Source organism: Anolis sagrei, chromosome 5, assembly GCF_037176765.1.
Source record: "Anolis sagrei isolate rAnoSag1 chromosome 5, rAnoSag1.mat, whole genome shotgun sequence".
Classification (NCBI taxonomy): domain Eukaryota; kingdom Metazoa; phylum Chordata; class Lepidosauria; order Squamata; family Dactyloidae; genus Anolis; species Anolis sagrei.
The window spans coordinates 194,684,795-194,828,973 of NC_090025.1; the positions used below are offsets into that span (position 1 = coordinate 194,684,795).

The 144,179-nt window shown below is 43.1% G+C and overlaps 2 protein-coding genes across 6 annotated transcripts; both read left to right on the top strand.

Moving 5' to 3' along the window:
• The first annotated feature begins 7,642 nt into the window (after window positions 1–7,642).
• On the top strand, window positions 7,643–18,370 carry SMKR1 (small lysine rich protein 1). The gene is made up of 3 exons (XM_067468403.1): window positions 7,643–7,845; window positions 13,082–13,168; window positions 18,016–18,370. The coding sequence occupies exons 2-3, from the start codon at window positions 13,166–13,168 to the stop codon at window positions 18,223–18,225; spliced, it is 213 nt and encodes a 70-aa protein (XP_067324504.1). The 5' UTR covers window positions 7,643–7,845; window positions 13,082–13,165; the 3' UTR covers window positions 18,226–18,370.
• Window positions 18,371–22,514: 4,144 nt separating this feature from the next.
• NRF1 (nuclear respiratory factor 1) lies at window positions 22,515–114,687 on the top strand. Of its 5 annotated transcripts, none has more exons than XM_067469364.1 (11): window positions 22,515–22,785; window positions 38,695–38,929; window positions 41,177–41,291; window positions 49,506–49,632; window positions 53,253–53,393; window positions 60,037–60,240; window positions 62,856–63,050; window positions 64,620–64,721; window positions 73,755–73,912; window positions 79,118–79,260; window positions 112,905–114,687. In XM_067469364.1, the coding sequence occupies exons 2-11, from the start codon at window positions 38,707–38,709 to the stop codon at window positions 113,066–113,068; spliced, it is 1,572 nt and encodes a 523-aa protein (XP_067325465.1). In that variant the 5' UTR covers window positions 22,515–22,785; window positions 38,695–38,706; the 3' UTR covers window positions 113,069–114,687. The 5 variants fall into 5 exon arrangements, with proteins under 5 accessions (XP_067325465.1, XP_067325467.1, XP_067325468.1 ...); XM_067469366.1 differs by having other exon boundaries at window positions 79,118–79,242; XM_067469367.1 differs by having other exon boundaries at window positions 60,037–60,195.
• Window positions 114,688–144,179: the final 29,492 nt, after the last annotated feature.

Below are 144,179 nucleotides of genomic sequence, written 5' to 3' on the forward strand. Positions count from 1 at the left end.
ATGGCTCTTCATCATAGAGAATGGAGCGACAGCACCCCCGTGTGGCTGGATTTGAGCACAACCTCCATGGTGCCAAAAAGCTGGATGTCAACACAACATACCTCCTTTCTGTTCCTATCTGTCTTTTGTCCTGTACAAAACAGCACTGAATGTTTGCCGTGTTTGTGTATTGTGATCTGCCCTGAGTCCCTTTCGGGAGATAGGATGGAATATAAATAAAGTGTTGTTAGGTTCTTGTGGGTTTTTTCGGGCTATAGGGCCATGTTCCAGAGGCATTTCTCCTGACGTTTCGCCTGCATCTATGGCAAGCATCCTCAGAGGTAGTGAGGTCTGTTGGCATTAGGACAATGGGTTTATATATATGTGGAATGGCTGGGGTGGGGCAAAGGACTCTTCTCTGCTAGAGCTAGGTGTGAATGTTTCAGCTGACCACCTTCATTAGCATTTGGAGGCCTGCCTGAGCCTGGGAAAACCTTTTGTTGAGAGGTGTTAAGATGTGCCTGGCTGTTTCCTCTCTGCTGTTTTGCAAAGTGTTGTTGTTGTTGTTGTTATGTTATATTATTATTCTCTTCTTAGTGTATTTCTATTTTAAAGCAATAGGACACGGTACCAAAAGACGTGATATTGCAAGGTCCAGATTGGTTTATTTTAAGTCTTGATGTTTTCACCATCCGCAGATATACCACCGCTACTTTGTGGGGCATGCTGTTTTTGATGTTGTCCCTTCCATATTAGTTGCACTTTGCAACACTGCCCCCCCCCCCCCCAAATTTAATCTGCTTCTATAGTATCCTGGGAATTCACAGTTTGGCTGGTGGGAACTACAGATCCCAGAAATGTGTAAGAAAAGAGTTACAAGAGTGCAAGAACTGCGAGTCTCGGAAGCGGTGGAAACGGGCTACTCCTGGTCAAAGAAGTGCTGTGCGAGCCACTCCCTGGTCCGCCGGGCTTTGCACCGGGGGCATTCCTTCTTCCGGACCCAGGTCTCTCGTTGGGCCTTGGGCTTCTTCTCGGCCTTGGGGGACTTCCGGCTGGAGATGCTGCCACCACCGCTGTCCTGCTCCTCCTTCGCCCGGCTCCATTGCTTTTTCCGAGAGGACTTATGTGAGGCGCGGCTCTGCGATTCGGAGGAGATGCAATCAGAGAAGGCTGGCAGGGCAAGGTTGGAGGCACACGCACTCATTTTCTTCTTTATGCAACGGCAGGCACAAAGATTCTCGTTCTGCTGTCCACCAAAGAGCTTCTTGAAGAGTCCACAGAAGGCCAAAGTGGCCTCACACTCACACCGGCACCCCGAGGGCCCTAAGAGAGAGAGAGGGAAGAGGCTGAGTTTTTGAGGGTCTGTTTTTAGAAGCCAGCTGCATTAAACCACTTCTGATTGAAAGGTCATGAAGTGCCAGCGCTCGTTGCAAGGGAAGATTAAAGACCTTGCAAAACTACAGCTGCCAGGATTTCATAGCATTGAGCCGTAGTAGTTAAAGTGGTGTCAAACTGTATTAATTCCACAGTGGAGATGGACCCAAACATAAACATATACTGTGCTGGTACGGCACATTTTCTTTCTATTTAATGTTTGCATGCATTCCAAGGTTTCAGGGGTTTTGCAAAAAAGTGACTTCCCTTGGTTTGCAGTTATAGGGCTAGCCACCTGTCTATCATTGTTGTGTTTGGTTCTGCCCCTTTCCCCAGGGATCCGGGGAGGAGAGGGAGCCATTTTTAGTTCAGTCTTATAGAAGGAAACTAAGCTATAGGACGTGGACCAGCTTCACCTGCAAAAGCAGAGAGATATTGACAAGCTGGAATGTGTCCAGAGGAGGGCGTCTATAATGATAAAGGGTCTGGAGAACAAGCCCTATGAGGAGCGGCTTAAGGAGCTGGGAATGTTTAGCCTGAAGAAGAGAAGGCTGAGAGGAGACATGATAGCCATGTATAAATATGTGAGAGGAAGCCACAGGGAGGAGGAGGGAGCAAGCTTGTTTTCTGCTTCCCTGGAGACTAGGACGCGGAACAATGGCTTCAAACTACAAGAGAGGAGATTCCACCTGAACATGAGGAAGAACTTTCTGACGGTGAGAGCTGTTCAGCAGTGGAACTCTCTGCCCCGGAGTGTGGTGGAAGCTCCTTCTATGGAAGCTTTTAAACAGAGGCTGGATGGCCATCTGTCAGGGGTGATTTGAATGCAATATTCCTGCTTCTTGGCAGAATGGGGTTGGACTGGATGGCCCATGAGGTCTCTTCCAACTCTTTGATTCTAGGATTCTATGATTTCTTAAGAATTTCCGGGGGGAAAGTCCCAAAGTTTACAGCCTCTCAGCCTTACAGCATCTGAGGGAAACAGGCCTGAAAGGTTTCTGAAGAAATTCCGGGGGGAAACCGTTTTACAGACCCAAAGAACTCCAGCTGGAGAATCTACAAGCCTTGACTGGTAGGTCTACTCGGTGCCCAAGAAGCAGTTTGGATCCGGTAGTAGAACCCACATCAGCATGTCATGATGTTTTTACCTTTGACCTCTTTCTGGATCTTGCACGATATCGGTTTACAGAATTTTTTTCTGTAGATCTGTGTTGAGAAAATAGAAAAAACAATTCATTAATGCATTTATTTATTATTTATTTATTTACAGTATTTATATACTGCATTTCTCACCCCTGAGGGGACTCAAAGCAGTTTACACATAAATAATGGCAAGATTCAATGCCTTATGTTGGGCACTGATACAATGCCAATACAAACAATTACAATAGTATTGTCGAAGGCTTTCATGGCCGGAATCACTGGGTTGTTGTAGGTTTTTTCGGGCTATATGGCCCTGGTCTAGAGGCATTCTCTCCTGACGTTTTGCCTGCATCTATGGCAAACATCCTCAGACGTAGTGAGGTCTGTTGGAACTAGAAAAAAGGGTTTATATATCTGTGGAATGACCAGGGTGGGACAAAGGACTCTTGTCTGCTGGAGCTAGGTGTGAGTTTTTCAACTGGCCACATTTATTAGCATATAATGGCATGACAGTGCCTGAAACAATCTTTTGTTGAAACGTGATTAGATCTCCTTGTTTGTTTCCTCTCTGTTGTTGTGCTGTTGTAATTTTAGAGTTTTTTTTAAATACTGGTAGCCAGATTTTCTTCATTTTTTAATACTGGTAGCCAGATTTTGTGCTCTTGTAATTTTGTTCAAAATTACAACAGCACAACAACAGAGAGGAAACACTCACGAAAAGCCAATCCGGGTCAATAACATGCAAACGATCATCAGATTCAAACTGCAGGTGCCAAACATGAAACTGGCAACAGCAAGTCACACAGCACCCAAAACACAAACGCACACCAACACCTTGCCTTCTGCAAGGACTCCTTACCCTAGAACCCACTTTTATTTACAACTCATCATCAGAAGATGAACTGACCACCACCCCATCATTATTCCCCGCAGCTGCTTCCAGCTCTTCACGTGAGCCCCCTTGTCTTTCCCTCCAAATCCTCCATCTCCTGTCATGACTTAGGTCTCCCCAAGACTCAGTTAGATCCCCTGATTGCCAGTCTTCACCCCCAGAGAACCCCATAAAGGTATCACTAGTTGTTGGCTCCTCACAAATAGCTTGCACTTCTCTTATCTTAGTCCAATCCATGGTGTCTCCTTCTTCTCCTTCACTCATTGACCCATCATCCCCAGATAATCCTTCAAACGACTCCTCATCTGTAGGCGCTGTAAATATGTCCTGGATCCTCTTTCTCTGCTGCTCATCATCAGATTCCTGCTCCTGAGTAACCCTTTTTCCCCTTCTGGCACCCACACTACTGTTTGTAACGTTACTCACAGGCTCTACTACAACAAATTCGGTGAGTTTACTTCCATTTCTATTATTTTTCAACCAATTCTTAAACCATTGTTCTGTGTACAATGGAATCATGATGGTTTTATTTCACTCAATCTGTCCATCATCTTTTCCTTCTTCATCCATGTAGTCTCGTCCAACTCTCTATGATGCTAGGACAGGGATCGTGCAAAGAAGGTCCTCTTACCAGTTCGACACCCACGTAGATCACCTTTACGAGGCTAACCACCAGGCAATAATAGAGCATGATTTCCCCCGTCCACCAGCACAGGGCTTCTTCCTCCATCTCCCTGGCCTCACAACCCGCAAGATCCTCCTGGGCCGCAAGGTCCTCCTGGGGCACCGAGGCAGCCTCTACCATAGGGATGTGTCCAACGGAGGCTGAGTTCGAATGGTACCAGGAGTACAAGACAGGGAACGCCATCCGGACGGGAAACAGGGTGCAAAAATAGCCAAACGTTCACGGGAGAAAGGCAATGGCTGCCCAGCCGGCATCCTGGCCACTTCAGGGTTGGCAGCAGGTTTTTCCTGGAAGAATTAGAATCCACTTCTCGCATCATAATTGGAACCATGGGAACCAGGCTGGTTCCTTCCTCTCTGCTGTTTTGCTGTTGTAATTTTAGAGTGTTTAAATACTGGTAGCCAGATTTTGTTCATTTTCATGGTGTCCTCCTTTCTACTGAAATTGTCCACATGCTTGTGGATTTCAATGGCTCCTCTGTGTAGTCTAACATGGTGGTTGTTGGTGTGGTCCAGCATTTCTGTGTTCTCAAATAATATGCTGTGTCCAGTCTGGTTCATCAGGTTCTCTACTGTAAAATTACAACAGTAAAACAGCAGAGAGGAAACAACCAGGCACATCTTAACACCTCTCAAGAAAAGATTTCCCCAGGCTCAGCCAGGCCTTCAAATGCTAATGAAGGTGGTCAGTTGAAACATTCACACTTAGCTCCAGCAGACAAGAGTCCTTTGTCCCACCCTGGTCATTCCACAGATATATAAACCCACTTTTCTAGTTCCAACAGATTCACTACCTCTGAGGATGCTTGCCATAGATGCAGGCAAAACGTCAGGAGAGAATGCCTCTATGACATGGCCATATAGCCCGAAAAAACCCACAAGAACCTAATAAATATATTGCCGAAACAATAAATATATCGATTATATATATAGAATATATATTATGGAAACATATATATTAAATACATAGAATAAATATTAGGCTCATATATATATATATATATATATATATATATATATATATGAGCCATATATATATATATATATATATATATATATATATATGAGCCAATGGAAATTATATATATATATAACTGAAATAATAAATCTATAGATTACACGTACAAATATATTGCTGAAATAATAGATATAGAATAAATATATAGAATAAATATAATCTATAGAATACACTTACAAATATATTGCGGAAATAATAAATGTGGAATAAATATATAGAATAAATATTTGGCTGAAACCATATATACACATATAATAAATATATTGCTGAAATATTCTATATATATACATATATATATATATATATATATATGTTGTTGTTCATTCGTTCAGTTGTTTCTGACTCTTCGTGACCTCATGGACCAGACCACGCCAGAGCTCCCTGTCGGCCGTCACCACCCCCAGCTCCTTCAAGGTCAGTCCAGTCACTTCAAGGATGCCATCCATCCATCTTGCCCTTGGTCGGCCCCTCTTCCTTTTGCCTTCCACTTTCCCCAGCATCATTGTCTTCTCTAGGCTTTGCTGTCTCCTCATGATGTGGCCAAAGGACTTCCACTTTGTCTCTAGTCTCCTTCCCTCCAGTGAGCAGCCGGGCTTTCTTTCCTGGAGGATGGACTGGTTGGATCTTCTCGCAGTCCAAGGCACTCTCAGCACTTTCCTCCAACACCACAGCTCAAAAGCATCTATCTTCCTTCACTCAGCCTTCCCTCAGGTCCAGCTCTCACATCCGTAGGTGACTACAGGGGAGACCATGGCTTTGACTAGGCAATGGATCTTGGTTGCCAGTCTGATGTCTCTACTCTTCACTATTTTATCGAGACTGGACATTGCTCTCCTCCCAAGAAGGAAGCGTCTTCTGATTTCCTGGCCACAGCCTGCATCTGCACTCATCTTTGCACCTAGAAATACAAAGCCTGTCACGGCCTCCACGTTTTCTCCCTCTATTTCCCAGTTGTCAATCATTCTTGTTGCCATAATCTTGGTTTTTTTGACGTTTAGCTGCAACCCGGCTTTTGCGCTTTCTTCTTTCACCTTGATTAGAAGGCTCCTCAGCTCCTCCTCGCTTTTGGCCATCAGAGTGGTGTCATCTGCATATCTGAGGTTGTGAATGTTTCTTCCAGCCATTTTCACCCCAGCTTTGCATTCCTCCAGCCCCGCACATCCTCGCATGATGTGTTCTGCATACAGGTTAAAAAGGTTGGGTGAGAGGATGCAGCCTTGCCGGACGCCTTTCCCAATCTTGAACCCGTCTCCTGTTCCGTGGTCAGTTCTGACTGTGGCTCCTTGGTCCTTGTACAGATTCCTCAGGAGAGAGGGAAGGGGGCTCTATATATATATAGACTACATGTATTGCCGAAACAATATATAGAATATATATTGCAGAAACAAATATACAGAATATTTGGCTGAAACTATATAACCAATATATAGATAGATAGATAGATAGATAAAATATATTGGTGAAACAATAAATCTATAATTACATATACAGATATATTGCAGAATTAATCATTTATTCCTGTGTTTGTGTATATATGTGTGTGTGTGTGTATGTGTGTGTGTATTTACATATAGATATATTGCAGAATTAATCATCTGTGTTTGTGTATGTGTGTGTATGTATATGTATGTATGTGTGTTTGTGTATATATGTGTGTGTTTATATGTGTGTGTATGTATGTGTGTGTGTGTATTTACATATAGATATATTGCAGAATTAATCATCTGTGTTTGTGTGTGTGTGTGTATGTATATGTATGTGTGTGTGGTGTGTGTGTATATATGTGTGTGTATATATGTGTGTGTATGTATGTGTGTGTGTATTTACATATAGATATATTGCAGAATTAATCATCTGTGTTTGTGTGTGTGTGTGTATGTATATGTATGTGTGTGTGGTGTGTGTGTATATATGTGTGTGTAAATATGTGTGTGTATGTATGTGTGTGTGTGTATTTACATATAGATATATTGCAGAATTAATCATCTGTGTTTGTGTATGTGTGTGTATGTATATGTATGTATGTGTTTGTGTGTATATATGTGTGTGTTTATATGTGTGTGTATGTATGTGTGTGTATTTACATATAGATATATTGCAGAATTAATCATGTGTGTTTGTGTATGTGTGTGTATGTATATGTATGTGTGTGTGGTGTGTGTATTTGTGTATATATGTGTGTGTGTGCATATGTGTGTGTATGTATGTGTGTGTGTGTATTTACATATAGATATATTGCAGAATTAATCATCTGTGTTTGTGTATGTGTGTGTGTATGTATGTATATGTATGTGTAACAACAACAACTATGATGTTTAGTGAGGAAAGATTCCCTTTCAAATGAATTCTTTCAGTTGAACATATAGGAAAGGAGCGACTGCGCATGCGCCACCTTCTTCGCGCCGTTTTTGTGTTTCAAATTCTCTTCAACTGGGGCGGACTGCGCAGGCGCCGGGAGCAGAAACGGCCCCGCCTCCTTCTAACCATGGCAACCAAAGGGGAGGAGACAAACAGAAGGAAGCAAGCCCCGCCCACCGGCGCCCAAGCCACGCCCCCTTTGAGGCAGGCAGGCAGGCAAGGCGAAGGAGGAGAGGCTGAGCCCTGTTGGTGACCCAGGTCGGACACGCGATGCACGTGTGAATGAGGACTTGCGTGTCACGGGGCTTCCTTACCTCCTCTAGGTGGATTTTGGGATTTTAAGTAATGTAATGCAAATCAAAGCTGGTTATTGAAAGCTTTGGTTCCAAAAAAAGGGGTGAGTATTCTTTTGAACTACTATATTTATTATTTGATCCTATTTTGTTATTGTTATTTTTGTTACTACATTGATGATTTTATTCTATTTATTATTGTTATTGTTATTACATTTATTTTACCTTATTATTATTATTATTATTATTACATTTATTATTATTATTATTATTATTAAATTTATTACTTTACTCTTATGATTATTGTCTCTCTCTCTCTCTCTCTCTATATATATATATATATATAGACCTTGAGGGAGCTGGGGGTGGTGACGGCTGACAGGGAGCTCTGGCGTTGGCTGGTCCATGAGGTCACGAAGAGTCGGAGACAACTGAACAACAATATATATACTAGCCGTCCCCTGCCACGCGTTGCTGTGGCCCACATGGGGGGTCCTGTGTGGGAGGTTTGGCTCACATTGTTGGGGTTCAGAATGCTCTTTGATTGTAGGTGAACTATAAATCCAGCAACTACAACTCCCAAATGTCAAGACTATTTCCCCCAAACTCCACCAGTGTTCACAAGTGGGCATATTGAGTATTTGTGCCAAGTTTGGTCCAGATCCATCATTGTTTGAGTCCACAGTGTTATCTGGATGTAGGTGAACTACAACTCCCAAACTCAAGGTCAATGCCCACCAAACCCTTCTAGTGTTTTCTGTTGGTCATGGGAGCTCTGTGTGCCAAGTTTGGTTCAATTCCATCATTGGTGGATTTCAGAATGCTCTTTGATTATAGGTGAACTATAAATCCCAGCAAATACAACTCCCAAATGTCAAGACTATTTCCCCCAAACTCCACCAGTGTTCACAAGTGGGCATATTGAGTATTTGTGCCAAGTTTGGTCCAGATCCATCATTGTTTGAGTCCACAGTGCTCTCTAGATGTAGCTGAACTACAACTCCAAAACCCAAGGTCAATGCCTACCAAACCCTTCTAGTATTTTCTGTTGCTCATGGGAGTTCTGTGTGCCAAGTTTGGTTCAATTCCATTGCTGATGGAGTTCAGAATGCTCTTTGATTATAGGTGAACTATAAATTCCAGCAACTACAACTCCCAAATGACAAAACCATACTTTTTTGAGTGATGGTCACTCCTTAAGTTGTGAGACATTTTGTTTCCAAATTTGATGTGATTTCGTTCATTGGTTCTTTTGTTTTTAAGGTACTCATTATGCACAGAGCATTTATATATGTATAGATATATATTGTTAACAATAGAGAGATTTATTTCAATTATTGTCAATAATAATATAAAGTCTATATTATTATCGTGTATATAACAACACAGCAGACATGCACATGACCTCCAAGTGTCTGGGATTTGTCTCTGGATATGAGGCTCTTCCCAAAGGCCTAGGATTTGTTGTTCATTCGTTCAGTCGTTTCCGACTCTTCGTGACCTCATGGACCAGTCCACACCAGAGCTCCCTGTCGGCCATCACCACCCCCAGCTCCTTCAAGGTCAGTCCAGTCACTTCAAGGATGCCATCCAGCCATCTTGCCCTTGGTCATCTTGCCCTTGCCCTCTTCCTTTTTCCTTCCAATTTCCCCAGCATAATTGTCTTCTCCAAGCTTTCCTGTCTTCTCATGATGTGGCCAGAGGACTTCATCTTGGCCTCTCCTATCCTTCTCTTCAATGAGCAATCGGGCTTTATTTCATGGAGGATGGACTGGTTCAACATGGAACAACAGACTGGTTCAAGATTGGGAAAGGCGTACGGCAGGGCTGTACCCTCTCACCCGACCTAATCAACTTGTATGCAGAACACATCATGTAATTGTCTTCTCTAAGCTTTGCTGTCTCCTCATGATGTGGCCAAAGGACTTCATCTTGGCCTTTCATCTCCTTCCCTCCAGTGAGCAGTCAGGCTTTATTTCTTGAAGTATGGACTGGTTGGATCCTTCTCACGGTCCAAGGCACTCTCAGAACTTTCCTCCAGCACCACAGTTCAAAAGCATCGATCTTCCTTTGCTCAGTCTTCCGTATGGTCCAGCTCTCACATCCGTAGGTGACTACGGGGAATACCATTGCTTTAACTATGCGGACCTTCGTTGCCAGTGTGATGTCTCTACTCTTCACTATTTTATCAAGATTGGTCCTTGCTCTCCTCCCAAGAAGAAAGGGTCTCCTGATTTCCTGGCTGCAGTCGGCGTCTGCAGTAATCTTTGCGCCTAGAAATACAAAGTCTGTCACGGCCTCCACGTTTTCACCCTCTATTTCTGTTTTATTGACTCTTCTAAAGCCTTTGATTGTGTGGATCATAATAAATTGTGGCAAGTTCTTGGTGGTATGTATGGGCATACCAAGCCCCCTTCCCTCTCTCCTGAGGAATCTGTACAAGGACCAAGTAGGAACAGTAAGAACTGACCACAGAACAACAGACTGGTTCAAGATTGGGAAAGGCGTATGTCAGGGTTGTATCCTCTCACCCAACCTATTCAACTTGTATGCAGAACACATCATGCGATGTGCATGCGGGGCTTGACGAATGCAAGGCTGGGGTGAAAATGGCTGGAAGAAACATTAACAACCTCAAATATGCAGATGATGCCACTTTAATGGCTGAAAGCTAGAGGAACTAAGGAGCCTTCTAATCAAGATGAAAGAAGAAAGTGCAATCGCTGGGTTGCAGCTAAACCAAGATGATAGCAACAAGAATGATTGACAACTGGGAAATAGAGGGAGAAAACATGGAGGCCGTGACAGACTTTGTATTTCTAGGTGCAAAGATTACTGCAGATGCAGACTGTGGCCAGGAAATCAGAAGACGCTTCCTTCTTGGGAGGAGAGCAATGACCAATCTTGATAAAAGAGTGAAGAGTAGAGACATCACACTGGCAACAAAGGTCCGCATAGTTAAAGCCATGGTATTCCCCACAGTCACCTACGGATGTGAGAGCTGGACCAAAAGGAAGGCTGAGCGAAGGGAGAGAGATGCTTTTGAACTGTGGTGCTGGAGGAAAGTTTTGAGAGTGCCTTGGACTGCGAGAAGATCCAACCAGTCCATACTTAAAGAAATAAAGCCTGACTGCTCACTGGAGGGAAGGAGACTAGAGACAAAGTGGAAGTCCTTTGGCCACATCATGAGAAGAAAGGAAAGCTTAGAGAAGACAATTACATTGGGGAAAATGGAAGGAAGAAGGAAGAGGGGCCGACCAAGGATACAAGGTGGAGGGATGGCATTCTTGAAGTGACTGGATTGGCCTTGAAGGAGCTGGTTGTGGTGACGACCGACACCACCACAAGCTCCTTCATGAAGTCATGAAGAGTCGGAAACGACTGAACGAATGAACAACACCATGGATTGGTTGGATCTTCTGGCGGTCCAAGGCACTCTCAGCACTTTCCTTCAACACCACAGCTCAAAAGCATCTCTCTTCCTTCGCTCAGCCTTCATAGAATCATAGAATCATAGAATCAAAGAGTTGGAAGAGACCTCATGGGCCATCCAGTCCAACCCCATTCTGCCAAGAAGCAGGAATATTGCATTCAAATCACCCCTGACAGATGGCCATCCAGCCTCTGCTTAAAAGCTTCCAAAGAAGGAGCCTCCACCACACTCCGGGGCAGGGAGCTCCACTGCTGTACAGCTCTCACAATCAGGAAGTTCTTCCTAATGTTCAGATGGAATCTCCTCTCTTGTAGTTCCTTCTGGTCCCGCTCTCACATCCGTAAGTTGTAACTGGGAATACCACTGCTTTAACTATGATGACCATCATTGCCAGGGTGACGTCTCTACTCTTGATTCTTGAGATTGGTCCTTGTTCTCCTCCCAAGAAGGAAACATCTTCTGATTTCCCGGCTGCAGTCTGCGTCTGCAGTCATCTTTGTGCCTAGAAATACTTAGGTGATCCCTCGCTGTCCAAGTATCATGGTCCTCCAAGGGTAGTATCTTGGTGGTGGGTCCATGGGTGGCTGTGGAGCTCTATTCTTGACCCACATGGTCTCCCGCAGTGAGGACATTGCTTTCCAAATGAAAGGTGATCTCCTTCAGGGCTGGCTTGACGCGCCTTCCTCTTGGCACGTTTCTCCCACCCTCTATTTGTGCCTCTTCGCATTCTGCAGCACTGCTGCTCACAGCTGACCTCCAGCTAGAGCGTTCAAGGGCCAGGGCTTCCCAGTTCTCAGTGTCTATGCCATAGTTTTTAAGGTTGGCTTTGAGCCCATCTTTAAATCTCTTTTCCTGTCGACCATTACATTTTCCATTCTTGAGTTGGAAATATAGTTACTCCTCTGGGAGTCAGTGATTGGGCATTTGGACAACGTGGCCAGTGGAGTTGATGGCAGAGGAGCAGGCTTACTTACAGTAGAACCAAATGCAATACAAATTTAACCATAAAATATGCAAGCATTAAGACAGAATTAAATATTATTGATCCTAGAGGAATTTATTTTATTTTATTTGTCGTGTCAGGGCAGCCAGTCAATTATATTACATTTCTAACAGAACAAAGCAAACAAACAGAGAAAATACAAAATGTGTGAGTTTGGTAGTTGATTAAATGTCCTTTGACCAGTATCTGGCCCCTTGGAGTGCCTCTGGTGTTGCCGCAAGAAGGTCCTCCCTTGTGCATGTGGCAGGGCTCAGGTTGCATTGCAGCAGGTGGTCAGTGGTTTGCTCTTCTCCACACTCGCATGTCGAGGATTCCACTTTGGCCCCATTTCTTGAGGTTGGCTCTGCATCTCGTGGTGCCAGAGCGCAGTCTGTTCAACGCCTTCCAAGTTGCCCAGTCTTCTGTGTGCCCAGGGGGGAGTCTCTCATTTGGTATCAGCCATTGGTTGAGGTTCTGGGTTTGAGCCTGCCACTTTTGGACTCTCGCTTGCTGAGGTGTTTCAGCGAGTGTCTCTGTAGATCTTAGAAAATTATGTCTTGATTTAAGTCGTTGACGTGCTGACTGATACCCAAACAGGGGATGAGCTGGAGATGTCTCTGCCTTGGTCCTTTCACTATTGGCTGCTCCTTCCCGGCAGATGTCAGGTGGTGCGATACCGGCTAGACAGTGTAGTTTCTCCAGTGGTGTAGGGTGCAGACACCCCGTGATAATGTGGCATGTCTCATTAAGAGCCACATCCACTGTTTTAGCGTGGTGAGATGTGTTCCACACTGGGCATGCATACTCAGCAGCAGAGTAGCACAGCGCAAGGGCAGAGGAATTAAAAGAAGTATGGAGAGCTAATTAACCACCAGATAAAATTGGACTTGCGTGGATTTTAACCATCTTTTCACATGTATTCCAGGCCTTGCTTTTGGAGTTTTTCGACAACGGGAGGAAGCTGAGCTGAACACAATGGCCATTTCCGTTCAGTGAAAAGGACAACATTATGGTAAATAAATACAAAACCCACCAATCTGTCTTTGTAGGAAAGAGCCGAGTTTTCCCAGATTTGCTTTTCAGGGGGAAACATCAACACAATGACATTTGATCAAGACACATACAAAATTCTGTAGGTTTGTTCTTAATTTGAATCTGTTTGTCAGTCAGTACAAACTACATTTTAGCATAACTCTGGCCAAATATGTGTGTGTGTGTGTAAGAAAGCTCTGGATCAATAGGGAAGGGTTAACTCTCAATCATTGGGTTTTGGAAAATGTGGCTTGTTGTGGAAGCAAGAATTGGAGAGAAAGCTTCAGTGGGATAAACAACAACAATAGCTACTTCTTCTTCTTCTTCTTAGGCAATCCCTCGTTGGACGAGTAAGATGGTCTTCCTTGATGACTGTTTTTGTGGGTTTGTAGGTGGCTGTGGAGCCCTATTCTTGACCCGCATTTTCTCCCACAGTGAAGGCATCGGTTTCCAGGTGGAAGGCGGTCCCGGTCGGGGTTGGCTTGACGCGCCTTCCTCCTGGCACGTTTCTCTCTTTCACCCTCCACTCGTGCCTCCTCAAATTCTGCAGCACTGCTGGTCACAGCTGACCTCCAGCTGGAGCGCTCAAGGGCCAGGGCTTCCCAGTTCTCAGTGTTTATGCCAGAGTTTTTAAGGTTGGCTTTGAGCCCATCTTTAAATCTCTTTTCCTGTCCACCAACGTTCCGTTTTCCATTCTTAAGTTCAGAGTAGAGCAACTGCTTTGGGAGATGGTGGTCAGGCATCCGGACAACGTGGCCGGCCCAGCGGAGTTGATGGCAGAGGACCATCGCTTCAATGCTGGTGGTCTTTGCTTCTTCCAGCACGCTGACGTTTGTCCTCTTGTCTTCCCAAGAGATTTGCAGGATTTTCCGGAGGCAGCGCTGATGGAATCGTTCCAAGAGTTGCATGTGACGTCTGTAGACAGTCCACATTTCGCAGGCATAGAGCAGGGTTGGGAGGACAATAGCTTTATAGACAAGCACCTTGGTCTCCCTACGGATGTCCCGGTCCTCAAACACTCTCTGCTTCATTCGGGAAAATGCTGCACTCGCAGAGCTCAGGCCGTGTTGTATTTCGGTGTCGATGTTGACTCTGGTGGAGAGGTGGCTGCCAAGGGAGATGAAATGGTCAACATTTTCTAATGTTACACCATTAAGTTGTATCTCTGGCATTGGGGAGGGGATGGCTGGTGACTGCTGGAAGAGCACTTTGGTTTTCCCGATGTTCAGTGACAGGCCAAGCTTTGTGTATGGTTCTGCGAAGGTGTTTAGAGTGGCTTGTAGATCTTCTGAATGCGCACAGACGACATTGTCATCAGCATACTAGAGTTCTATAACAGATATAGTAGTAGCTACTACTACTGCTACAGGAGTGAATCTCCATTCCAAGGAGTAAATTTCTATCACTTCTTGTTGTCTCAGCCCCGTTCTTAACTAGGAATCGTTTGTAACTCATGTGTTTGTAACTCGAGAACAAAGGTATTTGGGATTATTGTTGATCATAAACTGAACCTGAACCAGCAGCATGATATCAGCTTGTGCAAAAAGGACAAGTGCTATCTTAGGCTGCATTAATAGAACATCGATGGAGAACAGAACCTATGGAGAAAGTCTCTTATAGGGGTTGGCTTAACCAGTTTGTTGTGAATACTTATTTATTTTGAACATTTTTACCCTGCCATTCTCAACCCCTGGGGGGACTCAGGGTGGCTTACAATTGGCAACAATTCCATGCTGCTTCATAAAATACAATATATCAAATATAACGAATAGACTACTGCAACACACTCTACGTGGAATTGCCCTTGAAGACTGTTCGGAAACTTCAACTGGTCCAGCGAGCGGCAGCCAGATTACTCACCGGAGCATCATACAGGGAGCACACCCCCCCCCCCTTGCTGTGTCAGCTCCACTGGCTGCCGGTCCAGTTCCGAGCACAATCCAAGGTACTGGTTTTGCCCTACAAAGCCCTATACGGTTCCGGTCCAGCGTACCTGTCCGAACGCATCTCCCTCTACGTCCCACCCCAGAGTTTGAGATCATCTGGGGAGGCCCTGCTCTCGACCCCACCGCTATCACAAGTGAGGTTGGTGGGGATGAGGAGCAGGGCCTTCTCAGTGGTGGCCCCTCACCTGTGGAACTCACTCCCGGGAGAAATTAGGTCATCAACTTCCTTCCTCTCCTTCAGGAGGAAAGTAAAGACATGGTCGTGGGACCAGGCCTTTGGGCAATCTGACAACTAGATACGGACAATCAGACAATTAGGACGGACAGGACTGACGAAGTGGAATTGGTAACTGGACTATGAGATGGCGAACGCTGACCGTTAATGAGGTGTAATTGGTTTTATTGGGTTTTTGGCTTTATTGGTTTTATTGTTGTAATGCAGAAACTGTTTGTTAACTGTTAATTGCTGCTAGATTGTTTTATACTACTGTTATGTGATGTTGGCATCGAATTGTGCCTTTGTAAGCCGCCCTGAGTCCCCTCCGGGGTGAGAAGGGCGGGGTAGAAGTAACCGAAATAAACAATAAATAATAACAATTAAAAACACTAACAGTATAGTTACGATCATTTAGCTATTTCCAGTCTGGTGGCTATTTATCTAGCCATATACTAATGATTACTCCGCTTCACTTATCCAAATCCACTGCCAAGCCATAGTCAAATATTATCCATTGTCCTTTAACCTGATTGCCCGAAGGCCTGGTCCCACAACCACGATACCTTCTTTTACCTTCTTTTACCTTCTTTCCAAAGGTGAGGAGGGATGATGATGATCTAATTTCCCTGGGAAGCGAATTCCACAGGCGTGGGACTACTACCGAGAAGGCCCTGTCCCTTGTCCCTGCCAAACGTGTTTGAAACAACGGCGGGGCCAAAAGCAGGGCCTCCCCAGAGGAGCTTAAGCTCCGAGGTGTGACATAGAAGGAGATACGTTCGGACAGGTACGCTAGACCGGAGCCGTTTAGGGTTATATAGGTAAAAACCAGCACTTTGAATTGTGCTCATAATTGGATCAGCAGCCAGTGGAGCTGACACAACAGGTATGCTCCCCGTATGATGCTCCAGTGAGTAGCCTAGCTGCCGCCCATTGGACTAATTGTAGTTTCTGAACAGTCATCAAAGGCAGCCCCACGTAGAGCGCGTTGCAGTAATCTATTCGGGATGTGACAAGAGCGTGGACCACTGTGACCAGATCCGACTTCCCAAGGTATGGGTGCAGGTGGCGCACAAGTTTTAATTGTGAAAAAGCTCTCCCGGCCACCGCCAAGACCTGGGGTTCCAGGCTCACCGATGAGTCCAGGATCACTCCCAAGATGCAAACCTGCGCTGGTGCTTTGCTTCTATAGTGATGCTAAAGTTCTGGTGGTGAAAATTTCAGAATTCTAACAAAACTTTCAAAATTTCATTCTTATTTCATTATTGGTGATTTTTATGACAGAACCTATTAGGAACTGCCATTTATAATGAAATTTTGAAAGTTATGTTAGAGTTCTGAAAGTTTCACCACCAGAACTTTAGTTTTGTAAGTACTTTAGAACCATTTAGAACCATGGATTGCCCAGGCCTAGTATATATAAGTTCTGGTGGTGAAACTCTAACATAACTTTCAAATTTTCATTATAAATGGCAGTTCCTAATAGGTTCTGTCATAAAAATCACCAATAATGAAATAAGAATGAAATTTTGAAAGTTTTTTTTTTTGTTGTTGTTCATTCGTTCAGTCGTCTCCGACTCTTCGTGACCTCATGGACCAGCCCACGCCAGAGCTCCCTGTCGGCCGTCACCACCCCCAGCTCCTTCAAGGTCAGTCCAGTCGCTTCAAGGATGCCATCCCTCCACCTTGCCCTTGGTCGGCCCCTCTTCCTTTTGCCTTCCACTTTCCCCAGCATAATTGTCTTCTCTAGGCTTTGCTGTCTCCTCATGATGTGGCCAAAATACTTCATCTTGGCCTCTACTATCCTTCCCTCCAGTGAGCAGTCGGGCTTTATTTCCTGAAGTATGGACTGGTTGGATCTTCTCGCAGTCCAAGGCACTCTCAGCACTTTCCTCCAACACCACAGCTCAAAAGCATCGATCTTCCTTCGCTCAGCCTTCCCGAAGGTCCAGCTCTCACATCCGTAGGTGACTCCAGGGAAGACCATGGCTTTGACTAGGCAATGGATCTTTGTTGCCAGTCTGATGTCTCTACTCTTCACTATTTTATCGAGATTGGACATTGCTCTCCTCCCAAGAAGGAAGCGTCTTCTGATTTCCTGGCCACAGTCTGCATCTGCACTTATCTCTGCACCTAAGTTTTGTTAGAATTCTGAAATTTTCACCACCAGAACTTTAGCAACACTGTAGAAGCAAAGCACCAGCGCCCCCTAGTTTTCACCACCAGAACTTTAGTTTTGAAAGTACTTTAGAACCACTTAGAACCATGGATTGCACATGCCTATTATTTACATAGATTAAGGAGCATTGTTTGCTTCCTCTTAACTTTAAAAGAACCATTGTCTTTGGTAATGTAAACATGTTGCTTTCTACCACATAGTTAATCATTTGTCTCTGGTCAGCAGTACAGCAACTTTTAATTAGAGTTCATGAATTCTTTTCTTTCGTATTTTTCCTCATTTCTTAGTATGGCATCTCATGCCTCTATAGGTCCCAACCATATTCCTTTCATACAATTCCATTCCAACCATACATCGTATTTATCAATGACAAGTAAAACTGAATTGCCATGTCGCGGAAAGGATGCATATCTGCAAAGCGTATCGTCCACACAAAACATTTGGAAAGATCTCAGGCCAACGTCTCCTAACGTCTTATTCTGTTGCAGGGAGGCGGAGGCAAAGGGAAGGGCAAGGGCAAGCGGAAGGGCAAGAAAGGCAAGAAGGGCAAGAAGGCTGCAGCCGAGGTGGACATCCTGAGTCCGGCCGCCATGCTCAACCTCTACTACATCGCCCACAACGCAGCCGCCGGCCTCGAATTCCGCGGCTTCCCCTGGCCGGACTCACCCAAAAGGAAGAAGGGCAAGAAGCGCAAGTAACGGGCAGGACGAGGAGGAGGAAGAAGACTTTCGGGGGGTAAACAAACAAACAAACAAATACAAACAACTTCAGGTTTCTCGCTTTGCCAAAAATCAACGAGGGGGAGAAGACAGTGTTGTTGAGGAAGTAAAGGTTTGCATCTGAGGGAAAGGCTTCTTGTCTGACTTCGTGTTTCACTTAGAAGTAATTCTTGTAATTCCATCCCTACACCATACAAGGGCCCACTTATATTGCCCTACCTCCTGGTGTTTTGGACTTCCACAATTCCTAACAGCCCATATTATATTATTTTTATTATTTTATTATTTTACTAGCTGTCCCCAGCCACACATTGCTGTGGCCCACATGGGGGTTCTGTGTGGGAGGTTTGGCCTAATTCTATCGTTGGTGGGGTTCAGAATGCTCTGTGATTGTAGGTGTGAAGTCAATACGGACTTTAGGGGGGTCAACTCCAAGGGGAGATGATCCTTAGTTCCCACCAAAGAGGGAACGCTACCTTGGCGAGCCGTCAGAGAAGCCTGATTCCAGCAATTTTATTAATATTAATAATTAAAATGAGACTCTTGCCAAGGCGAAGAAGTGGCACCAAGGTTTATTGCGCGATTTAGCTGAGTCGGATGCAAATGCGGGGATAGCTCACCCACAAGCATACCAGTACATTGATCAGAGGCATATTTATAGCAAATTCAACCAATCAGGAAGCTCCAGTGGTCCGTAGGAACCAATGGGGAGACCTCTGCCACCTGGTGGTGACAGCCAATCAGGAGAGATGGAGGCGGGATGAGGGAGCACAGAGGAATCTGGGAAAGGAGTAAACAAAGGAAATGCCATGTGGCTGGCGAGACAAAGGGGAAATCTCAAGCCAGCTTGATCTATCAACATGTGTAGATTGGGGTGATTGTTTCTTGGTGGAGATAGCTGAGTTAATCAGAGCAAAGGCAAAAGGTTTTTTGAGGACCTTTGTCCTTCAGGAGGAAATATGATTAAGATTTTTTTGCCAAAGGGGCAAGCTGAGGGCTGGGCAATTCCTCTGAGGGCCACCAGCTGCCCAGGCTATTGTTCATGCAAAAGGAAGTTGTGGATAAAAAAAAATCCTGGAATGTTTGGGGCTTTGTAGTCCCTTTGGTGGAGTTTCTTCATGTATATATGGGAAACAAAGGTCAGAGGAAAAGGGGAAAGGCTTCTGCCACACAAAGAAATCAGAAAACACATTTCATACATCTAAAGTTCATAAAAGGCAAGATTTCATAAGGTTTGTCCATGTGGGGGGAAAGAGTGTCCATAGGGGATGGCTAACACGCAAGGGTGTTGCACAAAGCTCCTGGCAGCAGTTTTTGAGTGGCCCAAATGGACCTGGTGTCTCTGGAAACAAGCTTTGCTCCCCGTCCTTGGAGAACTACAGCCCCCGAGAGAGGCAGAGACCCCAAGGTCTAGCTATTCCCGAAGTTTCATGAGGTCCTCATTGTTGTTAAGGCCTTGGCAAATTGACCAAGACTTAACCCCTATTGTGCACTCTGGTACCTTTGTCCTTTGCAGAACTATAAGTCACCATCCCTTGTTGGGGGGGGGGGCATGCTCGACGTCATGTGGACAAAAAGTTAAACATGAGCCAGGAATGTGATGTGGCGGCAAAAAAAGCCAAATGGGATTTTGGCCTGCATCAATAGGAGCCTAGTGTCTAGATCTATTTATTTATTTATTTGCTTCATTTTTATACCGCATTTTTCAGCCCTTAACAGGTGACTCAATGCGGTTTACATTGCAATTAAAACATAACAATGCAACAACAGGATCAACACATCGATCCACAACAATTAACAATCAGACAGGACAAATCAACAAAACAACATATATAACGCCTCAGTTGAAATCAGATCCGTTCTCATAGTCCATGTGCCGTTCCTATGTTCCATTTACCGTCTTCCTTGATTGGTTGCATTGCTTAGCCAAACGCTTGTTCATAAAGCCAGGTCTTAACCATTCTCCGAAACGTCAGCAACGAAGGTGCCTGTCTGATGTCTGCTGGCAAGGCATTCCATAGCCGAGGGGCCACCACCGAGAAGGCCCAGTCTCTCGTCCCCGCCAAGCGTGCCTGTGACGCAGGCGGGATCGAGAGCAGGGTCTCCCGAGACGATCTTAATGTTCTAGTCGGTTCATAGGTGGAGATGCGTTCGGAGAGGTAAGCGGGGCCAGAACCGTTTAGGGCTTTATAGGCTAAAGCCAGCACCTTGAATTGTGCCCGGTAGCGGATTGGCAGCCAGTGGAGCTGGTTCAGCAGAGGAGTGGTATGCTAGGGTAGATCTAGGGAAGTAATGCTCCCCATGCTCTATTCCGCTTTGGTTAGACCACGTTACCTGGAATACTGTGTCCAATTCTGGGCACCACAATTCAAGAGAGATATTGACAAGCTGGAATGTGTCCAGAGGAGGGTGACTCAAATGATCAAGGGTCTGGAGAACAAGCCCTATGAGGAGCGGCATAAGGAGCTGGGCATGTTTAGCCTGAAGAAGAGAAGGCTGAGAGGAGACATGATAGCCATGTATAAATATGTGAGAGGAAGCCACAGGGAGGAGGGAGCAAGACTGTTTTCTGCTTCCCTGGAGACTAGGACGCAATGGAGCAGTGGCTTCAAACTACAAGAGAGGAGATTCCATCTGAACACAAGGAAGGACTTCCTGACTGTGAGAGCCGTTCAGCAGTGGAACTCTCTGCCCTGGAGTGTGGTGGAGGCTCCTTCTTTGGAAGCTTTTAAACAGAGGCTGGATGGCCATCTGTCAGGGGTGATTTGAATGCAATATTCCTGCTTCTTGGCAGAATGGGGTTGGACTGGATGGCCCACCAGGTCTCTTCCAACTCTTTGATTCTATGATTCTCTGGATGATTGAAGGGATCACCTGTCTCCTGGCTGTGGCTTACTACACCTGCCTGCCACCTCAGTAGGAGAAGGAGAAAATCCTGCTGTAATTTTCAGTGAGTAGCAACATTTTTAATAACTCATTAACATAGCCCCTCCCTTCAGGCCTGGTTGGCCTTCCCAACATGGCGTCCAATTTCCCGCCTATTTCAAACCTTAATACAATCCCTATTGACCTTCCCAACATGGCGTCCAATCTCCCGCCTATTTCAAACCTTATTGCCCTTCCCAACATGGCGCCCGACCTCTCGCTTATCTAAAACCACAGACTCCCTACTGACCTTCCCAACATGGCGCCCAACCTCCCCCCCTCACTAACCCATTAATAAACTTATTATCCTATTTCTCCTTTCGCCTCCTTAATCCTTATTTCGTTAATGAACGAATCTCCTTTCTATTTATTGATGTTGTGAAACTTTAAAGCGAATAAAGAAGGGGAAATAGTGGGTCTGGCCCTTCCCAAGATGGCGCCGTGGCGGCTCCCGTCACGCCGTGCGTGCTCCTTCCCAACATGGCGCCTCCTCGTTTATATTTAATCCTTCCCAACATGTCGCCGAGTTAAAAGAAGTAGCCTTTGCGACCTTCCCAACATGGCGCCTGAGTTAATCTCATTTAACGCCTTAATATTATTTTAATCACTCTTATTTTTCCTTCACTGTCGTTAACGAACAAGTCCCGTTTCTATTTATTTATATTTGTAAAATGTAACGTGAAATAAAGAGGGAAAAGTTGGGACTAGTCCTTCCCAAGATGGCGCCTCGCCGTGTCCCGTCACGCCGTGCGTGCTCCTTCCCAATATGGCGCATCTTCGTTTGTATCCATTCCTTCCGAACATGTCGCCGAGGTAAAAGAAATACCCTTTGCGACCTTCCCAAGATGGCGCCTGAATTAATCTCATTTATCACCTAAATATAACTTTAATCATTCTATTTGAAATTCAGTGTCGTTAAGGAGCGAATCCTGTTTCTGTTTGTTTATATTTGTATATTTCAAAGTGAATAAAAGAGAGAGAAAATGAGGGAAAAAGTTGGGACTGGTCCTTCCCAAGATGGCGCCGCGGCACGTCCCGTGACGCCGTGCGTGCTCCTTCCCAACATGGCGCCTCCTCGTTTATAGCCGAGGTAAAAGAAGTATCCTTTGCGACCTTCCCAACATGGCGCCTGAGTTAATCTCATTTATCACCTAAATATAGTTTTAATCATTCTATTTACCCTTCAGTGTTATTAAGGAGCGAACCCTGTTTCTATTTATTTATATTTGTATATTTTAAAGTGAATAAAAGAGAGAGAAAATGAGGGAAAAAGTTGTGACTGGTCCTTCCCAAGATGGCGCCTCGGCGCGTCCCGTGACGCATTGCGTGCTCCCTCCCTCCCCCCCCTCCCGCCTACTGCCGCGACTGGCTTTGCCTCCCGCCTCAGAAAGCCAGGCCCGTGTTTGCCTGTGGTAGTAGTAGTGTATGGAGAAGAGTAGGCCCAAATTGAGGCCTGCTGTCTTTTCTGGCCGCTTTCCGGGCGGAGGAGCGGGCCTCGCGGGGCTCGCGTAGCGGAGAGGCCGAAGGGAGTCTGCGCGGTCCCGGCCTGCCTTCCTGGCTGTGTCCCTGCCTGGCCTCCACGGCGCAGGCCCGCGGCAGCGCAGCCGCTCTGAGGTGAGTGCCCTACCGCGCAACCGCCTCCTCGCAGGCTCGCCTCACGCAGCCGCAGCAACGACGCCGGGCTCCCTGCCCCCTCCCCCACTTCCCCTCCCGCGCACCCCGCCGCCGCACACACGACACGCCGGCGCCTCCTCGGCCCCGCTAGGCCGCGATGGAACCCAGCCCGGGAAGGAGGGAGGGAGGGAAGGAAGGCAGTCAGGCAGGGCCAGGCCGCCATCACCCGCCTCAGCTCTTGCTCTCCTTCAGCGCCAGAACATGGCGGCCGTCAGCCGGGAAGGCCCTCATTATTATCGCTCCTCATTACTCCTCATTCTAAAGACAATCCAATGACATCCACGACCTGGGAGGGTCTCAGCCCATCCCCATGTTTATCGTTATTTTCTACATGCAATATATTTTATTATTGTAATATTATTTTAATAGATGGCAATATTTGTTTGTTTGTTTGTTTACATTTGTATGCCGCCCTTCTCAACCCAAAGGGGACTCAGATAGGCATACTTTATATATTATTATTAGCATTATATATTAGCATATTGTATATACTATTGTAATATTATTAGTAATACAAAATATTTAATTATATTGTATCATGCAATATATTTTATTATTCGCATTATATATTAGTATATTGTACTATACTGTTGTAATCTTATTAGTAATACAAAATATTTTAATTATATTGTATCATGCAATATATTTTATTATTAGCATTATATATTAGTATATTGTATATACTCTTGTAATATTATTAGTAATACAAAATATTTAATTATATTGTATATACTGTTGTAATCTTATTAGTAATACAAAATAATTATATTGTATCATCCAATATATTTTATTATTAGCATATATTAGCATATTGTATATACTATTGTAATATTATTAGTAATACAAAATATGTAATTATATTGTATCATACAATATATTTTATTATTAGCATTATATATTACTATATTGTATATACTGTTGTAATATTATTAGTAATACAAAATATTTAATTATATTGTATCATACAATATATTTTATTATTAGCATTATATATTACTATATTGTATATACTGTTGTAATATTATTAGTAATACAAAATATTTAATTATATTGTATCATACAATATATTTTATTATTAGCATTATATATTAGTATATTGTATATACTGTTGTAATCTTATTAGTAATACAAAATAATTATATTGTATCATACAATATATATTATTATTATTAGTAATATAAAATATTTAATTATATTGCATCATACAATATATTTTATTATTCGCATTATATATTAGTATATTGTATATACTATTGTAATAGTATTAGTAATACAAAATATTTTAATTATATTGTATCATACAATATATTTTATTATTACCATATATTAGCATATTGTATATACTCTTGTAATCTTATTAGTAATACAAAATATTTTAATTATATTGTATCATACAATATATATTATTATTAGTAATATAAAATATTTAATTATATTGTATCATCCAATATATTTTATTATTAGCATTATATATTAGTATATTGTATATACTATTGTAATATTATTAGTAATACAAAATATTTAATTATATTGTATCATGCAATATATTTTATTATTACCGTTATATGTATATTGTACTATACCATTATATTGCAATATTATAGTATTATTTTAATAGATGACAATATTTATTTATTTGTTTGTTTACGACATTTCTATGCCGCCCTTCTCACCCCAATGGGGACTCAGATAGGCTTACAAGATGTGTGTGTGTGTGTGTGTGTATATATATATATATATATATATACATACATATACAATATATTTTATTATTAGCATTATATATTACTATATTGTACTATACCATTTTAGCGTGATATTATTAGTAATATAATATCTATAATTATAATATTGTATCATACATACACTATATTTTATTGTAATATTATATTAATATATTATTAGTAATATAATATTGTAATATTAATATAAATATGTAATTATAATATTGTATCATACATACAATATATTTTATTATTAGCATAGCACAATATCAGTATATAATACTATATTGTGCTACACCATTATATTGTAATATTATTAGTAATCTAACATCTATAATTATTATATGGTATTATACATACAATATATTTTATTATTAGCATAGCACAATATCAGTATTGTATATTACTATATTGTACCATTATATTGTAATATTATTAGTAATATAAAACATATAATTATAATATTGTATCATACATACAATATATTTTATTATTGTATTATTATTATTAATATATTATTATTGTAATATTATTAATATAAAATGTGCAATTATAATATTGTATTATACAATATATTTTATTATTTGCATAGCACAATATCAGTGTTATATATTACTGTATTGTATCATACCACTATATTGTAATATTATTAGTAATATAACATCTATAATTATAATATGGTATTATACATACAATATATTTTATTATTACCATAGCACAATATCAGTATTGTATATTACTATATTGTACCATTATATTGTAATATTATTAGTAATATAAAACATATAATTATAATATTGTATCATACATACAATATATTTTATTATTGTATTATTATTATTAATATATTATTATTGTAATATTATTAATATAAAATGTGCAATTATAATATTGTATTATACAATATATTTTATTATTTGCATAGCACAATATCAGTGTTATATATTACTGTATTGTATCATACCACTATATTGTAATATTATTAGTAATATAACATCTATAATTATAATATGGTATTATACATACAATATATTTTATTATTAGCATAGCACAGTATCAGTATTATATATTAATATATTGTGCTATACCGTTATATTGTAATATTATTAATATAAAATATGTAATTATAATATTGTATTATTAGTAGTATTATATTGTATTACATTATAGTATAGTAATTATTATTGTTATTATTAATATGGCTGTCGTCAGGAGGGAGGCCCTGATTACTTCTCATTCTAAAGCCGGCATGGGCCAACTTGTTCTAGATGTTGCTTGCCCTCTCTGCATCATGTGTTTCATGGGTGTGCAACGGGAGGAAGAGGTGTGGATCTCTTTGCTGCCCCTCCTCTTCAGACACAACTCTGCAGGAATCCTCCAGGATTGGGCCTCGCAGGAGCGGGACCGGCTTGTCAAGGAAGTTGGCCTCTGCAGATCAAGAGAGGCAGGCTGGGGCGGGTGGATTTAATCTGGTCTGTCTGGAAAAGCAGAAGTCTTTGTCCATTTGAAGAGAGAAAGTGGTATTTTCTCTGCCCAGTCAATCAATTTGGGTAGAACTTAGTTCATTGGCTATCAATAGGGTTAGGGTTATAGGACACCAGTTCAGCAAGTTCTCCGAAGATCTCTTTTTCATGGGTAGTTGAGTGAATGATCTAGGAATTTACAGATACAGGACATGCAAGATCACTGAGCAGGAAACGTTTCCATAAGAGGAAGCTGTGGCAAAAAAGCAGTATAGTTTTGGGAGAACATAAGTATTAAGAAATGTGTTGTGGAATAAGCTTGAAGTAATCGGTGTTTTGTGTGCCTCCTTGTCATGTTTGCTTATGCCTCTCCTAAAGCAAACCTCGGATGAAGACAAAGGCAAAATCCTGCTGAGTAAACAATGTCAGGAAAACCTTGGTTAATAATATATTGGGTGGGAGTTTGGCTTTGCCTTTCACTGAGAGTGTGTGGGTTCCTCAAAGTCATTCTGGGTCTCCCTGGTCATTTCAAGCCCAGGCTCTTTCACAAGAGCTTAGGCCGTAATAAATTGACTGTTTAAAGTGCCACAGAGTTGTATTATGGGTTTGAAATAGAAGAAGAAGAACTTTATTTTTCTACCCCGCCTCCATCTCCCCGAAGGGACTTGGGACGGCTTACATGGGGCCCAAGCCCAGGCAGAATACAATTAAAATAAAGCAATAACAATTAAAACAGCATAAAACAACACAACAAAAATAGTTAGCAACAACAATCACAGCAGACTAATTTTGGAGGGGGGGGGATGAAAACCACTACGTGAACTAGTTAAAGGATAAAGTGGTTTAGTAAGGTAGATGACAATGTATAACGGCATAGGAAAAACCATGGAAACAGTAAATTTACAGGATCAGTTAATATAATATAGGACATCAGATTGAATGACAATTCAAGTCATGATACAGGCCATTTGTCATAGGAGTCGTCAATCGAAAGCACGACGAAACATCCACATCTTTAATTCCTTACGGAATGTGGCTAGGGAGGGTGCCAGCCTAATCCCGCTGGGGAGGGAGTTCCAGAGACAGGGGGCCACCACCAAGAATGCCCTCTCTCTTGCCCCCATAAACCGTGCCTGAAACGGAGGCGGGAGTGAGAGAAGGGCATCCCTGGAAGACCTTAAGGACTGCATGGGCTCATAAGGGAGAAAGCAGTCGCGCAGATAGGCAGGTCCTGAACTGTTTAGAGCTTTATAGGTGATAACCTGCACCTTGTATTGGGACCGGAAACCTATCGGCAGCCAGTGGAGCTATTTAAACAGGAGGGTTGACTGCTCTCTGTAACTTGCTCCACTTAACAATCTTGCTGCCGATCTTTGCACCAGCTGTAGTTTCCGAACCGTCTTCAAGGGCAGCCCTATGTAGAGTGTATTACAGTAGTCTAATCTTGAGGTAACTTAGGCATGGGCCACCTTGGAAAAAAAAAACCCTAAAGAAGTAGACACAGTAGAATTAGTTTGAAGGATGGTCCCCAATAAAATAAAATCCTTTCAGTCTGCACCCGTGTTTCCTGGATGGAAACAATGGCAGTAAAACTGGTTTTGAAATGGGTTCCCTTGGTATGCAGCAGCAGTTATTTTAGACAATGTTCTCGTGGTCTAGGACACATAATTTTTTATGTTTCCAGAAGGAAAATTTCTACCTGAGCTTGTTGTGTACAATGTGAGTGTTTCCTTATATTCCTTTGTTGTGTTAAAATTGGCAGTATACAGTACTTCCAAAGCCTTTGCTGGTGGAAAGGTTTTTGTGCATGGTGTCTCTCAACATCTTTAGATCTGCTCTGCATTTTTTCAATGGACGTGATTGTGGAGGCTTCTATGTTTACTCGAAAGTGATTCTCACAGAGTTTACTTACATTGTAATTGTCTTCATGTGTATCCCACTTTTCTTCAAATAATACATCTCAAGGGGGCTTGCAACATGCTGAAAACAATAGTTTGAAACGATATACTTTAATAGAATCAATACAAAGAAAATCAAAGTGTAAATATATAAACGATAAATATAAAAGTTACTTGTATGACAGTTTAAACAATGTATCATTGAATAAAACATTCATATTGCTATTTTGTGTCTTTAAATCGCTTAGAATTTGTGACAATTTTGTGGTGTTTGGCAAGATTTGTTCAGAGGGGTTTTTCCATTGTCTTCCTCTGTGGATGAGTGTGATTTGCTTCTGGTCATTCAGTGGATTCTCTCACCCAGTGGTCTCCCGAATTGTAGTCCAGCATTCAGAGCACTACATCATGGTCTCTATGAAGAGCCTATCTTCATTGGTTTCTGACAGCCTGACAGTACAGGCAGTCCCCAAGTTACAAACAAGAGAGGTTTTATAGATTTGTTTGTAAGTTGAATGTGTATGTAAGTCAGAACAGGTACATTTTTAAGTGTAACACAGACACACACACACATATATATGCATTGGATAGCATAGGGAAAGGCGAACACCCTTGTGATATTTCATTTGCTGTCTCTGCCCCTGTTTAGGAGATTTCACTGCACTTTCTGTCTCTGTGATAATTGGATTTTGAAAAATTTGGATTGTTGTTGAAACAAGGATTGGAAATAAAGCTTCAGTGGAGACCCATTTTCCCCATGATAATAACTCTTTCAGGAGCGAATTTTCCTTCTGAGAGGTAGATTTCTCTCACTTCTTGTTATCTCCAACCCATTCTTAGCTCGGGGTGGTTTGTAAGTCAGATGTTTGTAAGCTAGGGACTACCTTATAGTGTTGTTCTGATAAGAGTCCCAAAGTCTGGGAGCAGCCACTGAAAAAGCCTCTCACAAGTTCCCACAGAAAAGGACTGCAGAGGTAATGGGACAGAAAAAAAAGGTTTTTCTTGAGGATCTTATGGCTCTAAAGGGTTCATAAAGCAAGAGACGGTCTTTCAGGGAACCTGGACCCAGGCAGTGTAAGGTGTTATAGGTCAAAACCCACACTTTGAAAAAGACCAGCAGCTAGTGGAGCTGTTGCAACTCCCTCTCCTAGGCTTTTTTTTTTTTTTTTGTGGGCTGAAGCTGTACGTCATCCCCATTCATAATCACCACACAGCAAATTTAAGTTGCAGGCCATTTTAATACATAAGAAATTATCTCTTTGCTGCACACACTTCTGTGGTTCCACGCCAGCTCCGTGCTGTCACGGAGCAACTCGTCAACGATTCTTTACTTCCCTTCTTCCTCGTAAGCGTCCAAATAATTTTTCAAAAAAAAGGAAATGACTGGCGTCAGCTACCTCTATGCATAATTTCAAGCAAATATTATTTGCTCTTGATTTTAATGAAGTTTCAGTAGAGAGAAGAGTGTGCTGGAGAGTTTCAACATGGGGAGGAAAACCGAACCTCCAGATGTTGCACATTGCATTATCCCTGAGAATTTGCCATGCTACATGTACTTACAGTATGGCAAATAATTATGTTTATTTATATCCTGCTTTTTCTCTCCATAAAGGAGGCACAAAGAGGCTACCATAATATCTTGAATGTCCCCAATGTTGGCTAGTTTTGGAAGTTAAATGGTCATTCTTGGTTTTTACTTGAATGGAAGATGAGCAGGAAATAATACTCTCTAATACGCTCTAGTCACATCCCGTATAGACTACTGCAACGCTCTCTACGTGGGGTTGCCTCTGAAGACTGCTCGGAAGCTTCAAATGGTCCAACGATCGGCAGCCAGGATGCTAACAGGAGCGACACTCAGGGAGCATACAACTCCTCTGTTGCGCCAGCTCCACTGGCTGCCAATTTGCTACCGAGCACAATTCAAAGTGCTGGCATTGGCCTTTAAAGCCCTAAACGGTTCTGGCCCGACTTACCTGTCCGAACGCATCTCCTATGAACCAGTTAGGACGTTAAGATCGTCTGGGGAGGCCCTGCTCTCGGTCCTGCCGGCCTCACAAGTGCGCCTGGCGGGGACGAGAGATAGGGCCTTCTCAGCGGTGGCCCCCCGGCTGTGGAATGCTCTCCCTGCAGATATTAGATTGGCCCCCTCCTTGCTGGTATTCCAGAGGAAATTGAAGACCTGGATGTTCGAACAGGCATTTGGCTAAGCAGTGTGACTGATTGATTATTGGAACACGGAATAATGGATAACGAGATTGGATACTGATTCTAGTGATGAGACCTGATGGATTTGCTATACTGATGTAATTTTGTATTGATGCTATGTTTATTGATTGTGATGCTATTGTTTTAAAGGCCTATTGTCTGTATTATGTATACTGTTGAATTGTTGTGAACCGCTTCGAGTTGCCTAAGGGCTGAGGGGAGCGGTATACAAATGAAATAAATAAATAAATAATAAATACTGGGGATTTTCAGGGACAACTAGAAAAAAATTCTGCCTGAAATCATAGAGCAGGGATCCTCAAACTTTTTAAACGGAGGGCCAGGTCATAGTTCCTCAAACTATTGGAAGGCCAGATTATAATTTGGAAAAAAATGAATTCCTATGCACACTGCACATATTTTATTTGTAGTGCAAAAACACTTTAAAATGCAATAATTAAAATGAAGAACAAATTTAACAAATATAAACTTATTAATATTTCAGTGGGAAGTGTGGGCCTGCTTTTGGCTGATGAGATAGGCTTGTTGTGTTGTGCTTTCAAGTCGTTTCCGATGTAGGTTGACCCTGAGCGAGGGCCAGGTAAATGGCCTTAAAGGGCCGTATCCGACCCCCGGGCCTTAGTTTGAGGACCTATGTCATAGAGAATCATCTGAGTCGGTACAAGCCAACTTCCTATTTGAAACTGTTGGGAATTGGAACCCATTTATATCTTAAGGATCATCGGTTTCCCACTCCTGTATTAAAGAGTAGGAATTGCTGAAAAGAAATGGATTCAGATCCTAGAACTGTTCTAGGACAAGTTAGTACTTCAGATTTGCTATTGTTAACTGCTTTGAGTCGCCCAAAGACTGAGAAAAGCGGTATATAAATGAAGTAAATTATTATTATTATTAATAATAATAATAATAATAATAATAGCTGCCTACAGTGGAACCTAGGGAACTTTTGGCTATCCAGATGTTGGTTTTCCACCTCTCTTTAGCTTCCCCCATTATGAAGGGTGATACAAGATGAGGAATGAAGGGAGTTATAGTTCAAAGCTGGGGACACCCTAGCCGCCATTATTACACATTTGGGTCATCTTTATGTGACCGCATTTCCATCTACGAACCCACACGTTCACTTCGGTCATATGGAGAGGCCCTGCTCGTGAACCCACTGGTGTCGCAAGCGCGCTTGACGGGGACGAGGGACAGGGCCTTTTCCGTGGTGGCCCCCCAACTCTGGAACACCCTCCCCAAAGACCTTAGACAGGCCCCTTCATTGGCTGTCTTCAGAAAGAACTTGAAGACCTGGCTTTTCCGATGCGCCTTCCCAGATTAGGAAATCTCCAATATCAAGTCCCAGTCGCACTTTATCAGAACCAATGGTTGCTGCACATCGCACATTGCACTTGCCCTAGAAGCCCCATATACACCTCCTGTCACATCAGCACTTTTAATCTTTGTACCCACTCTCTGGCCCGGCCCAGTTTTGTTGTGTTTTAGTGTATTGTGCCTGTTGTTTATTTTGCTTTATTCTGTTTTTAGTTGTTTGATTTGCTTAGATTGTACTGTTGTGTGTTGATGCCTCGGCCTGTGTAAGCCGCATCGAATCCTTCGGGAGATGCTAGCGGGGTACAAATAAAGTTTAATAATAATAATAATAATATGTGGAAAGAGGAACAACTATTCTGTTTGGCAGAGATAAGCCTCCTAATACTGCATTAAATAAGGGTTTTGGTGAGAGAAAAAGACTTCTCATTCTTATTGCCTGTTATTTGCTTGCGTGGAGAAAAACAGGAGTGAAGAGGTGTGTAAAAAAATCAGAAGACTATATGGGGTAATAGATTAGAACTCGGGGACCTGGGCTCAAAGTCACACGCTTGAGAAGATCTCTGAGCCTGTCCCAAATGGGAAGGAGAACGGTATGCGCTGCCATTTACTCCTTGCAGGAAAATGCTGGCTATAACGGAAAACAATTGTTTGTTCCTGATACTGAAAGTGCTGTGTGGTCCTGTTGCAGAAAATAGGAGTGATTTCTTAATGTTTTCCTTCTCCTCCTCCTCCTCTTGGCCAATACAATACAGCTTACTGGAATCTACTGTCTCTTATTCCTGTCTCCTTGTGGTTATAGCTTGTGTTGTACTTCAATAGACATTTCCCTGCAAACAACCTGACAACCAGGTTCTTGTGGGTTTTTTCGGACTATATGGCCATGTTCTAGAGGCATTTCTCCTGACGTTTCGCCTGCATCTATGGCAAGCATGCTCAGAGGTGAGGTCTGTTGGAACTGGGAAAAAGGGTTTATATATCTGGAGCAAAGTCAGCCCATTGTATGCTAATCAAGGTGGTCAGTGGAAATATTCACACCTAGCCCAACTGACAAAAGTCCTTTGTCTCACCCTGGTCATTCCACAGATATATAAACCCCTTCCCAGTTCCAACAGACCTCACTACCTCTGAGGATGCTTGCCATAGATGCAGGCGAAACGTCAGGAGAAATGCCTCTAGAACATGGCCCTATAGCCCGAAAAAACCCACAAGAACCGAGTGATTCCAGCCATGAATGGCTTCGACAATAAACCTGACAACCATCCACATCTTGTTCTTGTCGTGCACTCTCCAGAGTCAGAAGGTGCATCTGCACTCTAGAATAAACACAGCGGCACCACTTTCCTTTCCTCAAGGCTTTGGTATCCTGGGAGTTACAGTTTTATAAGATCTTTCTCCTGCTCTGTCAAAATACTGATGGCTCACCAAACTACAGCTCTCAGGATTCCATAGCATTGAGCCATGGCAGTTAAAGTGGCGTCGGACCGCATTAAATCTACAGTGTGGGTGCACCCAGAGTGTCATTCTCCCACAAAGCACTCTCCGTTCCCACTGTGGCATCAGCATTGACATTAGAGGCTGGCTGGGGAATTATGTGAGGATGCCAAATCCACAATTTGCATTATGTAGAATCCATCCATTTGCTTCATACTTGAACCATATGGCGAACCCCTAAAGAAAAGCATACATGCAACTAATGAAGGTGCAATAAACCAAGTCAGTCATGATTTTCCTCCTATTTCCCTCCATACCTTTTTCCTATCAAACAAAGGACTACTTTGTATTCCGTTCTCCTTTGCAGCAGCAGCTCTGGCCCTTTTTCCTTCAAGAATCTCTTGCCTTTAAAACAAGCTATTAGTAGAATGTGTGCCTTTAAAATGCCAGACCTGCCATTCAAGGTATTGTGTAGAAGCCGTTTGCATTCAGTATTCACAGAAGAGAAGCTGGTTCATTCTTGCTGGGCCTAGTAAGGGCTCCGGGTTTCATTCAGTGCACATATGGCCCCACTGGTGAATAACTAGTGAACAGGTTAACTAACCTGTTCGGGCCAGTTAGCATTCAGTTTAAAATAGAAGCATGCCTTATGTCTGTTGAAAAAAATTAGTTTATAAAGAAACTATTGGACAAAAATAAACTACTGGGTGAAAGATAAACCAATTACTATAAATAAATAAAGCACCACAAATAAATAATGTACTATGAATAAAGTACTGCAAATAAAGGAAGTATGATAGGAAAAAAGCTATTGTCCCAAAATAAAGTATTGCAACAGTTTGTTTGGATCTCTTTGAAGTGTTTACTCAAATAGTGGGCAGATTTGGTATCATGGGCATTTCCACTTGCTATTTATTTTGTGTTGGTTGCGAATTCACCACCTTCCCCTGTGCTCTACAACCCAAAGTGCTGTTTTCAAAAGCTTGACAAACTGAAACAACAAAAAGTATTTTATTTGGCCTATGCCTCTGTGGATTCTGTCGCATTTCCTCAACTTCTTCTGCTTTCAAATCTGCAAATTGACAATTTTAGCTTGTAAATTGCCTAGCGCATCTTGGATGGAGGGCGATTAATAAGTAATTAAATGATGATGGTGATGACTTACGGGAGAGCAGAGTTTTTGAAGGCTTGTCTACAAGTTGGATCCAATTTGTATATTTCTCTGTGTGAATATTTAGCCCAATGATGGTCAGAGTGAACACATTCCAGTAATAAAATTGTGCTTTACTTGCACAATTCAGGCTCTCCCCATAGATGGCCATCCAATCTCTGCTTCAAAATCCCCAGAAAAGGAGATCATCAGATTCCCAGGCAGCCACATAATTCCATTGTTGAACAGCTGGTCTTACTCCCATTAAGCTCTTCCTAACATTCCAGCAGACTCTTTTCCTGCAATCTGCACACAACAAAACAGTCTGTTGCCCTCAAAATAACTTTTATTTCTCTCTTCTACTTCTGTATATTTTCATAACAAATTAATTGCAATCTAGCCCATTTCCTGAATGTGGCTTGGAGTCTTAGGGCACCCTTTGTGTCTTAAGGCGTTCTGCATCTAAACCCATAACATAGGTATAAAGCAGGCATGGGCAAACTTTCTAACTTGGGGGCCGCATGGTGGGCCAGAGTGGGGTGGACAGGCCGGGAAGGAGGAGGTTCTCCAAAAGCCGCCTCCCTGCCCTTTCTTCCCCTTCCCCTTCTCTTTCGGAGGCAAACAGCGAAGAAAAGACGAGAAACGTTTGGAGCGGTCAACACCCCCCCCCCCCCCGGTTTAAGGAACCCCATTGGCTGCCGTTCATTTTCTGATCCCAATTCAAGGTGCAGTTCTCACCTACAAAGCCCTGAACGGTTTGGGACCCGCCTACCTGCGTGACCGCATTTCTGTTTACTAATTTATTTCATTTACTTATACCCCGCCCTTCTCACCCCGGGGGGGGGGGGGGACTCAGGGCGGCTTACAGTGGGGGCACAATTAGATGACCGCATTTCTGTTTACAAATCCACGTGATCTCTTCAATCATCTGGAGAGGCCCTGCTCTTGCTCCTGCCCCCTTCACAGGCAAGACTGGTGGCGACCAGGGAGAGGGCCTTCTCTATGGTGGCCCCCCCGACTCTGGAACTCACTCCCCAAGGATATCGGACAAGCCCCCACATTGGCAGTCTTTAGGAGGAGCTTGAGAATGTGACTGTTCCAGTGTGCCTTCCCTGAATAAAGGAAACAATGCCCTGATCTTGAAATTGAGGTGGAATTTAAAAGGGTCTGGGTCCTGAAGGAGAGACCCTGCGGACCCACCAAAGAAAGCTCGCTACAATGGTGAGAAAAGAGAAGCCCAATTTTTCCTAAGTTTTTTCCTAAGTTCCCAAAAGAAATCTCACCAAAGTTGAAGGAAGCGCCACTGAGATGATTTTATTGCGATTCAGCTGAAAAGGATGCAAAGCAGCAATATTTCGCCAAGCTAAGCATACAGTGTACAAAAATAAAGGCCTTTTTATACATAAAACAGAGTTGCCAGGTTTGAATCTCCCATTCCCCGCCCCCTTGCTGGCTCTACGATGATTGGCTGGCGCTCTTCAGCTGGGAGGAGGCTTGGCCTTCTCCTAGAATCAAAGAGTTGGAAGAGACCTCATGGGCCATTCAGTCCAACCACCTGCCAGAAGCAGGAATATTGAATTCAAGCGCCTGGGCCAATCGCTGAGTGCCTGGGCCAATCGCTGGGCTTCTGCTGCCTAGGAGTCCTGACGAATCAGGAGAGAGGGAGGCAGGATGAGAGGAAACAATGCATTCTTGAGTGGCTTATGATGATTAGGAAATGTCCAAGTGACCAGCGAGTCCTAAGGGCCTGCAAGTCAGTCTGGCTATTGTCACTGAGTGGTTGCAATAAACATTGAATCTGGATTTTTCCAGTGCTTCCTCTGCATGATGTGTTCTGCATACAAGTTGAATAGGTTGGGTGAGAGTATACAACCCTGCTGCACGCCTTTCCCAATTTTGAACCAGTCTGTTGTTCCATGGGCTGTTCTTACTGTTGCTATTTAGTCATAAAAGGAAATAAAAAACTGTTAAAACAGTACAATAAAAACAGAGTAGGATCCTTTCCAGGTGTTAAACATGGCTCTCCAGTCCCCTTCTCTCAGCCTTTTCTTCCCAAAGCTAAACAGACATAGCTGCTTCCAAACCTCCGAACACATTCCATTGCAGTGGTTCTCAACCAGTGGGTCTCTCAAGTGTTTTGGCCTACAACTCCCAGAAATCTCAACCAGTTTACCAGCTGTTAGGATTTCTAGAAGTGGAAGTCCAAAATATCTGGGGATCCACAGGTTGAGAAGCACTGTTCTATTGAGAAAAGCAAAACATATGGGGAGGGGATTTCTCATTCTTTGCTGTCTTAATTTTCAGCTTCACCAGTCCAGTAATAATGTAGGTTTAAGTGTCTGTATCATAGTACTTTATTTCCTGAAGTCTAATGTGCCATCGACTCTAATGCGCACCTCAATTTTCAAATTCCCCCCTCCAAACAAAACAAACTCAAAACATTTGCTGCTGAATGTAATGCACAAAAAGTGACCAGAAGAGCTCTCTGTACTTTGGCCGTTGCTGCTGCCTGCTTAGAATTCCTTCCTTCTTTAAAAAACAAAAGTGTTAGAACATCAATAATAATCAGCACCATCATCATCATCTTTATTTATACCCCGCCACCATCTTCCCAGCGGAGACTCGGAGCGGTTTACATGGGGCCAAGCCCGAACAACAAATTACAGTATAAAAATACAAATTTAAGTGAAATAAACAACATAACATTAAAGTATAAAACATCAAAACATATAAAATAATATGCACAGAACATAGAAACCAAACATAATGACAGAGAGCATGCTGCATGTACATAAAATGATTTAAAAACTCCGGGTGAGATAAGGGGGCAGAACGAATTGTAAGGGAGAACTCGGAGAGAGACAGGAAAATAGACAAACCTTCGTACCAAAGCCTTTAGCAACGGAAAAGGAAACTTTGGGGTGCGTCTATGCTGCAGAATGAATCCACTTGAATTGCCCCAGCTCAATGGTATGAAGTCATGGGAGCTGTAGTTTTGCAAAGCCTCAAGCCTTTTATGCTGAAGATACCTCACCAAAGCACAAATCCCTGGATCGCATAGCATTGAGCCATGGCCATTAAATTAGACACGATGCCCCTCAGTTAAAAGTTCCAGGTGCTCCTTTGGCTTGGTTGGGCTCAGCACTAAGATAACTATGATGCAGATCTAATGTGCACCCTAATTTTGGTAAGGTAATTTAGCTTTTAAAAGGGGTGAGCATTATATTGAAGTAAATCAGGGAGACTCCAGGGTTCAAATTTGTATGTTGAATTTTCCAATGCTTGGTTGAAGGGACATATTTGTCTATCTGGCTTTGGATCTATGCACAATAGTCATGTAATGTTTACACATGTTGTTTAAATGGTTGTTTAATTGCTTTTAATCATTGTTGTTTAATTATTGTTTAATTATTGTCTCTGACCAAACTCTGCATAAAATGCCCTCAGAAGCACTTTATTTTCTTGTTGTGCAATTAAATCCTACCTCATCCCCCAGAGCCCCTCCCTGATATTTTACATTGCCCTATCTCCCAGTGTTTTTAAATTTTAATCCTTAAATTTGGCCCTGCCCATGATGATTTTTTTTAATGTCGTAATGTTTTGATTTTATATTGTTGTGTCGCTTATATACATTGGTTTTGTTTTTTAGGTTATTTAATTTTTTTATTTTCTGTTGTGTTTTTGTGTTATATTGTATTGATGGGCGTGACCTCATGTAAGCCGCCCCGAGTCCCCTTGGGGAGATGGTGGCGGGGTATAAATAAAGTTTTATTATAATATTATTGTTGTTTGGGCATGGAATAATGCGTATTATGTAAGCCGCCCTAAGTGCCCTTCGGGGTGAGAAGGGCAGGATATAAATGTCGCAAATAAATAAATAAGCACATAGTGGGCTGCTCCCATTAGAATCATAGAATCAAAGAGTTGGAAGAGACCTCATGGGCCATCCAGTCCAACCCCATTCTCCTTTCTTGTAGTTTGAAGCCATTGTTCCTTTGCGTCCTAGTCTCCAAGGAAGCAGAAAACAAGCTTGCTCCCTCCTCCCTGTGGCTTCCTCTCACATATTTATACATGGCTATCATATCTCCTCTCAACCTTCTCTTCTTCAGGCTAAACATGCCCAGCTCCTTAAGCCGCTCCTCATAGGGCTTGTTCTCCAGACCCTTGATCATTTGAGTCGCCCTCCTCTGGACACATTCCAGCTTGTCAATATCTCTCTTCAACTGTGGAGCCCAGAATTGGACACAATATTCCAGGTGTGGTCTAACCAAGGCAGAATAGAGCATGGGGAGCATTACTTCCCTAGATCTAGACACTAGGCTCCTATTGATGCAGGCCAAAATCCCATTGTTTTTTGTTTTTTTTTGCCGCCACATCACATTGTCGCCACATCACATTGTTGTCCACGAGGACTCCAAGATCTTTTTCTCACGTACTGCTCTCGAGCCAGGCATTGTCCCCCATTCTGTATCTTTGCATTTCGTTTTTCCTGCCAAAGTGGAGTATCTTGCATTTGCCATTGTTGTGGATCCGGATGACACCAATATCGTATTTATTTATTATTTATTTACAGTATTTCTGTTGTGTATAACGTCCTTTCCTCTGATTCTTCCCCTCTCCCCATGCGATCTTTCCTGCAGCAGGAGCGCTTCATGGAGGAGCACACGGTGACCCAGACGGAGCACATGGCCACCATCGAGGCCCATGCGGTGGCCCAGCAGGTCCAGCAGGTCCACGTGGCCACCTACACCGAGCACAGCATGCTCAGCGCCGACGAAGACTCCCCCTCTTCCCCCGAGGACACCTCTTACGACGACTCCGACATCCTGAACTCCACAGCCACTGATGAGGTGACTGCTCACCTGGCCGCCGCAGGTACGCTTGCTCCATAGCATCTCGGTCATTGCAAAACATGAGCCGAAGCAGGCTTACTTAGGTGAGACACAGCCTGGCTGTTCATACTACCATGGAATGATAGGCCTGAAAAGCAGATTATCTTTTGTCGAAGGCTTTCATGGCTGGAATCACTGGGTTGTTGTAGATTTTTTGGGCTGTATGGCCATCTTCTAGATCAGTGGTTCTCAACCTGTAGGTCCCCAGGTGTTTTGGCCTACAACTCCCAGAAATCCCAGCCAGTTTACCAACTGTTAGGATTTCTGGGAGTTGAAGGCCAAAAACATATGAGGATCCCAGGTTGAGAACCACTGTTCTAGAGGCATTCTCTCCTGACGTTTCACCTGCATCTATGGCAGACATCCTCAGAGGATGCCTGCCATAGATGCAGGCGAAACATCAGGAGAGAATGCTTCTAGAACATGGCCATACAGCCTGAAAAACCTACAACAACCCAGATTATCTTTTGAACCTCAGCCTTTCTCGCCACTTCTTCAAACCAGAAATGTTTAGTGAAAAACAGTGGCCAGCAGAGGGCAGCATGGCAATAGGTTTCTTTCCCTGTCTTACCTATCTGATGTCTCTAAACCAGGTGTGGGCCAACTTCATCCCTCCAGGTGTTTTGGACTTCAACTCCCACAATTCCTAACAGCTGGTAGGTTGTTAGGAATTGTGGGAGTTGAAGTCCAAAATACCTGGAGGGCCCAAGTTTGCCCATGCCTGCTCTAAACTGAGAATACTTCTTTGCAGTTGCTCATGATTTCCTTTGAAAGGTGGCTATCCAAATGAATGCAACAGGAAAAAGTGAAGCGTATGGAAGCTGATTACCCTCAAGAATCTGTACAATAAATGCACCTACTCTGAATTTGTTCCCAAACAGCATCACTCTTGGGCAGCATAGTGGTTCTCCACACCACAGTGTTGCTGTTGTTGTTGACGAGCCTCAAGTTAACTTTAATTTATGGCAGCCCTTGAATGAGAGACCTCCAAGTCTGTCTTTACACGACAGGTCTGTTCAAGCTTTGGCAAACTTAGGGAACCTGCCTTCCTTGATAGAGTCGATCCAAACGTAATATTGATTTCCTCTTTTCCTCCTGCCTTCTATGAGGATTGAATGAAAAGTAATGCCTCCACCTTCGTAATTCCCTCAACAAATGGCAGTACTGGTATGCGGCAGGTACTGGCTTGTTCAGTAGACTCTCCTCTACAGTTCAATTTTGGCAGGAAGCCTTAGCATTGAACGGTTGTGTTGTTAAAGTGAAAAGTAATGCCTCCACCTTCGTAACTCCTCGACATGTGGCAGTACTGGTATGCGGCAGGTACTGGCTTGTTCAGTAGACTCTCCTCTACAGTTCCATTTTGGCGGGAAGCCTTAGCATTGAACGGTTGTGTTGTTAAAGTGCAAAGTATGGAACCCTGCGCAGAAGGTCAGTCAATGTAATTTAAGCAACATGCAATGTAATTTAAGCAACGTGGAATGACCAGGGTGGGACAAAGAACTCTTGTCTGCTGGAGCTAAGTGTGAATGTTCTTTGTCCCACCCTGGTCATTCCACAGGTATATAAACCCAATTTTCCTAGTTCCAACAGACCTCACTACCTATGAGGATGCTTGCCATAGATGCAGGCGAAACGTCAGGAGAGAATGCCTCTAGAACATTGCCATATAGTCCAAAAATCCTACAACAACCCAGTGATTCTGGCCATGAAAGCCTTGGACAATACATCTAAACCAGATATTTTTATGATTTTCATCTTTTGTAAGGCATCAAATGGCTATTGGGACAGCTTTAACTTTTCTTAGTAGGTATGTTGGAGGAGATATCTTGTTTCTGGGGAGAAAGGAAGAGAATGCCAATGACCAAGCATTAGATTAATTGGGTTGCTGCAAGTTTTCCAGGCTGTAATGCCATGTTCCAGTTGCATTCTTTCCTGACGTTTCACCTGCAACTATGGCAAGCATCCTCAGAGGTTTGTTCAGAGGTCTGTTGGAAATGAGACAAGTGATGTATCTATCTGTCTATCTATCTATTTATCTATCTATCTTTGCAATGCCCAGGGTGGGAGAAAGAACTCTTTGTGTGTTTGAAATTAGATTAATTTATCCCAATGTATGTCACTAACAGGATAATGGGAGTTCTAGCACAGCTCAAGAACTCCAGGTTGAAGAAAGTTGTCTTCATCTTTCCCTGTTGATGTGAGAATATTCAACACCCCCTTTTGTCCTTAGGCCCAGTGGGGATGGCGGCAGCTGCAGCAGTGGCAACGGGTAAAAAAAGGAAACGTCCTCACGTCTTCGAGTCCAACCCTTCCATCCGCAAGAGGCAGCAGACGCGGTTGTTACGGTAAGAGCCGATGATGCAAGAAGTTGCCTTACAGTCTTGAGACTTTTCCAAACTATCATTCTCTGCTGGATTTGGGCAACAGTGCAGAGTCTTTCCTTTCATGTATTACCAGAGATTTTCTTTGTTAATTGCAAATGACTAGTTGTGTACTAGAGGTGGGCACAGTATTTGTTCCATTTGTGTCATTTGGATATTTATTTATTTATTTCTCGCATTTCTATCTCGTCCTTCTCAACCCGCGAAGGGGGACTTAGAACAGCTTATCCGTTTCATACCGTCCATTCACCTCAGGGTTCCTCTGCAGATCGAGAGGAAGGGAAATAGGGAACGTTGTTAGAAAACTTGATGGACTAAGACTGATCGATGTGCCCTTGATGAGTGGTGATTTTCACCCCTCAAGTCCTAAAACTGAGGGGAGGGGGAGCCTGGAGGGTCGCCCATGTAGGTCAATGGTTCAGAAAATTTTATTCATTCAGACGAAAGAACAAAACAGCTCATTCTGAAAGGCCTCCCATTTTCGGGAGCAGTGCTCGAAAACTAAAACAAGGCCATACAAATGAAACAAACCGAAATGGATAACGATTCTATACAAATGCACAAGACCAACTGTGGGCCTAGAGGAGGCATGGTCAAACTTCGACCCCTCCGGGTGTTTTGGACTTCAACTCCCACAATTCCTAACAGCTGGTAGGCTGTTAGGAATTGTGGAAGTCCAAAACACCTGGAGGGGTCGAAGTTTGCCCGTGCTTGCTCTGTTATCTGTTCCAGCTCAAGTGCTGGCAAAATCTGTTTTTCTCACTTGAGAATAATAGCTCTTGATGCTGCTCGAGAATTACAGCACCAGAGAATCCTTTTCTTGCCCTTCCCAGAGATCCCCGGTATTGTGCTATTGTCAACGCCCAAGTATGTGACAGGCCAGGCCTTGCTTGGCTTGAGTAATAAGCTGAGATGAAGTCAATTGAAGGTGCCATAATTTCTTGACCTGATCCTCTAAGTTTTTGCAATGATTGGTGCTCACAAATTGCTTGGAAATAAACAAGCTACCTCTGAGCTTAGAAGAACAAAGTTAAGCAAAAGCCGAGAGCGTGTTCCGTTTCCGCCGAGGGATCCTCCCTCCAGGGAGACTCTGATGCAACCCTCAGCCAAACAGGCACATTCTCCTCCGTTGCTGCTGCAATGTCTTGCTGAGTCTTGCTCGGTGTCGGTGGAATAATTCCAGCAGCGCCTTTACGCAGGTCTCCAGTCCCAGGGCTTTGTGCCACTGTCCTTTTGTTCATGCAGCATACATCCTCTTAATAGTCTAATTGCACGATTAAATGCTTTTTTAAAAGTTCCCCTTGGTCTCGATTTCATCAGACAGGAGATGCCAAAAAAATGTTCTCCTTGGAGGGAGTGCATGTGAAACTCAAAATGAGCCTGAGAGTTATTCATAGGAAGTGCTGTTGTTGTTATTGTCCCACTTTTATCTGTTGACTGAGATGCAAAGGAATATGAATGAGCGATAGCAGGGTGTCAGGAATTGTTTGGAGTCAGTCATCAAGGAAGATATAAGGATGCTTTCTCAGGCTCAGTTGGGTTTATGTAGAAATAAGGAGAGTTACTAGAGTTCCTTAGAATAAGGGAACGGTGTTGTATGCAGACTTCGGAAGAGCAGGGTTCGAATCCGTGCTCAGCTATGGAGAACCTCTGGATCATTTAGAGATGTCCCACTCCCTCAGACTCAAGAGGAAAGCAATAGCAAACCTTTTCTGAAGAAACCTAGGGAAAAGTGGTGGAAGCTCCTTCCTTGGAAGCTTTTTAAACAGAGGCTGGATGGCCATCTGTTGGCAGTGTTTTGATTGTACTTTTCCTGCCTGGACTAGATGGCTCATGTGGTCTCTTCCAACTCTATTATTCATTCAGTCTACCATAATTCAGAGTTGCAGTAACAAAATATAATTGGCCTCCCACATAATGCAGATTTAACGTTTATGGACTTGGATCTAGGACAGTGGTTGTTTACCTTGCTAGTGCCACAACCCCTTAACTCAGTTCCTCATGTTGCGATGACCCCCAACCATAAAATTACTTCCGTTGCTACTTCAAAACTGTAATTTTGCTACTGTTATGAATCATAATGTAAATATCTGGTGTGTGGGATGTATTTTCATTCACTGGACCAAATTTGGCACAAATACCCAATATGTCCAAATTTGAATACTGGTGGGTTTGTGGAGGGGAGGGGGGTGATTTTGTCATTTGGGAGTTGTAGTTGCTGAAAGAGCATTCTGAACTCCACCAATGATGGAATTGAGTCAAACTTGGCACCTAGAACTCCCATGACCAGCAGAAAATATTGGGAGGGTTTGGTGGGCATTAACCCTGAGTTTAGGAATTCAACTACATCCAGAGAGCACTGTGGACTCAAACAATGATGGATCTGGATCAAACATGGCACCAATAATAGAATTGGGTTGAACTTCCCACACAGAACACACATTACCAACAGAAAATACTGCATTTTCCGATGGTCTTTGGCGATCCCTCTGACACCCCCTCGCAACCCCCTTCTGGGGTCCTGAGAAACACTAATCCAGGAATTTCTTTGCCCTCCATTAGAAACATAGAATTTTAGAGTTGGAAGAGACCTCATGGGCCATCCAGTCCAACCCCCTGCCAAGAAGCAGGAATGTTGCATTCAAATCACCCCTGACAGATGGCCATCCAGCCTCTGTTTAAAAGCCTCCAAAGAAGGAGCCTCTGCACACACATTGGTCAACATCCATCAGAAGTTGACTATAGAATCATGCCTGAAGACCTAGAGATTCCTGGAAAGGTGGTGATGGTGGTGTTAATTTTTTTTTTCCTGTGTGTGCAGAGGGTCTTCTCTCTCTCCTAGCCTTGTGAAAGTGGAGGGCCTACTAGAATATTAATTGTATGTTGAACTTCTGGTTATTATAATTGTATATAACTGGGAAAGATACAAGAGGGCAGTGGGTAGAGTTCAGGTACATGGTGTCTGTGGTAGGAAGAGTGACTCAAGGGAACTGGGGATGTCTTTCTGGGGGTCTCCAGTCATGGCTAATGCACCCAGTCTGAGACCCTCCAGGATACAGCAACAGCACCAGCACCTTGTCCACTTTTTTGACCTGTATAGCCTTGCATGGCAGATGAAAGGCCTCTCCTGCAGGTGGTTTGTAAAATGAATGATGCTCTATATAAACAAACACCCCTCTACTGCTCCATAGTAGGCTTGGCTTAACCTCCCTGGCTAGGAATTCCTTTCCTATTGAAGGAAACAGGAGGGAGGGGGTTGCGTAGCTCAGGCTCCCGTCATTGGGAGCACAGGGGGAAATTTGGGTACGCAAACCTCCCTACAAATTGCCGCTTTAATGATTTGCATGTCATTTCGCATCTGCACAATATGAGATGGCTGTTTCCTGTGGATGCAAGTTGGCGTGCTTTGTTATCCTCTCTGCTATTGTGGGATAGCAGCAGCTAAACAAACAATTAACACATGAACTCCATTGGAAGAAAGGCGGCAGCAGCTTGCAAACGGCGAGGCTTTTGAATCAATTCTTTTTTCCATTTCCATAGCATGATCAAATCAAAGGGTGCATCTTCACTGTAGAATGAATGTTGGGTTTGACACCTGGCTCAATGCAATGGAATCATGAGCATTACAAGGTCTTTTCCCTCCCTGGCCAAATAGTGTCCCAACTTCCCCGATTCCATGGCATGGATCCTTGGGAGTTAAAGTGATGTCCAACTGTATTAATTCTGCAATGTAGATGCAATGTAGATGCACCCTTTGTTTGTGAGGGTCACAGTTCCCTGTAAATTTTATTTATTTTATATATTTATTTACCACATTTGTATACCACCTTTCTCAGCCCGGAGGTGACTCAAGGCAGTTCACAGTCGGCAATAATTCGATGCCTCAACAATTATAAAAAAACAATTATAAAATATAATTAAAACATTTAGGTTATAGTATAAAAGCCGTACAAAGCCATAAAAACGTTATCATGACTGTCTCCTTACTAAAGTCATTATCCAATTGCAACATCAAGTCATTCAGTGATTTCATATTTACCTGATTATGCTGCATTAGCGAAACCTTTTTCCAGAATGTCAGAAGGGAGGGGGCCAATCTTATATCCCTAGGATGGCCGAGGGGCCATCACTGAGAAGGCCCTGTCTCTGGTCCCCGCCAAACATATTTGCGAAGGAGGCGAGACCAAGAGCAGGGCCTCCCTAGAAGATCTTAGAGTCCTAGATGGCCTATAAGGAGAGATACGTTCGGATAGGTAAGATGGGCCGAAACTGTTTAGGGAGAGATTAAAAGAGATTGACGTATTAGTCGTTCTTGCTAATTTTGATATCAAATTGAAGAATATTATCTCATTTCTCTCTGGAATCATTTTGCAAGGGATTAGACCAGGCATGGAAAAATTTGGTCCACCTCCAAATGTTTTGGACTTCAACTCCCACAATTCCTAACATTCTATCGGCTGTTAGGAATTCTGGGAGTTGAAATCCAAAACATATAGAGGGCCGAAGTTTACTCATGTCTGGTATTAGACTAAATACATTATGCCCATTTTACAGAGGGAAAAACAACATGAGAGAAGTCTGGCACTGAGAAACCACGAGAGCATTCATGACAGGAGCAAGCTTTGCACTAAGAGCTCCTCGCTTCAGCTGAAACTTTGGGGAAGAGACTTTTTGGGGAGTAGAAAGTTCCGGAACCCTCTATCCAGCAATGCTAGTGATTGGGGGATTCTGGGAAGGGTGGTCCAAGTAATCTACTCGTTTTGTGCTTCAGTTTAGCCGCTCTGCTCACTGGCTCTCTCTTTACCTGGGTTCCGCATTGGGAAGACACCTGGGGGATTGTCTGTTCCTTCAGAGATTGGGGCCTTTCTCGAGATAGACAGACGATATAAGTCAGCTTTGGTGGAGTTGATCAAAGACTGCTTTATTTCCACCCGTCACCATTCATTAGGTACCCCTTTGATTAGGACTGCTGGAGGTTTCTCTTGCCCTGTAAGCTTTGTGTTTAAGGGAATATTTGGAGCGATTGCTCTCTTTCTTTGCTTCCAGCCTACTCCAGCCTTTCTCTCTTAAGTAAGGCATGCTGTCAGGACTATAATATTGATCACTGCCCACCGCTCCCCTCTTCTCTTTCCCATCTGTGAACTTGGAGGCGTGAGGAGCTGGCAGGAAAAATGGGGTACAATCTTACCTGTGTACCTTGTTGCCTTTAGGTTTCTTTTTCTGTGTGTGTGTCAGGAGCGACTTGAGAAATGGCAAGTCGCTTCTGGTGTGAGAGAATTGGCTGTCTGCAAGGGCGTTGCCCTGGAGATGCCAGGATGTTTTGATGCTTTGACCATCCTTGTGGGAGGCTTCTCTCATGTTTTGATGTTTTTGCCATCCTTGTGGGAGGATTCTCTCATGTGCCTTTGGAGAGTGACCATCCAACCCATTTTTGTTACCTTCCATCTACAGTTTGTTTACACGATGCACGTTCCCCTACCCCTAATGAAGCCCAAATCCCACTGCTCACCCTTCTCGGGCTCCTCCTTTACAAATATACTTTTCTTATCTCACTTCCTATTTTTTAACACTTTAACTTGCACATTTGGCCTGCCCTCTGTGATTGACTTTATTATGTTATTTTGTATTGTCTATTTTATTTTGTTGCATTATGTATTTTGTTGTGTTTAATTTTCTATTGTTTTGTATATTATTTTGTTGTATTATTTTTGGGCTTGGCCTCATGCTAGCCGCCCCGAGTCCCCATTGGGGAGATGGTGGTGGGGTATTAATAAAGTTTAGGTACGTAAAGGAAGTCCCCTGACATTAAGTCCAGTCATGTCTGACTCTGGGGTGTGGTGCTCATCTCCATTTCTAAGCCGAAGAGCCAGCGTTGTCCGTAGACACCTCCAAGGTCATGTGGCTGGCATGACTGCATGGAGCGCCGTTAGTTTATATTATTATTATTATTATTATTATTATTATTATTTTGCGCTGACACGACAAATAAATAAATTATTATCATCATCATCATCATTATTATTATTTTGTCATCCCCACGTGGGGAGCTGGAGCTGACAGAAGGAGTTCATCCGCACTCTCCCCAGATTTGAACCTGCGACCTCTCGGTCTACAGTCCTGCCAGTACAGGGGTTTAACTCTGTGCCATCTAGGTGGAATTTGCAGACCGGTGTCTATTCCTTCGTCATCTCATTGCTTTGTTGGCAGACATTAGATATCCAGGAGGAATCTCTTGAAAAAATGGGGGTTTACTAGCTTCTAAAAATCCTCCTCCTGAAAGTTGAGTTGGTACCACAGCAATATATTGTCGTTTCATGGTATGTGTCTTCTAACTTCTATGGATCACTAGATCAGCTTTGAATGTTTTCTTATGGGAGGAAGGGATGTAGCTGTACTGCCTACCAGCAGATTCCTTCTGCTTCCAGGCAGCTGCATTAGTTCTCCAGATGTTATGGTAAGGAAGAGGCTTTACTTAAGGTAATCAAACATCAACCATTGATATTTGAGAGAGTCATACAGAGGCTTTCCTCCACTTTCACAATGATTAGGGCACAGGACACTTGTGAAAATTGTTTTTTAAAAAACAACCCCCCCCCCCCCCCCCACAAAACAACAACAATGCTATTCTCTTTAATATGAGAGAATATTTGTCTGGGAATTTCTTGGTCCTCCAGTGCAACTTTTTGGACAATGTTACCATAGAATTGTGCTAGTGGACCTATAGATCCCGAGAGAAGCATTATCTTAAGGCAGTGGTTCTCAACCTGTAGTCCGTGGACAACCAGTGGTCTGCAAGAACTAAAACTAAATCTAAAGCTGACCAAAAACTGATTCGTAACCCTTTTGATACTAATGTTGGAGAGTGATCCCTGTCAAAGTGGTCCCTGGTCAAAAAAAGATTGGGAACCACTGTATCAGTAGATCCTACAGCATTTATGGCCTGCTTCTGGTGGAAGTTGGCTTTAGATATATACTAGAAGAACTAGAGATACTTAGAGAAAACATATTAATCAACGCCATGAATAATGAAATCCGTGAAAGTTATTCTCATAAACATGGAGAGCTGACTGTATGTTCATAGTGAAGTTAACACCCAAACACAGGTTGGAGGCCTGGGATGCTGGAGTCAAGTCTTTACTCTTCGAATACAATAATATTTATTTATATCCTGCTTCCCTCTCCACAAAGGGAGGATATTATAGAAACAATGAGATGGTTGTATTTGTTGAAAAAAGTATTGTTTTGTATAACCTGCAGAGGTTATACAAAATATTATTTCCTCACATGAGGCAACCTGATTCTACTCCTAAGACCCAGTTGACATGAGGAGCGTTTTAGTATTTATTTATTTTATTATTTATTTATTTACAGTATTTATATTCTGCCCTTCTCACCCCGCAGGGGACTCAGGGTGGATTACAATGTACATATACATGGCAAACAGAAACGCAACATATATAGACAGACACAGAGGCAATTTAACATTCCAGCTTTTCTTGAGGATATTTTGGCCACCAGGGGAGCTCTCCTTTCACCGACCATCTGTGACACTGATGAAGTACTTCCTCATTCTTTACATGCTTTCTGGAGATTTTTATGGCCTCGTAAATTAGTTAAATTTGCTTCCCCGCATAAGCGGTACCTAAATTTCCTACTTGACAGATGCAACTGTCTTTCGGGCTGCAATGGTCGACAGCAAGCTACACAAAATTGGTTGGAAGCTCACTCCGACGCGAGCTGGCTACGAACTCATGACCTTTCGGTCTTTAGTGATCTTAATGCAGCTGACTCCCAGCCAGCTGCGCCACAGTCCCGGTGCAATCACTTACCTGTATTTGACAGTCAAGTGATTGCTTCTCAAGTGGTGCAATGTGTCAGACCACCAACTGTGTGTCAGAGATTTCTACGGCATTTGTGTCATATTTTGTATTATATTCGCATGCCATTTTGAGTAGCACTTGTATAAAAAACTCTGTGAGAAAAAGACAGGCACGAGGCCCCACTTTGTTACAAAAATACTGTTATTACTAGTAGAGCATCTCTTACCCAGAAGAGACTCCCAAATTTGGGTGGTTGACCTAGTGATGCCTTTGCTTTCTGATGTTTCAGTGTACACAGACTTTGTCCCAGGGATGCTCACCCTCTCCTGCTTGTTTATGTCCCCACTTCTTGACACAGGAAGCTGCGTGCCACGCTGGACGAATACACCACTCGGGTCGGACAGCAGGCCATCGTCCTGTGCATCTCGCCTTCCAAACCCAACCCTGTCTTTAAAGTCTTTGGGGCAGCACCTCTGGAGAATGTGGTAAGACCTCTGTGACCAGCTCACTGTATATATAACCTTATCCCTCCCTGGCCTGGACTTGGCATGGCTGTGCCTTAAGTGGCACAAGGATCACGATAAGCTGTCGGAGAATGACTGCAAAAAGGCATGGCAGAGAAGAGGTGGGATTCAGAGACTGTTATCAGAACCACAGGGCTCTGCATCCTCTTCCCTACCTCCAGGAAGGATTGATGCATTATTACCAGACAACTGAACGTGCTGAACTGAAGAGCTCACGTTTTGTCATATGAAGACAAAGCTTGCACCTAACACAGATATGGGCAAACTCTGGCCCATTTTGGTGTTTTGGACTTCAACTCCCACAATTCCCAACAGCCTCGGGCCCCTTCCTTTTCCCCCTCAGCCGCTTAAGCGGCTGAGGGGGAAAAGGAAGGGGCCTGAGGCTGTTGGGAATTGTGGGAATTGAAGTCCAAAACACCTGGAATTATATTTGCATGGTTTCTATGTAGTTATCAACATGCGAGTGTGGAGAAGAGCAAACCACTGACCACCTGCTGCGATGCAACCTGAGCCCTGCCACATGCACAATGGAGGACCTTCTTATAGTAACACCAGAGGCACTCCAAGTGGCCAGCTACTGGTCAAAGGACATCTAGTCAACTACCAAGCTTGCAAGCTTTGTGTTTTGTTTAAAAAATGCAATACAACTGTTGGGTTTGCTCCTGACACGATAAATAAATACGTAGTTATGTTAGCACACCACCAACAAGAGTTTGGCCATACCATCCACCATAGCTATGCTTCAAAATGTTGTCCATAAGGTGCTACCATGTTTGTAGAAAACTGTTCCATTCCTCAAGGATTTTGTTAAACAAAAAAAGGGTAAGGTTCAGTAAGAGAATGACATCTGCCCTTTAATTTAAAACATCTGTCTGCCTATAATGTACAAATCCGCAGGCTTGATCACAGATATCGGTCTTGATGTGTTATCCAGTGAGATCAAAACAACGTCTGCAGTTAGATTTTGTGCTTGACCCACCTACTTTTAACTAGCTGCTGAAGAAACACTTCAGATATCAAATAGATATCTCCAAAGGATGCTAGTTTTACAAAGCTCTTTTTAGTCTTAGATTAATGTCCTAAATGTTTTTATTTATTTATTTACAGGATTTATATTCCGCCCTTCTCACCCCAAAGGGCACTCAGGGCGGATTACAATGTACACATACATGGCAAACATTCAATGCCATAGACACACAACACATATGAGAGCCGTTCAGCAGTGGAACTCTCTGCCCCGGAGTGTGGCTCCTTCTTTGGAAGCTTTTAAACAGAGGCTGGATGGCCATCTGTCAGGGGTGATTTGAATGCAATATTCCTGCTTCTTGGCAGAATGGGGTTGGACTGGATGGCCCATGAAGTCTCTTCCAACTCTTTGATTCTATGATTCTATATAGACAGAGAGTCAGAGGCTATTTAACATGCCAATTTTCTGGCCACCAGGGGAGCTATCGCTTCACCGTCCATCTGCGACACCTGATGAAGTACTTTCCGCATTCCCCGCATGCTTTTTGCTGGAGATTTTTTTTTATGGCCTCGTAAATTTGTTAAATTAGCCTCCCCACACATAGGTGGTACCTAAATTTCCTGCTTCACAGATGCAACTGTCTTTCGAGTTGCAGAGGTTGACAACAAGCTACACAATTGGCCGGAAGCTCACTCCGACCCGGGCTGGCTTCGAACTCATGACCTTTTGGTCAGTAGTGATCTTAATGCAGCTGACACCCAGCCGGCTGTGGCACAATCCCAGTGCAATCCCCTTGTTTATGTAATGTTTTAAAATGTTGGTCATTTTGAATGGTTTTTCATGGAACTGGGTGTGAAATGAATGTTAAAAGCTGGAGTTGTTTCTTACCATATATTCGTTTCATACAAATTGTAAGAAAAATAATCATCAGTGATCCTTGCAATGTTAGATGGTAAAGGTAAAGGTTTTCCCCTTGACGTTAAGTCTAATTGCGTCCAACTCTGTGGGTTGTTTCTTATCTCCATTTCTAAGCCGAAGAGCTGGCGTTGTCCATAGATGTGGCCGGCATGACTGCATGGTGTGCCGCTACCTTACTTCCAGAGCATTTTCCATAGGAATCTACTCACATTTGCATCTTATCAAACTACTAGGTTGGCAGAAGCTGTGGCTAACAGCAGGGGGCTCATCCCGCTCCCCAGATTCGAACGTCTGACCTTTTGGTCAGCAAGTTCAGCAGCTCAGCGGTTTAACCCGCTGTGCCATCGGGGGTTCCAGTGAGTTATATGATTTAGTTTTTTTTTTAAAGAATTGAAGCTTAATTGAGGGCTACAGAGGAGCTGGTCCCACAGATATCCACAACTGTTATGCCAGTGTATGAGGGTTGAATGAAAAGTAATGCCTCCACCTTTGTAACTCCTCAGCAAATGGCAGTAGTGGTATGCGGCAGGTACTGGCTGTTCAGTAGACTCTCCTCTCCAGTTCCATTTTGGTGGGAAGCCTTAGCATTAAATGTGTTGTGTTGTTAAAGTGTGAAAGATGGAACCCTGCGCAGACAGTCGGTTAATGTGACTTAAGCAACGTGCAATCATTAAATTCTTGACAGCAGAAGGTGTCACCTCAACATCTTCAAACTTACTCACCAAATGACATACAGTACTCACATCAACACAATCACCATAAACAGCTTACAGTCTCTGATGACTCTCCTTTGGGGTGACACCTTCTGCTGTCAAGAATTCAATGACTGCATGTTGCTTAAGTCACATTGACTGACCATCTGCGCAGGGTTCCATACTTTGCACTTTAACAACACAGCCGTTCAATGCTAAGGCTTCCCGCCAAAATGGAACTGTGGAGGAGAGTCTACTGAACAAGCCAGTACCTGCCACATACCAGTACTGCCATCTGTTGAGGAGTTACAAAGGTGGAGGCATTACTTTTCATTCAACCCTCATACACTGGCATAACAGTTGTGGATATCTGTGGGACCAGCTTCTCTGTTGAGGAAGTGGAGGCATTATTTTTCATTCAACCCTTGTATCAGTGAATAGATGCAGAAGATGGAGGCAGATTGATTATTACTATTATTATTATTATTATTTTCTTATCCGCCTCTCCTCAAGGCGGGTTGCAGCATAATTAAAACATTGTACAAAATTCTATAAATACAAATATTAAAATGTATTTCTGTAAAAGATAGATATTGAAATACACTGAACAGAGATTAAACACAGGACACAACTTTCAAATTCATGCTTAAACCTGTCTGGATAGGCCTGCCAGAAGAGAGAGGTCTTTGCATGGTTTTTAAATTCTGACAGCTGATCTAAACTCCAAATCATGATGTTCTCAGTGTGGTTTAGAACAATCCCTGATCAATCTGGAGCCCTCCTCTGTCTCCAAACTTCTCTAGAAAGCCTTTTTGTTGGCATTGCCTTCCGTTTCATCACCTTCCTTGAATTGGCGCTTTGAATGCCAGGGCTTTGGGGCCGGTGGGTATTTGTATCTGTCCACTGGGGCATTGTTTGCTTGCTCGGTTGTGCCCGTTCCTTAGCACCTCTTGTCTCCTGCTGCCTTTCACCTTGTTTACCTGGGCCTGCCTGATTCCCCTCAGGTGCGCAAGTACAAGAGCATGATCCTGGAAGACCTGGAGTCGGCGCTGTTGGAACATGCCCCTGCGCCACAGGAGGTTAACTCGGAGCTGCCACCTTTAACCATCGATGGGATCCCGGTCTCGGTGGACAAGATGACCCAAGTAAGCCACCGGAAATTGCAGAAGGCGTGTGTGTGTGTGTGTGTGTGTGTGTGTGTGTGTGTGTGTGTAAAAGGCAAAGAGGAGCCCTCAGGGTGTCTCTGATGCGGTCATGGACAAACTTGGCCCTTCCAGGTGTTTTGGACTTCAACTCCATTCTTATTTACTGTCATAAGGTTATTTACTGTCATAAGGACACGATAGTGGTGTAGCTGTGGCTGAGCACTTTTATACATAATGTATATAATATGTTTGAGAGAGGCTTGTTTGAGAGGCTTGACTTTTAAAACGCTGTTTGTACTTTTTAAATAAATTGTGGCAAACTCTTGGTGGTATGGGCATACCAAGCTACTTTGTCTCTCTCCTGAGGAATCTGTATAATGACCAAATAACAACAGTAAGAAAAGACCATGGAACAACAGACTGGTTCCAGATTGGGAAAGGCATATGTCAGGGTTGTATCCTTTAACCTGACCTATTCAACTTGTATGCAGAACACATCATGCAATCTGCATGGCTTGAGGAATGCAAGGCTGGGGTGAAAATTGCTAGAAGAAACATTAACAACCTTAGATATGCAGATGATACCACTTTGATGGCCAAAAGCAAGGAGGAGCTGAGGAGCCTTCTAATCAAGGTGAAAGAAGAAAGCACAAAAGCTGGGTTGCAGTTCAACATTAAAAAAAAACCAAGATTATAGCAACAAGACTGATTGATAACTGGCACATAGAGGGAGAAAAAATAGAGGCAGCGACAGGGTTTGTATTTCTAGGTGCAGAGATTACTGCAGTCGCAGACTGCAGCCAGGAAATCAGAAGACGTTTACTTCTTGAGAGGAGAACAATGATCTATCTCGATAAAATAGTGAAGAGACATCATACTCACAACCAAGATCTGCATAGTCAAAGCAATGGTATTGCCCGTAGTCACCTAGGGATGTGAGAGCTGGACCCTAGGGAAGGCAGAGCGAAGGAAGATAGATGCTTTGGAACTGTGGTGCTGGAGGAAAGTGCCGAGAGTGCCTTGGACCGCCAGAAGATCCAACCAGTCCATTCTTCAAGAAATAAAGCCTGACTGCTCATTGGAGGGAAGGATGGTAGAGGCCAAGATGAAGTATTTTGGCCACATCATGAGAAGACAGGAAAGCTTGGAGAAGAGAATGATTCTGGGGAAAAGGGAAGGAAAAAGGAAGAGGGGCCAACCAAGGGCAAGGTGGATGGATGGCATCCTTGAAGTGTCTGGATTGACTTTGAAGGAGCTGGAGGTGGTGATGGCCAACAGGGAGCTCTGGCCTGGGCTGGTCCAGGAGGTCACAAGGAGTCGGAAGTGACTGAACGAATAAACAACATATGACACTATTCAGCTCCAATATGATCTTCAGCCGTCTTTCTGTAGAATATATTCACTCCAGTAACTTGACACAAGTCTTTATTGTAACAATTGAACAAAGAAATATTTATTTATGGATTCTCAGGCACACAAAGCGTATTGGTTACACAGTATTTTCTTCACAGTACTTCCTAAGTATTGTTTCAATTGACTTTTATTATTATGAACTGTTACTATATAACCTTCAGAATGGCTTATCTTATGCCAACTTGGTTTAGTAACCCTTTCCTTTAAAATGTAATTTCTTTCTCAGTCTCCTGAGTGGGTCACTTTAATCTTGTAGTTTCTTCACCTATCAATAGGTTAACTGTAAATGTATCTCTCAAAGAACACTTTTCTCCTCAGTCCCATTGACTTATACTTACGCACAGATTATCCTTTTATTTACTTCAGTTCTTCCACTGAAGGCACAATATATTACTGGGAATTCCTTTCCCTTAGCTCACAAGCTAGTTCCTATTTCAGAATAGTTCCTTTAACTCTTTAAATATCAAGGCTGAAGACTTTAACATCCTACAGCTCTCATATAGCTAGAGACATCTTCCCTTTAGCAGCTCAACAGGCTAAAGACTGGCTCATATTTTTAAAATGTCCACCCTTCTGTTAACAGTTAGCTCCACCCCTTTTTCCTCCCAGCTCTTCTGAAATGGGTACATTTCTACTGCAGTAGCTTCATTACTATAGCAACGCATCAACCAATCAGCTGTAGATAAAACTGGCCTGCGCTTGCCATATACCCACAATAATAAACACATGTCATGCTAGACAGGGGAGGACAGCCCCACCTGGTGTCACTCAGCATCATGCAAAAGGCATTATTTTCTTCTGGTGAAACATCTCAAGGCAAGAATCTAAAAAGTGAAAGAAAATTGGGCTTCTCTTCATTGCAATTAGTATTTGAAAGCATTGCACAGATTGTCGTAGATAGCTTTGAAACAGGCAAGCAAAAGTCCCTTTGTCTCCTGAGCCATTGCCTCTTTTTCACATGACACTCCCTTTATGTTCTGGCAAAACACAACGCTTTTTCCAGGATAAAGCATGCAAATGACATGCATTCATTGCAGAGAATCCTATTTGAATGTATTTTTGTGAGCAGTGTGATTTGAATCTGCGCTTTCCCTCTGGCACGCTGTGTAAACAGATCTTCGCTTTTACATGTCCAGTGGATGTGGCGGTTTCTTGTGTTGAGTGCTGAGGAAATGTGCCCCTCTCCACATGCAAGTGCACCCTGGACGCTCCACAAATTATCTAAACCTCACTTGCCTAATTTCCAACAGACCTCACATCCTCTGAGGCGAAACTTCAGGAGAGAATGCTTCTGGAAGATGACCCGACAGCCCGGAAAACTCACAGAAAGCCTACAGAAAGCCTACATTGCTAATCATGTTTTCCCCAGTTACTTTTTTGAATGATGTGATTCTTCTGTCTGCCTTGTCACTAGGTGACGCTAGAGTTCTCTTTGCTTTGCGGCTGCGTTTATTCCTGAGACAGACAGTGCAATCTCCCTTGAGGAAACAGCCCATCCCTTCTCTGATATCCATTGTATAGATAAAGAGAGGGAGCCAGGAAAAACCGGCCTCTTTATGGCGATGGGATTGTTCTGAAGCTCTGGACTGGGAAAAACCACTCCAGCTCCAAGACTGCGCGCCTCAATTAAATTGAAATTAAAGCAAACTTTGTCAAACTACTGACTTTTCTTTTTCTGTTTACATAAATAAATTCAGGTACAATTTGGTTATGGATATGAGGTACTTAATAAAGTATTGATCTGTTTGGATGGCATGAGAGCAGGGAATCTTGCAGGTGATTGGACCAAATACTTTTAAAAAGTTGCTGTTTAGGACAGTGATTGTAGATTTACAGAACAGAATACATTTTGGGATAAAATAATACAATCAGATAATAAGATAATAACAAAAATTTATAAGATTTTATTAGAATGGTCTACAGATAGGGGAAAGGAAAAGCAATACATGAAAAGATGGAAAGAAAATATAGGAAGACATATAAGAAAAGAAGAATGGGAGGAAATATGGAACAAAAAATTAAAATATACTGGTGCAATAGATCTAAAAAAAATCAGATAAAAATGGCATATAGATGGCACGTAACACCACAAAAATTGGGAAGTATTACAAAAATACAAACACAAAATGCTGGAAATGTAGGGAAATAGAAGGCTCATATTTCCACATGTGGTGGGCGTGGAGCAAAGCAAAAAGCTATTGGAAAAAAATACAGAAAAGTATTCAAGAAATTTTAGAGATAAAATTATGACTAAAACCAGAAACATTTCTACTGGGGATATATGAACAAAAATAGACAAAAACAAAGATAAACTATTATTTCTACTAACTTGCCGCAGCAAGGCTGTGCTATGCAAGATTATGGAAAAAGAGATACCAGAAGAAGTATATTGGATGATAAAAATTCAAGACATAAGAAACATGGGCAAACTTACATTCCTGATATCTAAAAACAAAGAAAGTGCAAGAAAAGAGATGAACTGGGATCCAGTTACAGAATACTTAAAAAGAAATAAGAAGGAAATATTGATATAAGAAGAGAGAAAGAGGAAAGGAAGGAAAAAGAAGAAAAGACGTCAGAAGCACGAATAAAAATAGAAACCGAAGGAAAAGGAGAGAACCTCGCAGAAGATACCTGGAAGTCAAAGCATATACTTCTTTTTTTGTTTTCTTTCTTCCTTCTTTTCTTTCCCTCTTCTGTATCGGTATTTTAGGCTATCACTATTTCGCTTCCTACTTCCCCCCTATTTCTATACATTTTTCTCTTTACTTCTCTTCTTTCTCATTTCTCTTTTAATTGTTTTTATGGAAACATTTCAGTAAAGATTATTATTTTAAAAGGACAGTGATTGGTGGGAGTTTCACAGTTCAGAATATCAGCCAGGGAAGCAGAGAGAGCGTCAGTAATAGAAATTAGTTTGGATATATGAGAAAAAAGATGTGAGTTAGAGTTAGCATTGGGTTTTAGAGGTTTAAAATAAGTAATTTTAACTATTCAGTGAATTTCTGTTTAGTAAATTAATTTTTTAGTCATACTTGTTCCTCTGAAAACAGCACACAAGGGTTGTTGCAATACATTAGTTCAGTCAATCAAGACTGGTGTATCAATTAGACTGCAATAGACCATTTTTGGGGTCAGTTGGGGCACAGAACCCCTACAAAAGTGGGAAAACCACACACACACAAGGTGCTATTAATCTGAGGCCCCATCTACACTGCCATATAATGCAGTTTCAAAATGCAGTTGAACTGCATTGAACTGGATTGCATGGCAGTGCAGTCAGGGCTTAAAAGAAAGTCTCTCTAAGGCAGTGGTTCTCAACCTGTGGGTCCCCAGATGTTTTGACCTCCAACTCCCAGAAATTCTAGCAGCTGGAAAACTGGCTGGGATTTTTGGGAGTTGTAGGCCAAAACACCTGGAGACCCACAAGTTGAGAACCACTTCTCTAAGGATATTTAGGTCTTCCAAGGCAACTCCTTTGTCAGTGTCATCTCGACCATAGAATCACCCTGGAGGACCTTGGGATTGCTAGGGAGAACATAGAATCATAGAGTTTGACGAGACCTCATGGGCCATCCAGTCCAACCCCCTGCCAAGAAGCAGGAAAATCGCATTTAGAGCACCCCTTACAGATGGCCATCCAACCTCTGTTTAAAAGTCTCCAAAGAAAGCTTATTAATAATTAACATTATGTAACATGATTTTTCTTCCTGGGTTATTAATGCCACTTCTTAATGATCATAAAAACATGGGAAAAGTTTATTAAACTGCACAAACTTTATCTTTACGGGAGGGATATCATCCTGCTGCACATTTTGCTCGAGTTTTCCAATGAATATCTCATTGAGTCTCAACCAATTCAAACTAGCCACAAAAACAAAGTTTCTGGACTAGAACAACTACTTCCAACATATGCTGATGCTTTTTTCTTGAGCCACTTTGAGTCTCCTGCGGGAGAGATAAAGGGCGGTATGCATACATATAACAGCAATAATAATATTTCCGGTTGAATTGGGCAGTTATTATTATTATATTTATTCATACCCTGCTTTATCTCTCCCGCAGGAGACTCAAAGAGGCTTAACATAAAAGCATCAGCATACTTTGAAAGTAGTTGTTCTACTCCAGAAACCAGGAACAGAACATTTTTCAAATTTTGTTACGAAGTGTAATCATCACACATGCAAATGAGGAGCCCCCGGAGGCGCAGTGGGTTAAACCCTTGTGCCGGCAGGACTGAAGACCGACGAGTCAGAGGTTCGAATCCGGGGAGAGTGTGGATGAGTTCCCTCTGACAGCTCCAGCTCCCCATGCAGGGACATGAGAGAAGCCTCCCACGGGGATGGTAAAACATCAAAACATCCGAGCATCCCCTGGGCAACGTCCTTACAGACGGCCAATTCTCTCACACAGAAGGGACTTGCAGTTTCTAAAGTTGCTCCTAACACATACACACACACAAACACATGCAAATGTGAATCATAGAATCATAGAAGTGAAAGAGACCTCGTTGGCCATCCAGTCCAACCCCCTGCCAAAAAGTAGGAAAATTGCATTCAATGCACTCCAACTTGGAATGAAGGACCAACTGTATTAAAATCCCCCACAAGGACCATGGGCGTGGCTAGAACAGGGGTCCTCAAACATTTTAGACAGAGGGCCAGGTCACAGTCCCTCAAACTGTTGGAGGGCCGGCTTATATTTGAAAAAAACATGAATGAGTTCCTATGCACACTGCACATATCTTATTTGTAGTGCGAAAAACACTTTAAAACAATACAAAAATTAAAATGAAGAGCAATTTTAACAAATCTAAATTTATTCGTATTTCATTGGGAAGCGTAGACCTGCTTTTAGCAGATGAGATAGGATTGTTGTTGCTGTGTGCTTTCAAGTCATTTCAGACTTAGGTTGACCCTGAGCAAGAGCCGGGTAAATGACCTTGAAGGGCAGTATCTGGCCCCTGGGCCTTAGTTTGAGGACCCCTGGGCTAGAAGTTCATAGCAGTAGAACAGGAGGAAGTCTTCAGGTTTGGTGGCAATGGTGGCATAAGCAGAAGTCCTCACAGATTTCTACCAATTTCTGATTTTATTGGCTTCTTTGTCGTGTGTTTGTCTGTTCAGCTTCCAGACCTTGTGTTGATGGTCTTCTGTTGCTCAGGGCCTTTTATTGAACTATTTTCTGCTGTTATGGATCTTGTGTCTCCAAGTGTTGCATTCCTTTTTTGCAGGCGCAGCTGCGGGCCTTCATCCCCGAGATGCTGAAGTACTCCACGGGCCGCGGGAAGCCCGGCTGGGGCAAGGAGAGCTGCAAGCCCGTCTGGTGGCCGGAAGACATCCCCTGGGCCAACGTCCGCAGCGACGTCCGGACCGAGGAGCAGAAGCAGAGGGTGTGTGTTGAGTGCCCTCTTGCGCCTGCAAAGGGCTCCTCCTTGGTATGGCAATGGCAGGGGCTGGGTTTATAGACCTCTCGCAATGGGACAGGGTGGGGGACGTGGTTAAATGGGTGGCACAAATGGCAAGGAACAGGTAAGAGCACCGGGCCTGGTCTTCCTGCTTTCGCAGCCATTAACAACCTGCCCTTTGCGGATTTTGGTACTTTTTAATCAGCTGCTATGTTCACAACCTTCCAAAGAACCAATAAGTGTCTCCTTCAGCCATTTTGTGATTTTAACTGATGTTTTAATGTTTATGTTTTTAATTGGGTTGATTTTAATGCAGTTGTTTATTTACCGATATGTGTATGTATGTACAGCATTGAATTTTGCCTTTGTGAGGCTGCCCTGAGTCCCGTTTAGGGTGAGAAGGGTGGGATACTAGTGTAATAAATAAATAATAGAATCCTAGAGTTGGAAAAGACCCCATGGGCCATCCAGCCCAACCCATTCTGCCAAAAAGCAGGGAAATCGCATTCAAAACACTCCTAACAGATGACCATCCAACTTCTGCCCAAAAGCCTCTAAAGAAGGAGCCTCCACCATATCCTTGGGCAGAGAGTTCCACCGCAGAACAGCCCAAACAACAAATTACAGCAAAATAAAACTGAAAACGAAAACAATAAACAACATCATAATTACATAAAACATATGATTGCATAACGATATAAAATTACAGTAAACACAATCACAGTGACAATTGCAGTGCCCAGAACTGGACACAGTGTGGTCTGACCAAGGCAGAATGGAGCACGGCTAGCATGACTTCCCTGGATCTGGATTCTATATTCCTCTTGATGCATGCCAAAATCCCATTGCCTTTTTTAGCTGCTGCATCACATTGTTGGCTCATGTTTACCTTCCTCCCCATGAGGATGCCGAGATCTTTTTCACACATACTATTGTCGAGCCAGGCATCGTCCCCCATTCTGTCTCTTTTACAAACAGACAAACAAATAAATAAATAATGATAAGCCATAAGGCCAGATCCTGCATAGTGAAGCACAGTGTAAATTTATCCATACAGAATAGCTGTGCCGTGCATAACTGCTTTTTCAGATTCCAGAAAAGTTAAGATTACTTCTGGGGCTGTAAGATTAAATAAATAGTAAAAGAGAAAATAAAACCTGGCTCCACTTTGCTCACTTTCTGTAAAATGTGCTAAGATACTGCCTAGGTAAAGGTAAAGTTAGTCCCCTGACATTAAGTCCAGTCATGTCTGACTCTGGGGTGTGGTGCTCATCTCCATTTCTAAGCCGAAGAGCCAGCATTGTCCGTAGACACCTCCAAGGTCATGTGGCCGGCATGACTGCATGGAGCGCCTAAAAACTTCCAAATCCTCTAGGCTGCAGGAAGAAGCAGGTGATACATTTCTTGTTGTTGTTATGACAAATTGATGGTCCGGATCTGCCCATTGGTTTCAAATACTCTGTTTTTGAAGCAGTGGCAAATAAAATCTGTATGAAGTATCTTTCCAAACAGAACATCCTTTTATCTCCCAAAATCCTAAAATGCTTTATATTTCAATGAAATTTTAAGATAGCTCACCATCCAATGACCTATAAAGGCAATGCTAAACAGAAAGACAACAGATGAAATTTGCATGTTTTTTTGAGGGGTCCATCACTCAACCCATGTGCTTTGATAGATGCATTTGGAAGCTTTTCTGTGCTTTGTGGTTTGTCCCTTTAAATGCACTTATGACAACCTAGGACTTTTTTACAAGAAATTTTCTGAGAAATAGATTTGAATCTTGGTCTGACAGCCTTTTTCTCAAATCCATTGTATCACTGTGGTTCTCAGTTGTTTGTTGTCATTATGTACATCCAAGTTGCCTCTGGCCCATGGCAACTCTATCCTATGTTCGGAGGAGGAGGAGGAAGTAGAAGAGGAGGAAGAAGATGTATTCAAGTTGCCTCTGACTCATGGCAACTCTGTCCTAGGTTTCAATGACAACTACAATAATATTGTGTTTTCAAGTTGCCTCTGACACATGGCAACTTTTTCCTAGGTCCCAATAACAACAACAACGATAACAACAACAATAATATTGTGTATTCAAGTTGCCTCTGAATCATGGCAACTCTATCCTAGGTTCCAACAACAACAACAACAACAATATTGTGTATTCAAGTTGCCTCTGACTCATGGCAACTCTATCCTAGGTTCCAATAATAATAATAACAACAGCAACAATAAAAATAATATTGTGCATTCAAGTTGTCTCTGACTCATGACAACCCTATCCTAGGTTTCAATAATAACAACAACAGGTTCCAATAACAACAATAATGTTAATTCAAGTTGCCTCTGAATCGTGGCAACTCTATCCTAGGTTCCAGTAACATCAACAACAACAACAAGCATTCAAGTTGCCTCTGACTGATGGCAATCTTTATCCTAGGTTCCAATAATAATAACAACAACAATAATAATAATGACAACAGTAGTGTATATTTATGACTTTTTCACTAACCTTGACGAAGTTTGAATATTTTGCCTTGCTGTTGCTTTTTGCTGCTGCTTCTCTTGTCAATTTTGACCCGATTGAGCTCTCTGCATCCCTCCTAACCCCTTTTCTCCCCTTTCTCCTCTCCCCTCTGTCCTTCCAACAGGTCTCTTGGACTCAGGCCTTGCGGACGATCGTGAAGAACTGCTATAAGCAGCACGGCCGCGAGGACCTGCTCTATGCTTTTGAGGACCAGCAGACCCAGCCCACGGCAGCGACCCACAGCATCGCGCATCTGGTGCCTTCGCAGACCGTGGTCCAGACCTTCAGCAACCCAGATGGCACCGTCTCTCTCATCCAGGTGAGGGACCCAGGGCGGTTACTTCATGACTCCTGTAATCTCTATTGGGCAGAGAAGAGCAGCTTGTTTTGGTCCAGAGCCAGGCATGGGCAAACTTCGGCCCTCCAGGTGTTTTGGACTTCAACTCCCACAATTCCTAACAGCCTGCTAGCTGTTCTTTTCCAGAGCCACTTCACCTAGCAACAGCCAATCCAGGGATTTCGAAAATGGCCACTTCACTTTACAACACCCTTTGTGATACAATCAGGCAGGCGGACAGGCATACTTTGACTTTTATTTACATAGATTTGTTTCATTTGTATGCCAGCTTTCTCTGAAAGCAGGACTTAAGGTGCAGACCCCTCCCAGACTAGTGGTTCTCAGCCTGTGAGTCCCCAGATGTTTTGGCCTTCCAACTCCCAGAATCCTAACAGCCTTTCTGCATGTTTTTGTTTTGCAACCTGGAATTGAAATGCACTTGAACTGCATTGTTGCCACTTGCTATATGCACAACATGGCCAAACTGGAAAATATATTTAGTTTAACAAAAAATGGGTGCTGTCATTTGCACACTGTGCCACAATAAATTTAAATGGCATCTCCACAGTGTTGAGTATCTTGCGTACATTAAGTGGGGATGATACCAATTCAGTCCATTTCACTTCCAACTGTAAACATGGAAAAATGTGAAAGAGCCAAAGAGGGTGGAATACTTCTGAACAGCACTGTAAAGGCAGTACATATATTATGTACACCTTTACCTTCTTGTCAATGAGATTTTGGCCTGCATCAATAGGTGTCTAGTGTCTAGATCCAGGGAAGTCATGCTCTCCATGCTCTATTCTGCCTTTGTTAGACCACACCTGGAATATTGTGTCCAATTCTGGGCACCACAACTGAAGAGAGATACTGACAAGCTGGAATGTGTCCAGAGGAGGGCGACTAAAATGATCAAGGGTCTGGAGAACAAGCCCTATGAGGAACGGCTTAAAGAGCTAGGCATGTTTCGCCTGAAGAAGAGAAGGCTGAGAGGAGACATGATAGCCATGTATAAATATATGAGAGGAAGTCACAGGGAGGAGGGAGCAAGCTTGTTTACTGCTTCCATGGAGATTAGGACAAGGAACAATGGCTTCAAACTACAAGAGAGGAGATTCCATCTGAACATGAGGAAGAACTTCCTGACTGTGAGAGCCGTTCAGCAGTGGAACTCTCTGCCCCGGAGTGTGGTAGAGGCTCCTTCATTGGAAGCTTTTAAACAGAGGTTGGATGGCCATCTGTCAGGGGTGATTTGAATGCAATATTCCTGCTTCTTGGCAGAATGGGGTTGGACTGGATGGCCCACGAGGTCTCTTCCAACTCTAGGATTCTATGATTCTATATTTTGTTTGTTCTTTTACAAATGATTGTGGGACTGCAAATGATTGTGAAGGAAAAGAATGGCTAGTTTGTCATTGTGTCTTTAATCCCAGGATGCACACCATTTGCGCTCCCAGGTTAAGGAGCAGGGGGTCAGTGGAGATTAAGGGGTTTTGGAGGTTGTGCTTATCAGCGTTACACTGAATCCTGTTTTTTGGTGATACATTGCAGGTTGGCACAGGAGCAACGGTGGCCACTTTGGCCGACGCTTCGGAGTTGCCCACCACAGTCACAGTCGCACAGGTCAACTACTCTGCTGTCACTGACGGAGAGGTAAGGGATGCCGTCGCTTGGCAACAGTCAGCTGGCTCTTTTTGCTCCTTCCCTAGGGTTAGAGATGGGAGGAGGCCCAGCACCAAGAACATTCTGTGGAGATTCATCCTTTTGAAAACAATCAAGAAGTTCTCATAACCTTCTGGGGAGGATTACAAATTATGGAATCATTCTGTATCTGAGAATTTCCAACAAACACACAAGCATTTTTCATAAACCAACTTACATATGCAGCATTGATAAACACAGAACACTAAATCTTTTTCAACCTTCGAATATTAGTAGTAGTAATAATAATAATAATAATAATAATGCTCTGGCATAAACCAGTCCAGGTGGTCATTGGCGCACTGCGTGCCATGCCAAAAGATCTCAGCCAGCATTTTGAAACAATGAACATCGACATAATCACAATCTGTCAACTGCAAAAGGCCACCTGACTTGGATCTGCGCGCATCATTTGAAAATACATCACACAGTCCTAGACGCTTGGGAAGTGTTCGACTTGTGATTTTGTGATACGAAATCCAGCATAGAGATCTCATTTGCTGTGACATAATGTGCTTTTGTGTCAATAATAATAATAATAATACTTTATTTTAACAATAATAATAATAATAATTATTATTATTATTATTATTAGAAGGGTGAACAAGATATAGTCTTTTGTGTTTATCAATACTGCATATGTAAGCTGGGTTATGAAAAATGCTTTTTGCAAAGACTCTGGCACAAACCAGTCAAGGTGGTCCCAGTGGTGATCGGCACATTTGGTGCAGTGCTAAAGACCTTGGCCTGCACTTAAACATAATCAGCACTGACAAGATTACCATCTGCCGGCTGCAGAAGGCCACCTTACTGGGATCTGCACACATTATTTGCCGATACATCACACAGTCCTAGACACTTGGGAAGTCTCAGATGTGTGATCCAATACAACAGCCAGCAGAGTGTCTTCTGTGGACTCATCTTGTTGTCTTTCAAATAATAACACTTTTATTTCTTACCCACCTCCTTGTAGCTCAAGGCAGGTCGCAGCACAGTCAAAGCAGACAAACATTGCAAAAATTCTATAAGCACACATATTAAAAGATACATATTAAAACACATATCTACAAAATATATATTAAATATGCCAGGCAAAGATTAAAACACAGGACACAAGTTTAAAATTAAGTCTTAAAATTAATGTGCTCACACTCCGCACAAAAGCATTTTTATAGGACTGCCATACCATGCAGTTTGGAACTGCATTATATGGTCAGTATAGACTCATATAATGCAGTTCACTTCAATTCAAACTGCATTATATGAGTCTTCAGTGACTCTCTCTCTCTCTCTCTCTCTCTCTCTCTATATATATATATATATTGCAGTTTACAGACATAAATTTGAAATGTTCATTTAGTTGGTCACTGGAAATATTCATCCATCTAGTTCACACATATTCTTTCTAACAGAAGTGATTAACAAATTGATCGATATACATATACAGTACATACTCACACACACACATACACACATATACTGTATATACTCGTGTATAAGCCTAGTTTTTCAGCCCCTTTTTTAGGCTGAAAATGTTCTCTTTGGCTTATACTCGAGTCAAGGTTATTTATTATTTTACTCTGTTATTAGGATTATTTCTATTACATTTATTATTTTACTCTATTATTATTATTATTACATTTACATTATTTTCCTCTATTATTATTTTATTACATTTATTATTTTACTCTACTTATTATTATTATTACACTTATTATTTTATTCTATTATTGTTATTATTACATTTATTACTTTATTATTACCAATATTATTAAATTTCCATTATTTATTCTATCATTATTTTTATTACATGTTATTGCTTTTATTATTTTACTCTATCATTATTGGTAATAGGTAAGCACATTTACATTGAAGGAGGTTAGAATAATGGTTTAATCAGAGTTGGGCAGTCTTATCTTAAATTACAGTTGTATGTAAATACTCAAAAACATTTAACCTACTGATGATTACCAGTACAAGCTAAATTTCTCACCCTCGGCTTATGCTTGAGTCACTACATTTTTGCAGTTTTTTGTGGTAAAATTAGGAGCCTCGGTTTATATATATATAGAGAGAAGGCAGTCCACAAGTTACAAACAAGGTGGATTCTGTAGGTTTTTTCCAATAATAATATTATTAAGTTGAATTTGTATGTAAGTTGGAACAGGTACCTTACTCCAGCCAAATATATGTATATGTTAGTTTTGGATATCATAGGGAAGGGTTAACACTCCTGTGGGTTTGTTTTGCTGTCTGTGCCCTTCTTCCAAAGGTTTCACCTCACTTCCTGTCCCTGTGAGAATGGGATTTTGCAAAATGTGGATTGTTGTGGAAACAAGGATTGGTGCTAAAGCAGGAGAATAACTCTTTCAGGAGTGAATTTCCCTTCTTAGGGGAAGATTTTTCTTACTTCTTGTTGTCTCAGCCCCGTTCTTCACTAGGAGTCATTTGTAAGTCGGGGAATGCCTCTGTGTGTATGTGAATGTGTGTGTGTGTGTGTGATATCTGCCAGGGTGCAAAGCCGCACTTGGGGAGAAGCGTGTATTTTGCCAGCAAGTCAGTAGATCGAAGAGGCTGCTTTACTGGCCAAAGCATGAAGTCACAGGCTCCTCAGAAGCCTCACCCCATTGATGTTCCTTCCAAGAGGCGAATTTACAAGTCAGGGAGCCGAGAAACTCAAGCTGGGGAAGCAGATAACATTCCTTGAAGCTAAGTGCTTTGGGGTGTGTGTGTGTTGAAGACCTTGGGCATTCCTCAGACTCGGTTGCCAGCTCTGCCGTAGAGAGTCCTTTCCCTTGACCTCCCTTTGGAGCCGTGCCCACCCTCTCTGAGCCTCTGCGACAGAATAAAGCGCCCAGCCCCGCTCTGCTTCCTCCAGAAAGGGATAGGATTCTGGGGCAGTAGGTGGCAGCACAAAACAGCCTTGTTCTCACCAGAGCCGGCATTTCCATCTGAAAAAACCAGCCCCAAACAGGTTGTTTTGTGTGAGTTTCTGGCCTTGCAAAAAAAAAATAAAAATCTGTGAGCCCTGGAAGACAAGCCCTCATTGTCTGAGCAGAAACAGGTGCCCTTCCCCCTGGCCTGGCTTCCCTATTTATGTCTGGGCATTGGACACACGAAGCGATTGCCTCGTCAGGCACCCAACCCTTTTGCAAAGGACCCATTGCTCTGTTCCCAGCAGCACTTCTCCAGGATGCTTATCTATCTGTGTCACTAACGCACAGAGCCACTCTGATGTAATAATAATAGTAATAATAATAATAATAATAATAATAATAATAATCTTTATTTATACCCCACCACCATCTCCCCAATGGGGACTCGGGGTGGCTTACATGAGGCCAAACCCAAACGACAAATTACAGCAGGATAAAACCGAAACGCAGACAATAAACAACAACATCATAATTACATAAAACATGTGAATGCATAACGATATAAAATTACAATAAACACAATCACAGTGACAATGGGCAGGCTACATGTAATGATTAAAAGAAAAACTAATTAAAAACTAATTTAAAATAGTAATGCAAAGGCTATTGCCACAGCAGTTACGCTATTTCTGAGATACTGCAAGGATGTTTTTTATTGCGCCATGTTATGTGACCACTCAGCACAAGCAGTTGCACATCTGCTCTGCAAAGCATTACTTGGAATCATAGAGTTGGAAGGGGTACCCAAAGGGCATCCAGCCCAGCTCTCTTCTGCCATGCAATAACACACAGTCCAATCCCTCCTGACAGATAGCCATCCAGCCTCTGCTGGAGACTCCCTTGGACTCAGAGGCATTACTTGGAATCATAGAGTTGGAAGGGGTACCCAAAGGGCATCCAGCCCAGCCCTCTTCTGCCATGCAATAACACACAGTCCAAGCCCTCGTGACAAATGGCCATCCAGCTTCTAATGGAGACTCCCTTGGACTCAGAGACAGCAAAACAGCTCTTAACTTCACGACATTCTTTCCAATGTTGAGATGGAGCCTCTTTTCCTGCCATTTGGATCCATGGCTCCATTGTGTCCCAGTCTCCAGAGCAGCCCCCTTCTCCTCAGTGGGACATCCAATATTTACACATGGCAGCTGTGCCCCCTTCTTTCAGCTTTCTTTTTCTCCAAGTTAAACATCCTCACTTTAAGCTGCTCCTTGTAGGGCTTGGCTTCCAAACCTTTCACTCGTATCTTGATTTTCAGTATCCTTGAATCGACAATACATCCTTGAATCGCTTTGCCCAGAGCTAGTAACAGGGTTATTATGCCAAGTGGGAAAGTCTGGCCAGTGCAGGATAGAACAGGACCATGACTTCCCCCCATCTAGACATTAGACTGCTAATGAAGTATAATCCTATACTTCTGGAAAGGAGCAACCCCGTGCCACCACACGAGAAGGGATCTTCGCTTCCCAGGTATTCAATTGGATCTGGGCCCAAAGTCTTAGTCTGGAGCATGTGTCTGTTGCTTAAATGCCCTCTTAACAAATTAATAATAATAAGAGAAGCCAAGGAGTGAAGCTGGCATTTTTTTGTACACAAAGCATACACTGTTCTCTCTAAGACACAGATACTCAGCTTAGGAAACACCATTTGGGTTTGATGGGTGTCTGAAATACTGTATATACTTGAGCATAAGCTGGGTTTTACAGACCCTTTTTTAGGCTGAAAAAGCCCCCCTCAGCTTATACTCAAGTCAAAGTTATTTATCAATTCACTCTGTTATTATTATTACATTCATTATTTTACTCTATTAATTGTTATATTACATTTACATTATTTTACTATATTACTTTTATTACATTTATTATTTTACTCTATTTATTACTATGATTCCATTTAATATTTTAATCTCTTTATTACCGTATTATATTTACATTATTTACTCTATTATTTTTATTACATTTATTATTTTACTTTATTAATATTACATTTATTATTTTATTCTATTTATTATTATGATTCCATTTATTGTTTTACATTATTATTGTTAATATATTTATTATTTCACTTTATTATTATTTAATTTATTATTTTACTTTATTATTGTCATTGTTACATTTATTATTTCACTCTTATTGTTATTATTGCATTTATTATTTTACGCTATTCTTAGATTTGTTGTTTTATTCTACTTATTATGATTCCATTTATTATTTTACTCTATTATTGTTATCATTACATTTATTATTTTACTGTTTTATTATTAAATTTATTATTTTACTCTATTATTGTTATTGTTACATTTATTATTTTACTGTATTATTACTGTTATTATTACATTTCCATTATTTTACTCTATTACTATTATTATTGTTGTTATCACATTTATTATTTTACACTTCTTATTATTATTGGGAGGATATGTAAGCACATTTACATTGAAAGAGGTTCGAATAATGGTTTAATCAGAGTTGGACAGTCCTATCTTTAATTTATATATTCTGAAACATTTAACCTTCTGATGCCTCAATTAATGTAATTTTACTGGTATCTATTTTTATTTTGAAATTGACCAGTAGCTGATGCATTTCCCACCCTCAGCTTCTACTTGAGTCAATATGTTTTCCCAGTTTTTTGTGGTAAAATTAGGTGCCTCAGCATACATTTGGGTCGGCTTATACTCAAGTATATATGGTAAATCCCATTCGAAGGGAAGATATGTGTATCTCCATTTGTTTTTTAAAATGCTGTATTAAAGTAAAGCAGGGCGATGGCCACACAAAGGGTGGTTTCTTTGCTCAGCCGCATAGATAGGCGCACGTCTCATGTTACGTTGCAGAGCCGCCTCCCCCAGCTTTGCAGCCTGCTGCAGATGGTTGCGTCTTGAGCACTTCGATAATCCCCAGCAAACGTGGCTGGTGGGATAATGTCACTTGTAGTCCATGCATCTATCTGGAGGCTGGCAGGTTAGGGAAGCCTGTTTTAGAGGTTAAGTCAAGCATGGGCAGTAGGCTGTTAGGAATGGTGGGAGTTGGAGTCCAAAACACTCGGAGGGATGAAGTTTGCCCATGCCTGCAGTAGGCCCTCCGCTTTCATGGAAGGTTATGGGCCCAGTGCAATCTTATAGTCTAGTGGATGCTGAGCATAGTATTAACAGCACTATGTAACACGTTTTTATTCCTGAGTTATAAACGTCATTTCCTAATTGCTTCTAGCGCAAAAACATGGAGAAAAATGTATTAAGCTGTAAAAGCTTTGTATTGTCGAAGGCTTTCATGGCTGGAATCACTAGGTTCTTGTGGGATTTTTTCGGGCTATAGGGCCATGTTCTAGAGCAGTGGTTCTCAACCTTCCTAATGCCGTGACCCCTTCATACAGTCCCTCATGTTGTGGTGACCCCCAACCATAATATTGTTTTAGTTGCTACTTCATAACAGTCATTTTACTACTGTTATAAATCATAATGTAAATATCTGATATGCAGGATGCATTTTCATTCACTGGACCAAACTGGGCACAAATACCAAATACACCCAAATGTGAATGCTAGTGGGGTTGGGGGAGGATTGATTTTGTAATTTGGGAGTTGTAGCTGCTGGGATTTATAATTCACTCATAATCAAAGAGCATTCTGAACTCCACCAGTGATGGATTTGAACCAAACTTGGCTCTCATGACCAATGGAAAACACTGGAAGGGTTTGATGGGCACTGAGCTTGAGTTTGGGAGTTGTAGTTCACCTATATCCAGAGAGCACTGTGGACTCATGCAATGGTGGATCTGGACCAAACTTGGCATGAATACTCAATATGCCCAAATGTGAACACTGGTGGAGTCTGGGGAAAATAGATCTTGATATTTGGGAGTTGTAGTTGCTGGGATTTATAGTTCATTACAATCAAAGAACATTCCGAACTCCACCAATGACAGAATTGGCTCAAACTTCCCACACGGAATCCCCATGACCATTAGAAAATACTGTGTTTTTTTATGGTCTTTGGCGACCCCTCTGACACCCCCTCACGACCCCCTCAGGGGTCCCGACCCCCAGGTTGAGAAACACTGTTCTAGAGGCATTTCTCCTGACGTTTCGCCTGCATCTATGGCAAGCATCCTCAGAGGTAGTGAGGTCTGTTGGAATTAGGACAATGGGTTGATATATCTGTGGAATGGCTGGGTTGGGGCAAGGAGCTCTTATCTCCTGGAGCTAGGTGTGAATGTTTCAACTGGCCACCTTCATTAGCATTTGAAGGCCTGGCTGAGCCTGGGAAAATATTCTGTTGAGAGGTGTTAAGATGTGCCTGGTTATTTCCTCTCTGCTGTTTTGCTGTTGTAATTTTAGAGTTTTTAAATACTGGTAGCCAGATTTTGTTCATTTTCATGGTTTCCTCCTTTCTGTTGAAATTGTCCACATGCTTCTTGTGGATTTCAATGGCTTCTCTGTGTAGTCTGACATGGTGGTTGTTGGTGTGGTCCAGCATTTCTGTGTTCTCAAATAATATGCTGTGTCCAGGCTGGTTTGTTTTTGCAGGAAGGACATCCTGCAGCAGCACCTTTTGCAATAGCTTTTCAATTAATATCTCTGGTCGATGTGAGTTTTTCGGGCTGTATGGCTCTGTTGCAGTAGTGATATCGAGCAAGAATTTAGGGGTCTTTGCCAGGAGGCAGAGACCAATCAGACTCATCAAAGAGTTCGTTGCCTGGGCCAGACAGAAAGAAGCACCCAATATTTTTCCCTGATTTTTTCCAACAAAAGGTCTCACCAAGTTGAAGAAAAGCCACCAAGTTGTTTTATTGCGATCCAGCTGGAAAGGATGTCGTACCGCAATCATTCGTCAAGCAGACATGCAAGCAGTACAATTTGGTACATTTTTATAGAAAAACAGAGCTGTCAAAGTTCAAATTTCCCGCCCCCCGCCCCTCAGCCGGCTTCTCTCTTATTGGTGGTTGTCATCAGCTGGAGAAGAGGCACGGCCCGCTTGGCTGTGCCCCAGCCAATCAGAAAGCCAGCACCGCTTCACGCTTTCGACCAATGGGAGCGGAGGAGGCGGTCCTTGGGAAGAACAATGAAGAGAATGTCCAGATGATTGAGTTAAAATGGCTCAATATATCCAAATGGCCGGCGATAATCCTAAGATTCCTCAAGCTGGCTGGGTATTGTCTGATGTGATGAAATATACAAAAGCAGTTGGCACAGCTGGCCAGCCTTGATGATAACTGATACAGGAGGTGAATGTTATCATTGCGGAGTTTCGGCCGAGGGGGTAAAAGACAATGTATGAGGCGGATTGGGACATCCAGGTCTTTTAATAATAATTTGTAAGGACTAGGGGTTCATTTATCATGCAGAATCTGTAGTAGTAGTAGTAGTTGTTGTTCAGACTAGGGGTGTATTCATCCTGCAAAATCTATTGTTGTTGTTGTTGTTTGGGCTAGGGGTATATTTACCTTGCGGAAACTATTGTTGTTGTTGTTGAGACTAGGGGTACATTTACCCAGTAGAATCTGTTGTTGTTGTTGTTTGGACTAGGGGTGCATTTACCTTGCAGAAACTGTTGTTATTGTTCGGACTAGAAGTGCATTTACTCTGCAGAAACTTATTATTATTATTATTAGTAATAATAATAATAGAGGTGCATTTATCCTGCAGAATCTGCTGCTGCTCTACTGCTGCTGTTGTTGTTGTTGTTAGGACTAGGGGTGCATTTACCCTGCAGAATCAGTTTCTATTATTATTCTATTTATTCATAAGGACTAGGGGTGCATTTCCCCTGCAGAATCGATGATGATAGTAATGATGATTATTAAGGGAAGGTCCAATAATAATTTGCCATTATTGCTTTTCATATGACTGTTGTATGGCTGAGTGTTTTGTATCGCTTGTCTGTATTGGTTTAATTTATTGCTGTATTTTTGTGGCATTGAGTCTTTGCCTTTTATGTCATGGGCTGCCCTGAGTCCCCTTGGGGAGATGGGGTGGGGTAGAAATAAAGTTTTACTTACATACATACATGCTTACTTACTAATTGCACAGCATTTGTCTTCTCCTTCTCAGGTAGAGCAGAACTGGGCAACACTGCAAGGAGGGGAGATGACCATCCAGACGACCCAGGCTTCTGAAGCCACGCAGGCAGTGGCCTCCCTGGCAGAGGCGGCCGTGGCGGCGTCCCAGGAAATGCAGCAAGGGGCAACGGTCACAATGGCGCTCAACAGGTATGGAGGGGAAACAGAGCTTGAAGGAGAGGGAGGGCCATCTTTGTGCCAACTTATTTCTGGATTATTTCTATGCTTCTTGGTTCTGCTGTGGTGAGCAATTCCTTGCTATTGAGAGTTATGGTCAGCCCTCCTCATGTGCTGGATGAGAGGCACAGGACACCCACAAACGTGAGGAAACCAGGAGTAGAATCATAAAATCATGGAGTGGCCCAAGGGCCATCCAGCCCCCTTCTGTCGGTAAAAGCCCTCCCAACAGATGGTCATCTAGTTTCTGCTTAAAACCCTCCAGAGAAAGAGATGGCACTAACTCGGGCAGCTTACATGAGGCCAAGCTCCACAACACAGTACAATGCTAATAACAACATACAACAACAATAAAAAAAAATACAAGAAACAATATAAAAAGCACATAAACAATATAAAATCACAATTAAACACAGAAAATATATCACAGTGGGCAGGGCCAGTAGCAAGTATTAAAAAGTTTAAAACACTGGTTGAGAAGGCAATGTAATGTATCTGGACACGGGATCAGAAGGACGGAAGTAGGGATTAATTGCACTAGGAGGTAAAAATAAAGTGCTTCCGAGGGCATATTTTTGCAAGGTTTGATCAGGTCAGACAGCATATTCTGCTGCCAAACAGCTTTGACCTCAGGATGTTCTTCCTAATGTGTTGTCAAAGGCTTTCATGGCTGGAATTAATGGCTTGCTGTGGGTTTTTCGGGCTGTAAGGTCATGTTTCAGCAGCATTCTCTCCTGACGCTTCACCTGCATCTATGGCTAATGACATCTTCATAGGTTCTATTGGCAGTGGAACAAGTGGAGTGTATATATATTCCTGTGGAATCATGTCCGGGGAGAGAAAGAACATATTCAGAGTTAAAAACTACCAAATGTCTAGAGCAGTGGTTCTCAACCTTTCTAACAAAGTGACCCCGAAATATGCTTCCTCGTGTTGTGGTGACCCACAACCATAAAATTATTTTTGGCCTTGCGCGAAGGGACCCTCGCCCCTGCCAGCCGGCAGGAGCGCGATGGAGGCGAGGGAGGCCTCGCGCAAGGTGGAGGAGCTGACCTGGAAAATCTGGCTGTTTCCCTGGCACATGGCCGGCAGCCATTTTGAGGAGGTGGGGGGGGGCAACCGAGGCACCTTTGTGACCCCCGAAAAATGGCCCAGTGACCCCCCTGGGGGTCGTGACCCCCAGGTTGAGAACCAGTGGTCTAGAGTAAAGAGTCCTGCCTAGAAATATCTAGGTCTTCCAGCTTGACGCTGTGGTCAGCTTCTAACTAAGTTTAAGCCTTAGATTCGCTGTGATGGACAACATAGTGATTCCTGAAGATAACATATTGATCAGATTCCTGAGTCAACAAATCCACAAAAGTTAAACCCGCAAAAGTGGAGGGCTTTGCTTTTTTCTTGCATGGCAGAAAGGGGTTGGACCGGATGGCCTCTGGGGTCTCTCTTCTACTTCCAGCATTCTAAGGACGGGGGGGGGGGGGGGGAGGCCCTAAAATGCAACACAATGGCAGTAGTGTCCCTTGCCTCTCCTTGTCCTAAAGGCAAGGAAGCAAGATGGGTGAGGCTGGAACAAGGCAAATTGTTCCCTATGGCAAGAGCATAGATTGGATAACAGGCATGTGCAAAATTTGACCCTGCAGGTGTTTTGGACTTGAACTCCCACCATTCCTAACAACCTCAGGCCCTTTCCTTTTCAAGCATGGGAAAAGGAAAGGTCCTGAGGCTGTCAGGAATGGTGGGAGTTGAAGTCCAAAACACCTGCAGGGCCCAAGTTTTCCCATGCTTGACTCAGCACAAGCAGTTGCACATCAGCTCTGCACAAATCACTGGGTGCCATCATTGTGTGGCTCGGATTCCTATCTATGTGGCAATGCCCTCTTTTTGCCACATGCATGCTCTGGTCGCGGATTATGATATGACTGCCCCCCCCCCTTTGCATAACAATATCAAGTAGCAATATTCTCTTGCTCTGCTATGAAACTGACCCTCTCGATCAGCTCTTAAGCTGCAACCGCCGTGGAGCGACTCTGTTTTGCAGATTGGGGGAGGAAAAGGCAGCTCCATTTCTAGGCTCGTTCTGATGCTTGCGGATTAATGGGGTCCCTGGAGGTGTGGTTAATAAGGCTTTGAGCACCTGGACCCCCTTGAGGGTGCATTAAGAGAGAAAGAGAGAGAGGCTACCTGTGGACAGGTGCAAGGAAGCTGGGAAGGGAGCGTATCTGCAGAGACAGAGAGGGAGGCTCTTCTGTCCAGGCTTTGTGCAGCAGGCTGCATTTGCAGATACACACAGAAATATCACTGCAATCCATCATTAGAACATCAAAATGAAAGAACAACTATTGTTTGTGTTAGTAGTAGTAATTGTTAGCATGCAGTCCACCCACTGTATCCACAGATCCAACCTCCATTGTTTACAGAATTTTTATTTTAAAGGTCCCAAAAGCTTTTGGAAAGACATGACTTTTTAGAGACCATAACCTTTTAGGAAACCAGAAATCTCCATAGCCTTCACCCTATACGGCTCCGGTCCAGCGTACCTGTCCAAACGTATGTCCTTCTACGTCCCACCTCAGAGTTTAAGATCTTCTGGGGAGGCCCTGCTTTCGACCCTGCCTCTGTCTCAAACACACTTGGCAGGGATGAGGGATAGGGCCTTCTCGGTGGTGGCCCCCCGCCTGTAGAATTCACTCCTTGGGGAAATTAGGTCCCTCCTCACCTTTAGGAAAAAAATTAAAAACATGGATGTGGGACCAGGCCTTCGAGTAATTAAGCGGACAGTGACAATAACAATGTTGACAATGGTTTGGAAATGGATTATGGATAAGTTTTGATGGAGCATCCAACCACAGTTTTCGGCAAATAATGGCTCACCAGAGTGGTAATTCTTAGTAGATTTTAATTGTATTGTTTTAATATTTTAACTAATTCTAATTATTATTTTTTACTATGTATATGTTGAGGCATCGAATTGCTGCCAATTGGTCCCCTCCAGTCCCCTCCAGGGGGTTGAGAAGGGTGGGGTACAAATATTCGAAATTAATTAATTAATTAACTAATTAATAATATTTGGAATAATCCTAACCCTTTTGTAAAGTATGATCTCCCTGAGAAGAGTTAAATACTTGTTTGAGTGTATCATCTTCTTAATGGTAGATATCTACTAGTATCCATACAAGTCAAATCAGGCTTCTCAGTTGTTAGAGTGATATACCTGGTTATCTCTCAGAGCTTTTAGGAACAAAGACATGTCAATGCACAAATATATATAGCAGATCTTCAGAAGTGTTATTTCAGTCGCCCAAAAAATACCTAAAATGTAAAGGTTTTCCCTGACATTAAGTCTAGTTGTGTCCGACTCTGGGGCTTGGAGCTCATCTCCATTTCTAAGTCGAAGAACCAGCTTTGTCCATAGACACTTTCTAGGTTATGTTGCTGACATGACTGCATGGAACGCTGTTATCTTCCCGCCGGAGCGGTACCTATTGATTTACTCACATTAGCATGTTTTCGAACTGCTAGGTTGGTAGAAGCAGAGTCTCACAGCGGGAGCTTACCCTGCTCCCCAGATTTGAACCGCCAACCTTTTGGTCAGCAGTTTAAACCACTTGGTCATCAGGGGGCCCTAAAAAAACTACTCTTTCATAAAATATATTGCTTAAATCATGCTCTCAAGAGAAAAAAATAGGTAGTCTTGGTTAAAAGTAACAGTTGATTTACTTACAAACTTCATGTATTCAGCATACAGGTCCATTTCTTATTGGTTGAGAGTTTAAACAGTAAATTCTCTAAGGCATTCGGTTTCAGTCTCTTCTCTGTTGCATACAGACTAACACTCTCTTCAGTCTAATATAGGGGTCCTCAAACTAAGGCCCGGGGGCCGAATACGGCCCTCCAAGGTCATTTACCCGGCCCTCGCTCAAAGTCAACCTAAGTCTGAAATGACTTGAAAGCACACAACAACAACAACAATAACAGCAATCCTATCTCATCAGCCAAAAGCAGGACCACATTTTCCATTGAAATACTAATATTTGTAAAAATTGTTCTTCATTTTCATTTTGTATTGTTTTTAAGTATTTTTTGCACGACAAATAAGATATGTGCACTGTGCATAGGAATTCATTCTTCTTTTTTTTTCAAATTATAATCTGGCCCTCCAACAGTTTGAGGGACTGTGACCTGGCCCTCTGTTTAAAAAGTTTGAGGACCCCTGGTCTAATACATTACTGAACATTGACTCAATGCAGACTGATTACACACTGCAGCCTACTGACACTACTGACTTCTAAATGGTGCGGTACTGCTTCCAGTGCAAACACTGACTTTTAAAATGGAGTCTCAGTCTGAATAGTCCCAGATCTGGTCACATGATCTGCAGTCCCTCCCACAACCTCAAACAACATAGAGTTAAGGAAAACCACATATCAAAATATACATACAATATAGTAAGCAATCTGGATGTGTGTGTGTGTGTGTGTGTGTGTGTGTATAATAACAAATAACTAATATAGGAGGCTTGTAGAAGGTTGCTATTTCCAACCAAACCAAACCTTATTTTTTCCATTTTAAAGGAGGGATGCCATTTTAATGCACCACTACATATAACCCTTTGCAACACAATGTTTGTTTCAGGGATATAGATGTCATTTCCTAATTGGTTGCATCATAAAAACATAGGAAAAGTTTATCAAACTGCTCAATGTGTGTGTGTTTATATGATATACTATATCATGCCTCATAAATAAAGTATAAATAAAGATTATTATTATTATTATTATTATTATTATTATTATTATTATTATTATTATTTTAACTGGCTTGACTCCTTGTGTTATATTATGTTTATTTAGTTTATTCTTTGTTAATGTTGGTTGTTTATAAGTTAAATTTATTTTATTTTATTTCATGTTTCGTCTTGATTATTGTTTGATTGTTTGGCACTGAATGTCTGCCTTTTTTGTTATACTTTGGAAACCGCCCAGAGTCCCTTAATGGAGAGAGAGCGGATTATAAAGTGTTGTTATTGTTGTTGTTATGACTGTAACCTATATTTGGGAATGATTTTTGAAGCCGGTATTCGTATGATGTACTTCTGCTTTTGCCTTTTATGTATACCATTGAATATGTGCGTATGTTCGCCTTTTTGACAAGCCCCTTCCTCTTCTTCCTTGTGTCTCACAGTGAAGCTGCCGCCCACGCCGTGGCCACTCTGGCGGAAGCCACCCTTCAAGGCGGAGGCCAGATCGTCTTGTCCGGCGAGACCGCAGCAGCCGTCGGCGCGCTCACCGGGGTCCAAGATGCGAACGGTAGGCAGACACAGATAGGTAATTTCATTTCTTGAATTTCCTGTTTACATAAGCCTTTTTGGGAGCCTGGCAAGCAGTTCACAGGGAGAGAAAGGATTCTCCAACTTGAGCAGTTAAGGTCAGGCATGGGCCAGCTTCGGCCCTCCCTCCCTCCCTTCACGTGTTTTGGAGATCAATTCCCACAATTTATTTATTTATTTGCCATATTTATATTCCGCCCTTATTTACTTATTAACTTTATTTGTACCCCGCTACCATCTCCCCAAGGGACCCGGTGCAGCTTACATGAGGCTGAGCCCAAACACAACAATACAAGCAATAAAACATCAGTACAAGCAATTAAAAAACATAGACAATAAAATATACAACATTATCAAAAAAGCAACACATAATTAAAACAGTGGGAAGGCCAAATGTAGAGTTAAAATTGGAAATAATGCTGAGCCATGAACGAAAGGTGAGACTGGTGTTTGTGGGGCATACAAGCAGACTCGGGGAAATGTGAAGTGCGTTGGAGGACAAAATGCTATGGGATCATTATTCCGGGAAGGCACACTGGAACAGCCACGTCTTCAAGCTCCTCCTAAAGACTGCCAGAGTTGGGGCCTGTCTGATATCTTTAGGGAGTTCATATACAGAGATGCGATCACGTAGGTAGGCGGGTCCCAAACCATTCAGGGCTTTATAGGTAAGCACCTGAACCTTGAATTGGGTCCGGTAGAGAACTTAGGGCGGATTGCAGAACACATATATGACAAACATTCAATGGCAATTATACAGTGACAAGACATGCAAAAGATAGAGGTATATAACTTTTCCCATCTTTCGGCATCTTTGGAGGCTGTGCTTAGTTCTAGCCACAGTGGGTGCTGTCTCTCCATCTCCTTGCCAAAGGGTTTTCTTTGTAAACTTCCTCCTTTTTTTGATCGAAACGCCGTGCCTAAATACCTCCCCTTTTAACGCGGTCCCTATTTATCTACTCACATTTGTTTTTGTACTGCAAGGTAGGCAGAAGCTGGGCTAAAGGTCAGACGGTCACTCTGATCCAAGCTTCAGACTATCAACCTTCTGGTTGGCAAGATTTATTGCTGCTTGGTGATTAGCCTGCTGTGCTAAAGCCCGGTCTAGTAAGCTGTTAGGAATTGTGGGAGTTGAAGTCCAAAACAACTGGAGGGAGGGCTGAATTAGAGCCATGCCTGCTGTAGCAGAAGGGAACTTCTTCCACGGAGGCCTTGGGGCATCTACAAACTAGACTCTGTGGCAGGCCTCCCTTAAGAAAGACTTCCACGAGAGCCAGGATCAAGAAGGTCTTGTTGGTCCAAGCAGCCTGAGGTTCATTGATCTATTCTTATAGGAAAAGGAGGTACATTGGATATTGAGCGCCATTGAGAGCTGTATTGGGAACAGATGCAATTTGTTGTGCTGGCTAAACCGCCCTGACTCCCATCATTGAGATAGGGTGGGTTATAAATAAAGTTGTTGTTGTTAGTATTATTATTTGGTACACAACAAGACTAGTAGACAGCAAACAAGATCACTCTGCTGGCTTTTGTATTGGATCACACGTCAGACACTTCCCAAGTGTCTCGAGCTGTGTGATGTTTTGGCGAATAGTGTGTGCAGATTCGAGGAGGGTGGCCTTTTGCAGCTGACAGGTGGTGATTTTGTCAGCACCGATTGTTATTAAGTGCAGGCCAAGGTCTTTAGGCACTGCACCCAGTATACCGATCACCACTGGGACCACCTTGACTGGCTTGTACCAGAATCTTTGCTGTTGTATCGTGGTGATGATGATAATGGTGACGACATCATCGACGACCTTTATTTATTTATTTATTTATTTATTGCACTTATTAACCGCCGCTCTCAGCCCTAGGGTGACTCGTGGCGGTGTACAGTACATAAAAGACACTTTACAGAGAAATCAGGACAGCAAACTAACATCACTAATACACAACATCTAAATTACACTAAAATAATCCGCTCCGTCATATCGTGGAATCATAATCAATCTCGTAGTCGTAATTCATTCCGGTTGTCATTTCCAGTAACATAGCACTCAGTTGAATGCCTGCTCGAAGAGCCACGTCTTCAGGCCCTTACGAAAGGCCATGAGGGAGGGCGCCTGTCTGATGTCAGCAGGGAGGGAGTTCCACAGCCGGGGGGCCACCACCGAGAAGGCCCTATCTCTCGTCCCCGCCAGACGTGCCTGTGAGGCAGGCGGGATCGAGAGAAGGGCCTCCCCAGATGATCTCAAGGTCCTCGTGGGCTCATAGGCCGAGATGCGGTCCGCAAGGTATTTTGGGCCCTACATTGCTGGATCCAGATTATCCAAAAGGCTATATCTATGTGACTGAGTTTCAAGGGTTTCCTTTCTGGGCTCTTCTACACAGCCCTATAACCCAGAATATCTGCTTTGTACTGTACTGTACTGCGACCGTACCTTGGGAAGTCTGACTTGGCCACGGTAGTCCACGCTCTGGTTACATCCCGCCTTGACTACTGCAACGCTCTCTACGTGGGGTTGCCTTTGAAGACGGCTCGGAAGCTCCAACTAGTCCAACGGGTGGCAGCAATGGTATTAACAGGAGCAGGGCGCAGGGAGCATACAACTCCTCTGCTGTACCAGCTCCACTGGCTACCGATTAGCTACCGAGCCCAATTCAAAGTGCTGGCTTTGACCTTTAAAGCCCTAAACGGTTCTGGCCCTACATACCTATCCGAACGTATCTCGGCCTATCAGCCCACCAGGACCCTGAGATCTTCAGGAGAAGCCCTTCTCTCCATCCAGCCTGCTTCACAAGTGCGGCTTGCGGGAACGAGAGATAGGGCCTTTTCTGTGGTGGCCCCCCGGCTTTGGAATGCCCTCCCTACTGAAATAAGATCAGCCACCTTGCTAATGGCATTTCGGAAAAAACTGAAAACTTGGATGTTCGAGCAAGTTTTCGGCTAATTCCGATGTGATGATGTTTTGATCATGGACTAGCAATCAAGGATAACGAATTGGATTACGACTTTAACTATGAGATGTTCCGGTCTGTATTGGTGGCCCAATACTATGTATGTATATGTATGTATTTTATATTTTATTCTATATTTTTAAAGTGAATATTGTATTTTAAATATGTTGTAAAGCGCAATGAGTCGCCGTACAGGCTGAGATATTAGCGGTATACAAGTGTACCAAATAAATAAAAATAAATAAATACTGGGTTATCTGAGTCCACAGTGCCATATAATCTGGTTCAATGTAGATTTTATATAGCTGTGTGGAAGGAGCCTTAGTCTCATCATAACAGGCCTATCTGATGATGCCTTGGGAGAGGGCCTTCTCAGTGGCCACTCCTTGGCTGTGAAACTCACTCCCACCAAAGGTTTACCTGCCCCCTTCCTGCTGTCTTTCCTTTTTATATATAATTAGCTGTCCCCGGCCACGCTTTGCTGTGGCTCAGTCTTCGTATATGTGTTTTGTGTGTGTATGTATGCGTATATTTGTGTGTATGTGTGTTTGCATGTAATGTAATTTTTGTTTTTTTGGCTTCTTAAGTCTTATTATTATTACATTTATTATTTTACTCTATTATTGTTACTATTGCATGTATTATTTTACTCTATTATTACTGTTATTATTACATTTCCACTATTTTACTTTATTATTATTATTATTATTATTATTATTACTGCTACTACTACTACTAACTGTTACCTGCCACGCATTGCTGTGGCTCAGTCTGTGTATATGTGTTTTGTGTGTGTATATGTATGTGTATATATTTGTGTATATGTGTATATGTGTGTTTTTGTGTATATATGTGGTTTTGCGCATGCGTTGTAATGTAATTTTTGGGGTTATTTTGCTTTTAAAGTCTCTTCTGCTGTGTTTTTCAGTATTTTTATGAGTGATGGTCACTTGTTAGCCTGAGAGGTGTATTGTGTCCAAATGTGGTGTCAATTTGTCCAGTGGTTTTTGAGTTATGTTAATCCCACAAACAAACATTACATGTTTATTTATATAGATGACTATCCGTCCCTTGCCACGCGTTGCTGTGGCCCAGTTTGTGTATATGTGTTTTGTGTTTGTATAGATGTGTGCATATATTTGTGTATATGTGTGTTTGCGTATATATGTGTGGTTTTGTGCATGCGTTGTAATGTATTTTTATTTTTTGGCTCTTTAAGTCCCTTCCGTTGTGTTTTTCTGTGTTTTTGTGAGTGATGGTCACTTGTTGGCCTTATATTGTGTCCAAATTTGGTGTCAATTCATCCAGTGGTTTTTGACTTAGATGACTATAGATGATGATAGTGGTGGTGGTGGTGGTGGTGGTTTATTTCTTACCTGCCTCTCCTCATAGCAGGCCTTTGTCTCTTAACTCTTAACTCATTAGGGCAGAAGAGCCTTTCAGTGTGATTCTTCTCTTTTGTGCAAGACGTATTTTAAACTATTTCAGCTTTTCAAAAAAATATAATTGTTGATTTAGTTGCTTTTTAAACTTTAGTATTATTGAGATTTTTAACTGACAGTTCTATTTAACAGTGTTTGACTAATATTTGATCAAGTCAGTGGGGATGTAGTGATTTGTGCATTGACACGAAGGCGCACAACAGTCAATCAAATCTTTCTTTCCGGTGCCTTGACTTCAGACTCAAAGTGAATTAGGTAGACTTGCAGGCATGGGCGAACTTGGGCCCTGCAGGTGTTTTGGACTTCAACTCCCACCATTCCTAACAGCCTACCGGCTGTTAGGAATGGTGGGAGTTGAAGTCCAAAACACCTGCAGGGTCCAAGTTGGCCCATGCCTGCGGTCAGAGCGTTAACGCCCCTGTCAAATGAGATCATGGTGAATCATCTGCCCTGGCGCTCCTCTTGGCTGTTCCTCTGACTGCCTTTTTTGCGATCCGGTGCCAAAAGGCGACTTTGTCTGTCCAGGAACAGCACTTTTATCGTTTGACTTCTGTCGGCATTAGAGCTGCCTTCCTCTCGCTAAGCTGTGGAAGCGTTCTTGAAAGTGCACTGCCATTTTTAGCGTTCTTACGTAACGGGCGGATCTTCTTGCTCTTTGGAGGCACGTCAAGAGACTTGGGAGAGCGCGGCCGTATTATCCTTCCTGACCTCCACCAGCCCGACCGAGAGGCATTGCACGCTGCTGGACAACCCTGCATCGGTTGCAGTTTCTAAATTACTATTTTGGGGCGAGGCGTTTGCCCTCCGCAGCCACCCAGACCCCCCCCCCCCCCCCAAGCTTGCAAGAAAGGATTTGCTTGGTTATGCACAGCTTTGCAGCCTAGCCACTCAAGGAGGCCTTGGGAGTGAGGCTCAGCATAGAAGATTAAGGGGGAAAGGATGCAGTTGGTCCCATTGGATGCAAAATAGACTGATGGGAGGTGGCAGAGTCTTAGCAGGCCATGGAATTAGCCAGCTAATTCATTCTGCCCTAGATATAAACAAATGGGCTTGTTAGCCATCCATCCACCCATGCAGTGGTTCTCAACCTGGGGTCCCCAGATGTTTTTGGCATTCAACTCCCAGAAATCCTAACAGCTAGTAAACTGGGTGGGATTTCTGGGAGTTGTAGGCCAAAAACATCTGGGGACCCCAGGTTGAGAACCACTGCGCAGCCTTCTCATCTTAGAATCATAGCATTAGCTATTGTGGTTGGAAGAGATCACAGGGTCCATCCAGTCCAGCCCGGTTTATGCCAGGCAGGAAAACACAAGCAAAGCATTCCCAACAGACGGCCATCCAGCCTCAGCTTCAAAACCTCCAGAGAAGGAAACTAATCGGACTCCTAGGCAGTAGCATTACACTGTCAATCAGCTCTTGGCAGGGGGTTGGACTGGATGGCCCATGAAGTCTCTTCCAACTCTGTGATTCTTACCATCAGAACATTCTTTCCAATGTTTAGGTGTTTAGGTTTGGAATCCCCTTTCCTGCCATTTGAATCTGTGGCTCCCTTGTAATAACATACAATATTCCTTAGGCAATCCCTCGTAGTCTGAGAATGATGGTCCCCCAAGTCAGTGTTCTGTGGTGGGTCTTGATCTGCATCTTCTCCCGCATTGAGGGCATTGATTTCCAGGTGGAAGGCGGTCCCGGTCAGGGTTGGCTTGACGCACCTTTCTCTTGGCACGTTACTCTCTTACGCCCTCCATTCGTTCCTCTTCAAATTCTGCAGCACTGCTGGTCACAGCTGACCTCCAGCTGGAGCGCTCAAGGGCCAGAGCTTCCCAGTTCTCGGTGTTTATGCCAGAGTTTTTAAGGTTGGCTTTAAGCCCATTTTTAAATCTCTTTTCCTGTCCACCAACGTTCCGTTTTCCATTCTTGAGTTCGGAATAGAGCAACTGCTTTGGGAGACAGTGGTCGGGCATCCGGACAACGTGGCCGGTCCAGCAGAGTTGATGGCAGAGGACCATTGCTTCAATGCTGGTGGTCTTTGCTTCTTCCAGCACGCTGACATTTGTCCGCTTGTCTTCCCAAGAGATTTGCAGGATTTTTCGGAGCCAACGGTGATAGAATCGTTCTAGGAGTTGCATGTGACGTCTGTACACTGTCCACATCTCGCAAGTGTATAGCAGAGTTGAGATGACAATAGCTTTATAAACAAGTCCCTTGGTGTCCCTACGGATGTCCCAGTCCTCAAACATTCTCTGCTTCCTTCGGAAAAATGCTGCACTCACAGAGCTCAGGCGGTGTTGAATTCTGTGTCAATGTTGACTTTTGTGGAGAGCTGGCATTCTTTCCAATGTTTAGGTGTTTAGGTTTGGAATCCCTTTTCCTGCCATTTGAATCTGTGGCTCCCTTATAATAACATACTATATTATAACATATACGATAATATAATCATAAAATAATAGTATAATATAATAATTATAATAATACAGTAATTATATAATAATATTATAACATTTATTAATATAATATTATAATATATAATATAACACACACACACATATATATAATATTATAAGATATTATATATTAATATGGACTATGATTTTGTGACTATGTGCTTTGTTTTTAAATGCACAATGTAATGTTCATAGTTTTTACGTTTTATGATCTAATTGATAGTTATGTGTTATGGTAGCTCTATGTTAGGTCTTATATGTATGTGAGGCATTACATTTTGCCACAAATATGTTGGAAACTGTTTTGAACCCCCCCCCCCCCCCCCCCCCCCCCGGTGAGAAAAGCGATATGCAAGTGAAGTAAATAAATAAATAATACATTTTTATGTCTTAATGTGGCATTGAATTATTGCCGATTTGGAAGCCGCTCTGAGTCCCCTCGGGGTTGAGATAGAGTGGGGTAAAAATACAGTAAATAGATAATAAAATAATTGTGTCCAAGTCTCTAGAGCAGCAGAGAACTGTCTTGGCCCCTTTTCAATGTGGCATCCTTTCAGATATTTAAACATCGTCAAGCTGATACCTGGTGTACTTAATATACCTAGCTCCATAAGCCTCAAAGCACTTGTTAGGCTAGGTCAAAACTAACAAAAGGAATTTCAACAGGGAGATAGATACATACGGCATCACATCTAGACAAGAAAAGAAAAGAAAAGAAAAGAAAAGAAAAGAAAAGAAAAGAAAAGAAGAAATCCACTGATGGAGGATGGATGAAACCTGGCTTGGAACCTGTAATATATCTAGGGGTCTTACAGCACAATCTGAACATGAGCTAACGGTGTGATGCAGCAGTCAAAAAAGCCAGTGCAGTTCTAAGCTGCATCTGTAGGAGCATAGTGTCTTGGTCAAGGGAAGTATACAGCTCTGGTCAGACCTCACCTTTTCTGCTTTGATCAGACCTCACCTGGAATAATACTGTGATCAGTTTTGGGCAACTTACTTACTTAGGCGATCCCTCGTTGGACGAGTAAGATGGTCTTCCATTATGGATTTCCTTGTGGGTCCGTAGGTGGCTGTGGAGCCCTATTCTTGCTCTGCATCTTCTTCCGCAGTGAGGGCATTGGTTTCCAGGTGGAAGGCGTTCCCGGTCGGGGTTGGCTTGACGCGCCTTCCTCCTGGCACGTTTCTCTCTTTCACCCTCCACTCGTGCCTCCTCGAATTCTGCAGCACTGCTGGTCACAGCTGTCCTCCAGCTGGAGCGCTCAAGGGCCAGGGCTTCCCAGTTCTCGGTGTCTATGCCAGAGTTTTTAAGGTTGGCTTTCAGCCCATCTTTAAATCTCTTTTCCTGTCCACCAACGTTCCGTTTTCCGTTCTTAAGTTCGGAGTAGAGCAACTGCTTTGGGAGACGGTGGTCAGGCATCCGGACAACGTGGCCGGCCCAGCGGAGTTGATGTTGGAGGACCATCGCTTCAATGCTGGTGGTCTTTGCTTCTTCCAGCACACTGACGTTTGTCCGCTTGTCTTCCCAGGAGATTTGCAGGATTTTCCGGAGGCAGCGCTGATGGAATCGTTCCAGGAGTTGCATATGACGTCTGTAGACTGTCCACGTCTCACAGGCATATAGCAGGGTTGGGAGGACAATGGCTTTGTAGACAAGCACCTTGGTCTCCCTACGGATGTCCCGGTCCTCAAACACTCTTTGCTTCATTCTGGAAAATGCTGCACTTGCAGAGCTCAGGCGGTGTTGTATTTCGGCGTCGATGTTGACTTTGGTGGAGAGGTGGCTGCCAAGGTAGCGGAAATGGTCCACATTTTCTAATGTGACACCATTAAGCTGTATTACTGGCATTGGAGAGGGATTGGCTGGCGACTGCTGGAACAGCACCTTGGTTTTCTCAATGTTCAGTGACAGGCCGAGCTTCTCGTATGCTTCTGCGAAGGTGTTTAGAGTGGCTTGTAGATCTTCTTCTGAATGCGCACAGACGACATTGTCATCAGCATACTGGAGTTCTATAACAGATGTTGTTGTAACCTTGGTTTTGGCTTTCAGTCTGCTGAGGTTGAATAGCTTGCCATCTGTCCGATAGATTATTTCCACTCCGGTGGGAAGCTTCCCATCAACAAGGTGAAGTATCATAGCGATGAAGATGGAGAATAGAGTTGGGGCGATAACACATCCCTGTTTGACACCGGATTCCACCTTAAATGGGTCACTTTGGGAGCCACTGCTGTCCAAAACTGTTGCCATCATGTCATCATGGAGGAGCCGCAGGATGTTCACAAATTTGTTAGGGCACCCGATTTTGTGGAGGATGGTCCAGAGAGCGCTGCGATTCACTGTGTCGAATGCCTTTGCAAGGTCGATGAATGCCATGTACAGGGGTTGGTTTTGTTCCCTGCATTTTTCTTGGAGCTGTCGTGCAGTGAAGATCATGTCCACGGTTCCTCTGGAGGGGCGGAAGCCGTTCTGGGATTCTGGGAGGGTGTCTTCTGAGAGGGGCAGAAGGCGGTTTGCAAGGATTCTTGCGAGGATTTTCCCAGCGGAGGTTAGAAGGGAGATACCTCGATAGTTTCCGCAGTCTGTTCTTTCCCCTTTTTTGAAGAGGGTGATGATGGTGGCGTCCTTGAAATCTGCTGGGATTTTCTCGGTCACCCACACTTTTTCTATGAGCTGGTGGAGTTGGTGTGTTAGCTCAGGTCCTCCCTCTTTAAAGATTTCAGCAGGGATCCCATCTGGTCCACTGGCTTTGTTATTCTTCTGTTGGCTGATGGCATTGCTGACTTCTTCCAAACTAGGCAGTGCTGCAAGCTCATCCCTGGTTTGTTGTTGTGGGATTTGTGAGAGGACCTCGTCGGCCACATTGGAGCTGCGGTTCAGGAGGCTTTGGTAGTGTTCTTTCCAACGTAGTGCAATTGAGTTTTGGTCCTTCAGGAGTTTGGTTCCATCTGATGAGCGTAGAGGCTGTATGCCATGGTTTCTTGGTCCATAGATGACCTTTGTGGCTTTGAAGAATCCCTGAGCATTATGGGTATCTGCCAGGTGTTGGATTTCTTCGGCCTTCTTTGTCCACCAGATGTTCTTGAGTTCTCTTGTCCTTCTTTGGACCTCAGCTTTTGCACTAGCATAGATCTTTTTCTTAGCAGCACAGTTGATGTCTCTCTGCCATGCTTGGAAGGCTTTCCTTTTCTTGTCAATTAGCTGTTGGATCTCGATGTCATTTTCATCAAACCAGTCTTGATGTTTCTTGGCTTGGTATCCAATAGTTTCTTCGCAGGCTTGGATGATGGAGGTCTTCAGTTTGTTCCAATGTTCCTCAACATTTTCGGGGTGTTCTGTGGGTAGATGGTCCTTGAGTGCTGTTTGGAGATGGGCTCGTCTGGAGGGCTCCTGAAGGGCTTGGGTGTTCATTTTGCGCCTTGCCTTCCTTCCTTGGAGTCTGCGCTTGGGGGCGATCTTGATAGCCATTGAGGATCGAATTAGCCTGTGGTCAGTCCAGCAGTCGTCAGCACCTATCATGGCTCTTGTGAGGAGCACGTCACGGCGGTCTCTGGCGCGTGTGATTACATAGTCTAAGAGGTGCCAATGCTTTGACCGGGGGTGCTTCCATGATGTCTTGAACTTGTTTTTCTGGCGGAAGAGCGTGTTGGTGATGACAAGGTTGTGCTCCGCACATTTGGTGAGAAGCAGGATGCCATTTGAGTTGCTATTTCCAACCCCGTCTTTTCCTATGGTGCCTGGCCACAGGTCGAAGTCTTGCCCGACTCTTGCATTGAAGTCCCCCAGGAGAATGATTTTGTCCTCCTTAGGTATCCCCGATAGGACGGTGTCCAGCTGACAGTAGAATTTCTCCTTGATGTCTTCATCAGCGTCTAGTGTTGGTGCATAGGCACTTATGATGGTTGCCCGTTGGTTTTTGGCAAGATCAACTCGGAGGGTGGAGAGACGTTCGTTGATGCCAGTGGGTGCTTCGGACAGATGTTTCATCAGATCATTTCTTATAGCGAAGCCAACTCCGTGCATTCTTTGGTCTTCTTTGGGCAGTCCCTTCCAGAAGAAGGTGTAGCCTCCTTTTTCTTCTTTCAGCTGTCCCTCTTCTGCTCTCCGGGTCTCCTGAAGGGCTGCTATGTCGATGTTGAAGCGTCCCAGCTCCCTTGCGATGATGGCAGTTCTGCGTTCGGGGCGTTCACTGCCACTGTTGTCCATCAGAGTCCGTACGTTCCACGTACCGAAGTTCATTTTTCTTTTTTGGCCGCAGGGTGGTGACCCCACTGGACGCGGCAGTCCAGTCAGGGATGAGTGAGGCAGACTATGTTTGGGGCACCTTTTCTAGCCCCCTCCCCATGTGGGGTGAGCAGAGTGGGTCCTCAATAGGGCTGCTCAGTCGTGGATACAGCTGCCGAACTACTCAACTGCCTCGGACCTTGAGGTAGAACGACTGAGTCCGTACCCACCGCCCATGTGCCAGTCTGTGACTAGGGGCTTCCAGATTTCACAGTCCTGCCCCCGTCGCCACTCGCTGATCGCCATGGGACTTTGGTTGGTTGGTTTTTATTTTCTGTGGAAGACGCCTGTGCGTGGATTTTTTTAATGTGTGGAGGTCAGTGCACAACTGATCAACACACAGACTTCACAGAGTGAGGTTCCACTGGTGATGTAGTTTAACACAATGACCGTGGCTTCTCAGTCTGTTGCAGCCTTCTTCCGCCTTCGCAGCCGTTGTAACATGTGCCATGTTATCCTCCGCCTGCTCCGCCGTTGAGGTCTTTGGGTCTTCGGACTGTGCTTGGTCTGGGACCTCCCCCGCAGCCACTCCTGGGAGTGCACGACTCCAGTTGTTGTGCCTACAGGTTCATCGGAACACGCAAGCCCCCTCACCACGACAAGGTGACAGTCCATCGAGGGGGAGTTTTGGGCAAACCATTTCAAGAAAGAGAAGGACAAGTTAGAATATGTCCAGGGAAGGGCCAGCAAAATGATTAAAAGGTCCAGAAGCCAAGCCCTATGTAGCCTATTAGGAAGAACTTCCTGACCGTGAGAGCTGTTCAGCAGTGGAACTCTCTGCCCCAGAGTGTGGTAGAGACTCCTTTGTTGGAAGCTGTGAAGCAAAGGCTGGAAGGCGATGGCCAGAGGAGCTTTTGCACAGTTAAAACTTGTGCGCCAGCTGCGCCCGTACCTTGGGAAGTCTGACTTGGCCACGGTGGTCCACGCTTTGGTTACATCCCGAATAAATTACTGCAACGCACTCTACGTGGGGTTGCCTTTGAAGACTGTTCGGAGACTTCAACTAGTCCAATGGGCAGCAGACAGATTACTGAGCAGAGCGCCATACAGGGAGCACCCCACCCCCCCACCCCCTCGGTTATGTCAGCTCCACTGGCTGCCGGTCCACCTCCGAGCACAATTCAAAGTGCTGGTCTTGGCCTATAAAACCCTATACGGCTCCGGCCCAGCTTAATTATGTGAACATATCTCTCTCTACGTTTCATCTCATAATTTAAGATCTACTGGGGAGGCCCTGGTTTCGATCCCACCGGCATCACAAACGCGTCTGGTGGGGACGAGGGACAGGGCCTTCTCAGTGGTGACCCCTCACTTGTGGAATTCGCTCCCCAATGAGATTAGATCGGCGTCTTCCCTCCTCACTTTTAGGAAAAAACTAAAGTCGTGGTTTTGGAGTCAGGCTTTCAGCTAGTGGACTTAGCAGCACTTAGACACGGAACCGGACCATAGGATTATGACAATAGGAAATGGATATGTGATTTTGATTAGGCGACTATGCTAGTATATGAGTATGTGATTTTAATTAATGTTATTGTTAATTTTTATGTATTTGATTTTATGTTGTTGTATTGACATTAGGGCATTAAATTGTTGCCCATGTAAGCTCCCCTGAGTCCCCCCTCGGGGGTGAGAAGTGCGGGGTAGAAGCGATGTAAATAAATAAATAAATCTGTCAGGGGTGCTTTGAGTGCAATTTTCCTGCTTCTTGGCAGGGGAATGGCCCATGAGGTCTCTTCCAACTCCATGATTCTATGATTCTTCTCAACCTGTGGGTCCCCAGATATTTTGGCCTTCAAATCCCAGAAATCCTAATAGTTGGCAAACCAGCTTGGGTTTCTGAGAGTTGTAGGCCAAAACACCTGGCGACCCACAGGTTGAGAACCACTGACTTAGGGAGATGGGTAGGTTTATTTTGGAGAGGAGAAGGTGGAGAGGGACATGATGGCCAGTATATGAAAGGAGCGAGCTTCCTTTTGTATTGTTGAAGGCTTCCATGGCTGGAATCACTGGATTGTTGTTGGTTTTCTGGGCTATATGACCGTGTTCCAGAAGCAGAAGGTTTGAAAGCAGAGGCTGGGAGGGCTTTGATGGTGTATTCTTGATTGACAGGGAGGTGGACTGGATGTCCCTTGGGATCTCTTCCAACTCTGATCCTCTGGTTCTGTGATACAGCTCTCGGCTCTCCGTTGATGCACATTTCCCTGTTGCCTTCCAACTCCCTTCCCTGCTGCTCTCCCCTCCCTTCTTCATTCCCTCATTCCTTCGTTCACTTCGTTCCCTGCTGGGAGTCCTGACATCCTCTCCATTAAGGGCCAGCCAGGCGCTGAGCCGGACCCTCCAGCTGTCACCGTTGTTGGTGGCGTCAGGGCATTTTCAGGACCGCTTTGCCTTCCGTGTGGCCTGAATCAAGCGGGGAGATGGACAGGACGGATGGGGAGGGGGCTGTTTAAAAATTAAAGCTGATTACAAGGCATTAGCGTTGCGTTTAAAGGAAGAGATGGCCGGCCTCCGGTGCTCGCTGCCACTGCAATATGCTCCCTCCTGCGTCTTGTGCCAAGGAATGGGAGGCGAAGGAGCCCGGAGCCATTTTGGTCTCCTGCAGACCGGGACCTTCCAAAGGAGATTAGTGTTTGGGTTGCTGTTTCTGGAGGTTGAAGTGCTACGTCCCCTCCTCTCACAGTGCTTTTTCTCCAGAGCTATTTTGCCAACCATTTTCTGAGTGTCTAGTCCCATGAGCTGGCTCTTCTAGTCCAATTCTCTCTACTCGTACCAGCAACTGCTCCTTACTACAAAGTTGGCTCAGCTCATAAAACGAGCGACCTTTTATTTTAATTATGAAAAAAATCATGATACATTATTTATTTACTTACTTACTTACTATATTTCTATACCACCCCTCTCAGCCCGCAGGTTTATTTATCGTGTCATCAGGAACCAGACCATTGTATTACATTTCTAACAGAACAAAACAAACAAAGAGATAAAAAACCACAAATTTTGCAAACTTGGTAGTTGATTAGATGTCCTTTGACCAGTATCTGGCCACTTGGAGTGCCTCTGGTGTTACTATAAGAAGGTCCTCCCTTGTGCATGTGGCAGGACTCAGGTTGCATCGCAGCAGGTGGTCAGTGGTTTGCTCTTCTCCACACTCGCATGTCGATAATTACATAGAAACCATGCAAATATCATTCCAGGTGTTTTGCACTTCAACTCCCACAATTCCCAACAGCCTCAGGCCCCTTCTTTTTCCCCCTCAGCCGCTTAATCTCCCCGCTTTTTCCCCCTCACCCCCTCAGCCGCGAATGATAATGAAGAAGGTCCTCCATGGTGCATGTGGCAGGGCTCAGGTTGCATTGCAGCAGGTGGTTTGTGGTTTGCTCTTCTCCGCACTCGCATGTCGTGGATTCCACTTTGTAGCCCCATTTCTTAAGGTTGGCTCTGCATCTCATGGTGCCAGAGCGCAGTCTGTTCAGCGCCTTCCAATTCGCCCAGTCTTCTGTGTGCCCAGAAGGTGACTCAGAGTGGTTTACAGTCAACACCAAAAACATAAAATACAATTAAAACAGTTAATTCAAATATAAAACCAGATAAAACAATCAATATCAATAAAAATACATATCGGTTTGAGCCTCCTGGTTAAAAGCGTTATCCAATAGTGTCATCCAGTCGTTCCATTTCTTTTTTCTATATCTGTTATATTGCATCTGCAAACGCCTGTTCAAAGAGCCAAGTCTTGGCTTTCTTTCGGAATTATGAAAGGGATCTGGAATTGGTTAAATGGACGAACCCAGAGGGTGATTCTCCCCAAGGCTTTCTCTTCATCCTGGAAAGAAGTGACAAGTGGAGTGTCGCAGGGTTCCGTCCTGGGCCCTGTCCTGTTCAGGATCTTTATTAATGACTTAGATGAAGGGCTAGAAGGCAGGATCATCAAGTTTGCAGATGACACCAAATTGGGAGGGAGAGCCAATACTCCAGAGGACAGGAGCAGGATTCAAAACGATCTTGACGGATTAGAGAGATGAAGGGCCAAAACTAACACAATGAAGTTCAACAGGGACAAATGCAAGAGACTCCACTTAGGCAGAAAAAACGAAATGCAAAGATACAGAATGGGGGACAATGCCTAGCTTGAGAGCAGGACCTGTGAAAAAGGTCCTTGTGGACAGCAAGTTAAACATGAGCCAACAATGTGATGTGGCGGCAAAAAAAACCAATGGGATTTTGGCCTGCATCAAGAGGAGCCTAGTGTCTAAATCTAGGGAAGTCATGCTCCCCATGCTCTATTCTGCCTTGGTCAGACCACACCTGGAATCACACTGTGTCCAATTCTGGGCACCACAATTCAAGAAAGATAGTGACAAGCTGAAATGTGTCCAGAGGAGGGCGACTAAAATGATCAAGGGTCTGGAGAACAAGCCCTATGAGGAGCGGCTTAAAGAGCTGGGCATATTTAGCCTGAAGAAGAGAAGGCTGAGAGGAGACATGATAGCCATGTGTAAATATGTGAGAGGAAGCCACAGGGAGGAGGAGGGAGCAAGCTTGTTTTCTGCTTCCCTGGAGACTAGGACGCAATGGAACAATGGCTCCAAACTACAAGAAAGGAGATTCCATCTGAACATTAGGAAGAACTTCCTGACTGAGAGAGCTGTTCAGCAGTGGAACTCTCTGCCCTGGAGTATGGTGGAGGCTCCTTCTTTGGAGGCTTTTAAACAGAGGCTGGATGGCCATCTGTCAGGGGTGCTTTGAATGCAATATTCCTGCTTCTTGGCCAAATGGGGTTGGACTGGATGGCCCATTAGGTCTCTTCCAACTCTATGATTCTAAGGGGCCAATCTAATATCCCTAGGGAGGGCGTTCCATACTCGCGGGGCCACTACTAAGGAGGCCCTGTCTCTCATCCCCGCCAAATGTACTTGTGACAAAGGCGGGATTGAGAGCCGGGCCTCCCCATACAATCTTAAAGTCCTGGATGGTTCATAAGGGGATACAGCAGGCATGGTTAAACTTTGGCCCTCCCTCCAGGTGTTTTGGATTTCAACTCCCACCATTCCTAACAGCCTGTGATACAGCAATGACAGAAGAAGCAAATAGATTGTAAGGTTGTATTTTTTTAAAAGCCTACTTAACTAATTCTATCTTGTGCTAACGGATTATAAATGCATCTCACAACCTCTGAGGATACCTGCCATAGATGCAGGTGAAACATCAGGAGAGAATGCTTCTGGAAAATGGCCATACAGCCCGGAAAACTTACAACAAGCCATTTTGAATGAGGTTGTTGAAAACGTGGGATTCTACACCAATATTGAAGAATTTTAAGACCCCAGAATTAAGGTTTAGCAATGAAGTGTAGAAATGACCGAACCCACCAAGCGAAGTCATATTTCACTGCAGTGTTGAATCATGAGGGCCATTTCATTTTTCTGGCTTTGTCCCAAAGGCCTTTGAAACCTCCTTCGGTTTGCCAGGTATTGCAATTTGCCAGGTAGGTCCTTCCTTAAAAGGCCAAGGATGGAGAGCTGCAGACGGCTATTAGGGCCGCAGCCTCTGAGCGAGATGCCGGGAAGGGAAATCTCTCCTTGCTAAAAAGGCAGCCTTCAGTGGGGTTTGCATTTTGTGAATTTGGCTCCCTTGGCAGCCAGCCGGCCAGGCAGGGCAGTTTGGGAGGTTCATCTATAATGCATAGGCCTCTCGTTCTCTGGTTGCTGCTCAGAGGAAAAGAAAGGATAATGGCAGCTATTTGCGCTGAGAGGGGAGCTGCTGGAGGTCAAGGGAAAGAGTTTTATTTCTGTCTATGGATGGGATGGGGGGGGGGGGGGATTTGAGAGCTTTCAACCCCGATAGCAATAGAAGTCTCCCTTTCAGTCCCCAATTTTCAAGCTCAAAATGTAAATCTTGAGCATTTGGATATGAAGAATCCTAGAGTTGGAAGAGACCTCATGGGCCATCCAGTCCAACCCCTTTCTGCCAAGAAGCAGGAAAATTGCATTCAAAGCACCCCCGACAGATAGCCATCCAGCCTCTGTTTAAAAGCCTCCAAAGAAGGAGCCTCCACCGCACCCCGGGGCAGAGTGTGCGTTTTTAAAGCTGTGACCATGTGTGTAAAACTGTCTAACATGTATAGAGTTAACAGCCCACAGAGTTTTGTATGTTTCCTAGAAAGATGTGTGTGTATTGACTTCCTACTTCCTCTGTGTGAGACCAGATGTCTGAATGGAATTTGGGAGGTGTGTCCAGACCTGTAGCCGGGGGGGGGGGGGGGGGGTAGGGGTTAACCCCCCCCCCCCCCGCCCCGATTTTTTTCAGGTTAAAAAAAGCCTGGTTTACTCATGAATTTTAACTGGTTAACCAAATACCCATGCTAAGTCTATGAGACGCAAAAAATTAAGAGTCCCTCCAGAACTGCAAGCACTATCTCAAGCAAATATTGACAATTTATTCACATTGTCATTGCTTGCAGCAATAGCCGATGTAGTGAAGCAACCAAGTTGGGGGGGGGGGTGTTGAATCCTCTCATTAAGGAGGCCAGACTTGGTGGAGGTGGTTGACAGGGGTGGAGCTGCAGGCTATTGAAGGCTGCTCTGCTCCCTGCTGTGCTCTTTGCGTCAGCGTGAGCTAGGAGGCAGGTTTCAACCCCCCCCCCCATTTTCAACCCCCCCCCCCCCCTGAATTTTTTTCTGGCTACGGCCCTGGGTGTGTCTATTGCTGTGAAGAAGAAGGCTGAGAGTCACCATTCTTGCTTGATTTACCGGAGCAGATGTGTTTGCTCTGAGCTGTGATGTTACTCTGTGTAAATACTTGTAAATAAAGCTGATTACTTTATGGCTACACTCCATCAAGCTTTATTATCCAGCAATTAACAGAGAGTTCCACTGGTGAACAGCTCTCTTGACTCATTAGGGCAGAACAGCCTTTCAGTGGGGTGTGCTGGGATTTTTATTTTTTATACTAGTTTTAAACTATTTCAACTTTTCAAAAAAATATAATTGTTGATTTAATTGCTTTAATTGGCCAGGGGAGCTTTTGCACAGTTAAAGCTTGTGCGCCAGTTCCGCCTGTACCTTGGGGAAGTCTGATCTGGCCACGGTGGTCCACGCTCTGGTTACATCCCAAATAGATTACTGCAACAAACTCTATGTGGGGTTCCCTTTGAAGACTGTTCAGAAACTTCAAGTAATCCAATGGGTGGCAGCCAAATGGCTCACCGGAGCATCATAAGTGAACACACCACCCCCTACTATGTCAACCCCATTGGCTGCCGGTCCATCCCCGAGCACAATTCAAAGTGCTGGTCCTGGCCTATAAAGCCCTATACGGCTCCGGCCCAGCTTACTTGTCCAAACATGTCTCCCTCTACATTCTTCTTCATGTTCAGGTGGAATCTCCTTTCTTGTAGTTTGAAGCCATTGTTCCACCGTGTCCTAGTCTCCAGGGCAGCAGAAAACAAGCTTGCTCCCTCCTCCCTATGACTTCCCCTCACATATTTATACATGGCTATCATGTGTAACCCCGTCCAGCACAGGTTGCCACCCTATACCCCGATCCGGTTTACGATCGACCAGGAGGACCTCTGTCTTGTCGGGATTGATCTTCAGCTTGTTCCTCCTCATCCAGACAGCCACAGTGGCCAGGCACTCATCCAGCACTCGAGGAGCCTCCTTGGAGTTAGGTGGAAATGAGTAGTAGAGTTGTGTGTCATCTGCATAGAGATGGCACCCAACTCCAAAACTCCGGATGACCTCTCCCAGCGGTTTCATGTAGATGTTAAAAAGCATGGGAGACAAAATAGAGCCTTGCGGGATCCCACAGGTCAAAGGCCAGGGGTCTCCCATAGAATCATAGAATCATAGAATCATAGAGTTGGAAGACACCTCATGGGCCATCCAGTCCAACCCCCTGCCAAGAAGCAGGAATATTGCATTCAAATCACCCCAGACAGATGGCCATCCAGCCTCTGTTTAAAAGCTTCCAAAGAAGGAGCCTCCACCACACTCCGGGGCAGAGAGTTCCACTGCTGAACGGCTCTCACAGTCAGGAAGTTCTTCCTAATGTTCAGATGGAATCTCCTCTCTTGTAGTTTGAAGCCATTGTTCCGCGTCCTAGTCTCCAAGGAAGCAGAAAACAAGCTTGCTCCCTCCTCCCTGTGGCTTCCTCTCACATATTTATACATGGCTATCATATCTCCTCTCAGCCTTCTCTTCTTCAGGCTAAACATGCCCAGTTCCCTAAGCCGCTCCTCATAGGGCTTGTTCTCCAGACCCTTGATCATTTTAGTCGCCCTCCTCTGGACACTTTCCAGCTTGTCAATATCTCTCTTGAATTGTGGTGCCCAGAATTGGACACAATATTCCAGATGTGGTCTAACTAAAGCAGAATAGAGGGGTAGCATTACTTCCCTAGATCTAGACACTATGCTCCTATTGATGCAGGCCAAAATCCCATTGGCTTTTTTTGCCGCCACATCACATTGTTGGCTCATGTTTAACTTGTTGTCCACGAGGACTCCAAGATCTTTTTCACACGTACTGCTCTCGAGCCAGGCGTCCCCCATTCTGTATCTTTGCATTTCATTTTTTCTGCCAAAGTGGAGTATCTTGCATTTGTCACTGTTGAACTTCATTTTGTTAGTTTTGGCCCATCTCTCTAATCTGTCAAGATCGTTTTGAATTCTGCTCCTGTCCTCTGGACTATTGGCTATCCCTCCCAATTTGGTGTCGTCTGCAAACTTGATGATCATGCCTTCTAGCCCTTCATCTAAGTCATTAATAAAGATGTTGAACAGGACCGGGCCCAGGACGGAGCCCTGCGGCACTCCGCTCGTCACTTCTTTCCAAGATGAAGAGGAAGCATTAGTGAGCACTCTCTGTGTTCGTCCACTTAACCAATTACAGATCCACCTCACCGTAGTTTTGCCTAGCCCACATTGGACTAGTTTCCTTGCCAGAAGGTCATGGGGGACCTTGTCGAAGGCCTTACTGAAATCCAGGTACGCTCCATCCACGGCATTCCCCGCATCTACCCAGCTTGTAGCTCTATCGAAGAAAGAGATCAGATTAGTCTGGCATGACTTGTTTTTGATAAATCCATGTTGACTATTAGCGATGACTGCATTTGTTTCTAAGTGTTTGCAGACCACTTCCTTAACAATCTTTTCCAGAATCTTGCCCGGTATCGACGTGAGGCTGACCGGACGGTAGTTGTTTGGGTCGTCCTTTTTTCCCTTCTTGAAGATTGGGACCACATTGGCCCTCCTCCAATCTGCTGGAACTTCTCCCGTTCTCCAAGAACTCTCAAAGATGGTTGCCAATGGTTCCGAAATGACTTCCGCTAGTTCCTTCAATACTCTGGGGTGTAGTTGATCTGGCCCTGGGGACTTGAACTCATTAAGAGCGGCCAGGTATTCCTGGACGACTTCTTTCCCAATTTGGGGTTGGATGTCCTCCAATCCCTCATCCACTCCATCTTGCTGAGGTTGAAGACTCTCTTTTTGTGAGAAGACCGAGGCAAAGAAGGCATTAAGTAGTTCTGCCTTTTCCCTATCCCCTGTCAGCATTGCCCCATCTTCTCCTCGAAGAGGTCCTATCGCCTCCTTGTTTTTCCTTTTTCTACTGACATAAGAATAGAAGCCCTTTTTATTGTTTTTAATGTCCCTGGCAAGTCTGAGCTCGTTTTTTGCTTTAGCTTTGCGGACCTTTTCCCTACAGGTGTTGGCTATTTGTTTGAATTCTTCTTTGGTGATTTCTCCCTTTTTCCACTTCTTGTGCATGTCTCTTTTGTGTCTTAGCACAGTTAGAAGTTCTTTGGACATCCATTCTGGCTTCTTTGCACTTGTCCTATTTTTTCTCTTTGTTGGCACGGTTTGCAATTGCGCCTTGAGTATTTCACTCTTGAGAAATTCCCATCCATCCGTAGCTCCCTTGTCTTTTAGTATCTGTGTCCACGGAATGCTGCTCAGCGTTTCCTTCATTTTTTGGAAATCAGCTCTCCTAAAGTCCAAAATGCGGGTTTGACTTGTCTTAGTTTCGGCCTTCCTTTGTACCTCAAATTGCAGGAGCACATGGTCACTTGCCCCTAAGGATCCTACCACTTCGACCGCATCGATCAGGTCCTCCGCATTTGTTAGGATGAGATCAAGAGTAGCCAATCCCCTTGTTGCCTCTTCTACCTTCTGGACCATGAAATTGTCTGCAAGGCAAGCGAGGAATTTGTTGGACCTTGTACTCTTGGCCGAGTTTGTTTTCCAGCAAATATCGGGATAGTTGAAATCGCCCATGACTACTACATCTCTTTTCTGTGCCTGTTTGGTCAACTGTTGGCAGAAGACTTCATCAAGATCTTCCTCCTGGCTTGGGGGTCTGTAGTAGACTTCACCATCTGGGATCGACCGTCCAGGAAGGACTGGAGCCATGACAGAACCGTGCCCCCGAGACCCATCCCAGAGAGTCGGCCCAGAAGGATACCATGATCGATGGTATCGAAAGCCGCTGAGATGTCCAAGAGAACCAACAGAGTCACACTCCCCCTGTCAAGCTCTCTACGGAGGTCATCCACCAAGGCGACCAAGGCCGTCTCAGTGCCTAATTAGTGGTCCTAATATTAGGACCACTAATAATAATAGTGGTCCTTATTCCTGAGATAGACTTGTGATCCTCCTCTTGCTCTGACCGCTTTGCATTTGGAGTGAGTGAATGAAGAATCTTTTAAGGGATAAGTGTCTGAGCACTTAGATCTTTCTCATAAGCTTCTCCATGGGTGGGAACCATGAGTTCCTGATCAATCGCTTTGCCATGGGCAGTTTCCCAGCAACTGGATGTGCGGCTGGTCTTTCTCTGCCTTTGCAGAGCCTCTCGGCATCTCAGCAAGTGGACTCCCATCGCAGCGCTGTGGGCCCTTTGGCCTGCACTGGGATGTAAATATTTTATCACTCAATCCTTTCTAATATAACCCGTTTGCAAATGGCACCAGAGGCAGCTGTCCCAATTTGCTCCTTACCGGCAACAGTGCTTTTCAGCACTGCCTGAAATGGCCTCGGCATTTCCTGCCCGAGCCACCATCCCTATGGGATTGGAAAAAGGCCCAGCGAAGATTACTGGGAGCTGTTGGCACGCACCACATGCTTATGGGCCGCATCTGTGTGCATAACCTCATTCCTTTCTCTGCAAGGGATCCCCTCATCCACTCTCTCTCTGCAAATGAGGGAGGCAAAGGGATCTAGTGGGATCCGCAAGCCTTCTACCTTCCCTTTCTTGGCTGGCTAGAGATGTCTCCATTTCACCAGAGATGCCAGGGACCGAGCACCCATGCTGGAGTCCCTTTTGGTTGCAAAGTGTGATGCCTTCCTCTCCCTCCCGAGCCCCACTGACCTTCTCCGTCCCAGGGACAGCTTGGCTTTGCTGGGAAAGCGGATCACGTGAGTGCGGTAATCCACAGCCAGTAAACAGCTGCTGAGCAGGCAGCTTCTACAGGAATCGGCCTATTTCCACCCCATGGATGCTGCAGACTCTGGAGGAGAACAAGGCCTTTGGGGCAGCCGTCGACAGTTGTATTCCCTAAACCCTCAAGGATGGTCACCTGAGCCTTGGCTCCAAGCAGCCTTCTTCTTCTTGGTATGTTTGAGTGGGTAAGGAGAAAGAGAGAGATGGAATCATAAGAGTCAGAAGAGGCCCCAAGGGACATCCAGTTCAACTTCCTTCTGCCACTCAGGAAGACACAACCCAAGCTCTCCCAACAGATAGCCATCCAACCTCTACTTAAAAACCCCCAGAGAAGAAAACTCCACCATACTCCAAAGGATATATTCCACTGCCAAACAGCTCTGACCATCAGGAAGGTCTTCCTAATGTTTAGGTGGAATCTCTTTTCCTTCCGTTTGAATCCATGGCTGCATTGTCTCCTAGTCTCCAAGCTTTTTCTCCCCTCAATGTGGCTTCCTTTCCAATATCAAAACATGGTTTTCGTGTCCCCTTCTCTCAGCCTTCTCTTCTCCAGGCCAAATATCCCCAGCTCCCCCAGCCTTTCCTCATAGGAATGCATGGCTTTGATCATTTTGGTCACCCTTCTCTGGACACGTTTTAGCTTGTCCTGCTATTATTCTGGGCATTTGTGTCCTTGTAATCCTTAACCATGGCTCATGTTTCACATTTCCCATTTCTGGAAGTTGCATCCCAGTAAAGCAGAAGACTGAAAATTCTTTGTGTGGCAAGAAAAGACAAGAAACCTTCATTTCAAAAGGCCTGTAGACCTTTCCAAATGCGCTAAACGTTTGCTGTGACCTTGAGGATAAAATGGGCAGACAAGGCCACTGACATCTGCAAATATTGATTGGGATTTTAAAGGAAGCTCTGTGTTGTGGGATGGGTACAGAGGCAGGAGGATCCATTTCCAAGTCTGTCACAATTCGTGTGACATGTCTGGAGGGAAGACTTGAGGGTTCTTGGTTGGCTGAAGAAGCCAGAGAAGTGCAGCCCTGCTTATTTATACCTTCGCTGAAATGTCATCAACGTGTACCTGCGTGGCAAACAATGAGATTGAAGGACTCAGTACGCTCTTCCCATTCTTTGAATCTGTGTTTTCTCTGGATATGTTTTATGCCTTGCCAATACCTCAGTACAGAGTACCTTTCCATGCTCTCTATCAAAGTACAACATCTAAGAACACGCAAATACAGTTACAGATTTGTGGAATACACTTTCATAAACCATCAGATGTGGCACAGGACAACAATTCCACAAGGAAACAGTCACCACCCAGAGATCTTTTCTCTACACTTGAGAACAACCAAGTGCCATGCTTCTCTGGCACACAGCTGTGGCCAGAGCACTCTCTGTTGTTCAGATGTCTTCCAGATGTGACAAACTTACATGACTTCCTGCCACTATGGCCTCCCATGCAATGTCACAAGTCAATGTGTCGTGGGATGGGTACAGAGGCTATGCTAATAATATAATAATATAATATATTGTATGTAATATATACCTTGTATGCTGCTCTGAGTCCCCTTCGGGGTGATAAGGGTGGCATATAAATGTCGTAAATAAAATAAAATAAAATTAAATAAATAAATAAATGTGATACTGCACCCAGGGCCAAACACAGAGCTCCTTCCATTCCTCCAGAGGATAATTGGGAGGAAACCTGGAAGAGTTGGACAGTTCGGTGTTGTTATTTTTTTATCCAAGTGGTGATTGTTCTCTTGAGCTTCTTCAGGGAAGATTAGGAATGTTGTTTCATGGCCATCCTTTGTTTCCGGAGAATGCAAGAACAAAGACTTCATATACGCCACTGGATCCGGCTCTCTAGATAACTGCATGGGATCTCCTCGCGTACATTCCTTCTGCTCCTCTAGCAGGCTTCCCAATATGGTCCTGATAGGATGGATGGAGACAGACCTAACACAAGTAGAAGTCAATCTAGCAATCCAGTCTCGTGGAAGGGACAAACTTGAAGAATAAGGACAACCTTCCTATTCGCTTCAAGACTGAGATTTCACGGTTGCATTTCCTCATTATCCCCGTTGGTTCTACTGAGCTCTAGGGGGTCACCCTGTTGCAACCTGATGGATAATCCAAGGTGATAATCCACAGGAATGCATAGCTGAGACCCCTATTGCATTCTGAGAGATGGGTCAGCAAGCAACAGGAGGAAAGAGAGACTAGGCTGCTTCCTCCAATTCCTTGACCTGCTTCCTACCTCCGCTGGGCAGAAAATGAAAGGCACAGGTAGAGGATGAATGACACCTGGCTTGAAAACAAGCAAAGTGAACATGAGCCAACAGTGTGATTCTAGACTGCATCGATAAAAGCATAGTGTTAGATCAAAGCTTTCCAAACTGTGTGTCATGTGCATTCGTGTGTTGACTGCAGTGTGTAGCTGTGTTGCGTGAATGTAACAAGAAACCTCTGAGTGAAATAAGCAATAAATCATATATGTGTATGTGTATATATGTATTGTCTAGTGAAATGATGCCGGTCTAAAAAAGACCTCCAGGTAGATTCAAATCAAGGAAAAGCTTCATGGGAACCACCACTCCTCTTAATATTTCCCCAGCAAGAGCATCCCTCTGGGCAGCTAAACCAGGAAATCCCAATTGGATGGCCTTCCTCCAAGGGCAAACCAAGAATGGGCCACTTGGAAGTCCCTGAACAGGCTCACAAGTGGAGTGGGCAGATCGAAAGACAACCTGGCAAAATGGCGCTACTAAAAGAATCCTCCACCTTGTGCGACTGTGGAGCAAAACAAACAACTCCGCACCTGTATGCTTGTCCACTGTGCCCTGCCTCATGCACAGAGGGAGAATGGTTTCAAACTACATACAGTGTGGTCACCATTTTTGATCTGCTTCATCTATTTCATCAGTTTTATACTAATTTATGCAATGCTTTTGGCATGAAATAAAATAAACCAGCATGAGGTGTTTATTTTGAGAGCTCCGGTCTAAATTGAGGGAAGCTACAGTCCCACTCTGTTCTGCTTTGGTCAAACTGCAAGAAAAGAGATGAACATTTGGAAGAATTTGCTGGTGGGAATCATTGTTGGGTAGAGGAAAATATATGCTGCCTGGGAGTCTGGCGTAATTTCCGTCTGTGGAGGTTTTCCAACAGAGGTTGGATGGCCATCTGTTGGGGTGGGGGGGTTGTATATTCCTGCCTGGCAGAATAGGATTAGATGGGATGGCCCTTGGGGGTCTCTTCCAACTCCTTGGTTCTGCAATGTATTCTGTGTCTCCCCGTGGCTGACGCTGCTCACGGTCATTGCTTTGTTGGTTTGTTATCTACGTGTGATGTGCTTCTGGAGTTGTGCCTGTCCATGTCCTGGGTGTCCGCAGGGGGTCACTCCACCCGGGGTGCCAGGGTGCCTTGCTTCCGCCTTGGGACCGGCCCCTCCCTGCATGGGGAGCTGGGGATTTTCCCTTTAATACCATTGAAAGGGTCCAAAATCCTGGGCTTTAGATTAACATGTGCCAGTTAGATTAAGGCTAATCAGAGAGGCAGATGCAGCTCAGTGACAATCCCGGGCCTGATTACCATCCCTGGGGGCGCTAATCGTGTCCCTCCCAAGGGCAGCCAGATCCACTGCTCTCTCTCTCTCTCTGCGTCCCTCTCTTTCTCCCTCTCTGTCTTGCATGGCTTTCGTCTCCTGTGCACTCCAGGAGGTGAGGCCAGGTTGACCGTCTGCCTCGGACTGCTGCTTCTTGCTATGGCCTTGTGACATATAATCACAGAGTTGGAAGAGACCACAATGGCCAACTCCTATGATTCTACAGTTTGCAAGGTCCATCCATTCCAACATTCTTCTGCCATATAGAAAGATCCGGTCAGAGCACTCCTGAAAGATGGCTTTGACTGGAGGAATCCAGAAGAGACTCCACTGGACTTCTAGCAGCATATTCCACTGCCAAACAGCTCTGGCCATAGGAAGGTCTTCCTCATGTTGTGGTGGAATCTCTTTCCTTGCAATTTGGATCCATGGCTCCATTGAGTCCCAGGCTCAATGGAGCCATGCAGAAAACTAGCTTGCTTCCTCCTCAACCAGACATCATTTCCAATATTTAAACATGGCTCTCATGTCTTCTTCTCTTAGTCTTCCTTTCTCCAGGCTAAACATCTCAAGTTCCCTTAAGAGTTGTGATTTGATTGTCTGAATTGTAATGGTGGTCCTTTTTCATGGATAGAGTAAGCATTTGACATAGAGGCTGGCTGAAATGTTTGTAATGATAAGATATTTTTTATAGTTTAGTTGAGGAATTGTGGTTTGAGAGTCAGACACAAACTCAAGTGGCAAACTGTGGTTGACTTCATGTAGGAAGTAGCTAATTGAATCACGGACGGACGGACGGACGGAAGGAAGGAAGGAAGGAAGGAAGGAAGGAAGGAGTTGTGACCACAGGTGCATCTACACAACATCTAACACAGTCTGACACCATTTGTATCTGCCATGGCTCAGTACTATAGATCAGACATGGGCAAACTCCAGTCTTCCAGATGTTTTGGATTTCAGCTTCCAGATATCCCACCCAGCTTTACCGGCTGTTAGGAATTGTGAGAGTTGAAGCCCAAAACTCCTGGAGGGCCAAAGTTTGCCCATGTCTGCTATAGATAGATTCATGGGAGTTGTAATTTTACAATGTTAGGTGAAAGAGTGATGATGTGTCACTGAGCTATAACTCCCAGGACCCTGTAGCATTGAACCATGGTGTCACACCATTATTTCTGCAGTGTCGAGACACCCTAAGTGGCATTCTCCTTTAGAAAAGGATCTGTGCCTTTTCTTCCTAACGGAGGAAAACATTATTTAAAACACCTGTGCCTTTGCTTTCTAGCGAAGTAAAATCCCAATTTTGGAAGGCCAAAGTGACAATTGTTAGAGTTTGGCATTGGGAGAGAGGATTGTACTTGCTCTCACATGCAAGTAGAGTTCTTTCACGCACCTTTTCTCTTGCCACCTTTTTAAAAAGTATCTTCTCTGTTCTGTTGCCTAGTTTAGCCCTGGAACAATAAACAATCCGCTTCCCTCGTAGCAGGCATGTAGCGGGGGGGGGGGGGGGGCCTTGAGGGGCTTCAGCTCCCAACAAAATTCTCATGTTGGTTCGCGAAAAGGCCTTACTGGTGCATTATTTAAACTGTTACGTTTATTCATATCATGATCTGATCACCATACTCAATATATTCCATATGCATGGGGGTATTGGGGTAAAGGTCCAGTGTATCTGTCCGAACGTATCTCCCTCTACGTCCCACCTCGGAGCCTGAGATCATCTGGGGAGGCCCTGCTATCGACCCCACCACTGTCACAAGTGAGGCTGGTGGGGACGAGGAGCAGGGCTTTCTCAGTGGTGGCCCCTCACCTGTGGAACTCACTCCCGGGGGAAATCAGGGCATCATCATTCCTCCTCACCTTTAGGAGAAGGGTGAAGACCTGGTTATGGGACCAGGCCTTTGGGCACTCCAGCAATTAAATCAGACAACCAGGCGAGTAAGACCAGCAGGATTGATGAAGTGGAACGTAAAACTAGATCTATGAGTAGCGAACGCTGACCATGTAAGAGGAGAAATTGGGTTTGTAATTGGTTTTATTGATTTTATTGATTTTATGGTTATAATGCGTAATTGTTGTTAACTGTGTACTGATGTAATTTTGTGTATGATTGTTTTATGATGCAGGCATCAAATTGTGCCTTTGCTTTTGTAAGCCGCCCTGAGTCCCCTTCGGGGTGAGAAGGGCGGGGTAAAAGAACCCCAAATAAATAAATAAATAAATGATACAAAAGGTTTGCTAGGGTAGACCCTCTTTCACTCAGACTCAGCCCCCCCCCCCCGAAACCCCCCCTGAAAAAAACTCACCCCCCCCCCCCCCCCCGAATTGAAATCCTGGTTACGAGCCTGCCTCGTAGCAACGTTTTCATGGAGGTGGAAGTTCCCCAGCATCACCATTTAGGTCCAAAGGCTGCTGGCTGTTTACTGGGGTGAAACCTTGCCCCCCCCCCCTCTCTATCTCAGATGGCTTCCTCCCTCCCTCTTTTCCTGGTCTGGGAGGCTTTCCTCTCCCTTCCTCCTCCCTCTGTTCCTATTCAGGCCGATGCACCAAGATCACCCAAGAAAGAGCACACAGGACACGGTCTGTGGCGGCCAGGACTGGAGCGCCTTGGACAGAGCGAGTGGGTCAGAGCGCTAAGCCTTAAGCTTTCCTGTCTGCACAGCCAAGTGAGGCCAGGACAGCCGGCTGGTCACATTCGGGCACCTCCTGTTCTTTGCTGGCATTGACCTTCAGGAGCTGCCTGGAGAGTCCCCTCGTGAAACAGCCCCCTCTCTAGCTTGTAATACTTATTTTTATTCAGAGGTACAGGCGGTCCCTGAGTTACAAGCATCTGACTTACAAATGACTCCTAGTTAAGAACGGGGGTGAGGCAACAGGCAATGAGAGGGATCTTATATATTATTAGCATTAGTATTATCTATATATATCATAAAAGTCAGTGTTTGTATGTATGTATGCGGCGGACGTAGGTGTATGTGGCAGCTTCCTGATTGGCTGCCGCTGTGGTACAATTTGCAGATGGTCTCTGATTGGCCAGCCAAAACATTCCAAGACCCTCAAGTGGCTAAAGGGGAAAGGAAATTTGCATATCGTTTCTGATTGGCCAGCCTCAACAGGAGCCCCTGGTGGCGCAGAGGGTTAAACCCCTGGCCAGCAGGACTGAAGACCCACAGGTCGCAGGTTCGAATCCAGGGAGAGCACCAGCTCCTCATGCGGGGACATGAGAGAATCCTCCCACAAGGATAGTAAAAGATCAAAACATCCTGCCGTCCCCTGGCCAAAGTCCTTGCAGACAGCCAATTCTCTCACACCAGAAACAACTTGCAGTTTCTGAAGTCGCTCCTGACACACACACACAATTTTTAAAAACATTCTCAAGTGGATGAGAAGAGAAAGGAAAGGGGCTGAGGGATTTGCAGTACCATCACTCACTTTCTGAGACCACTGTGACTTTCATCCAATGGCTGATCTAGACCAAACTTGGCACATAGACCTCTCATGACCCACTTTACGCCCTGGTGTGGTTTGGCCGGGGATGGACCATGGATTATGGGACTTGCAGTACCTTCGCTCAATTCCTGAGACCACTGCAACCCTCATCCAATTACCAACAAAGACCAAACTTGGCACACTGAGTCTCCATGACGCACTCTACATCCTGCTGCGGTTTGGAGGAGGATGCACCATGGACGATGGGACTTGCAATACCTGCACTTCCTTCCTGAGACCATTACAACTGCCAACAATGATGGATCAGGATCACAATTCACACAGAGAGCCCGCATGACTCACTCTACATCCTGGTGCTGTTTGGAATAATTTGGAGATGGATGATGGGACTTGCAGTAACTTCACTCACTTCCAAAGACTGCTGCAACCCTCATCTAAAGACCAATCAAGACCAAACTTGGCACACAGAGCCCCCATGAGCCACTCTACATCCTGGTACTGTTTGGAGGAGGATGGACCACAGATGATGGGACTTACACTACCTTCACTAACTTCCTGAGACCACTGCAAGCCATATAAATAACTGATAAAGACCAACCTTGATACACAATTCCTTTCTCAAATAACCCGGGTAGCGCCGGGTCCCCAAGCTAGTATATTATATATTATTTGTGGGTGTGTCTATATATATATATATATATAGAGAGAGAGAGAGAGAGAGAGAGAGAGACAGTGTCTGAGTTACAGACATCTGACTTACGAATGACTCCTAGTTAAGTACAGATGACAGGTGAGATGACAGGAAGTGGGAAGGATCTTATGTTATATATTATTAGCATTAGTATTATTATATTATGTATTATTAGTGTGTGTGTATACATATAGAGAGCAGTGTTTCTCAACCTTTGTAATGCTGTGACCTCTTAAAACAGTTCCTCATGTTGTAGTGACCCCTAACCATAACATTATTTTCATTGCTACTTCATAACTGTAACTTTGCCACTGTTATGAATCATCATGTAAATATATGATATGCAGGATGTATTTTCATTCACTGGACCAAATTTGCACAAATACCTGATATGCCCAAAGTTGAATACTAGTGGGATTTTTTTGGGGAGGGGGGATTAATTTTGTCATTTGGGAGTTGTAATTGCTGGGGTTAATAGTTAACCTACCATCCCCTCTCTCTATATATATGGCTGTAATTACACTTAAAACGTGTACCTGTTCCGACTTACATACAAATCCAACTTAAGAACAAACCTACAGAACCTATCTTGTGTTGCTGTGAGATTTTTTGGGCTGTCTGGCCATGTTTCAGCAGCATTCTCTCCTAACATTCTGCCTGCATCTGTGGCAAGAATTCTCAGAGGTTCTGAAGATGCCATTAGCCACAGATGCAGACCAAATATCAGGAGAGAATGTACTGGAACATGACCATACAGCTCAAGAAACTCTCAGCAACTCAGTCATTCCAGCCATGAAAGCTTTTGACAGCTCATAGAACCTATTTTGTTTGTAGCTTGGGATACGGCCTGTAAAGGAAAAAAAAACCTAGAAAAACCCTAGAAAATAACAAAGGCAACACAGAGAAAGCAGGTTTTTTTATATATCTACTGCCTCTGAGAAACTGGAATCTAAAACACACAAAGAGAATTTGTATTTGCTACTGAGGGGTCGGTTAGCTTTTAGTTTCATTTGTTGTTGTTGTTATTTGCCATTCTGTGCATACATACTGGCTTGGTCCTGGAGCCAGTAGGCTGTTAGGAATTGTGGGAGTTGAAGTCCAAAACACCTGGAAGGAGGGCCAAAGTTGCCCCATGCTTGTGCTAACTGCTTCCCCTGACCCCCTTTTCTCCCATTCAGTCCAGTGCTTGAACATGACTGTACCTGTTCAAAAGCAGACTTTGCGCATTTGTTTGTCCCTCCGCCTTCTAGAGAGGATAGGAACAAGCAAAGGATGGTTGGGTCTGAGGTGTCCATTTGAATAGTTGGTTTATCTATCTCAGAAGGAGAAAAAAAGATATAGAACAGAAGGTGCACCTCTTGTCTGTTTGTGTGTGTGTGTCAGAGAGAGGGAAACGTCCAGAGCTTTTCTCTCCAGCACAAAAGTCAACGGCAAAGGCAAAGCCGGTGTTTGCTCAGGAGGCGTGAGTCATCTTCGGTCCCAAAGGAGATGAATGGCTCAAATAGAAGGGAAGCAAATACAATTGGGTGCCTGGAGAGATCAGGTGCAATGAACACATAGAAAACACAGCACAGCAAGGTTTTCCACTCACCTGAAGGCATGGCTCATTAGACTATTAGGATCTTAGAATCCCAGAGTTTGTGTTAGGATCATAGAATCCATCCAGTCTGACCCCCTTTTACCAAGGCAGGAGGACACATCCAAAGCCTTCCCAACAGATGGCCAGCTGCTTAAAAGCCTCCTGAGAAGGAGACCCAATCTAGACAACAATAGATTCCGTGGCTGAATTATTATTATTATTATTATTATTATTATTATTATTATTATTGTCATTTTACTGATACAAGAAACACAGTATGTCACATCAAACGAAATACATATGCTGGGTTTTGTATCACAAAATCACAAGTCGAATACTTCCCAAGCGTCTAGGACTTGTGGTTTATGATTACTATTTACTAGCTGTCCCCTGCCACACGGTGCTGTGGCCCAGTCTGTGTATATGTGTTTTGTGTGTGTATATATGTGTATATTTGTATATATGTGGTTTTGTGCATGCATTGTAATGTATTTTTTATTTTTGGGCTTTTAAAGTCCCTTCCGCTGTGTTTTTCAGTGTTTTTAATGAGTGATGGTCACTCATTGGCCTGATACGTGTCTTGTGTCCAAATTTGGTGTCAATTCATCCAGTGGTTTTTGAGTTATGTTAATCCCACAAACAAACATTACATTTTTATTTATGTAGATTTATTTATTTATTTATTTATTTATTTATTTATATCCCACTTTGTTTCCCAAAAGGGGACTCAAACCGACATGACATAAAAGCATCAGCATTACAATTTAAAAGTATACAGCACAATGGTTGAACGGCTCTTACTGTCAGGAAGATCTTCCTAATGTTTCAGTGGAATCTCTCTTCCTACCATTTGAACCCATGGCTCCATTGTGTCCCAGTTTCTGGAACAGCAGGAAAAAAAAAAAAAAGCTTCCCCCTCCTCAATGAGACAACATTCCAAAATATCACTATGTAACAAAATGTGAAAAATCTGTTCCTGGTTTGAAAACGTTATTTCCTGTTCAATTGTGCGGTCCTTTGAAAGTAGTTGTCATACTCCATTGCATACATACATACATACATACATACATACGGCCCTTTGGTCTTTTCCAGTGGTAGGATTCTCTGTGTTGTTGTTGTTGTTGTTGTTGTTGTTGTTGTTGTTGTTGTTCAGAAAGGGGTTGGACTGGATGGCCCTTTGGTCTTTTCCAGTGGTAGGATTCTCTGTGTTGTTGTTGTTGTTGTTGTTGTTGTTGTTCAGAAAGGGGTTGGACTGGATGGCCCTTAGGTCTTTTCCAGTGGTAGGATTCTCGTTGTTGTTGTTGTTGTTGATGATGTTGTTGTTGGGAAGGGGCTTGGACTGGATGGCCCTTAGGTCTTTTCCAGTGGTAGGATTCTCTGTGTTGTTGTTGTGGTTGTTTAAGCAGAGACTGGGTGGACATCTGTCAGGGATGCTTTGATTCTGTGATATATCTATTGCATATCTCTCAATCACATCTGTCTATCTGTCTGTCTTATCTATCTAATCATCATATCTACAGCCATCTATCTATAACTGGATAGCTACTTGTGGGGGTTGCTTTGTGATATATCTATTGTATAGATCTCTCTCTGTCATATCTGTCCATCTATCTTATCTATCTATGGCCATCTGTAGGGGTGCTTCGACTGTCCTTTTCCTGCCTAGCAGAAGGGGGTTGGACTGGATGGCCTGGGGATCTCTTGTATGAATCTATGGCTGTCTTCTCCTTGTCCGAAGTCTGTCCCACTGACCCTTGATTGTCTCTTTCCTCCTTCCACAGGCCTGGTCCAGATCCCAGTCAGCATGTACCAGACGGTGGTCACCAGCCTGGCACAGGGCAACGGTCCAGTGCAGGTGGCCATGGCGCCCGTCTCAGCCCGGATCACAGACAGCACGGTCACCGTGGACGGCCAGGCGGTGGAAGTGGTGACGCTGGAGCAGTGAGGGCTGCACGAATGGAAGGAAGGAAGGATCAGGATGCAGCAATGGAGGCGGAGGCGGCTTCTTCCTCCATCCCTCCTTCTCTCTCTTTTTGCAGAAATCGTTTCCTCTTCGCCTCTCGGGAGACGCACACAGGTGGCATCTTCAGTCTCGCAGCAAAATAAAAAGAAAAGGTTTTGTGAACCACACAAAGGTTGGAGTTTCAAACAGAGAGAGCCAAAAAGGGTGGAAGGAGGCCACTTCTGGGTCCAGGAGGCCTACAAAGCTCCATCCAGGCCAAGCCAAGCTTTCCTCTCCCGCCTTGCATGGACCGCTCTCGATGAAAGCTTTGGCGGAGGGACAGAACCTGGGTTTTCCTTCCCTTCTTGGGGGCATAGACTTTTGGTTGCCCCGCTCCTGCAGAGAGAGCCACACACAGAACCAGGCCGGTCTGCCGTCTTCCTCGAGGCAAGAATTAGGTGTCATTTTAACGTGGACGTTTATTATTTTTCCTTCTTTAAAACAAAAGAGACCATTTGGGGATATATTTTCTTTTCTTTTTTTTGTTTCGCGTTTGAAAGCGTAAGAATCTCCTGGAGACTGTGATCTAGGGATCCTTCCAAGACCCGTTGGATCAGATCCGGCTCCTCCGTTTCCTTCCTTTTTTTAATTCTAAGTCCGTGCTTGAAACCTGCCCGCCAACGCTTCTCTTTCCCTTCTCCACCGGAACCGATACTTGCTTGCCTTTTAAAGAACCTTTTCCTTTCAAGAAAGAAATATTGCAAAGCATGAGATGCAAAACTGCAGCGAAAGGGTACGAAGGACATTTCCGTGCACCTCGATGGATCCGGGCGGCCGAAGTGTTGACCAAGGGCTCTTCTGGATGACCTTCACGCCTCATCAGCCACGTCCTCTGCTTTTGGGACTTTTCCAGGCACTTCTTGGTTTGTGAAGCTTCCAGGCACTTCTTCCTCCACGAAAAGAAGCATTCTCATCACGTTTCCTCCTTTTTTCCTTCTCCAAAGCTTTTTCTATCACTCCTTTTTTTTGCAGAGGAGCCCAAGCTCTTCTCTTTCTTCTCCATTGATGGACTCTGCTTCGATCCTCCTGGGAGAATTTCAAGTATTTAATTTCACTGTTGTTTCCCTTCACAGACAAAGACCCTTTCCCATTTCTCCCTGCATCCATCCCAGCCTCCAAAGCTTGCTTTTCTTTCCCAAGAGTTGTGTATTTACTTGGCTTCTTTTCTTATCGGCAGTTCTTTTATACGCATTTCCCTCCCATGGACATAGACTGATGGAATCTTCTCTCCTCACCCTCCCAAGATTTACAATTTACTTTCTTTCCTTTTTTAATTTTAAATATATATATATATTTTTCAAGAGGAATTGTTGTCGTGAAGATGTCAGGTGTGGCTTTCAAGTCAGTGTCCCGTCCCCCCCACATCTTTTCTTTAATTTTTGGCAAACAGAATAACGTTCGGATAGACTGAGGAATGATTCCCCCGCGACCCAAAGAGAAGCCGCCCTTGTTCTACCAATGCCACCCCCCCCACCCCGTCCTGTAGCAGCAGAGCATGGAAACCCCCCTCGTTCCCCCGTATTCTGTCTTATTGCCTCATTCAATAAATTGTTACAGATGTGGACGCAGCTTCCCGTCTTCTTCTTTCCATTCTGTACCAAAAATACAGAAGTCCTCTTGGGGGTGGTTTGTCTTGTGCAGTCTAGAAATCTTCATATGCAAGTGTGCAAACTTTCCGTTCTTAAGGATTGTCGAGATGCAGAGGAAAATACAGGTATGACCCCAGGTAATGAAGCTGGACATACTTCTTTAGTAGATGTTGTTGTTATTTGAAACACAGCAAAGATGAGTCCTCAGCAGACAAGATCACTCTGCTGGCTGTTGTTTTTTAACACAATTGTGAGGTCAGGAGTCTTGTGCTCCAGAACTCTGTCTGTCTGAATTCAGAAGTCCCAGAGGAGTTTGGCGTGTTCATTCTCTGTAACTTTTTCCAGCTTGTGATCCCACCAGTTCTTTGTCGCAGGGAGATGGTGTTTGTGGCACAAGTTCCAATAAATCATCTGAGCAACGGTGTTGTGCCTCTGCTTGGAGTCTGTCTGCGCAATCTTCTTGCAGCAGCTGAGGATGAGGATGATGATGATGATGATGATGATTATTATTATTATTATTATCATCATTACTACTTGAAACACAACAAGATGAGTCCACAGCAGACACTCTGCTGGCTGTTGAATTGGATCACACGCTGGACACTTCCCAAGTGTCTAGGACTGTTGATGCATCGGCGAATAATGCATGCAGATCCCAGTAAGGTGGCCTTCTGTAGCTGGCAGATGGTAATTTTGTCAGCGTCGATTGTGTTTTAGTGCAGGCCAAGGTCTTGAGGCACTGCACACAGTCTGCCCATCACCCAGTGTGCCTATTATTATTATTATTATTATTATTATTATTATTAATCTAGATCAGGCATGGTTAAACTTGGGCCCTCCAGGTGTTTTGGACTTTCAATAGGCAAGCAGCTTGGTGTGAAGAAATAAACTGTGGGAGCAATCATTAAAAAATGGAAGAGATACAAGACCACTAAGAATCTCCGTCAATCTGGGGCTCCATGCAAGATCTCACCCCGCCTGTGGGGTCAAAATGATGATCACACGAACGGTGAGCCAAAATCCCAGAACCACATGGTGGGGGAACCTAGTGAATGACCTTCTGAGAGCTGGGACCAACGTCACAAAGGCTGCTACCATCAGTAACACACTACGCCACCGCCAGGGACTCAGATCCTTCAGTGCCAGGTGTGTCCCCCTGCTGAAGCCAGGACACGTCCGGGCCGACTGAAGTTTGCTAGAGAGCATTTGGATGATCCGGAAGATTATTGGGAGAATGTCATGTGGTCAGATGAAACCAAAGTAGAACTGTTTGGCAGAAACACAACTCATCATGTTTGGAGGAGAAAAAATGATGAGTTGTATCCAAAGAACATCTTCCCTTCTGTGAGGCATGGGGGTGGGTGGCAACATCATGCTTTGGGGCTGTGTTTCTGCAAAGGGACCAGGGCGACTGATCCATAGACGTGAAAGAATGAATGGGGCCATGTCTTGTGAGATTTGGAGTACTAACCTCCTTCCATCAGCAAGGGCACTGAAGATGAAGCATGGCTGGGTCTTGCAGCATGACAGTGATCCCAAGCACACTGCCAGGGCAATGAAGGAAGGAATGGCTTCCCCGTAAGAAGCATTTCCAGGTTCTGGAGTGGCCTAGCCAGTCTCCAGATCTCAACCCTAGAGAAAACCTTTGCCCAGCGACAGCCCCAAAACACTGCTCTTGAGATAGATCTACATGGAGGAATGAATGGGCCAACAGACCAGCAACAGTGTGTGCCAACCTGGTGAGGACTTACAGAGAACGTTGGACCTCTGTTATTGCCAATAAAGGATATATAACAAAGTATTGAGACGAACTTTTACTTATTTCCCACCATAATTCGCAAATAAATTAGTTAAAAATCAGATAATGTGATTCTTTAGTAGAACATTTGTTATTATTATTACCATATTATTACAGCATATATACCCATCATTATCTGGGTTCCGGGAAGGGGGGGGGGGGCTGCCAAGTTCCTGCTTTCTCTTTTCATCAGTGTCTCAGTGACAACACTCTGGACAGCAGGTGTTGCCCTAGCCCTCTTACATTGGTCACTTGACCTCTGAGGTATGAATCTTGTATATACAGCACCCTCTTGTAGTTGCCTCTGTGTGCTGCATGATGAGGCTCATTTTTGGGGTCCTTGACCCCTCAAAAATGGATTTTTCTGTTGATGCACTGCTAGTATTTTAAGTTGGATAATGAAGGGTCCATGTGCCAAGTTTGGTCCTGCTCCATCAAGCTTGGATGGAGCCTTTGCAGGACAAACATACACACATAGTTTGGTTTTTAGAGAGAGACTTCTTACTATATTTATTTACATCCCACTTTTATCTCTTGGTTGAGACGCAAAGTGGCTACCGAGGCAGAAACAGCATAGAATAGAATTATGATTTCCATTTGGCACTCAAATCTATAGAACTATGCTTTTGAAAGATATACTATGTGTAAATGGTGAGGCAGGCTTCTCCACTTTCCTCTTTGGCCTCTTAATAAAGGCTCTGGGGGCAGCTGCTGTTTATCTTGCCATTTGCAGGAAAGTGCAGGTGGTTACTGTAGGATTGGGTAGAGTGGGGCACATGTTTGTTTTCTGCTGCTCCTTTCCTCTCTGTTTCCTACCTACCTTTCTTCTCTTTTCTTGTTTTCCTGTTTCCTTCCTCCCTTTCTTCTCTTCCTTCCCTCTTTCCTGTCTACTTTTCTTCCGTTTCTCCTTCTCTTGTTTTCTTGTTTCCTTCTTTCCTCCCTTTCTTTCCTTCCCTCTCTCCTACCTACCTTCCTTCTTTCCTTCCTTTTCTCCTTCCCTTTCTTTCCTACCTACCTTTTGTTCTTTTCTTCTCCTCTTCCTTCCCTTTCTATTTCCAACCTACCAATCTTTCTTCTCTTCTCTGGCTTTCTGTTTCCTACCTACCTTTCTTCCTCCTTCATTTCCCCCTTTCCTACCTACCTTTCTTCCTCCCTTTCTTCTCTTCCTTCTCTCTCTTTCTATCTTCTCCTTCTCTCTTTTTCCTGCCTAGTTTTCTTCCTTTTCTCCTTCTCTTACTTTCTTGTTTCCTTCTTTCCTCCTTTTCTTTCCTTCCCTCTTTCCTATCTACCTTTCTTCCTTTTCTCCTTCCCTCTCTCTCCTACCTTTTCTCCTTCTCTTTTTCCTGCCTACCTTTCTTCCTCCCTTTCTTCTCTTCCTTCCCTCTCTATTTCACACCCACTTACCTTTCTTCTCTTCCTCATTTTCCGTTTACTATCTACCTACTTTTCTTTCTTCCTTTTCTCCTTCCCTCTTTTTCCTGCCTCCTTTTCCTTCTCCCTTTTTCTTTCTTTCTCCCTTCCTCGTTCTCTCTGTTTTGGAAAGGAGCAAGAAACGATTCCCTCCACTTTGGGGGGAAATAGAAAGAGGGAAGGAGAGCAAAGGAGCAAGAAGAGGGTGATGGAACTTAAGTTTAGAGCTCACCTTTAAGGTAAATGACCTTTGGAGGCCGGATCTGGCCTGTGGGCCTTAATTTGGAGCCTCCTGAATGACGGTTTTGCAAATGGCAGCACCCTTCCCTTCTGATAGATGAGCTGAAGCTTTGCATGCAACCTTTTCCTCTTTTCAGTCATGCCCTAAACCTGAAGGATTTGCATGTTCTTCTCCTGTTTTGTCAGGTTCTTTTTTGCTATCGTTGAGAAGCAATAAACACACCAGTGGCTAAAATGGCAATTTTTTATTTAAAAGTAAATGCAGACTTCACAGGTTCCCATCCCCAAATCGTCCCAAGGGAAGCTCCTTGCATTTTGGAGCAAGGGTGAAAAGTGTCCTGCAGTGAAGTCCAGTCTTGGGCCAAATAGTTTAGATAGAAGTCTCAAGTAATCCCTTTAGTTGGGTATCTTGTCACCCAGTCATGATGGTGATGTTTGCATCATACAGTTGATTGAGATCCAATATTATAGGTAAACTAAGCAAGTGGGCAGGGAACAAGATGCAGCAGCTAGGCTGCATCATTAACACTATGTAAACATGATTTTGGTTCCTGGATGATCAAGGCCATTTCCTAATTGGTGCTATCATAAACACACGGGGAAAGTTTATTCAACTGCAAAAACCTTGTCTTTGCAGGAGCGACATCATCCTCCAGCAACACATTTTGCTATAGTTTTTCAATGGATATCTCATAGATCAGTGGGTCTCAACCTGTGGGTCCCCGGATGTTTTGGCCTTCAACTCTCCTAACAGCTGGCAAACTGGCTGGGATTTCTGCAGATTGTAGGCCAAAACACCTGGGGACCCACAGGTTGAGACCCACTGTCATAGAGTGTCAACCAGTTCAACAGCAGTAATAATAGTAGTAGTAACAATCATATCAATAAGAACCCTCGAAGATACCTTTGACCCTTTTCTTGAATTCTTTGAAGTTTCAAAAATGCAGAGAAACTTGTTTTCTAACTTGGAATTGGACAACATTTGTATTAGACTACAGCTCCCAAAATCCTGCCAGCTGTAGCAATGGGAATTATAGTCCCACCATATTTTATTATTATTATTATTATTATTATTATTATTCTGACACAAAAGCACAGTATGTCATAGCAAATGAGATCTCTATGCTGGATTTCATACCACAAAATCACAAGTCGAACACTTCCCAAGCGTCTAGGACTGTGTGATGTATTTTCAAATTATTATTATTATTCCAATCAAAACCAAGAACTGCATTGTATTATATGAACTATATTTATTATTATTACTATTAATAATAATGTATCCCAAAGCCATGAGCTGAATTGTCTTATATGGACATTATTATTATTATTATTATTATTATTATTATTATTATTTGATACACAAGAAGATAAGTCTACAATAGACACTCTGCTGACTGTTGTAGTGGATCACACACCAGACACTTCCTAAGTGTCTAGGACTGTGTGATGTGTTGGCTAATAACGCTGGCAGATCCCAGTAAGGTGGTCTTTTGCAGCTGACAGGTGGTAATTTTGTCAGAGCCAATTGTGTTTAGGTGCAGGCCAAGGTCTTGAGGCACTGCACTCAGTGTGTCGATCACCCCTGGGACCACCTTTTACTGGCTTGTGCCAGGATCTTTGCAGTTCAATCTTTAAATCCTCATATTGTGTCAGCTTTTCCAGTTGTTTCTCTTCAATCCTGCTATCACTTTGGATTGCAACATTGACAATCCATACTTTGTTTTTCCACACGATTGTGATTATATTATTATTAATATTATTATTGTTTTATCCCAGTGACAGCCAAGAGCTGCATTCTATCATATGAGCTTTATATTATTGTTGTTGTTGTTATCATTATCATATATTGTTTTATCCCAATGACAACCAAGACCTGCATTGCACCATATGAGCTTAGTATTATTAGTATTATTATTATTTCCCAAGCAAAGCCAAAATCTGCATAGCATTATATGAACCATATTTAATATTATTACCAATAATATTTTTATTTATATCCCCTATTTTCCTGATGTAGGGAATCAAGACAATTATCTGCAAACACAAAAAATGCTACTTAAAAACAGTGCGAGTACAGCAATATATATATATGTGTGTGTGTATAATATATGTATGTGTGTGTATGTATGTATATATATATATTGTGTGTGTGTGTGTGTGTATGGATCAGAATCTTTCCTCCCTGCTGCACACCAATATCTATCACAGACAATAACTATTCAGCAAAAACTGCAGATATGTATAAATGATCTTTATTGGCATTACATTGTAATATTTTGATATTGTAATATTGAGCCAACAATGTGATGTGGCGGCAAAAAAAGCCAATGGGATTTTGGCCTGCATCAATAGGAGCATAGTGTCTAGATCTAGGGAAGTAATGCTACCCCTCTATTCTGTTTTGGTTAGATCACACCTGGAATATCGTGTCCAATTCTGGGCACCACAATTCAAGAGAGATATTGACAAGCTGGAATGTGTCCAGAGGAGGGCGACTAAAATGATCAAGGGTCTGGAGAACAAGCCCTATGAGGAGCGGCTTAGGGAACTGGGCATGTTTAGCCTGAAGAAGAGAAGGCTGAGAGGAGATATGATAGCCATGTATAAATATGTGAGAGGAAGCCACAGGGAGGAAGGAGCAAGCTTGTTTTCTGCTTCCTTGGAGACTAGGACGCGGAACAATGGCTTCAAACTACAAGAGAGGAGATTCCATCTGAACATGAGGAAGAACTTCCTGACTGTGAGAGCCGTTCAGCAGTGGAACTCTCTGCCCCGGAGTGTGGTGGAGGCTCCTTCTTTGGAGGCTTTTAAGCAGAGGCTGGATGGCCATCTGTCAGGGGTGATTTGAATGCAATATTCCTGCTTCTTGGCAGAATGGGGTTGGACTGGATGGCCCAGGAGGTCTCTTCCAACTCTTTGATTCTATGATTCTATGATTTCAATTTTATTTATATACTGAAATCTTTACCTGGTAGGATCGGTAGATTGCAAGATGAATGTAGTTTCCGGTTGCTTGAGTAGTACTACGTAATATTAGGTATTGATTTGGTATTGAAAGAGTCATCAAAAGCAAATAAAAGGCAAACTTGACTTGATATACTGCAGTGTTGTGCATATATATGTATATATATATATATAGAGAGAGAGAGGTGCCTTTAGGCTAGAATGTCCTCTCTTTCCCCCACTTATTTTTAAGTGCCGACAGCCCTTGGCCCTAATCCGGTCCTCATCCAGCGGCCAAAGAGCTTATTCGGAAAACACGACAAGGCGGTGGCCTAGATATTATTTGCTTTGCCCAGCAGGGATTCGTTCGTATTAAGGCCTCTTGCTGCTCCAGTAAAAGAGGGGACACAAGGGACCCCCAAAGGGCCGTTCAGTCTGACCCCCTTCTGCCTTTATGCAGGAAGGCACCATCGAAGCCCTCCCGACAGATGGCCATCCGGCTTCGGCTTCAAAAGGTGCACACTCCAACACACTCCAAGGTAGTCTAGAGTTGGAAGAGGTTCCCAAAGACCATCTGTACTATTATTATTGTTATCTCAATCAAAAAGAATAGCTATGTTGTATAATGTGAGCATTATTATTATTATTTTATGCCAATCACATCACCATTCTATAATAATAATAATAATAATAATAATAATAATAATAATAATATTATTCCAATCACCTTATTATTATTATTATTATTATTATTATTATTTTATCCCAATCACAAATAAGAGATGCACTGTATCATAACATATATATATATATATATATATATATATATATACTGACACAAAAACACAGTGTCACAGAAAAAAAATAATATAGCTGATATGATATTTATTATTTTATGCCAATCACATCACCATTCTATTATTACTATTATTATTTTATTCCAATCACCATCTTATTATTATTGCTATTATTATTATTATTATTATTATTATTATTATTATTATTATTTTATCCCAACCACAAGCTAGAGATGCACTGTATCATATCTCTGACACAAAAACCACAGTATGTCACAGTAAAATATATATATATAGTTGATATGATACTGTGCATCTCTTGATTGTGAATGGGAAATAATAACAACAACAACAATAATAATAATAATAAGATGGTGATTGGAAAATAATAATAATAATAATAATAATAATAATAATAATAATAATAATGTATTGTCGAAGGCTTTCATGGCTGGAATCACTAGGTTCTTGTGGGTTTTTTCGGGCTATAGGGCCATGTTCTAGAGGCATTTCTCCTGACGTTTCGCCTGCATCTATGGCAAGCATCCTCAGAGATAGTGAGGTCTGTTGGAAATAGGACAATGGGTTTATATATCTGTGGAATGGCTGGGATGGGGCAAAGAGCTCTTCCCTGCTGGAGCTAGGTGTGAATGTTTCAACTGACCACCTTCATTAGCATTTGAAGGCCTGGCTGAGCCTGGGAAAATCTTTTGTTGAGAGGTGTTAAGATGTGCCTGGTTGTTTCCTCTCTGTTGTTTTGCTGTTGTAATTTTAGAGTTTTTTAATACTGGTAGCCAGATTTTGTTCATTTTCATGGTCTCCTCCTTTCTGTTGAAATTGTCCACATGCTTGTGGATTTCAATGGCTTCTCTGTGTAGTCTGACATGGTGGTTGTTGGTGTGGTCCAGCATTTCTGTGTTTCTGCAGGAGTCTACCTTATTCCATGCAGCTGTGGACAAGTCTACATAGGGACCACCAAATGCAGCGGCATTGCCCAAACACGAATCAAGGGACATGAAAGGCACTGCAGACTCCTTCAACCAGAGAAGTCAGCCATAGCAGAGCACCTGATGAACCAGCCTGGACACAGCATAGTATTTGAGAACACAGAAATGTTGTTGTTGTTATTATTTTCTCCCAGCCAAAACCAAAAGCTGCATTGTATTATGTGAGTTGTTATTACAACTCAAAAAGAGGTTCTGTCTTCCTGCATATTTTTGATATACTTCCACATAACGATAAATAATAAATTGTGCCGCTGTCCAGAAAGCATCCTTTTCGGGGTAGAATTGCAGCTCTGTGACTCCGAAGCGGGCAGAGAGTTTGCAATGGCATTTCCTTCTGCCCGGGCTTCTGGCCACTGACTTAGGAAAGTCCAGCTCTTCCCCTTTGTTGTTGTTGCTGCTGCTGCTGTTGATGTCTGTCCGCCTTGACCCTCAGGCCGTAGTTGGCAAGTCTAGAACCACCGGATCCTGATACCTCACCAGTGTGAGTTCTACCATTGCCAAAAACAGCCAGAGACAACTAAAGACAAGCAGGATGCAACGCATTCCTCCAAAGGATCAGTCAAGGATTCTGCAAGGAGAGAGAGGGTCTGATGGGCCTGCAACAGAGAAATAATACAAATTGAATAGGAAACATGTTGCTCCTTCCAACCCCAGTCAAAGCCCTATTGATACTGCTATACAATGCAGTTTGGAATTGCATTGTAGGGTCGGTATAGACCAGGCATGGGCAAACTTCAGTCAGTATAGAGACCCATATTATGCAGTATAGACCTGCACCAAATGAGTCCACTGATCATATAGCTCTGTTTCAAACTTCATTACTTACTTTACTTACTTATTTACTTAGGCGATCCCTCGTTGGCCGAGTAGGATAGTCTTCCAGGATCAGTATTCTGGTGGGTCCGTAGGTAGCTGTGGAGTCCTATTCTTGACCCGTATGTTCTCCCACAGTGAGGGCATCAGTCTCCAGGTGGAAGGCGGTCCTGGTCAGGGCTGGCTTGACGCACCTTCCTCTTGGCACATTCCTCTCTTTCACCCTCCCTTCGTGCCTCTTCAAATTCTGCAGCACTGCTGGTCACAGCTGACCTCCAGCTGGAGCGCTCAAGGGCCAGGGCTTCCCAGTTCTCAGTGCCTATACCAGAGTTTTTAAGGTTGGCTTTGAGCCCATCTTTAAATCTCTTTTCCTGTTCATCAATGTGGCCGGTCCAGCAGAGTTGATGGCAGAGGACCTTCGCTTCAATGCTGGTGGTCTTTGCTTCTTCCAGCACACTGACGTTTGTCTGCCTGTCTTCCCAAGAGATTTGCAGGATTTTCCAGAGGCAGCGCTGATGGAATCATTTCAGGAGTTGCATGCGACGTCTGTAGATAGTCCACGTCTCGCAGGAGTATAGCAGGGTTGGGAGGGGAATAGCTTTATAAACAATCCCCTTGGCAGGCATGTAGCCGGGGGGGGGGGGGGGGGAGGGGCTTGAGGGGCTTCACCCCCCCCCCCCCCGAAATTCTCATGGTGGTTCGCGAAAATGCCTTACTGGTGCATTATTTAAACTGTTATGTTTATTCATATCCCATATGCATGGGGGTATTGGGGTAATGATACAAAAGGTTTGCTAGGGTAGACCCTCTTTCACTCAGACTCAGCCCCCCCGAAACTCAGCCCCCCCCGAAACCCCCCCTGAAAATTTTTTAGCCCCCCCCCGAAACCCTCCCTGAAAAATTTTTAGCCCCCCCCCCCCCCCCCGAAATGAAATCCTGGCTACGGGCCTGCCCCTTGGTATCCCTACGGATGTCCCAGTCCTCAAAACACGCTCTGCTTCATTTGGAAAAATGCTGCACTCGCAGAGCTCAGGCGGTGTTGTATTTCGGTGTCGATGTTGACTTTGGTGGAGAGGTGGCTGCCAAGGGAGCGGAAATGGTCCACATTTTCTAATGTTACACCATTAAGCTGTATCTCTGGCATTGGGGAGGGGATGGCTGGTGACTGCTGGAAGAGCACTTTGGTTTTCTCAATGTTCAATGACAGGCCGAGCTTCTCGTATGCTTCTGCGAAGGTGTTTAGAGTGGCTTGTAGGTCTTCTTCTGAATGTGCACAGACGACGTTGTCATCAGCATACTGGAGTTCTATAACAGATGTTGTTGTAACCTTGGTTTTGGCTTTCAGTCTGCTAAGGTTAAACAGCTTGCCATCTGTCCAATAGATGATTTCCACTCCGGTGGGAAGCTTCCCATCAACAAGGTGAAGTATCGTAGCGATGAAGATGGAGAATAGAGTTGGGGCAATAACACATCCCTGTTTGACACCCGATTCCACCTTAAATGGGTCACTTTGGGAGCCACTGCTGTCCAAGACTGTTGCCATCATGTCATCATGGAGGAGCCGCAGGATGTTCACAAATTCGTTTGGGCACCCGATTTTGTGGAGGATGATCCAGAGAGCGCTGCGATTCACTGTGTCGAATGCCTTTGCAAGATCAATTAATGCCATGTACAGAGGTACAAACTGCAGTATATGACGTGTGTGTGTGTGTGTGTGTACCATATAATGCAGTTGAAATGCATTAACCATATAGCTCTGTTTCAAACCACATATGTATATCCCATATAATGCAATTGAACTGCTTCAAATGAATCTACACTAACCATATAACATCGTTATATGACTCACTATATTATATAAATGAAATTACATATATATATATGTGCATTCATACAAGTAATACTTATATAGATGCAATATTATATATATATATACACACACACATACATGATGCAGTATATACAAGTGATATTCTTTATATAAATGCAATTATATATATATATATATATATATATATATGATGCAATAGTAATTGCAGTTCTGCAAGTAATATTCTTTATATACATGCAGTGATACAAATAATATTATTTATATAAAAGCAATTATATATAGCATCATTGCATTTTTGCAATAGCTGCATTTTGTATAAATGCAATAGTAATTTCACTTATACAAGAAATATTCTTTATATGCATGCAATGATATGAATAATATTTTTATATAATGTAAATATATATATACTAGCTGTGCCCTGCCACGCGTTGCTGTGGCCTATAGTAAAACTTATCAAAGTTGAGGTAGATATCTGGACTATTATGAAAGAGAGGTCCCTACCTATTCCTTCCCCCTTTTCCTCCCCCTTTCTCTACTTTCTTCCTTCTCTACCTCTTTCTTTCTTTCACTACTTGGTTTCATCCTTCTCTCTTTCCTTCATTCCCTCCCCCTTTCTTCCTTTGCCTTTCTTCCCTCCCTGTTTGCTTCCTTCTTTCACTTTTTATTTCCTTTTATTTCACCACCATCATAACAATAACAATAATGCAATGCATTGCCTCCGGGACCTGACACCTCTCCCATTCCCCCTAAAAGGGTCTCAGAGGAACAATAGCATCATAATAATCATAGAAATAACAACCTTTACCCGCCACGCGTTGCTGTGGCCAATCTTCCCTCTTTCTCTCCTTCTTTCCCTCCTTCCTTCCCTCCCATCTTTCCTTCTCCTCTTCTTTCTCTATCTCTTTCCTTCCTTCCCCCTTTTTCTTTCTTTTCTGCTGTCTCTCTTTCCTTTCCTTCCATCTTTCCTTTTCTTTCCTTTTCTTCTTCCTTCTTTCTCTAACTTTCCTTCCCCCTTTTTCTTTACCTCCCTTTCTCTTTCTTCCTTCTTTCCTTCCTTCCTGTCTTTCCTAGATTTTGACAGGGCGGGAAGGGGCGGGGTGGGGTTTGGAGGTGGCGTGAAGTAAAAGGAGGTAAGATTGGGGCAGGGGAGTGATGGAGCATGGGGTTGCGTGTGTGTGTGCGGCGGCGGGGGGAGTGATGGAGTGTGGGGTTGTGTGTGTGTGTGCGGCAGGGGTGTGTGTGTGTGCGGGAAGCGGCGCGGCGGGGCTTGGAGTGGGCATGGTTTCAGCAGAGGGAACGTTGGCCGGAAGGGCATGTGCGTGCGCCAGGGAACTTGCGGCTGGGCGCCAATGCGCATGCTCAGTTGTTTTGCCATTTTGTGAGTGTGTTGTTGTGTTGTTTTTCATTTTGAGTAGATATGTTTGTACCTTGTGGGTTGTGTTATGGGCATGGGAATTTTGGTTAAGTTTCGTTGGGGGATTTTTGAGTTTTGTTGTTTTGCCGTTTTGTGAGTGTGTTGTTGTGTTGTTTTTCATTTTGCGTAGATATGTTTGTACCTTGTGGGTTGTGTTATGGGCATGGGAATTTTGGTTAAGTTTCGTTGGGGGATTTTTGAGTTTTGTTGTTTTGTCGTTTTGTGAGTGTGTTGTTGTGTTGTTTTTCATTTTGAGTAGATATGTTTGTACCTTGTGGGTTGTGTTATGGGCATGGGAATTTTGGTTAAGTTTCGTTGGGGGATTTTTGAGTTTTGTTGTTTTGCCGTTTTGTGAGTGTGTTGTTGTGTTGTTTTTCATTTTGCGTAGATATGTTTGTACCTTGTGGGTTGTGTTATGGGCATGGGAATTTTGGTTAAGTTTCGTTGGGGGATTTTTGAGTTTTGTTGTTTTGTCGTTTTGTGAGTGTGTTGTTGTGTTGTTTTTCATTTTGAGTAGATATGTTTGTACCTTGTGGGTTGTGTTATGGGCATGGGAATTTTGGTTAAGTTTCGTTGGAGGGTTTTTGAGTTTTGTTTCCTTGTTGGATGCCCCTAACAAATTTATATATATAGATATATTGAAGCCAATAGTAATTACATTTATGCAAGTAATATTCTTTATATAAACACAATTATATATATATATATATAAATACACACACAACAGTAATTGCATTTATATATATTATTTATTTAAATTATATGTGTGTGTGTATGGTGTGTGTATGTATAAGTGTGTGTGTGTATATATAGTAATTGCATTTATCCAAGTAATATAGAAATGGAGTGGTGTGTGTGTGTATAATTGTGTTTATATAAAAATATTATATAATACTGAAATTAGAGAGATGACGAGCCAAAACTAACAAAATGAAGTTCAACAGGGACAAATGCAAGATACTCCACGTTGGCAAGAAAAACAAAATGCAAAGATACAGAATGGGGGACAATGCCTGGCTCGAGGGCAGTACGTGTGAAAAAGATCTTGGAGTCCTTGTGGACAACAAGTTAAACATGAGCCAGGAATGTGATGTGGCGGCAAAAAAAGCCAATGGGATTTTGGCCTGCATCAAGAGGAGCATAGTGTCTAGATCTAAGGAAGTCATGCTACCCCTCTATTCTGCTTTGGTTAGACCACATCTGGAATATTCTGTCCAATTCTGGGCACCACAATTCAAGAGAGATATTGACAAGCTGGAATGTGTCCAGAGGAGAGCGACTAAAATGATAAAAGGTCTGGAGAACAAGCCCTATGAGGAGCGGCTTAAGGAGCTGGGCATGTTTAGCCTGAAGAAGAGAAGGCTGAGAGGGGATATGACAGCCATGTATAAATATGTGAGAGGAAGCCACAGGGAGGAGGGAGCAAGCTTGTTTTCTGCTTCCCTTGAGACTAGGACACGGAACAATGGCTTCAAACTACAAGAGAGGAGATTCCATCTGAACATGAGGAAGAACTTCCTGACTGTGAGAGCCGTTCAGCAGTGGAACTCCCTGCCCCAGAGTGTGGTGGAGGCTCCTTCTTTGGAAGCTTTTAAGCAGAGGCTGGATGGCCATCTGTCAGGGGTGATTTGAATGCAATATTCCTGCTTCTTGGCAGAATGGGGTTGGACTGGATGGCCCAGGAGGTCTCTTCCAACTCTTTGATTCTATGATTCTAATATTACTTGCATAAATGTAATTATACACATTTACTAGCCGTCCCCTGCCACACGTTGCTGTGGCCCAGTCTGTGTATATGTGTTTTGTGTGTGTATATATTTATGTTTACATATATATGTGTGTGGTTTTGTGCATGCATTGTAAAAGAGAGACAGCAGAAGAGAAAGAAAAGGGCGGAAAGAAGGAAAGAGATAGAGAAGAAAGGAAGAAGAGAAGGAAAGATAGGAAGGAAGGAAAGAGGGAGTGAAGGAAGGAGTGAAAGAAGGAGAGAAAGAGAGGAGGTTGTAATGTTTTTTTTTATTTTGTGGCTTTTTAAGTCCTTTCTGCTGTGTTTTTCAGTGTTTTTATGAATGATGGTCACTTGTTGGCCTGATAAGTGTCTTGTTTCCAAATTTGGTGTCAATTTGCCCAGTGGTTTTTGAGTTATGTCAGTCCCACAAACAAACATTACGTTTTTATTTATATAGACTAGCTGTGCCCTTCACTCGTTGCTGTGGCCAACCTTCCCTCTTTCTCTCCTTCTTTCACTCCTTCCTTCACTCCCTCTTTCCTTCCTTCCTTCCTTCCTTCCTTCCTTCCTTCCTTCCTTCCTTCCTATCTTTCCTTCTCTTCTTCCTTCTCTATCTCTTTCCTTCTTTCCCCCCTTTTCTTTCTCTTCTGCTGTCTCTCTTTTCTTCCTTCTCTTTCCTTCCCTCCCTCTTTCTCTACCTCTTCCCCCTTCCTTCGCTCCCTCTTTCCTTCCTTCTTTCCCTTTTTTCTTTCCTTCTCTCCTTCCTTCCCCCTTTTTCTTTCCCTCCCTCTTTCTCTCTTCCTTCTCTACCTCTTTCCTTCCTTCTCTCTTTGCTTCCATGCTTCCTTCTCCCTTTCCTTCTTTATTTCCCTTTCTTTTTTCTTTCTTTTTCTCCCTTTTCCTCCCTCTTCCCTTTTTTTCTGTATTGTCATGTAGCTTTTCGCCATTTAGCTTTTTGAGGCTTTTTAAGTCCCTTCTGCTGTGTTTTTCAGTGTTTTTTATGAGTGAAGGACATACATTGGCCTGATACGTGTCTTGTGTCCAAATTTGGTGTCAATTTGCCCAGTGGTTTTTGAGTTATGTCAATCCCACAAACGAACATTACGTTTTTATTTATATAGATTGCCACATAGTAATTGCAGTAATGCAAATAACATTATTTATTTAAAAATGCTATGGTATATGGGATGGGCATCCCAAGCCACCTTGTCTCTCTCCTGAGGAATCTGTACAAGGACCAAGTGGCAACAGTCAGAACTGACCACGGAACAACAGACTGGTTCAAGATTGGGAAAGGCGTCCGGCAAGGCTGCATCCTCTCACCCAACCTTGTTAACGTGTATGCAGAACTCATCATGCGAGGATGTGCGGGGCTGGATGAATGCAAAGCTGGGGTGGAAATGGCTGGGAGAAACATTAACAATCTCAGATATGCAGATGACACCACTCTGATGGCCGAAAGCGAGGAGGAGCTGAGGAGCCTTCTAATCAAGGTGAAAGGAGAAAGCGCAAAAGCCGGGTTGCAGCTAAACGTCAAAAAAGCCAAGATTATGGCAACAAGAATGATTGACAACTGGGAAATAGAGGGAGAAAATGTGGAGGCCGTGACAGACTTTGTATTTCTAGGTGCAAAGATGACTGCAGATGCAGACTGTGGCCAGGAAATCAGAAGACGCTTCCTTCTTGGGAGGAGAGCAATGTCCAGTCTCGATAAAATAGTGAAGAGTAGAGACATCAGACTGGCAACAAAGATCCATTGCCTAGTCAAAGCCATGGTCTTCCCTGTAGTCACCTACGGATGTGAGAGCTGGACCTTCGGGAAGGCTGAGTGAAGGAACAGAGATGCTTTTGAGCTGTGGTGTTGGAGGAAAGTTCTGAGAGTGCCTTGGACTGCGAGAAGATCCAACCAGTCCATCCTCCAGGAAATCAAGCCCAGCTGCTCATTGGAGGGAAGGAGACTAGAGACAAAGTTGAAGTCCTTTGGCCACATCATGAGGAGACAGGAAAGCCTAGAGAAGGGAATGATGCTGGGGAAAGTGGAAGGCAAAAGGAAGAGGGGCCGACCAAGGGCAAGATGGATGGATGGCATCCTTGAAGTGACTGGACTGACCTTGAGGGAGCTGGGGGTGGTAACGGCCGACAGGGAGCTCTGGCGTAGGCTGGTCCATGAGGTCACGAAGAGTCGGAGACGACTGAACGAATGAACAACAACATAGTATATAGCAATAGTAATTGCCTTTACGAAAATAATATCAGCTGTTAGGAATTGTGGGAGCTGAAGTCCAAAACTCCTGGAGGGAGGGCCAAAGTTGGCCCAGGCCTGATCTAGAAGAATAGACGCATTGCATCATATGGGCATCTCCACCCTAAATGGATGTTGCTATTGATTATATTGCAGGGGGGGGGGGGGGCAGAGCCATTAGCTGTATCATCCCGGATCCCCCCCACCCCGCACTCGTTTTATGGGATCATAGGTCAAAGCAGCCCAGAAAGGGGGCAAAAATGCAAGGGAATACCATCTGCTTGTCGCCTTTTCTGGGAAAAATATGGGTCCGCCCCATAAAAAGCCTAAAAGGAGAAGGAATGAAGTCCCAGCGGCTGCCAATCCGATGCCATCAGAGGCCTCCGAGGATGCCTCTCAGTCCATTAAGGCCTCTGCCTTCAGGGTTTGCGGTTTCACCAGCCAGCTGTCAGAAGAACGAAAGAAAGAAAGAAAGAAAGAAAGAAAGAAAGAAAGAAAGAAAGAAAGATAAAGAAAGAAAGATAAAGAAAGAAAGAACTAAAGAAAGAGAAAGAAAGATAAAGAAAGAACGAAAAAAAGAAAGAAAAAGAAAGAAAGAACAAAAGAAAAAGAAAGAAAGAAAGAACGAAAGAAAAATAAATAAAGAACAAATGAAAGAAAGAAAGAACAAACGAAAGATAAAGAAAGAAAGAAAGAAAGAAAGAAAGAACAAATGAAAGATAAAGAAAGAAAGGAAGGAAGGAAGGAAGAACGGAAGAAAAACAAAGAAAGAACAAACGAAAGAAAGAACGATAAATAAATAAATAAAGAACAAACAAAAGAAAGAACGAAAGAAAGAAAGAACGAAAGAAAAATAAAGAAAGGAAGGAAGAACAAATGAAAGAAAGAACGAAAGAAAAATAAAGAACGAAAGAAAGAACAAACGAAAGAAAGAAAGAGAAAGAACAAACGAAAGAAAGAAAGAGAAAGAACAAATGAAAGAAAAATAAATAAATAAATAAATAAAGAACAAACGAAAGGAAGAAAGTGAAAGAACAAACAAAAGAAAAATAAATAAATAAAGAACAAACAAAAGAAAGAACGAAAGAAAGAATGAAAGAAAAAGAAAGAAAGAACAAACGAAAGAAAGAACAAAAGAAAAATAAAGAACAAACGAAAGAAAGAATGAAAGAAAGAACAAACGAAAGAGAAAGAAAGAAAGAGAAAGAAAGAAAGAAAGAAAGGCATGATAATAACACTATACAACACTATGATTTTTTTTTTTGTTCCTGGGTTATCAATATCATTTCTTAATTGGTTCCACCATAAAAACATGGGAAAAGTTTACGAAACTGCAAAAACTTGGCTTTTGCAAAAACATTTCCCTGTAGCATTGGTGCCAAAACCACATTAATTCTGCAGAGTAGATGCACCAAAGTCCTGCCTTTTCTTTTCAAGCAATCGGGACTCTGTTCCTTTGTTTCCCAACTGCAAACCCTCCTTGGACAGTCACACACAGAAAGGTAAAAAAATGACACACTCAACATTGCCTTGGGTCATTGATAATAATAATACATTTGTATATTGGTATTACATAGGATCCTCCATGGATGGATCTGGACCAAGTAAGGAAAGGAGAGGAAGAAAGAAGTGATGAAGGGAAAGAGAAGAAAAAGAAAGGAAGAGGAAGGAAGGAATGGAGGAAGGAAGAGAGGAAGGAAAAGGAAGGAAGGAATGATGAAGAGAAGAAAGAAAACGAAGGAAAGAGGAAGGGAGGGAGGAAGAAAGAGAGGAAGGAAGAGAGGAAAGAAAATAAAGGAATGATGAAGGGAGAGCGGGAAGAAAAAAGAAGGGAAGAGGAAGGAAGAAATAAGAGACAAAGGGAAGAAAGAAGAGAAAAAGGAAGGACGGAGAGAATAAACAAAAGAGTGATGAAGGGAGAGAGAAAAGAGAAAAATAACAGGAAAAAAAGAAAAGAGGAAGGAAGGAAGGAAAAAGAAAGGAAGGAGTGATGAAAAGAGAGGGAAAAAGAAAATGTAGGGAAGAGGAAGGAAGGAAGGAAGGAAGGAAGGAAGGAAGGAAGGATGAAGGAAGAGGGAAAGAAGGAAAGGGAAAGCAGAAAGGAAGAGGAAGGAAAAAGGAAAGAAGGAAGGAGTGATGAAGGGAGAGGGAATGAAGAAAAGGAGGGAGTGAAAAAAGAAAGAAGAGAGGAAGGAAGGAAAAGGAAAGGAGGAAGGAAATGAAAGGAAGAGAGATTAGAAAGTTAAGAAGAGGAAGAGAAGACAGGAATGAGGGAAGGAAGGAAAAGGGAAGGAAGGAAGGAAGGAAGGAAGGAAGGAAGGAAGGAAGGAAGGAAGGAGTGATGAAAGGAGAGAGGGAAAAAGAAGGGAAGAGGGTGAAGGGAAGGAAGGGCGAAGGAAGAGGGAAGAAAGAAAAGGAAGGAAAGGGAAAGACAAAAAGAAGGAAGAGAAAAGAAAGAAGAGGAAGGAGAAAGGAAGGAAGGAGTGATGAAAGGAGAGAGGGAAGGAGGAAAAAGAAGGGAAGAGGATGGAAGGAAGAGTGAAGGAAGAGGAAAGAAAGAAAAGGAAGGAAAGGGAAAGACGAAAAGAAGGAAAAGAAAGATGAAGGAAAAAGAAAGGAAGGAGTGAGGAAGGGAGAGAGGGAAGAAAGAAAAAGAAGGGAAGAGGAAGGAAGGAAGGGTGAAGGAAGAGGGAAAGAAGGAAAGAAGAAAGGAAGGAAGGGAAAGAGGAGGAAGAAAAGAGTGATGAAGGGAGAGAGGGAAGAAAGAAAAAGAAGGGAAGAGGAAGGGAGGGAGGGAGGGAGGGTGAAGGAAGAGGGAAGGAAGGAAAGGGAAAGAAGAAAGGAAGGAAGAGAAAGAGGAGAAAGGAAAGAGTGATGAAGGGAAAGAGGGAAGAAAGAAAAAGAAGGGAAGAGGAAGGAAGGGTGAAGGAAGAGGGAAGGAATGAAAGGGAAAGAAGAAAGGAAGGAAGGGAAAGGGGAGGAAGGAAAGAGTGATGAAGGGAGAGAGGGAAGAAAGAAAAAGAAGGGAAGGAAGGAAGGGTGAAGGAAGAGGGAACAAAAGGGAATGAAGAAGGAAGAGAAAGAAAGAAGAGCAAGGAAAGTGATGAAGGGAGAGAGGGAAGAAGGGAAGAGGAAGGAAGGGTGAAGGAAGAGGGAAGGAAGGAAAGGGAAAGAAGAAAGGAAGGAAGGGAAAGAGGAGGAAGGAAAGAGTGATGAAGGGAGAGAAGGAAGGGGGGAAGTTATGAAGGAAGAGAAAGACAAAAGACAGAAGGGAAAAGTAAAGAAGGGAAGAAAGAAGGGATACAGAAAGGAAGGATGGAGGCTCAAAGAAATGCAGGGCGTAGAGGCTCATAATCTCTATTTCAGCCACTTCCAGGCGCATGATGACACATAGTCCAGGATGGCCCTTGTTCTTGTCCTTGACGCATGTGGAGAGCACCGGCCTCCTCCCATATTGGCACTACACATAATTGCTCATCGTATGCCTAACACAGCAAAAATGTGCTAGTGCCAAAAAGGGCTGAGCAGAGGAGGAAGAGTCCAGGAAGAGAGAGGAACTGGTGGGAGCGGCATCCCACATCCAGCCCAAAGGCAATGCACCACATGGAATCACCTCTTTGGAAAAGCTAGCAAATGGAAAACCTGGGATCTGTAGTTTGCTGAGGTCCTTAGAATACGAGTTTGCATGGGAGATCACAGCACCTGACTACATCTATAGGATGTATACAGGAAGCCGATATAGGAGTTAGAAGTAGGATCAAAGTGAGATAGATACATATACACATATACATACACGCACATATAGTTCCTCCAGCACCACTCACTATAGTCAACTTCTACTGAAAGTTAACTTCTACATAATAAGTAAATTAATTAATTTATATATATATATATATATATATATATATATATATATATATATAATGACAAACAATATAAATAAAAAGTATATATATATATATTTCTTCTACATAAGTAAATTAATTACATATAAATACATATATATATCAAGATTATATATATATATATATATATAATAAAATAATGACAAATAATATAAATAAAAAGTGTATAGATATATATATTTCTTCTGCATAATAAGTAAATTAATTACATATAAATACATACATATATTATGATGATTATATATATATTATAAAATAATGACAAATAATATAAATAAAAAGTGTATATATTTCTTCTATATAATAAGTAAATTAATTACATATAAAATAATGACAAATAATATATATAAAAAGTGTATATATATATATATACTTCAGTAAATAAAATGATAAAATTATATATATAAATAAAATAATATATAAATAATATATAAATAAATATAAATATATAAATAAAATAATGACAAAAAATATAAATAAAAATTATATGTATAGATTACAAATAAAACAATGTTAAAATTGTATATAGAATAAATAAAATAAATAAAAATTATATATATGTGACAAAGAAAATGATAAAATTATATATAATGATAAACTAGATATATATATATTTATAGACAAAATTAAATAACTATACTTAATAAAGAGGTACATGTGTAAATAATAGCATTGGATTAAATGACTAAATAAATAATAAGTTCTATCTATTGAATAAATAAACTAAGTAAATAAAATAATAATATTAAAGAATAAATAAATAAAATAATATTAAATAATATTAAATAAACAAAAAATAAACTTAATATAATAATTATATATATATGTCAATATATATAAAATGAATAAAATAATTGTACTAACTAAATAAAATATTGACTCAATAAAGGAGTTAATTCATCAAATTAAGTAAATTATCTATTTTTAATTATTAAACTAAATATGAATTATTAATCTATATGATTCATTATATATAATATAAAATTAAATATAATATTAATATTAATTTATTGTTGAAGGCTTTCATGGCCGGAATCACTGGGTTGTTGTAGGTTTTTTTGGGCTATATGGCCATGTTCTAGAAGCATTCTCTCCTGACATTTCGCCTGCATCTATGGCAAGCATCCTCAGAGGTTGTGAGGTTTGTTGGGTTATTAATATTTATTATTAATATTAATTATTAAACTATATAATTCATTATATATAATATAATATAATATTAAATATTATATTCTAGAAAATGTATATTATTTTATATAACATATATAAATATATAAAATTATTCATTATGCAAAATGTTAATTGTAAACTATATTAAGCTAAACAATTTATTAAACTAAATAGAATTGAAGTTATGAATAATTTTAAAGGCATCCACAACTAAATCTGCAAAAGTTATACTCGCAAATACGGAGGTCCGGGTGATGATCTTGAAATTGGGTTGGACTAGATGACCTTTGGAGGCCCCTTTCCGATGATGGGTGCGGTCATTCCGTGGGCGGCGAAGAGGCTGGACTAGATGACCCTTGGAGGCCCCTTCCCGTGGATCTTTCGCTGCTCTGTTTATGGCCCTATGGTAATTCACTGATAGCGTCTTTTCACAGTGAATTCTACCAGTGCCATACGCAGGACAGGAGGGAGGAATACTCTCCACGGCATCCCAAGGGTCCGCCCGCTCCTCCGAACGTTTTCCATGGTCTGCAAAAGAAACCGGATTATAAGACACATAATCAATCAATCAATCAATCAATCAATTAATCAATCAATAAAGGAAAATCATCTCAACTGAGAAATAATAATAATAATAATAATAATAATAATAATAATACACAGCAATGAGTAATATTATCTCTCATATATACACTATAAGGGTTTGGTGGGCATTGACCTTAAGTTTGGGAGTTGTAGTTCACCTAAATCCAGAGAGCACTGTGGACTCAAACAATGAAGGATCTAGACCAAACTTGGTACGCATACTCAATATGCGCAAATATTAACACAGATGGAGTTTGGCAGAAATAGACCTTGACATTTGGGAGTTGTAGTTGGTGGGATTTATAGTTCACCTACAATCAAAGAGCATTCTGAACCCCACAACAACGGAATTGAACCAAACTTGGCACATAGAACTCCCAAAACCAACAGAAAATACTAGAAGGTTTTGGTGGACATTGACCTTGAAATTGGGAGTTGTAGTTCACCTATATCCAGAGAGCACTGTGAACTCAAACAATGAAGGATCTGAACCATCTTGGCATGAATACTCAATAGGCCCAAATATGAAGTTTGGGGAAAATAGTTTGGGGGAAATAGACCTTGACATTTGGGAGTTGTAGTTGGTGGGATTTATAGCATTCGGAACCTCACAAATGATATAATTGGGCCAAACTTTCCACATAGAACCCCCATGACCAACAGAAAATACTGTGTTTTCTGGTGATCTTTGAAGACCACTCTGATAACCCCTTGCGACCCCCCCCCCCCCCCCGAATCTATCCATTCATCCATCCATCTATCCATCCATCCATCTATCGAGCCATCTGCCTATCTATTATGGCAGAAGGGAGTTGGTCAGGATGACTTTTAAGGGTTTCTTCCAGCTCTAAGTGCCCGTCTGTCTGTCTGTCTGTCTATCTATCTATCTATCTATCTATCTATCTATCTATCCAGCCAGCCAGCCAGCCATCAATCTATCTTCTGTGATGGCTTCAGGAAACGTGTTCCTCGTTGGCAGAAATGTATCCAATTGTCTGGAGATTATGTGGGAAAGTGAATAGTGGTAGTTTAAGAGTACATTCTAAGGATTATTTCTGAGTTTGATTTATTAAAATATTCCCATCCAAACCCAAGTAACGAAGGTGGAGGCATTACTTTTCATTCAACCCTCGTATAAAGCCCTAAATGGTTCCGGCATAGCATACCAGTTAGGGTGTTAAGCTCAGCCAGGGAGGCCCTGCTCTCGCCCTCTTCGCAAGTGCCACTGGTGGGGACGAGGGACAGGGCCTTCTCCATGGCGGCCCCTCAGCTGTTGGACTCCCTCCTCAGCAATACCAGGCAGGCCCCCTCCCTCCTAGTTTTTAGAAAGAAACTTAAGACCTGGCTCTTCTCGCAGGCATTGGGGGAATAGGAAACTACGGAATGAGACTTTAACAGCTTCAATAGTGGACTGTGGATTTTGGACAACAATTATGGATATGGGATCATGACTCGGCTTTTTAGATTATTTTAATCTGTTTGATTGATTGATATGTATTTTAATTGCTTATATGTTTAGATTGTTTTATATTTTGATAAGATGTGCTTTATTGTTTACCTGGGCAGCATTAATTTTTTGCCAAATGTGCAAGCAGCCTTGAGTCCCTTCCAGGGTCGAAAAAGGCAGGGTAGAAACAAAGTAAATAATAAATATCTATCTATCTAAAAGTAAATATCTATCTATCCATCCATCCATGTATGTATCATCCATCCATCCATCCACCTATCCTATCTATCTATCTATCTATCTATCCATCCATCCATCCATCCATGAATAGATAGATCCATGGATGGATGGATAGACAGAGAGATTATTAGAGTAGATAGATAGATAGACAGACAGACAGACAGACTGACTGACTGTCTGTCTGTCTGTCTATCTGTCTATCTATCTATCTACTCTAATAATCTCTCTATCTATCCATCCATCCATGGATCTATCTATTCATCTATCTCTCCATCTATCTATCTGTCTGTCTCTCTCTCTGTCTATCTATTCATCCATGTATCTATCCATCCATCCATCCACCGATGTATCTACCTATTCATGTATCTGTCTGTCTGACTATCCATCAATCCATCCATCCATCCATCTATCCATCCATCTACCTATTTGTGTATCTATCTATCTATCTATCTATCTATCTATCCATCCATGTATCAACCTATACATGTATCTGTCTGTCTGTCTATCTATCCATCCATATATGTATCATCCATCCATCCATCCATGGATCTATTCATCTATCTATCTGTCTATCCATCTGCCTGTCTCTATCTATCTATCTATCTATCTATCTATCTATCCATCCATCCATCCATGTATCTACCTATTCATGTATCTGTCTGTCGCTCTGTCTATCTATCTATCCATCCATCCATGTATGTATCATCCATCCGTCCATCCATCCATCCATCCATGGATCTATCTATTCATCTATCTGTCTGTCGCTCTATCTATCTATCCATCCATCCATCCATCCATCCATCCATCCTTCCATCCATCCATGTTTCTATCTATCTATTCTTGTATCTGTCTGTCTGTCTGTCTGTCTGTTTATCCATCCATCCATCCATGTACCTACCTATTCATGTATCTGTCCGTCCGTCCATCCATCCGTCCATCCATCCATCCATCCTTTCATGTATCTACCTATTAATGTATCTGTCTGTCCTTCCTTCCTTCCTTCCTTCCTTCCTTCCTTCCTTCCTTGTATCTACTTATTCATCTGTCTTTCCATCCATCCATCCATGTATCTATCTATCCATCTATCTATCTATCATATATCTATCTGTCTGTCTATCCGTCCAGCCACACATATGTCTATCCAGCCATCTTTCTATTCATGTATCTACCCATTTGTCTGTCTGTCTGTCTGTCTGTCTGTCTATCTATCTATCTATCTATCCATCCATGTATCCACCGATTCATTAATCCATCCATAATCTATCTATCTATCTATCCATCCATCCATCCATGTATGACTGTCTGTCTTTCTCACTATCCATGTATCTATCTGTCCATCCATCCATGTATCTGTCCATGCATCTCTGTCTCTTTCTCTCTATTATGACATAAGGGGGATGGATTGGATGACCTTTAAGAGTTCCTTCTCTATTTAATCTTTCTATCTATCCTTGTATCTATCCAACTATCTATCTATCTATTATGGCAGAAGGGGGTTGGACTGGATGGTCTTTAGGGATCCCAACTCTAGCAGTCTATCTATCTATCTATCTATCTATCTATCTATCTATTTACCAATCCATCTATCTAATCTATCTATCTATTATGGCAGAAGGGGTTGGATAGATAGATAGATAGATAGATAGATAGATAGATAGATAGATCAATAGATAGATAGATCAATAGATAGACAGATACATGGAGCAATGACCTTTAGGGGCCTTCTCCAACTCTAGCAGTCTATCTATCTATCTATCTATCTATCTATCTATCTACATGTTATAGCCATGTAAAGACTAAAGTCAACAGGTGAAGGTGTGCCAGGTGCGGGGCAGGTCTTAAAGGGGCCGCGCTCTCTTAATCGCCTCTGATTAAGAACGACCAGATGCTCCTTCCTTTGCAAGCCATTCTTCCTCCTCCTCTTTTTCCTCCTTAGAGCCCAAGATAAGCCTTGGGAGGATTAGGGTTTAATTAGGAAGCAGCCCTGCCTGCTTGCACACTCTTTGCACACTCCTCCACACTTGCGGAGTCTGTTGTTGCACTATAGTTTGTTGTTTTGTTGTTGTTGTTGGCAATAAATGCAAACAGGGGAACAACAATAACAAATTATAGTCCAATAACAGGCTATAGGCCAGGCCTGGGCCAATTTGAACCCTCCTTCCAGGTGTTTTGGACTTCAACTCCCACAATTCCTAACAGCCTACCGTAGGTCCAAAACACCTGGAGGGAGGGCCCAAGTTCTCATCCTCTCTCTCTCTATTTCCTCCCAAAATTGATAGAACTCTTTCCCTTCTTACTCCTTTCTAAAATTTTCAAATTATGTTATTATTATTATTATTATTATTATTATTATTTCAACTTTTGCTGGTAGCTGACCATAGACTTGCAATGGAGGAAACAGAGATTCCAGAATGTCTGTTTTAAGTTCCCCAGGACGTCAATGTCAATCTGAAGGCACACAACAACAACAACAACAACAACTTGGCAGCCCACATTAGGATGACTTCCAACCTGTTGAAATTTGCAAATATAAGTATTTATCTATCTATTTATCTATCTATCTGTATACTCTTTGTAGCTCTTTCTTTCCTTCTGCTACTTTCTTTATATATTTCCTCCCTCTCTCTTTTCTTCTTTTGTTCTTTTCTTTTCTTTCTTTTCTTCCTTCCCTTACTTTCCCTCATACCTTCTCCTCTCTTTTTTCTTTCATTCCTTTCTATTTTCTTCCTTTTTTCTCTTTCCTACTTTCCTTCTTCCATTTTCTCTTCTTTTTTCTTTCTATCTTTCCCTCATACATTTCTCCATTCCTTTCTTTTCCTCTTCCTCCCTTTCTTCTTTTGTTCCCATCTCTTTCCCTTCCTTCTACTTTTATTTCCCTTCTTTTTTCCTTCCTTCTTTCCTTCTCATACACCACATCCCCTCTTCTTTCTTTTTCCCTTTCTCATCCTTTATTTTTCTTCCTTCCTTCTCTTCCTTCATCCATTCCTTCCTTTCTCTTTCTTTCTTTCCTTCCTTCCCTCTCATCATACCTTTTCCCCTTTCCTTTTCCTTCTTTCCTTCTTTTTCTTCCTTCTCCTTCCCTGTCTTTCCCTTCTTTTTCTCTATTCCCTACTTTCCTCCCTTCTTTCCTACCTCCCATGTTCATATCTTCTTTCTCTTCCTTTTCTTACCTCCCCTCATACAATTTCCATTTCTTTCCCTTCTTTCCTTTTTCTTACTTCTCTCTCTCTCTGTCTTTTCTCCTTTTTTCCCCTTCTCTCATACATTTCCCCATTCTTTCCTTCTGCCCTTCCTTTTTTCCTTCTTTTTTCTTTCATCCCCATTTCTCTCTCCCTTCCTTTGCCTTCTTTTTCCCTTCCTTCCTTTGCTTTCTCTCATATACCACATCTCCTCTTCTTTCTTTTAACCTTTCTCTTTCCTCCTTCCCTCCCACTTCCTTCCTCTTTCTCCCTCCTTCCTTCCACCCTTTTGTCCTTCCCTCCTTCTCTTTTTCTTCCTTCCTTCCTTCCTTTGCTTTCTCTCATATACCACATCTCCTTTTCTTTCTTTTAGGCTTTCTCTTTCTTCCTTCCCTCCCACTTCCTTCCTCTTTCTCCCTCCCTCCTTCCTTCCACCCTTTATCCTTCCTTCCTTCCCTTTTTCTTCCTTCCTTCCTTCCTTCCTTCCTTCCTTCCTCCCTTTGCTTTCTCTCATAAACCACATCCCCTCTTTTTTCGTTTTTCCTTTCTCTTCCCTTCTTTTTCTTCCTTCACTTCCTTCGTCCTCCTCTTTTTTTCTTCCTTTCCTTTCTCTTCCCATCACTTTCTTTTCCTCAAGCCACGAGGAGAGGCAGGTAAGAAATAATAATAATAATAATAATAATAATAATAATAATAATAATTCATTAATTCTATCCCATCATACATTTTCCTCTTTCCTTTTTCTTCCTTCTTTTCCTACTTTTCTTCCTTCTATCTCCCTTTCTTTCCCTTCTTTTTCTTTCTTGCTTTCCTTCCTTCCTTCCAGTTAGTATTAAGAGAAAGTAGATGATGAATGTGGTGGAGTCTTTTAAGCAGAGGCTAACAATATATATATATATATATATATATATATATATATATATATATATATATAGTTATAGTTATTGTCATATATATATATATATATTTATATAGATATGTTATATATTGTGATATATATATTATATATATTGTTATTATTTATTTTATTTATATATATAATAATAAATATAATAATAATAATAATAATAATAATAATAATAATAATAATAAAACAATACTACTACTACTACTACTACTAATAATAATAATAATAACAACAACAACAATAAAAATAACAATAATAATAATATGTGATGTGGCGGCAAAAAAAGCCAATGGGATTTTGGCCTGCATCAATAGGAGCATAGTGTCTAGATCTAGGGAAGTCATGCTCCCCATGCTCTATTCTGCTTTGGTTAGACCACACCTGGAATATTGTGTCCAATTCTGGGCACCACAATTCAAGAGAGATATTGACAAGCTGGAATGTGTCCAGAGGAGGGCGACTCAAATGATCAAGGGTCTGGAGAACAAGCCCTATGAGGAGCGGCTTAGGGAACTGGGCATGTTTAGCCTGAAGAAGAGAAGGCTGAGAGGAGATATGATAGCCATGTATAAATATGTGAGAGGAAGCCACAGAGAGGAGGGAGCAAGCTTGTTTTCTGCTTCCTTGGAGACTAGGACGCAATGGAACAATGGCTTCAAACTACAAGAGAGGAGATTCCATCTGAACATTAGGAAGAACTTCCTGACTGTGAGAGCCGTTCAGCAGTGGAACTCTCTGCCCCGGAGTGTGGTGGAGGCTCCTTCTTTGGAAGCTTTTAAGCAGAGGCTGGATGGCCATCTGTCAGGGGTGATTTGAATGCAATATTCCTGCTTCTTGGCAGAATGGGGTTGGACTGGATGGCCCATGAGGTCTCTTCCAACTCTATGATTCTATGATTCTATGAATAGGTTCTTGTAGGTTTTTTCGGGCTATAGGGCCATGTTCTAGAGACATTTCTCCTGACGTTTCGCCTGCATCTGTGGCAAGCATCCTCAGAGGTAGTGAGGTAGTGAAGGGAAGAGACCTCACTACCTCTGAAGATGCTTGCCACAGATGCAGGCGAAACGTCAGGAGAAATGTCTCTAGAACATGGCCCTATAGCCCGGAAAACCCTACAAGAACCTAGTGATTCCAGCCATGAAAGCCTTCGACAATATAATAATAATAATAATAATAATAATAATAATAATATATCCCACTCTATCCCTCCCAAAAGAGACTCCATGTGGCTTGTTTCTTGCATTTCTTGCTGCAAAGCAAAGTCTTGCTGCAAAGCAAAGCTGTTTGGTAAGAACAAACCCATCATTTTTCAGGTTATTAATGGCGGAGCAGATGCGCAACACAAACATCAAGGCAACAACCTGCTTGCAAAGAGCCCTTGCCATACGGCCCAATGGCCCTGGAGTCACAACAGCAGAGGGAAGAAAGGCTGCCTTTTCTCTCTCTGGGTCCAGATGTCAAGGCTCAACCTGAACAAGTCTGCATTTGTATTATTTCCTCCTTTTCCCCTCCCTTTCCTTCCTTTTGCAAGAGGAGAAGGTCTGCTTTCTTCTCTGGCACCAGATGGACCAGAGCCGTGCCCCAAGGAATTCAAGAGATCCCATATATCTTGAATAGATGGAGATGTATAGCTGGTTTTCCCCTGACATTAAGTCCAGTAGTGTCCAACTCTGGTGCTCATCTCCATTCCCAAGCCGAAGAGCCGGCGTTGTCCGTAGACACCTTCCAAGGTCATGTGGCCAGCATGACTTTATGGAGCTCCTTACCTTCCCTATTCATCTACTCACATTTGCATGTTTTCG

Coding starts and splice junctions, on each gene's coding strand:
- NRF1 (XM_067469364.1), top strand. CDS start 38,707: ATGGAGGAGCACACGGTGACCCAGACGGAGCACATGGCCACCATCGAG. Junction 38,930..41,176: donor TGCTCACCTGGCCGCCGCAG/GTACGCTTGCTC, acceptor TTTTGTCCTTAG/GCCCAGTGGGGATGGCGGCA. Junction 60,241..62,855: donor CTGCAAAGGGCTCCTCCTTG/GTATGGCAATGG, acceptor TCCTTCCAACAG/GTCTCTTGGACTCAGGCCTT.